Genomic DNA, 103,666 nt, shown 5'->3' on the forward strand with positions numbered 1-103,666 from the left:
GGGAATGATGGCTGAAGGAGCTCGCCACTCCTTTGACAAAAAGGGGGTGATTGTGGTTGGAGAAGAGGACAGAGAGAAGAAACCTGTGAACCTAGAGCGTGCCCTGGAGCTGGCGATAGAAGCAGGAGCTGAGGATGTCAAGGAGACTGAAGACGAAGAGGAAAAGAACATTTTTAAAGTGAGTAAGAAGCCTTGGTGTCTGGTGGACTTCCGAGAGGGCCCTGATAGACATGTTAAGGATTCTTCTCTCAGTCTCTTCTGTCCTGTGCCCGGGGGACAGGTGAGATAAAGAGCTCACATATTGCACAGACAGTTTATTAAGTGAATACTGGATAGGACTTACTCTCCTGAGGACAATGAGAAGGATTCAGAACGTTGAACACTCTGTTTCTGCCAGTGAAGACTTAACCCCAGTGATACATTTCAGGAATTCCATGTAGGTGTTTGCAAACTTCTGTCCAGCTTTGTCCTGTTATCTCCTGGCTCCTTACCTCCTGACTTTCCTTTGTCCCTAGTTTATTTGTGATGCCTCTTCACTGCATCAAGTGAGGAAGAAACTGGACTCCCTGGGCCTGTGTTCTGTGTCCTGTATGCTAGAGTTCATCCCCAACACAAAGGTGCGGCTGGCTGACCCTGACCTGGAGCAGGCTGCCCATCTCATCCAGGCGCTCAGCAACCACGACGATGTGATCCATGTCTATGACAACATTGAGTAGCCAGACTGTACATGCCTCCAGGCGGCCTATTCTGCAGCGCAAGCTTCTGCAGCGTCCCCTGAGACTCAAGCAGATTGAGGGGGCGGTGGTGCCTAGCAGGTTAGCAAGCATAGACCTGCAGCTTTGTGGTCAGCTGAATCCCTGCACGTCCATGAAGCCTCTTTGTCAGCTCTGCTGGTGTCTGAGCCCTCCTAGGTGAGTCCCCCACATCCTTCTCGATGCGGGGGGTGTGGCTAGTCAGCTGGTCAAGTTCTGATCTCAGGAATCTGGCCCTTGGGACAGTGGGTACCCTGAGGGCCCATGTACTAGAAACTACTCTTCAATAATAACAGTAATTATTGACCTGAATAGGTGCCATGCTATTGTGTGACTTGAGTTTTCCTGGGTTTGTGTCCAGTTGGTGGGACCCTCTTGACTTTCTTTTAAGTCTGTAGGCTTAGTTCCACTACTCCGGTCCCAAGACTGTATTTTTTTGATTGACCATAGAAACGTGACTCCCTCCAGGTGCTTTGTGTTCTAATGCTGGTCTAATGGCCTAAATCTGTCGTTCTTTCACATACCTAATATCAATCAAACACCTACTGTGTACCAGGAACTGTACTTACAAGCTGTTCAGTTGATGCCCTGTGCTGGATCTGCTCTAAGACATTGGACCTCAGGGAGAAGACACAGGATCTTTTCTCTCCTGGAGCTGTCCGAGGGCAATGTGAACTGCTGTGCATGCATCCTTGTTCTCTTCCTGTGGCCCCTGTATCCTTCTTCTGCCAGAGAGCTTAAGGCTCTAGCCCAAAGGGTGCCAATGGTAAGGGACTCCCAGGCCCTGCTTTGTCCAGGTCCCTCTGTGTTCTGAGTGCTTTCACTGCTGAGTGAACCTATCAGTGGGCTGCACTCAGGAAAAGAAACACCAAGCTGGTTTTGAAAGCTGCCTGATGCCCAGAATGCCCAACTCTGTCCCGTCTTAATCCCTGATGCCAGTTGGATGATGGGGCACTGGGAACTGGAAGGGAAATGAGAACAGAAAGAAGGGTGAAGAGCTGAGTCAGGAGCCTGGCCAGATGGGAAATAGGAGCCCTGGTGCCTTTTGCTCCTAAGAGTCACTTCTAGGTTTAGAGACACCAGGAGTGCCAACCACCTGTGCTGGAGCCTGTCAAGTATGTGGGGCCTGGAGTGGCTTTTTGATGCCTGTTACTCACCTTCTTATAAGTTGGTTAAGGCAGTTCTGAGCTCAGTGTAATTTTCCTGAAGGAGCCTTAGGTAGATTAGGATGGAAAAGAACTAAAACCAAACTGGCTTTAAGTGATAGCTTCACTTTCTAGGAAAAACAGATTACTAATTCCATGATGACTTCAACAGCTGGAGAGTGAAGCCTGGGGGAAGAAAATCAATTAAATAATCCATTATGGTGCCAAAGCATATGCTCTTATACCTCATTTCATAGTGGTGGTACTACCTGGGATTTTTAGTTTTTATAGGAGATAACTCATCTAAATATCTGAATAACACATCATTAAAACAGGGCAACGTAAGGTTTAAATGCCATTTCCTAATTTATAAGATACTTTCATATTTTATTTATTTGACTTTCAAAACAAACCTATAAAATAGTTGGGCCAAGTTTTTATGCACAGATGATCTCATATCAAGCAGGTGAGAACTCTGTCTTGCATTCATAGACCTTGGTTTATAAAATAGCTCTATTTTGTGAATGTTGAATATAGATTAATTTGGAGAGATGTGATCATTTCTGATATGAGTAGTCTTGTACTAAGGAAGCCTGCTCGAGAAGGGAACTTGGTTACCCATGTGAATAGTCCTCTGATCTAACAGATAGGATTTGTTGCTGTGAATTCTCCTGTAAACCAGTTTGTTTGCATCAATACATCCTAGACAGCTCCGCACTGACCCCTGGCGGTGCCCTGCAGTCTTTCCCGAAGTTAATATGGAAAAGGCAGAAATGAAGCTTACTCAGACCTGTTCTGACTCTAGATCTGATAAAGAGATCCTTAGTTACATAGGTTAAATAGTTAAATAGCTATTTAACTGAAAATTTAACTAAAGATGGTATGAGATGTTTTGCCACTAGAAATTATTTTTTAAAGAATATTTTATGTCAGAGAAAACATTTACAATATAATGTTAAATGAAAAACAAAGATTAAAAATTGTAGGTATAGTGTGGTCCAGATTTTAAAATGTATATGATGCTGTATATATGAAATTTTAAGAAAAGACTAGAAGGAAGTATACCAGAATAGCAAAACTGATTATCTCTGGGTGGTGATGTTATAACTGAGTTTTATTTTCATGTATTACATTTATTAGGGAAGCATTTTTTAAAAAGAAGAAATCTAGTCACGTTATCCTCCTAAGGAGACAACATGTGAGCACCTGGGATTCAGGAGCACCTTGAAATCAAAAGAATGGGGTCTGGTCCTGGCTTGCCTTATCTTTGGTCAGTGTCTTAACAACAAAATCATATAGCACCTTGAGCTGGCTTGGGCTCACTTTCAAGTGTCCTTTCAGTGGGATGGAAGTATCAGTGACAGGCTTTGTCCATAGTCTTGACTCTCACTGGGAAACGCTCATGTAGTATGTAGCTGCTGCACCTCTGCCAGGGGCCCCGGCTGAATCAGACTGGAACAGTGAAGGCTCTGCCTCCAGCTAACCATGGAAGTTCAGTCATGTGGTTACTTTTTTTTTTTTTCTCTTGAAAACATATAACATAGATGTCATAGAGTTGTCTTGAGAATTAAATAAGTTAATATATGCTAAGCACTTAAAACAGTGCCTGGCAGTAGTAAGTATTCAATATATGTTGGCCTTTTTTCCCACCAAGTATGAATGAATATTTTTTTTAAACATTTTTTTATTTTATATTGCAGTAGAGTCAATTAACAATATTGTGATAGTTTCAGGTGTACAACAAAGCAACTCAGCCATCCATATACATGTATTCTGAATGAACATTTTTACAAACTGAAATGTGACCACCCTATATATCTGCTTTGTAACCTGTCCCCCACCCTCCTTCCCCTTCACAATACATCCTAGATGCCTTTTGGTATTGGGGTGGAGAAGTCTACTTCTTTCTTTTTAGTAGCTACATAGTATTTTATTATTATTAATTTTATTATTAATGTGTCATAATTTATTTAATTAGTCTCTATCAATGGACATTTGGATTGTTTATCTTACAGAAGATGCTACAGTGAAGACTTTTTACCTTTGCTCTCTTGCAAAGTATTCTTCACGATAAATTTATAGAAGTGGAATTACAAAACACAAAGCACTTTTTCTTTAGATGTAAATATCAATATGTAAAAATGTAAAGATGTAAAAATCTATGTACTTCCTTCCTTAACAAAGCAGAGACCCTAACTGATTGAACTGGTGATCTGAATATATTCTATGTTACCTCTGAATTAAAAGAATTTTCATCAAATCAGGTGATAGGTTTTTTGGTTTGTTTCCCTGTTTTACACCAAATTCATTGAGCTATCCCTTCAGAGAATTTATTCATTGGTATTTGTTGTTCCCTGCCATGTGTCCTGTGCTCTTCAAAAATGAAAAGGAATGTGTGCAGCTGGTGTGTGAGTGGCTGCTTAATGGGACCAGTACTCTCTGAGGCCCTGAGCTCTAGGGTTGGGTCATGAATCTTGGGGTCAGGGATGGCTCAGGTGTTTAACCAGAAGCACCTACTCAGTGTAAAACTAGGGTGATAGACCTCAGAAGGCCTGGCCCAGTTGGGAGGCTTCACATGGGGAAGATGAAAGGGGAGGAGAGAAACAACATAGAAAGGGAAGATAAAATACAGAGCTAAAGGAAATAACCACAGTTAGCAATATCCCCATCTGAGGTTCACCTAGTCATTCAACCAATATTTGTTTTTTGAATGTGCCATGAAAGATGGTAGGTCATCACAGCTTCTGATTTTTTGGGGTTTTTTTTTTTAGAGGATAGTACACTCCTGAGACATAGGAGCGGGCCAACCCCAAAGGAGAGGCCCAACTTCTGTCTTTATGCTTCCTTCCTTAAAGGCAGTTACAGTAGAGTAAGACAAGTGCTTTGATGAGTAAAGTACTAGATGCTCTGGTGCCCAGATTTAGGGCTTTCTGCCTGGAAGGGCTTCCTGAAGGGAGCAATGTTTAGGCTTACTTCTTCCCTGAAAGAACAGGGGTGGGGGCAAGAATGGAGGAGAGGGGTGTTCGAGACAGTGAATATGCAAAGGTTAGAGGCAAGAGAGAATCATATTTGAAGAACTACCAGTGGTCTATGTGGCCAGAACAGAGAATTTGAATGATGGGGTTGTTGGAGGTGGGAAATGGAAAAACTTATGGCTGGAGAAGGAATGGTTCCAGGTCCTTCTTAACTACATTGATGTATTAGACTTTTCCTAAGGGTGATGGGGACTGTAAAACTTTTCAAGAGATCATGGCATCGGGGATCCATTTTAAAAGGTCACCCTGTGATGGGAGTGATCTTGAGAAGCTGTTACACTCAATACTCCAAGTAATAGACTTGGGAGGTTTGAACTAGGATGGTGGAGCTGGGACAGGGAGAGGAATGGACAGATTGGATACATGGTCAAGATTAGCTGTGGGCAAAGGGAAATGGAGAGGAAGAGCTCTTCAAGTTTGATAGCTCAAAAGCATTCAAGTTGGGGAACTGATGATGGAGAGAGAAATGAGAACCATGGAGGAAAACGATAAGATCAGTTTGGATCTGTGGAATTTGAAGTACCTGCAGAATACTCAATGGGTGATGCCTCTGAAGTTCAGAAGAAAGCCCAGTAGGATGACTGCAGCCTGGGGATGTTTGAGATGGCTGGTTCAGTGACAGACAACGGAAAACGAAGTCCTCAAAGAAAGCAATTGCTCAGAAGGTAGAGGAAATATCAGGAGGCTCTTTCCAGCTGAAGCCTTATTGCTGTATTGCATGTGCTACTATGTGTGAGGCACTGTTCTAAGTGTTGGTGACAGGGCAGTGAATGGAACATAATCCCTGCTCCCACACGGCTTATGTTCATTGTAGTCAGAGGAAAGACAGTGTATAATTTCGGACACTACGAAGAAAAATCAGGCAGCGTATGAAAATACAAAATGTTGGAGGGGAGAGGGCCTATTTTGGATCGTGTGGTTAGGCACTTTTGAGAGTTGACGTTTGAGCAGACCTGAATGAAATGCAGGAATTAGCTGTGGGAAGAGCATTTTAGGGAAGAGCATTCTAGGCAGAACAAATGGCAAGTGCAAAGGTCCTGAGCCTGGTAAGCTTAAAGTGTGGAAAGAAGGCCAGTGTGGCTGGAGTGATTCAGGGAGCTGGAGAGGTGAGGTGGGAGAAGATGGCTGGGACCAGCTCCTGTTGGGCCTGGATGGCCGTGACAGAGTTTGAGTCTATTCTGTGTGTGATAGGAAGCCCTCAGAGGGTTGAGAGCAGGGAGTGACATTATGTTAATTACATTTTACAAGGATCACTTTGGCTGCTGTGTGGAGCATCATTTGTTAGGTGGCCACAGAGGAAACAGGGAAACCAGTTAGGAGGCCAGGGCAGTCACCCAGTACAAAGGGTGGTGGCTTGCACTAGGGTGGAAGTGGTGAGAAGTAGTTGAATTCAGATATATGTTGAAAGGAAAGCTGAAAAGACTTGCTGGATGATTGGATAGAGGAATGTTAGAGAAAGAGTGAAATGAAGGAAGACGCCTCCTAGGTTTGTATTTTCACAACTGGGAAAACAGGGGAGCAAGGTTTTGTGGGGAAGGGGGAAAGAATCAAGAATTCAGTGTAAAACACGTTAAACTGGAGTTGTATTTTAGACATCCCAAGAGATGCTGCTGAGTAGACCTTTGAATACAGGCAAATATTCCTAAATCTAAGAGGTGGATTTAAAGGAAAAGGTCTAAAGTAATTCTTAAGAGATTTGATACCCAAGGCAAAGCCACCACTAAAGGTTCTTAGTTGACAGTTGTAAGCGACATCAGAGGAAGATGTTTCTGGGGTCTAATTGATCTTACACTGAACTGGGGCCCGAGGAAGGGAGCCGGGATTGTGGCGGCCTTGGAATCTGAAGATGGAGGTGTATAACATGCTGAACAGTGGAGGCTGGGAAAATTAATTATGGTCATCTCTATTTTGAAATATCATGCAGTCAAGTACAATTGTTTTGGGACAATATTCAGTGGCACGGGAAAACGGGATAAAATTTAAGCACACTACAAAACAATATGAAGCCATTTTTATCAAACGCTGTATATTTAGGTAGGAAAGAGACAAAATATCTCTGAGGTGGAATTTTTATTTTTTTCAATTTTAATACAAAGAGCTTGTGTGTTGCTTTTATGACCAGAAAAAAAGTTTTCTTCCTGAAAGAACCTCACTTAATGGTTTCGGCCCTGGCTAGCAGATTCCTAGGACCCACTTCCCGGCACTACCCCAGCCCTTTGGGGTGTGTGGCTGTTGAGACCCAGGAAAAGACAGGCAGTGGTAAACCGCTCCTGCCTCCCGGTAAGCGCAGCCTCTGGACCAGAGACTTGCTTGGGAGTCCTGCGGCAGAGGTGGCCACACGCCGGGAAGCGCTCAGAGCCAGAACTCTCCCCGCTTATTATGCGCCGATGTGGGGACACGGAGAGGCAGGACGTCAGCCTCAGGAACCGCGGAGAGCTGGGAGGGCGGGAGGCAATGGGGCCCCTCCAAACGTCTTCCCAAACTCCAGCCCCAAAGTAGCCGGCGGGGAACCGCGCCAGCCCGCGCGCCAGCCGAGCCTTGGGTGACTGACAGGAGGTGGGAATGTGGGCGGAGCCTCAAGCGCGAGCTGTGATTGGAAAAACCCACACCTCCCGGGGAGAGAGGGCGGGCAAGTCTGCGAGGGATGCGCAGAGGAGGGTGCTCAGAGCCCTTTACGTGATTGGCTAGCAGCGGAGTGAACCGGGAGCTGTTCCGATGATTGGCAGAGGGTAGACAACCCTCCGAAACTGCTTTGGCTTCTCCTATTGGCATCCTGCGAGAGTAGGCGGGATTGGTTCATCGAGGGGTGCCGTTGATTAGCTGGCGGCTGAGAGTTAGGGTGTTGGAGAGAGCTGGGGGAGGAGGGGCGGCGGAGGGGCAGCGACTTCCTCCTTGTTATTGGCTGGTGAAGTGAGTGAGGGGTGGCACCAAGGGCCAGCGGCTGGCTAGGATTGGCGGGTGCTGAGATGAGTGACAGACAGGGGGGCGAGCTGCGCGACCAGCGGTTTGTTTTTCGGAGCGTTCCTGAGGTGGAGAACGGCGGCCGGACGGAACGACTTCGGGACTGAGGGACTGGCGGTCGGGCGGGCCGAGCGGCGCCGCCGAGGCCGGGCTGGGCCGAGCTGAGGAGCGCCGGGGATGTAGCGGGCCACCCTGCCCATGCCACAGCGCCCGGTCGCGGGCGGAGCCGGAGCCGGAGCCTGGGGAGGCGGCGGGGGCCCCGAGCGCAGCCCGCGCCCCCCGCGCGGAGCCAGGCCCGCTGCCGTCCCCGCCGCCCCGGCCCCCGGCATGCAGCTCCGGCTGCGGAGGTGACACTCGGGCCCGAGCCGCCGCCGCCGCCATCGCCACCATGGGTGAGTGTCGCCACCGCCCCGGCCTGTGCCCGCGCTGCTTCGCGTCGCCCCGCCCCGGGCTGAGGGGAGGAGGACCCTGGGCCGCCGCCTGACAGGCATGGACAGCCCGCCCGGCCGGGGCTGCGGACCGCCGGCTCCCGCCCGCCCCGCTCGCGGCTTAGCGGTTCCGCGGCCCGGGCGGGGGTTCTGGCTCCCCCGGCCTTCAAGGGCGGCCCCGGCCCGCTGAGCCCACTCGGCCGCCTCTTTCCGGGCCTCGCGGCCAGCACATCCCGAGGAAGTGGCGCCGGGTCGAGGAACCGTGCTCGGCGGAGCAACCCGCTCCGGGCAGAACGAGCGGGACCCGGAGCCCGAGGGCGGGGGAGCGCGGGCTCAGTGTGGGGCCCGGGCTGGAGGCTGGTGCAGGCCTAGCTGCTGTTGTGTCTTTTCCTTGATTTGCTTTTTTTTCCTGCCTGTGTCATTTCCTTCCCTTTGCTCACACAGGCCGGCCTGTGAGAGTTCCCGGGGCTTGCTCTCGAGCCCAGTGCGCGCCCCAGCGCAGGGGGGAGGGCGTGCGGGGAGACAGGCTGGGAGGTGATTAAAATGGCAATCACTGTTATCAACCGCGCGGTTGAGAAATGCGAGCTGCGCTTAGATTGCTGGAGTTGAGGAATCGGCTGCCAGTGATGATACACATCCTACTTTTTGAAAAATCTCGTTGCAGTGTTTTACATCCATTAGTTTAATCTAGCGGTCTCCCTGAAATTATGTAACTTTTGAAAGAGAGAAACATTCACTACACAAAAGAATCTCTATGAAATCATTTCCTTTTTAATCGATAGTTGCAATTTCTGTTGTGAAGATGTAGTCTAAGGAACGCTTTTAATGTCTTCCACACGCAGCATTTGAACTGAATTATATTTCATGTCCTTTGTGGTAATTTAGCAGACGGCTATTGGACTAGATTAAGTAGCAATAACATGTTCGATGTACTTTGCTTCTCTTGTTGGATCAGTTATTTTGATACGGTTGTCTGCAGTGGCAAGTTTTGCAAAGTATTTGGTATTGTCCTAATTAATCAAGGGGTAAACTTCAGTAAAGGGATTATTTGCACAGCCACTGATTCTATCTGTGAAGAGGGAACATTAATGTTTGCTTTGCCCTATGGCAAGGTCAAGTCGTTTTTGTAGGAGGTTAAGTGTTTGCTCTGTCACATTGGGCAGATAATCTTTTGTGGCCCATCTTTACACTCAGGCTTTGAATGAATCGCCTTGTTCTGTTCCATGCTGCCCCTCTACAGTAAGGAATGGGTTCCTTCATTTATTGGGCTAACTGTTTCCTTCCCATGCTTTATTTCAGAAGTGCTTGCTTTTCTGGGCAAAGTCTGTGACGGTAAGCAGAGAAGGAACTCAGTGAGGCCTGGTATTTATTGAATAAATACGTAATTCAAAAAATACTCGTTGAGCATTTACTGTAAATGGGGCACATAATTCTTCTCTCATCCTCCCCAGGTTTCACACATTTATCTTGTGCTCTGGAATTTGATGATCACACTAAATCTTTAAATTGATTTGTGAACCTACATTTGTGATAATCTTTCTAATCAGTCTTTCCTTTTTATCCTGCGGGGACAGGCTTAAATCCCAAAGGGGAGTGTGAATACTTGAGGGTGTGCAGACCTCCTATTTTCCACTTTCTCAACTGCTAAATCAGTGTCCAGATGTGTTGACTACATTTTGTGCCTAATAATAAAATAGAGGTCAGCCTGTTTTCACATTTCAAGATCATTTCAAAAAGTTTAAATGTGTGAGTATATGGAGAGACAATGATGGGGAGGAAAGGAACTATGTAGATAGGGTCCAGAGCCCCAAAGGAAAAAGGACCAAAAACTCAGTATCTTCTCATTTGTTCCCGTGTCAGTTTTTACATGAAGAAAGTGAGACAGTGAGGGGAAAATTAACTTGCCTGGTGGCTGCAGTATATTAATCGGCAGACAAGCTGACTTAAGAACCCCTGCCTGGCTTTCTTCAGCACTCTTCCCTCATACCATTCTCATTTTCTTTTAAGTAGATGACCTTGACGTGCACTTAGAACTAGTACTGAATTCTCTTAGAACCTGACCTTCAATTTGCTTTGTATGGGGTTCAGCAAGGGTGTATGTACAAACACATACACACGGAGTCTCTCTCTTAAGTACTAGTTTCCATTTTGGTGATATAAATGATGAAAAGTCAGATTCCTAGGTTAGCATGCGTTAGTTGCTGTATGTAGTCCTAAATAAGTTTAAGGGGTAATAAGGGAGAAACATAGACTTATTAATATTTTTATTATACTTGTTAAACTCCAGCCCAGTGAGGAAAGGACTAAAACTAATTTGAATCCCTGCCCTTCAGGTTCCTTGGTTAACAGTCATATTTTCCTGAGCTGTTCTAAGCCCCAGACTCAAGCTTGTTTGACAGCTTGGGTTGGTAATGAAAACAGGTCAGATTTTATATTGGCAGTTAGCCCCAGTAACTTTCTAGTGGAAATTACATTTATCCTTGTAAATAATAGGAAATACTCTTTTTGTTTGTTTTTGGCCTTTTTTTTGGCTTTGATATTATGTGGTTATAAAAAAAATTGAAAATTGACTGGTCGTTTTTTCTTGGTCACACCAAAATTCCCTCCTGGTTTTAGTAATTATAGTGGCAAATGCTGCTAATTACACCTAAGATTAATTTGCTAGTGCTTACTTGGGCTCTATAAACGCAATCTAAAATTTGGTGGGAAGTATTACTGAAAAATATGTAACAACTTGGAAGTATTACAGGGACGTGAACTGAGTGTGGGATTTAGGATGGTATGGTTCTGGTTTGATAACTTGGTTTGAAGTCAGAATCATTGTTTCAAGGCTGTTGGAAGCTCCCGGTTAAACCAATCTCAGTTCAGTTTGGCTAGAATATGACCGCCTGGGTAGATCTAAATAGTTGGCAACTGTTTGTTAATTGAAATTGGGAGCATAGTTTAATGACTCAACATGGCTATGTCACGACTAGACTTCTGATGTTTTACAAAATTATGGTTGGCTTTAAAACTGAATTTTAGGCATTTATAAAAAGTAAGTATCAGTCCAACTGAGCATGACTTAGTGAAATACACAGAGGGTAAGAAGCAGTATTCTTGGTTCTGTCTATCTAAGCTATCCATTTTTCCTTTGCCCCTTTTATTGAACATCTCTTCTGTGTCAGATACAGTACATGGCCCTGTATATGTATTTATCCTGTATTTAAGAAGTTATAGTTAGGTAAGGTAAACCAGAAACATATAAACAAATAAGCGGTGTTATAGATACCTTGTCAAAACTGTAAAGATACATTGGACGGAGAGATCAATTCTGTAGTTTTGAGATTGACATACATTATCCTGTAGTCCTCAGACCTCAAAGGTTAATTTCGTTAACTTAAAATAAAATATGATGGTGATATATGGATTCTTATGAGGAAGCAATAGCTTACTTTGTAATATGTATTTTTAAATTTTAAGTCATCAACTAATATTGAAGGACTGTTATATCACAGAAACAGAAAAATAAACCCCAGAATTTGACTTTTCGATCTAGCAAAGTTTTCAACCAGGGCCTTGAAAGAAAAAGGAAAATTGTTTGTTGTGAATTGAGGATCAGACCTTTTTGCTTATACTTACTATACTAGGAGATGATGTTTGCCCAGATGGACAGGGTAGAGGAGAACCGTGTGGGTATGTAACATGTCATGAACAGCAAGGTAGTAAAATCAGACTCACAGACACTGAAGCACAGGATCTCCCCAGTGAGCAGTGTGATCAGACGATCTGACAAAGTTGGGTAGAGTAGAGCATTGTCAAGATGAAGAAATCATTTAAATGAAAACAGAGATTAAATTTGGGAATTGTATGTATGGGAAAAAGAGTGTCTGGCATCATGCAGGACAACAGTGTTTATCCAACGACATGTTACTTCTGGAAACTTTTCTGGGGTTTTAGCCAAGGAAATTCATAAATGGGAGTGCCTTAAGACCCTGCTTTTAGATAGAAGTATTAGCTCAGGCTGGAAGAGTGACTTCCTCCTGGGGTTAATGAGCGAGGAGTGTGTTTGCCTGGCAGCCCCCACGCCTTAGGTCAGGATATCAGAAGAAAAAGTACTCACTGCTGGATAATGACCGATAGCTATCTGCTTGAGACTGCTGACAGAGCTTCCACTTTTTAAGCCTGAATTGTAAACCCTGTTTCATAGATCCCTTCTTTTTTTTTTTTTCTGTGAATATTCCTCACTCCTATATCTTTAACCCCCTAATCTCAAGAGTTAACTTCTTCCTTTGTGCTTCTTTCTGGTAGCTTTGATGTGTCATACCACCCCCATCCTTTGGAAATCTTTTCAAGGTTGTAGCATACTCTTACCTCTGCCTCAACTTGTTCACATGTAAAGTTCATAAAGGAATTATTGATTTCCACTACTTCCGGTTTTCTTTTAATCTCTTGATTCCCTGTCAAGATGTTTCTGCCTCTACTACGCTATTGGACCTGCCTGCCCCTGCTCTTCTTTGGTCTTAGCTTCTGTGGCGTTACTTTTTGTTTGCTTGTTTCTAGTTCTCTTAAAGACTTCTATGCTCGCACATCTTCTTCCTACTCTTCTTGTTGGCATGAGTATTGGCATGAGTATTCACTCAGGATCAGTCCCTGAGCCTCTTTTCTTTTCCTCCGCTGTTCACTTGCTTTCATGTCCCTTCTCCTCCTCAGTTCATTTATAAAGCTCTCATCCATAGCTGGAACAGCTTTCTTTTTTGAAAAAATCTTTATTCTGTAAAATTATCTATATAACCCCTTGCTACTCACGCTGTAAAAAAACTTTTTTACACGTGTGTTTATGTATTCTGGTTTGTATCTTGTCTAATTCGATCTCTTTATTTGCATAACCTTGTGTTTGTGTGTTCTTTGTCTGTTTACCCCTAGAGTTTGAATACCTGAAAGTATCTTTCAAAACTGTCTAATGTATAATACATGATAGGTATTCAGTAAATGGGTATTATTAATGACTAATAAGAATTCTAAAATAAAATTAACTATTAGGATAGATTGTGGCCTCCAGTCTTTTTCCATTAACCTTTTTTTCCCCACTGATGATGATAATAGCCAGCATTTTTTCAGCATTAGCTACCATGAGGAATAGTTTGTAAGGTTTTTTTTTTTTTTGCCTCTTAAGTCTCACAGCACCTCTGTGTAATGATACTTTTATTATGTACATTTTACAGATGAGGAAATTGAGGTTTAGGGAGAATAAGTGATTTGTCCAAGGGCTCCTTAAAACCCAAGTCTTTCTGACTCCAAGGTCCATATAACTGCTGCACTCTAAGAAAGCTATTTGTTAATTTTTTTTTTTTTAAGGAATACATACGGTAGCACAGATAATTCAGTTAAAATCCCAATCCAGGAAGAAATGCCTGAAAGAACCACTTGATGTGCTTCCTGTCTTTATCCATCTCCTCAGTTTGAAGTATCAGTTTAAGAACCAGTTTGCCTCTAGAAATGTATGCAGCTCTGACACAACAGGAGATTCTATAACTATGTTTCACTTGTGTCAGTTGTCCTGGATTCCAGGAGATAGAGCCAAACCATTCCTCCAGTGTGTTCTCAGCGCTGGAACTACCAAACAAGTTTATCCGTTAAGTAATGCCAGGAATTGGTTAGCTTCCTGGAAACAGAATTTGTCAACCTGATAAACCAGCTCTTATAATAGCATCATCTTATACAGAATTAGAAACAATTTCTCTAGTCATACTTGTCACAGATTTGATTTGAAAAGCATGTGTGTATCTGTGTGTGAATATACACATCCATTTTGTTTCAACATCTGAGTTGAGACAACTATTCTCAATTCTAAGGCCGGTTTCCTTGATATTGAAAATTACATGCGTTCTGCTGTTAGGACTGTCAATGGATGCTCCTCAGAAAACACCCATCTAGTGCCATCTAATCATAATCATAGTGACCCTAATTTACTGTTAAGTGCATGCATGTGTCGCTCAGTCGTATCTGACTGTTTGAGACCCCATGGACTGTCGCCCGCCAGGCTCTCCTCCATGGGATCTCCCTGACCCACGGATTGAACCTGCGTCTCCTGCATTGGCAGGCAGATTCTTGACCATTGAGCCACCTGGGAAGCCCCCATTTACTATTATAGTTGGTCCAATAATTTAATATTTAATGATATATAATTTTATACATATACATGTAATTATTTATGTTAAATATAATATTTAATATAAGTGCATGTGTGCATGCTAAGTCGCTTCAGTCGTGTTCAACTTTCTGCGACCTCATGGACTGTAGCCTACCAGGCTCCTCTGTCCATGGGATTTCCCAGGCAAGAATACTGGAGTGGGTTGCCATTTCCTTCTCCAATATAAATGTGTATATTTATATTATATGTATATAAGCCAGTCATTCTAGTTTAGGTGTTATACTCTAGTTTTAAAATCTTGGTTTGGAGGTTAAAAAACAAAAACCAAGCAAGTTCTCTTTCTTTAAGGAGCCTACAGGTAAATTGTGAGAAAATATAAAATAATTGATGGGATGTATGAGTTTTAATTTTTTAATGAGTGTCTTTGTGTAAATACCCGCTTCATCCTCATTCATTACCTCACTTACTTCATTCTTTTTGTACTACAACTGTATCACTCATACTTTTGTATGTATTTTGAAGTGGAATTAGTAAGGAAGCTACTCTAATGGTGTTTTTCTTACAAGTCTTAAATCTAATTTTACTTTTCTGAGCAGGCGGAGATCTCTTCATGGGTACCCTTCTCCTTCCTTCCCGCACCTCCTCAGAGGGCAAGTAGGGCACCTGAGCAGATTTGGTCCAGGACAAGGGGAGAGGCAAATGATGCCATTTACTTCCTATGCTCCATGCTGGTCTTTCCTTTCCACAGGGTATTAGAATATTTTCAAGGGACAGTGATAAAGGGCAGAAGATAGGCACACTCTATGGGTGGAGTCTTGTGCTTGCTTCTTTTAAGGTGTGCCCCAAGTCCGTAAGTGACTCACTTGTCACGAAAGCAAGTATAACAACTCATTCCTCATGTTTCTTTGCAGATCAACAGACTTGTTTATTTTCAGCCTCCCACTGCTATTTGAGTGGACAAGGATCTCTTGAAGGACCTGGGAGAATTTGGCAAAATGTGGAATTGGCCTGGTTTTAGGTTCTCGGTTTTGGCCAGTTGTCTTCAATGCATGAGACCTCTAGTGCTCTCTGCTATTTCAAGAAAGGGGGATTAAAAGTAATACCAATAAAGCAGAGACAATGCGCTGCTTGCTTGGTTAGGGAAGAAAAACAATAGAACTGCCTTTTGACTTCCCTGTGGGAAGCAGAAGGCCTATAAACTTGTAAAGAGTTGGGAAGGGGCATTCAAAGGCTAGGCTTGTGAAACAACTTCTGTTCAAAGCAGCAGCCTTGTTTGGTACCTTTTAAATATGGTCTCCTACAGTACTTGAAGAATAAGTCTGTGACTGATTCTGTCTCGTAATTGATTCTCCGTGAATTCATCTTTTTACTCAGTACCCTACTACACTGTGCTGTGTTGTTCTTCACTCCAGCTTTTCATCTATTTTTCCTGGTTGAGTTTCTCTGGCATTGGAAGAATTGGTTTGTTTGAGCACCTCTCTTGCTCCCAGTGAATAGGTAGATATTGCTGCCAGAAATCTGATTGGAGAGCTGTTAGAATCCATTAAAATTCAATTTGCCATAGTCTGGTCTCAGTTATCCTCTTTTCACAGATAGCAAATTTCTGTCATTTCACCTGGGCAGAACTCCCTGAATATGAGTCATATAATTTGTGAAAGTACTTTCTTTTGTGGTCTGTGTTCAAGTGTCTTAGCCCATGTGCTCTCTTTCTTTGCAGACGAGCAGGAGGCATTGAACTCGATCATGAAGGACCTGGTGGCCCTCCAGATGAGCCGACGTCCCCGGGTGCCTGGATATGAGACCATGAAGAGCAAAGACACGGGTCACCCAAATAGGCAGGTGTGTGCAGCTGTGGCTGTTAACTAGCTTTGTTGGGGGGTTGGTTTCAGATGGGAAATATGATGTGAGAAGCCAGTGATACTCTAATACAGACTTAAATGCTGTTGGCCCCTTCCTTTCACAGTCTGTTGAATGGTAGGTAAATGATGTGTACCCCCCAGGTATGGGTCATGATCTGGAGTCCCAGTGCCTTGTGCATCTGACCTTGTAAATAGCATTTCATTTGTGGAGAATAAGAGTGATTTCTTTGCTAATTATGGGGACAATATTCATAGAATTTTTCCTTTACTGATCATTTGGCAAGTATTTTATCCAGACTCACGATCTCTAGCTCAGAAGGTCTTTAAACAGTATATTCTCAGGAAGAATTAATTGATTTTAGTTTATTTAAATGTAATTAGGAAGGGAAATGTATTTAATAAAACATATATTCTGAAGGTAAGAATGAGTAATTTTGTTATTATTGTTATTTACAGCTGTTTCCCCTCGTTAACTCAGGTAGTTGAGAGTGCCTGTTTTATTGAGAGCTGTGTGCTTTCTTAGGAAGACAGTTTCTATTTTGTTAACATTTCAACTTGTGCACTGTTGAGAACTTTCTTCTCCTGTTCAATGTTGCTGACCTCCTGGTTTCCTGGGTCCTTTGGCAGCAGAGAGGAGTGAGTGAGGGGGAGTCTTCCTTCCTAGTGGACATCAGAGGGTTGTGTTCAGTGTGTTTGATGATTTCCTCCTTGGTGGTTCTCTTGGTTGTCAGCTGACCTTCTCTCTCCTCATATGCACCTTGTCTACCAGTTCTTCAAAAGTGCTCTTGGTTCCTGGAGAAAGTAGAAGGGGCTGGAACTTGTTCTGTCTAAGGTCTGCTAGATGTAGCCTCCCAGAGTATTTCCTGCCTTTAGGAAAACTGGGGACCCCAAGTCCTTTTGTTTCAGTTATAGCGGAAAGAATAGTTCAGAAAGCTGCTTTTATTTTTTGTGGTTACCTTATAGAACTGGGGGAGCAACAGAATAGGGCCCATTCTTACACTGCTTTCATACATTATTCTGATTGTGTGGGTTCTCCCTTGCTGTAACATTTCTATTCAAAGCTGCTTTTGGAAGGAGCATTTTACCAGAAGCGAATCCCCTCCCCCAGGATTGAGCCTAATGACCTCACTTTCCTTCCTGTCTTCCTATGTGGAGTATGCTTGCTAATGCTGCTCCAGTCAGCTGATCCTTCTCCAAATGGGACTATTAGCGTGGATATCAGTTAGTAGGTGAAAAGGGGAAGCTTTCTTGAGTTGGAAGGCCCAAAAGAACCCGGCCGAGGAGTGAAGTGGTCTGTTACTGTTTAGGAATCCTGCTTAGAGGATACTAAAGCTACTATTAGAAAATCTTGATCTTTGACTGTGCCTGCTGCTGTGTTCTTGGAGTGAAGGCAGCAGTTATAGAAGTAGAAGCATGTGAAAAGGATTGACTATTACCAGGAAGTAATCTTAACAAGAGATACTAGCTATTTGGATCCACAGTTTACTTGAATATCATCAGACTTTTTCTACAGCATGAAGGATACAAATTATTAACCTCAGTTTTTTTGTTTTTAAAGAAAAAGCACAACAGCAGCAGCTCAGCCCTTCTGAACAGCCCCACAGTAACAACAAGCTCATGTGCAGGGGCCAGTGAGAAAAAGAAATTTTTGGTAAGGAATAAAATTACCCATTAAAGCTGAAATGTGCTTTTAAATCTTGCAGTGCTGGAAGTGTATGGAATTCATTTCCTGGACAAATTGTTTTAGTGGACTTGTAGGGAGCACTGGTTACTCATTACCTGCGTTCTGTTACCATTTCTCACAACAATATTATTCATAAGCAGCCTGTATCACAAATTTCTGTGGTGATAGAAATGTTCTATATTTGTACTGCCCCATGTAGTAGCCAGTGGCCATACGTGGCTGTTGAGCAACTGAGGAACTGAATTTAAATTTTGATTCAGTTTTAATTATTTTAAATTTAAATAGCAACATGTGGCTATTGGCTATGGTCTTAGCACAACCTTATATAAGGGACTATTGATTTGTTGGGCAAGAAATTGAGTACATGCTTGGAGATGTGTACATTCATCCTCCATGGACAGGTCATGGGTTCATGGGTTTCTACACATTGTGATAAACTCATCAGTGGGAAACCTATCTAATAGTCTAATCCAGGGGCATGGGGTTCTAGGGGGAATGTGAAGCTGTGGAACTATCATGGCTGTTTAGAAATTGAAGCCCAAAGTTTTATGCTAACTTTAGGTAAAAGGACAATGAAAATATCAGACTAACTTCTGCTGTTAATAAAGTCAAGGTTGTAGAGTGGTCTCTTCTGGAAAGTGTAGCAGATGTTCAGCTTCTGACCAGGAGAAATATTCTTCAGCAAAATCCTGAAAGCAGAAGGAGAGAGAAGGTCTTAGTGAATGCATTTCCGAGGAAGTGTGAGATGGGGGTGGTGCGAGCAGTTGAGGGGAAAAGTGTTTACAGCCTGATAAAATGAAAAGAGCCCAGCCTAAGAGTCTCAAGATGTTAATAGTTTGTTACTGTAGGCCTTTACAGTTTACAAAGTGAATTCCCTTTTTAAAAATTCTTGTTTTTGTTTGCTTGGGCCTGGGATAGGAATAAACAGTTTTCTCATTACCACTTCTTCTGTCAGAAGGTCCATGCTTAGGAGGAGAGAGGACTGAAAGATCAAAAACCTAATTTAAATGGCTAAGAGATGCCAAATTGGTCTAAGAAACGTCACACTGGGCTAAAGATTCAGGTTGCAGAGTCCCGGTTGAAAGCAACTAAGCATTTTGGCCAGTAGGAAAGGTGGTTTGTTTGGGGATAGAATGGTGCTGGTAGGGGCAAGCAGCGCTTCAGAGTGAGAATGATAGACCTGAGGTTGGCATAGCCTCCTGGGGCTCAGGCTTGGGACAGCAAGGAATGGCTCGGGAACTGGGGCTTCACTGACAGAACTGTTTGGGACCGAGGCCTGGAAGAACGGGAAAGCCTAATTTAATATCTCTGCTTGGCAAGACTTCAGACATCCTCTTCCCTGAGTAAACAAACTAGGCAATTAATTGAAAAAAAGAGAATGATTTGAGAACAGCTAAGCATTCTGAGCAGCTGTGGAAGTGCAGGGGCATGACGTGCTTGGTTATCCCCCTCTTTGCTAGGAGTTAGGATCTGTGCGCTTTGTGTTTTCCCACCTGCACATTAGGTCCCTGGAAGCCTACTGCCTGGTTAGAGCTGGCTGCACGTTTTTGGATCGGTGTGGCACATCCTAGGTGTGACTGGGGCCCATGGATGGCTCTGTAGGCCATAATGTGCAGACCCTTTAGAAGTCATCACTTGCAGTGCTTTAGCAACAGGTGCTATTTCTCCAAGTTGACAGCTTAGTCTACTGAAAGGAGCATAGGCCCAGAAGGCATTGAGTTGTTGTTAATAATCCATTAACTTGGAATTTTACAGTTTGGAGAGTGCTGTCAACAACGACAGTTAACAACAGTAACAACAATATAAGCATGTGTGTTACACTTTAAAAATTCTCAAAGTGCTTATGCAAAGGTATTAAGTAGAGCCAGGAAGCAAACCCAGGTCTTCCGACCCCTGGTCACAGTCGTTTTACCATGTGTAAGTCTGCTGACCTTTCTGAAGCTCAGTTTTTCTGTTTACCTCTGGAAGCTGTGAGCTCACAGAATATAAAGCACTTTATACATTGGAACACATGGTGCGGGTGTAAAGTGGTAGTGACTGCATCTCTTCTGTTGTCATGGAGCTGAAAAGGTTAAGGTTTTCTGCCTTTATTGGATTGACATTACTATCAATCAGATGGTCCTTTGCAGACTTCTGTAGCTAACCTAACATATGAAAATCCCAGTGAAGGAAGAAATAGAATCCTTATTACCACAGATTCCTGTTTTCCTTGAATCTTATCAGAGAGGTAGGTAGAGGCTTGAATGGAGATGTTCACTAGTTGGTACTTGAGAATGAAAAAGTTGTTTTCTTCATGGCAGACACTAGAAGGGCAGGCTTTTGGTATCAGCTCTAAAGGAGGAGAATTCTAGGAGCTGTTCTGCCAGCAGGGTCAGGGACTGAGAGAACTGTCTTTTGCTTTTACTGTGATAGACCTGACTCTTCAGGACTTCTTTCTCTTTCAAGAATTATTGATAAGATAGGCTGGCTAGTTTGAAAATAAAACACAATACAGTGTACGAGTCTCATACTCTGTTTTGTAAGAAGCTTCCTTTTCTGTGGTATTTTATTAAGTAGCAGTAAATAACGAATATACCATTTCATCATTGATTTATTCACATCTTCACTGAATGCCTTGCGCAGTGCTAGGGCTAGGGACTGAGAAGGAACTGGGACAGGGAAGACGGTTGCTTATAATCACCTCTTCCACTGATCTCTTAGGACTTCTCTGAGTCACACAAATAAAATTATTTTTGGTGCTCTTTTCTTCTCATTTATTTACTATCTTTGGCAAAATAAGCACTCCAGTGCCAAAGATGTGGGAGCCAGCCAAGGTACGTAGCAATGTGGGGGAATGGGCACGCTGCAGAATCAGAGAGAGGGTGCCCGAGATACGGGCTCACGGGGGCCTTCGCCAGGTCAGAGGTTCACAGACCTTTGTTTAATAAACACTTTGATTTTTTTGTTTTGAATTCTTGAGAATCTTCTTGGATTACATGTTCAGTTGTTGAGTTCAGACTTTGAGAAGGTCTTTTCTCCTTAAGTTTGATATCGTTGGTTACTCCTATTACCCCTATGCCATTCCCCGATTGTAGCCCAGCCTGGAGGCCTGCACTGCCTCCTCCTGGCTGTGGCTCTTACTTTTCCTTTCATCACACTGGCTCTGGTGGGCAGGGGACTTGAACTTACCTAGACCTGAATTTTTGTACTGGTGCTTTTTTCTCAGCAGCTGTGGCATCTCTCCATTCAGTTCAACGTGAGCTTATGCTCAAACTTCTAAGATAAAAGAAATATGTTATATTCCCTGTACCCTAGGAATCATGCAGTCTTATTATAAATGAGAAATATATGAAAAAAAAGAAACTAAAGTAAGATGTGACTATGCCCAAATTATGGTACAGATTCTGAGAGGTGAAGGCAGCCAAGAAGGTGAAAGGTGGGCCACAACTTGGGCCAGAGGAGTCACAGAGTCATTTCCGGAGAAGGTGGCACCAGAGCCAAGCAGTGAAGGATGTGTAGGAGTTTAGTCAGGTGGAGAGGAGGAAATGCAGCACTCCGGGGTGGGAAACTGCATTATTAAAGGCCTAGGGGAAGGAATGCATATGGCATATTTCAGGAAATAGGGTGGGCATCTGTCTGGCTGGAGAGAGGGTTCCCTTTGAGAACAAACAATGTGAGATGATTAAACTAAGTAAGCATAAGTTCCAGGGGGCTTTGAATAATAGTTAATAACTTAGACTTTATTCCATAGGTCATGGGTATCGGTGATTACTTTTTGAATAAAGAAGGGGATGTGGTGAAAGCGGTGGCTAAGATGATTGAGACTGTGGAGGCGTGTAGAACGTGCTGGAAGAGGGGAGCTGAGAAGTGCAGAGGCTGCTTCAGGAGTTCAGGAGGGGAGAGGGACTTGAGGAGAGTGAGGACTGAGAGAATGGGAAGCAGTCTCATTCGGGAGTCTCTGGAGGGGAGAGCTGGGTCTTGCCATCTGCTGAGAAAGGGAAAAGAGGGAAGGGGTCAAACAGAGCTCAGAGGTTTGAACCTGTAGCCAGTGTTATAAATGGCACCGTTGAGGAGGGGGACTAGTTGAGGAGGGTAGCTGATGCAGACACATGACTAGGTTGAGTTTGCAATTATAGCGAAGACTGAGATTGTGTGCTCAGGTATGTGTGTGCACTGCTTTTGCAGTTCTGAACGCCAACTAAAAGGTGCTTTTTAAAATTTATGTATTTTAAAATTTCCGGCAAACTCATTTGGCAACAAAACTTGGCCTGAATGGACACAGGACTATTTACAGTCTTTATTTATTGCACTTATTGTGAATACTCAGTTTTCAATACAGAAACTGACTTTTGCTCTTAACAGGTAAACCCTGAATGTTAGTGACTATACAGCTGTGTCCAGTACAGGGAAGGAGGCGACCGTGTTCCCCACAGCCATGTCAGGACCCTGACTGAGGGTGGCTCCTCTGACCTGGAACATGTGGCTGCCAAGGAAGAGAGTGCAGAACTCAACTTTGTCCCCAGCTACTGGTCAGAACTAGTTACAAAGCCCCAAACTGACTTCCGGTGAGGCTTAGCAGTGTAGAGGAGGGCACGAATGTTTGTGTGTGTTCTGCCTCTGCCGTGGGAGCGCCACCTGACAGCCTCCCCCCCGGAGGGGCATCCCTCAACATACAGAACACATAACACTGTTCTGAAACACTTTTGGCTCCAAGGGTTTGGCTAAAGGAAAATGGACCTGTATTATCATTTTTTGAACACATGTGTCAAGTACTCTTCTCATATCTTTCCCCAATTATTTCATTTAATTGTTTTGATAATTCCATGAGACAGATTGTCACTGTTTTCACTTTGCAGATGAGGAAACTGGGTCACAGAGAGTCATGTTCAAGGTTACAACCGGGAGGTTATAGAGCCAGGGTTTGAAGCCAGACAACTTGACTCAAGTACTCCATTCCTTACAACAACTTACATGGCATGTCTGCCTCGTTTACATGGCAGACAGATGACTTTTTGCTTGAGAAGCTGGGGCTGGACATAGAGATTTGGGAATCTTCTATTTAGAGGTGACTTGATTTTTTAATTCCTATGAAGGAGAAGATGTGAGGAGGAGAGAAATCCAGAGGCCAAAAGTTCAAACCTTGAGGCACAGTCATGTGTTGAGGGGAGGGGTGGGAGAAGGCACGAGGAAGAGGAACCAGCAAAGAAGCAGAAGTGGTCAGAGTGGTGGCAGGCTCCCTGGCTTGAGACAGAGCCACAGAGGCGAGGAGGACACAGCCACCAGCGCGAGATGCCTCGGAGAGGCACAGAGGACGGTTGGCAGGAAGGAATTGAATCTAGTGAGCTGTAGCTGAACTTTCTTGTCCATGGCTTGTTCTAGTCAGCCTGACAGGGGAAACCCAGCATTAGGAACTTGGCAGATTTGGGCACACCATGTGGTACATGGAAACCAGTCACGGGCCTGCATCCTGCTCTGGAAAGGCTGTAGCCACATCAGACACAGGACTCAGAAGACTGGGCGTCTTTGTTTACACTGCTTGCTAATCACAGGCTAGGTTAGTCTTGAGTAGGAGTGACTTGTGGTTTGAGGCATAATTTAATTCCCTTTCTGACTGAATTCACGTCGAATAGCATTTGGATTATGTCCCATCATGACATAAATACAGTTCCTTTAGTCCCACAAAGGGACGGAGGGAGTTCCTTCCTAGGTGCATCTAAATATCCTAAGTCCCCCACATAAGAACCTTCAAGTTGTGAGCTTTCAAAGATGCGAATGTACCTTCCCATGTTCAGTCATGTAAGTTAGTTCATGTGCCTGGCGTACCTTGTCACGTGCGTGCATCCTCTACAAGTGGTTGTGCTTTAGTGTGCTATACAGTACTGTATACAGTAGTACGGTATCTTTATTTCAAGCCCAGGATGTGCAGAAACAAGTGCAAAAGCAGCAGTGATGTAGCTGGTGCTACTGTACTTCTTGAGGTACTGTACTATAAGGTTAAAAATGTTTTAATTTTTATGTTTTTTACATTATTTGTGTGAGAAGTATTATAAACCTACTACAGTACAGACTATATAACTGATTTGGACTTTGTTGGGCTAACTTTGTTGGACTTGAACAAATCAGACTTACGAACGTGCTCTTGGAACGGAACTTATTGGTACGTAGGGGACTTAACTGTAATAATGTTCTAGTTTAAGAATGAGAGCTATTGTTATATGTTTTTTATTACTATAAAAATAGATAAAAATCAACAGAAGAATAAATCTTTTTTGATCAACTGGGAAAAAAAAAAGGAAATCCAAATAAACTATGGGCTTTATTTAACATATCATATTGGTTAATTAACTGTACCAAAAAGAAACGTGCCATACTAATGTTATTGATCGGGAAACTGGGGTTGGGGAGAGGGGGAAGGTTATATGGGCTCTCTGCTCCATCTACTCAATTTTTCTATAACTCTAAAACTGTTCTAAAAATAGAATCAGGGACTTCCTTGGTGGTTCAGTGGTTAGATCTCTGAGCTCCTAATGCAGGGGGCCCAGGTTCGATCCCTGGTCAGGGAACTAGATCCCATATGCAGCAACTAAGACACAGTGCAGCCAAATAAATAAAAAAATAAATTTAAAAATAGAATCAATTAATAAAATACAATAATAATGAGAGCTATACCAAAGTGTGCTGGGCTGTGAGCAGGAGGAGATGGAAGGAGGGCACCTACCTGTAGGGACAGACAGGACTGCAAACTGTGGTGGAGGCGTGGGGTCCTCCAGAGCTGGTGTGAAATGGGACAGTATGGGAAGCTGGAGGTGGCATATCTGAGTGCCACAGCGTGACGCAGACACTGTGCTTTGGAAGGCCCTTCCCATGGGAACGTCAGGGGACGGAGAAAAGGAAGACAATGGCAAAACTGCTGTCACTCATTAAACCTTGAAGCCGCCTAACTTCCTCTGCAGTGTGCCCTATCTTTCCACGTGTGCATATGCACGCTCACACTCACGCACAGAGTCTCTCTTACCTAGAATGCAGACCAAGTGGGGCACCCTGCCTTCCGATTCCACCTTCTCCATCTCCAACCACGCACAGCCTCAGCCAGAGCCTCCCCTACTGGTTCCCCAGGCCCCATAGCTTCCCACAAGGGCACCACCCTGGTCTGATGCTGACTCCATCATTACTCCATCTCCTCTATGAGTTCTGAAAAGTAAGGTTTCAGGAGATCCTGTGTTAGTTTCTTTCTTTCAGTGTTCCCATTGAAGCCCTGCATCTGTGAGTAAAATAAACCTCCCTTGCCTGTGTGACACTTAAGTTGTAGCCTATTTGGGCTTCTTTTAAAGCATTATGATCTTGAGAGAACTTATTTAACTTCACTGGAACTCAGTTTCTCCTGCAAAATAGGGATCATAAGAGTTCCTGTTGTGAGGAACTCTTAATTTAATGTTTAACTGATGCATGTAACATACTTAGAACAAGGGTTAGTATATAGTAAATGCTCTATAAATGTCAGCTATTGTCATATTATTGGTAATGGATAAAGTGGTCCATATGTTAAATCGAAGGATGAGTAGTCTGTATCAGGGTTGTATTTTGAAGAGCTGTCACATTGCAGGCCTGTTCCTCCGGGGAGGTTTGCTGTCCACTGTTTAGTATGTGAATTTTTTCGGGGCATGAAGCTCTTTGAGCCTCCATTTCCTTGACTTTAAAATAGTGGGTTAGAGGCTGTATGCTTATATTTTAATTCAGTGACTCTCAAGGTGTGTTCTGGGATGCCTAGCAGGTTCCCAAGAACCTTTCGGGTGGCCCTCAGGTTAAAACTGTTTTCATAATAGTACTAAGATGTTCTTTGCCCTTTTTACCCTCATACTCTTAAAAAAGTACAGTAGAGTTTTCCGGAGGCTACATGATACATGTTATCACAGCAGTTTGAAAGCAGAAGCTGATATGAGAATCCAGCTGTCTCCTGTGAAGCCATGCATTAAAGAGTTTCCCACTCTCTTGCTTCACTTTTTGTCTTTTTTTTTCCCCCGGTATTTTGGCTGCACTGCATGGCATAGAGGACAGTCCCCCAACCAGGAGTTGAACCTGTGCCTCCACAGGGAAAGTGCCGAATCCTAACTGCTAGGCCACCAGGGAGCTCCATCTCACTTCACTTTTTAAAAGACATACAGTTTTTAAAATGTGTTTATGTTAACACATAATGGTTTTTAATTATTTTTAGGTGAATAAAATTTAAGTTTTCTTAGTTTTAATTTCTAATAAGGAAAATATCTGTAGATATCATATACATAAACAAAAGCTTTTAGGGAGTGTAATTAGAGTCTTTAGAGTGTAAATTTTTAGAGTGTAAATTAGAATCATCTGTCTAGTTCATTTGACTGGAAGAGAGTTCTAGCCCTCCCATCTCTTGGGAAGGGGAAGTCCTTTGTGCACCTACCCTACCTTTCGGCTTTCTCCTTTTCCTGTCGTCTTCTCTGCCTGCTCTGTGTTCTTCATCTTCAGATATCCCGAAACCCTCTTCTTTCTTTGAAGCCACAGTCGTTTGTCTGTCTCAGTATTATTTTCATTCACTGATTATGAACTCTTTCTTACCTTTATCTCTATTACTTGTTGGTTTCCTGACAGTCTTCGTTTTCTTTTTCCTTTGTACCTGTTCTTCTATAATATCTCTTCTCTTTTCCTGTCATTTCTAACTCCCTCAAGTTATTTGTTTGACCTTTATAGTATCTCTTCCTCCCTGATTTGTTCCTTAACCTTCTAACACTCCTTCTTTCTCTTGTTTCTGATACTTACACTCAACTCTTGTTTTTCAATCAATGAATTCATTTAACAAATATTGTTAAACACAAACATTATATACCATTACCTTTGCTTGTCCCTGGAGCTGCGGAATTAAGAGAGGCATGATCCCTGTTCTCCCAGAGCTTATAGGTACCCTGATGGTCATCTAGGCTAAAACTGGGGACAATTACAAGGTATTTGTCCAGGGTGCCACTCTACTCCCACTGAGGGCAGCTGTGATAGGATAATGAAAATCGTTGGTACCAGTGGCAACCATTTATTGCATGCCTACTATGGATTAAGTATTTTACTTACATTTTCTTGTTTAGTTCTCATAACAACTCTATGAGTTAGGTATATTTAACCCTATTCTGCAGATGGAAGAACTAAGAGTTACAGAGGATAAGTAACTTGGTTATGGTCATATAGCTAGAATTATCACTATGAAGAGTTCTTTTTCTGTTTAGTTACGTCAGCCAAGAAGGAACGGTATCCTGGCCCGGAGGTGGTGATATAGTGGGAGCAGCTCCAGAGCCAGCTGTGGAAATAGAGCTTGTGAACCTGGAGATGACATGTCAGAGCAGAGCTCCTAAGCTGGGCACCCCCGAGGGTTCTTGTCCCAAGAGCTTTGTTGCCCCAGAGTGATAGGAGTGCCTGTCAGGGCAGAGAAGCTCCAACAGGAGCCTTCAGGGATGCTGCCTAATGTTGCCGAAGGACTGCCTGAGGCCACCTGAGTTGGGCAGGAGTGACACAGGCCAGAAAACCCGCTAACCTGTCTATTCTTTCTTTGGCAGAGTGACGTCAGAATCAAGTTTGAGCACAACGGGGAGAGGCGGTAAGTCTGCCTTCTGATGAGTGGATGTGTCACGTGTGCCCCTTTTCTCCGAAAGCGTGCAGCTTGTGGGAGCCATCTCCCTGGAGTGATTCCTATGGGGTCCCTGGCTGGGTAATGGGGTTGATGGGGCATAAAGGGGAATGTTTCGTCCTTGGTTTGGCATGTTGACTGAACCTTGTTTCTGGTCTTAAAGCTTCAACTGCTAATGGTTTACCCTTCTGCTCCTATTCTGCTGCTGTGAGGTCCACCATTGTGCTGGGGGAGGAAGTCAGGGCTCCAGCTCCACTGAGTCATAGCTTCCAGACACGCTGACCCTGTGCCAGCTGTGGGCATCAGAGGGAGAGGAGGCTTCTCCTGTGACGTGATGCCATTCCTGTCCTGAAAGAGTGTCCCTGCTTTTGTCCACATCAGGAATCATGTTTGGTGAATTGGAAGTTTCTTTAAAATGTCTCTAGGTCATGGGAAGCTACATTAAGTCCCTCAGTTGTGAAAGATTTCAGCTCATTTGAGGCCATAGAAAGAGAGAGTTCTCAGTTTGCATTCTGTATCTTACCTTGGGGAAGTGAAAGTACTGTTACAAAACCCTTGTATCCTTTTTCCATTGTCAATATTACGGTTTTTGTAGGAAGTCAAGATAGAAGTTCTCAGTGGAGAAAAACATGACTTCATTTAATTTCTCAAGTTATTTTAAGGAAAATCTTTAAGAAAGCATTTAGAGCCCTGGTCAGGGGATATTTGGGACACTTTGTGTGCATGTGTGTGGCATGTATACGCACAAGCATGCTTTTCAATATCTGTTTCTTGCTCTTTGCTTTTCTCCCTCGTTGGTAACTGCCCTGCCCTTTTTCCTTTGCTGTGAACATTTGGAGGGCAAAGAGCACACCTATGGGGATAAAATCCTCCTACTTGACCAGTCACCAGAGGACCTTGCATGTGTCCTCAGTCTCTTCAGTCGTGTCCAACTCTCTGCAACCCTGTGGACTATAGCCTGCCAGGCTCTTCTGTCCATGGGATTCTCCAGGCAAGCATACTGGAGTGGGTTGCCATTTTCTTCTCCAGGGGATCTTCCCGACCCAGAGATCGAACCCACGTCTATTTCGGCTCCTGCATTGCTGGTGAATTCTTTACTGCTGAGCCACTAGGGGAGCCCCCAGAGGACCTTAAGTGCCTTCAAACATTTTTGTCCTGGAAGTTCTCTGCTGCTGGAATCTTTCAGCCCATTCTGAAACTAGCTCTGGAGCTCTGGAGATCTGTGGCTCTGCTTTCCCTTAAAAAGATAAATTCAGAAGCCTGCAAGTTGGTCAGAGGTAGAAGCATTGTGCAAAGGGTGGTCTGCAGAGCCAGGGCCTGCTGATGCTAGGTAAATTCTAGGGTTGTTCCAGGCCCGGAGGGAAGAAGGTTTTCTGAGCTCTGTCCCCAGCTGTTCGTTCTAGGACCTGCCAGTAGCACGGAAGTTAAATTGTCACTTCATTGTTGCTGCTTTTCACACTTCTGACTGGACTGGGTTTTGGAGGGATTGCCAAACTCAGAGCAGCCACGAGTTTTCAGAAGTAGATATGAAATCAAAGGCTCGATTGTGTTGGAGCCTAATTACGCAGTTACGCTCTCCTGAATTCCTGTTCCCTAAGTGGTATGTAGTTACAGTGAGCGGACTTGCACTGAGAAAGTGTGTGTGTTTAGTTTCAGAGATGCTGCCAGATCGAAACCACAAATATTTAAGGTGGTCAGGCAGGAATGGCCTTCTGAAGCCCCGAGCAGCAGTGTTGGTATCAAGGTTTTGCGAACTGCATGCTCTTTTTATGGAGCTGTTTTCTGAAGCCGTGGTGTCTCACTGTTCTTGTACTGTGTATGAAATTGAGGACTTTATAAAGTCTGTGTGGCAAAGCCACGTTCAGGCTGCTCTGGGCCAGACAGCTCCGGTTTCATGTATTTCATATCTTAAAGATTTGGTCGAAATGTTTCTATGGGCTTTCTTTACTTTTTACAGGAATAGGAACAGGATCTATTTAAATGTTGTAGGCTCTTATAGACTTAGAATTTACAGAAAAGAGGAAAGAAGTAGTGACTTTTCCCCTTCGTCATTGCCAGATATCCATTCTGGTGGGCTGACTTTCCCTTTGGTTTGGATGGGGTGGGCATCAGACTCTGAACTTTCCTCCCTCTTAGCCTCAGGAGGGCAGAAGAGGACTGTAGACTAAGATCTCTGTCCTTGGAAATTATATTGCTGAATGTATTAGTTTGTATCCACCAGGAAATCCATCCATATTGTAATCCTTGTATTCCCTCCCCACCTCAAATTAACCATCCCAAGCATTTATCAGGTGCTGTCTTTAAAAAAGAGAGAGAGAAAGTTAAGTGCTACCTAGATATGAGTTATCTAGATACGCGTGTTTGATGGATTCTTTTGAGAGAATACCTTTCTATTTATTCCTTATAGTAAATCATATCCTCTTCATCAGGACTTCAACAACAGTTCAAAAGGGGACTGCCTTTTGAACTAGTGGGGATGGTTGTGCTGGGTGTTAGACCCGTCTTTGAAATACTAGCCTGAAAATGCCAGTTATTTAAGGTGATGGTGGCAGCTTAGATCTTAACTAACCTGGGAGTCCTGGTTTCTTGACCTTGATCAGACTTTTGGGCTGCTTTTAAATGGTTTTGAAAGTTTTAAATGGTTCATCACCAGGCCAAACGCAGAAAAATTTATCTCTGAGCCTGATTTTTTTCTGACTGTGTTAGGGACATCTGAGTGATCTGGTATTTTGTTCAGAAAGGCGGACCCCTTTTGAACTGTTGCTGAGGTCCAAATGAAGGGGATATGGAATTAATTACTATGGAATTTAGTAATTCTTTAATTACAAAAGAATTAATAGGAAGGTATTCTCTCAAAAGAATCCATCAAACACTCATATCTAGATAACCCATATCTAGGTAGCACTTAATTTTTTCTTTCTCTCTCTTTTTTTTAAAAATAGCACCTGATTAATGCTTGGGATGGGTTGATTTGAGGGGGGAAAATATAAGGATTACAATATGGATGGATTTCCTGGTGGATATAAATTAATATATTCAGCAATATAATTTTCAGAAATGAAGGTAGTGATAGATGAAGGAAAAGTTATATAGAGAAATTATCTTCCTGAGATATTGGGCTTTGTGTGGAGGATTCTAGTAGTAGCCTATCAACGTTGTTCAGTAGAACTCCTGCTCTGATAGAAATGTTCTGCAGAAATCCCTTGGTAGCTGAGGAAAGTGGTCCCAGGGCCCGCTGTGGATATCAAACTCCTCGGATGCTCAAGTCTTTTAGATGAAATAGTGCAATCTTTGCATATAACCTAGGTACTTCTTTGTGTATACTTTAAATCATCTCTAGATTACTTATAAACCTAAGACAATGTAAATACCGTGTAAATAGTTGCCAGCATGGGGCATATTCAAGTTCTGCCTTTTTGGAACTTCCTGGAAATTTTTTTTCCAGATATTTTTGATCTGCAGGTATAGACCTGGGTATAAAGAGGGGTGACTTACAGCTGTGTTCTCCAGTATACTAGCCACTAGCTACATGTATCTAGTGAGCACTTGAATGTGCTGATGGGACTGAAAGAGCGGATTTTACATTTAATCAATTTAAATTTAAATAGCCACATGTGGCTAGTGGCTATTGTATTGAACAGCTCAGTTCTAGATAATAATGACTTTCATGGTGCCCACTGATTTCAGCCAGCCAGATTTCATGAAAATCCAATGGCTTACCTATCAAATTACCCATGACATTTTTCACAGAACTAGAACAAATAATCCTAAAATTCATTTGGAACCACAGAAGGCTAAATTGCCAAAGCAATCTGAGGAAAAAGAAAGCAGGAAGCATAACCCTCTCAGACTTCAGACAAATTTAAAATCTGCAGCCATCAGCAGTTTAAATTGTTGCTCTCAAATTTGTCTTCTTTCTTTTGGCTTCTGTATTTTATGTAATTTTATATAATGCTTAGGAAGACCTTCCCTATGCCAACGTTTTTTTAATTCTACATTTTCTTATATACATGTACATATATAATATGCATATGAGTTTCTTTTTTATATTCTCTTCTGCTTATCTCTTTTGTTTATTTTTGCTTTAAGTAAGTTTTAGAGTATTGGGTTGGACCCATATGATATGGTCACTTTTATATGTCAAACATTGGTGACTATCCCCAGTATCCCTAATACATTAAAACTTTTTATTTAAAAAATGTCAAACACGCACAAAAGTAGAGAATATGAAACTGAACCTCCAAGGATCTGTCACCCAGCTTCAACATTATCAACATTTTGCCAACCTTGTTTAATCTATCCCCGCTTGTAAATTTTGTTGTGATATGTAATGAAAAATTATTTTAAGACCTCTTTGAACATGTTCCTACTCTACCATGTGTTAATATTTATAGAAATTGTTCTTTGAACAGACTTGGTGAGTCTCTCTAGAAAAGCATCAATATCAACACTACTTACAGGCACACATGTGTCACTGGTTAAGAAAACTGATCAGGCATATAACCAACTCAAGGGGAATTCCTGTGACTCGGTGGTGGGAAATGTCAATTCTTAGGATAATCAGCATTGAGATTCCTGTGGCATCTCAAAAATGAACAGTAGAAAAGACCTTTTGAAGTCCTGGATCTGAGTCTTTTAGGAGTTAAGGCCGTGTTTTCAGGACTGCGGTTCCAGTCTCCAGGTTTTCTTCCTAATAGGAATATTTGGAACATAGTTTTTAAATCCAGGTGTCCTTCCATGGTACTGAACTGTCATTGACTGAAAGATCTGAGCTGAAGTGGTAGGACAATGATTGAGATTGAGTGCTGCCTGTGGGTACTGTTGAAAAATCTGAGGGATGCTCAGGGAAAGGGTGAAAAGATAAAGGCAGATAAGAGAAGAAAAAAAATACAGAGAAAGGCAAGCTGCATGAAAAATAAAAAGAACTCTTGAAAAGGAAGAAAAATATCACTCAGGAGCCATAACTTCTAAACACTGCATTTAAAATATACAGTTAACCGTGCTTCTGTTCTGTTTCAGGATTATAGCGTTCAGCCGGCCCGTGAGATACGAAGATGTGGAGCACAAGGTGACGGCGGTGTTTGGGCAGCCTCTGGACCTGCATTACATGAACAATGAGGTACGGAAGACAGGTGCCTGGGGTAGGGGAGCGCGCTCGCGTGCCTTTTTTCTCTCTGCTTAGCTGAGGATCTCCTAGTTTGTCCTTCTGATGTCATCTGCAGGTTTTCATTTTCTGGAGCCTCTTTTCTTAATTCCAATAATTCTGAGATTTCTCTTTTTTACTGCGTGGGAGATTGCAGAGCTATTTCCATTCCCTCTGCTCATTCCAGGCTGGTAGCTCTGATACTCCATGGTGAAGTCAGGTACGGGGATCAGGGTCAGAGCTTGTATTGCCTCCTTCACATTTTGTAGGTTATCTTTTCCGTTACAACATTGCCTTGCTATAGCAGAGGGTTCAGCAGGGCTGGGGAGGTGGGGAAAACTGATGGGTAGATCCTCTATTAACAGTCATAAATGTTGGGTTCTTCTCAGAGTTTAGCTTCTCATTGTAGCTGGTGTCAAACATTAGCACCTACTCTAATCATTTCTTTAAACACTTACTCCTCCTAACCCCACCCAACGGTCCTTATTTATGCATATTTTGAACATCACCCAGGAAGGAATTCTTTTGAATATCAGTTACTTGGCTGCTTTCCCAGCTCCAAGCAAGGTACTAGAGGCTATAGTCTGCTTAGGTTGGTGCTTTGTATTAGTCTGAAAGGCAATGTATTTGTGCCCAGTAAAGAGCCTGTACCTTGAGGGACTTCCCTGGTGGTCTAGTGGTTAAGAATCCATCTGCCAATGCAGGGGACATGGGTTCAATCCTTGGTCTGCGAAGATCCCACATGCTGCAGAGCGACTAAGCCTGTGTATCACAACTACTGAGCCTATAGTCTAGAGCCCACAAGCTATAACTACTGAGCCCATGTGCTGCAACTGTTGAAGCTTGCATACCTAGAGCCCGTGCTCTACAACAAGAGAAGCCCTTGCAATGAGAAGCCTGCATGCTGCAACTAGAGAAAACAATGAAGACCTGTCGCAGCCAAAAAATAAAATAAATAAAAATCTTGAAAAAAAAAAAAAAAGAATTAAGGATTGATTCATCCCTTAGTTGAAAATAAAGGCTTAAAAAAAAAAAAAAGCTTGCTCCTTGAGGGAACTAAGTTGAGGGGAAAAGACAGGAAAGCTGGGCAACCTCATAGCTCTTTGAGAGGTCTTTCCTGTGTAGTTTTATTTTAGTGGTTGAAAAGTTAAGAATTTCCTCCAAACTCTGGGGCTGAAATCTGTAGAGGCTGAGATTTGTTGGCTAAAATCTCTCTGGTCCTCTTTAAACAAAATGTACAGCTACAGTTGGGTATGCATGCTTGCTTAGTCTCTTCAGTTGTGTCCGACTCTTTGTGACCCCATAGACTGTAGCCTGCCAGGCTCCTCTGTCTGTGGAGTTCTCCAGGCAGGAATACTAGAGTGGGTTGCTATGCCCTCCTGCAGGGAATCTTCCTGACTCAGGGATCAAACCCAAGTCTTCTGCGTCTCCTGCATTGCAGGCAAATTCTTTACCACTGAGCCGTTGGGGAACCTCCACAGTTGGGTATACGCTGCCTGCCATATAGCTAACAAAAATAAGACCATCTGACCTTTTGCTTTCTGGATAAATTTTAGAAATATAACAAATTTAGAAAATCACTAACACTGTGGTTAATCAATAAAACAGATATAAGCATTTCAAAGTATGTAAACTAACACATTTTAAATACAGGATATGAGAACCCCCAAAATATAAGTGACAAATCCATAGAACAGTTCAAACATGCATGACTATATGAGAAAGTGAGGCTAAAATCAGCTAGCCAGTCAGCATTCAAGAAGGTGTTCTTTAGTTAGGAAAGATTTTTCTGGGTGATTTAGTACTACTTGTTTCTCTTTCCATTAACATTTCTATTAAGAATTCCATATGTCCCTAAATCCATTTTCAAACTCTTTTGCCAAGGAAGTGACTGCCCAGAATGTTGGGCATTCGGGCATTCCTTTATTCAAATGTTTATGCAGATATTGATTCTAAACCAAGTATATTTTTTAAGAGTCAGTGAAGACTAATGTATTTGAGCATTTATTTTTCATCACTTTTTTACTGTTGTTGTTGTTTCTGTTTTTTTGACCTCATTTCCCAGACCAGGGATTGAACCCAGGCCATGTCAGTGAAAGCCCAGAATCCTAACCACTAGGCAACCAGGGAACTCCCATAATTGTTATTATATTAAATCATGCATGTTTTTCCATACTCTGCTAATGTCAGTGACTAAGAGTTGACTAATTTATATCTTATTAATTTCAACTCTTTCAACCTATTTTTCTTTGCCCTCTAAACTCTGCCTTGTCAGGACTTGTGAACCACAAGTCTTTGATTTTATTTATGTTTATATTTTTGTTAAAATAGCTTTTTTGAGGTATAATTCATCTACCATATCACTTACCCTTTTATTTTTAAATTTACATTTTTAAACTGTACAATTCAGTGATTTTTAGTATATTCAGAGTTGTGTTAACTATCAAAGCCTAATTCCAGAACCTTTTTATCACTCCAAAGAGAAACCCTATACTCATTAGCAGTCACTTCCCATTCCCCCTCCACTTCCTAGCCCCTGGAAACCACTTATTTACTTTACATCTCTCTGGATTTGCCTATTCTGAACATTTCATATATATGGAATCACACAATATGTAGCCGTTTGTATTTGGCTGCTTTCAGTGAGCATGTTTTTAAGGCTCATCTATGTTGTAGCATGTATCGGACTTCATTCCTTTCTATGGCTGAATGATATTCCATGATATGGATATACCACATTTTGTGTATCCCTTCATTCATCTATTGATGGACACTTGAGTTTTCCCACTTTTGGCTATTATACATAATGCTGCTATGAACATTTGTGTACAAGTTTTATACAAACAGATGTTTTCAATTCTCTAAAATATACCTGAGAGTGGAATTGTGGGTCTTGTAGAAACTCTGTATCTAACTTTTTGAGGAACTGCCCAAGTTTCTCACATTGGCTGGTACCACTTTACATTCCTACTAGCAATATATGAGGGTTGCAGTTTCTCCGCATTCTCACCAGTACTTGTGATTCTTTTTTTTTTTTTTTTTTTCAAATTATAGCCATCCTAGTAGGCATGAAGTGATATTTTATTGTGGTTTTAATTTTCATTTCCCTAATGACTAATGATGCTGAGTATCTTTTCATGTACTTATTAGCCATTTATTTATTTTCTTTGGACAAATATATATTCAGTCCTTTGCCCATTTAAAAAACTAGATTGTTTGTCTTTTTATTGTTGAGTTGTAAGAGTTCTTCATATATTCTAGATACTAGATCCTTATCATACATTTGCAAAATTGTAGCTTCTTTTTTAAGTTAAAACATACTCCGGTTATTTCTTTATCTTCTTGTATCTCCGCCCAACACTAGCCCTTATTTATCCTTACTTTATATGTTACTCAGAAATGAAATCTTTAATGTGATATGATCTGTAGAATTTCATCCCACTCCATGGGTTGTTTTGAGATTTTATTTTAAATACTGTTTTTTACTATTTGTTATTTCCTGGCCTAGGATTTAGAGTTCTCATTTCCTTGTATTATTAATTGGATTTTTGCTTTGTGTTTGCCACTTAGTTAGGTCTTGAGGCAAAGCATACTTCTGCATCTTTTAATACTAAGTACTCATAATATCTTCTGCTTTTTAATAGCGAGTAAGACATCTATATCCTCAAGAATCTTCTCTAATACTTCAGTGGAATGAAAACAGAGGAAGTAGTTTTTGGTTCTAGTCATGGATTTTTTTTTTAACCTTTAAACATTAAGATATTAAACCCTTCTATGTGGTCTAAGTTTGTGTTCTTATTTGAGTAATGTTTTCATCCTCAGCCCGCCCCTCCTCCTCCTCTGCCTTTTCTGCTTATTCTGTTATTGTCAGCACAGAGTAGGGTGGGACACGCTTCTACTGCTCAAGTTGGGAAGAAATATGGGGCTTAAAACTGTTTGGGACTTGATGCTTTGGAGCAAAGAGTATTTTGAGAGAGGAAGCTCTTCTCAGAAAATATCTTGAAATAAAGTACTAATGTACTCATGGATGAGCTCAAAAAGACTAAGCAAAGTGAAAGAAGTTGGATGCAAAAGACTGTGAATTGAATTGAATATATATGAATTGTGTGATTTCAGTTATATGACATGTCCAGGAAATGCAAATCTCTAGAGACAGAAAGTAGATTAGTGGTTGCATGGGGTGAGAGGTAGAAAAGAGGATTGACTGTGAATGGGCACAAGAGATCTTTTTAAAGTGCTGAAAATGTTTAGTTTTTGTTTATTTTGCTTATTTTTGCAGACTAAAGACATATTTTATATGATTTCCTTTTTCTGTGTCCTGTGTCACAGCTCTCCATCCTGCTGAAAAATCAAGATGATCTTGACAAAGCAATTGACATTTTGGATAGAAGCTCAAGCATGAAAAGTCTTAGAATATTGTTGCTGTCCCAGGACAGAAACCATGTAAGTAGCCCATGGCCTGGACTGACAGCTGAAGATAGAGCTTGCTGTCCTTCAGGAGTTTACATTCTTCCTTGACAGAGTTTTGTGTTCCTCTGTTACCGCTAAAGTGAGAACATAAGTGTAGTCCAGCCCACTGGGTCAGTGGCCAGCTAGCCTTCTGCATTTGGTTTTACTGCAAAGTCAGATCATCAATGTTAAAGTTGCAACTAATGGTTACTTGGCTTGTGGTGTGGGAAGAAGGAAAACATTTTATGATAAAGGAGAGAATTCTTTTTCTCTATAGTTAATGTGTTTTTTTTTTAAACTAGATTCAGACCCCAGCAAGGGAGATTTGCTTAGCTTGGGGGTGCTGATTAACAAAGACTGTCAAGGATTTGAGAATGTCATGCTTTATGAACCCAACTCCCACAACTCCTCGGCAACTGTGACTTTTCCTTGGGACACATGTAGAAAGCACACTTTTCCCTTCTGTTCAGTGGGAAAAAGGCCATAGACTAAAGGGCCTCTTGTAAGTTAGCATCTGCTGCCTTACCAAATGGCAGCAATCTTAGGGGCCTTCAGAACTGAGGGATTTTTCCCTACACAGTTTCCTTTCCTAAAGAATCTCCAAGGGCCTGCATTTCGCAAGAATGCTTGTATCTGTATCTGTCTTCCATCTGATTCCTCTACCAGTTTTCTTCACGTACATGTTCCTGAAGGTTTCTCGGTGGTCTTTCCGTATGCTTGAAAACAGCCAACTGTGGACAGCTAACGTTGCTGCCTGGGAACCGTGGATGCCCTATACTGGACAGAATTTAGAGGGACTGGTGCTTTGTTTTTAAAGAGACTTTAGAATGTCTGTTGATTGGGGAAAGACACAGAAGAATGTGGTTAGGAAGCCTCAGAATAAAGAAGGTGTTTTCTAATATTACAGAAGTGTCCTTGAGCATGAGGACAGGTCTTCTCTTTCCCAGTGTCTTTTTTTTTCTGGATATGTTTTGGGAAGTGTTCTGAAGTCAAATATAAGCTTTATTACTTCATTTCTCTGTTCAAGTTACTTACCTTCTCCTTGTAGTCCTTCCTCATTTTCTATCATGTAAGATCTAAATGTAGCCTATCACCTAAAGTTTTTCACTAACTATCCTTCTTTGAACCCCCTAGTCTCATCTTTCCAAGTTCCTCAGCATACTTCCCTTCTTCTGCAGTTCGTCCTTCTTTCTTTTTGCCAGATCATGGTTGTCAGCCTTTTTTTTAGGTTCTAGCTTGATATACCTGCTACAGTTTGGTCAGTATTTTTGACTGAGGCCATATTGATTATTCCCCTTTCCTTTAGTCTTTGGATGTAATTTGCATACAGTTTATAGGTTCCTTGTAATTGCCCTAAAGTTGTTGCATATTTGTAAATTTTATCCCAAAAGATTGTAAGGTCCTTGAGAACTGGAGCTATATCTTATTGTTCTGGAACCCATCTTCCTAAGAGAGCACAGTTACTTGAATTGTTAGCACGAGTCAAGTAGAGACCATATTTAGCAAACCCTTTCTTTACAGAAGAAGCTGGAATTGGAGTTTAATGATGTGATGGTTTAACTGGGAGCCAGCACCCCTGATGGTGATCCCTCCACTCCCCTGATGAGAAGCTTCAGACAACTGGTTCTGTACATTTGCCTCTGCATCCATCAAAGGGTGCACTCAGCTGCAGGTGCTGCTACAACACCCAGAGCTGAGTGAAAGATGACTGTCTGATCTCTGATACTCGTGGCATTACATTAGATGTTGCATGAAATAAATGCCATATTGATGCCTGTCTTTCTAAGGATGTATATTAAAAAAATTATAAAGTCAATGTAACTTATTGTAAAGTAATCAAAAAGGACCGTCTTACATAATTCTAGCACCAAAACACGTTGATTGATTTTTGCATATGTTTCTCTTTGGCCATATATATATACACTTTAAGTGTTGTCATGGTGTTTATACAGTTTTCTAATTTAATTTTTCACTTATTGTCATGTACATTTTTCTGTTAATATACACTCTTCATGTTTATAAGGATGCAGAAGTCCCTTGAGTGGATATACCATAATTTTATTCAGTAACCAGTTTTGCTACTGTTAGAATGCTTAAGCTGCTTCTATTTTTTGGCATTTAAGACTAACAATAATATTGGTGGTGATGAAATCTTTCCTTGGGGACTTCCTCAACTAGACTTTAGGCTTCTTTGTAAACAGAGGTATCATGATCCAAAATTGCTATGTGCTCAGGTGTTCTACCTTTAGAAGATTGCTTCTCTGTTTGTGATGAAATCTAACTTTTGTTCTTCTAGTTTCCAATCTGTCATAGACCAGTTCTTTTCAAAAAACACAAGAACTGAAAAGTGACATGGAAAAATTAACTAGAGACGTACAAAACACAAGCCCACAATTTTTGTTAGATTCAATAGGCATAAGTCACTCTGCCAAATTGTTGTCAAAGTGTTTATTAGCAAGTTACTCTTCATTTCAGTACTTACTTTATAGAGGACTGGTTTACCACAGGTTGGAGCCTGGCACCAGCCCATAGATCACACTCTACATACACTTCTGCAGGACACCACATCACCCTGGTCTTCATCCTCTCCTGATGATCACTGTCAGCCACTTTGTTCTCTATAGTTTCCTTCAGTTTTAGCAGCCTGTCACCTCATTAACCTTTTGTTACCATCTGTACCTTTACTTCCCTTCTCATTCTTGTTTTTAAATGTACTGTGTCTTCTCTATGGATTCCTTTTTTATTGCTCCCAGGGACGGGGGAGCCTGGTGGACTGCCGTCTGTGGGGTCACACAGAGTCAGACACAACTGAAGCGACTTAGCAGCAGCAGCAGCAGCATGACAGATTCTAGCCTTTCCTCTGTCTTCATTCCTCAGCAAGGTAGATAGTCATACTCCTCCCATCTCACCTGGCCAAGGCCATGTCTTCGATTTCAGTATTGTTTTCACTTGAGAACACTTGGATTTTGGTAACACAGAGCTCCTCTTAGTCTGAGGAACCTTTCTCTAGCCTTGATTTTACTGCCGCTTTAAGATACTTCACCGCCTCCTTCAGTAGTTCTCACTGCCCTAGACCTCTGCCTTGGGCCCGCAGCTCTCAGCTGTGTGCTATTACAGACTGCTTTTCTAAGCATGTGTTCATCTAACTCTTAATTTATCTTTCTAAAGCTCTTGACCTTCTTATAACTTTCCAGATTTTCCACTGTCATAACATAATCTCAAGCTTAACATTCTCTTGTCACTTGTACATATGATAAAAACTAAATATCCAGGATAATCTAAATGATATTTCTTTTTATTTTTCTAAGAATAATGGGGGAAGTGCAGGAAGTTAGAAGAAAACTTGGTGGGCAGAATATTTTTAGTCTGGCCCCTGTTTAAAAATCATTACACATTTGGGAATTCCCTGGAAGTCTTGTGGTTAGGACTCCATGCTTTCACTGATGAGGGTGCGGGTTCAGTCCCTGGTCAGAAAACCAAGATACCACAAGCCAGTAGCATGGCTAACAAATAAATAAAAATTATTACTTTCTACGTGTCTAAGGTATTTTCATTTCTCATTTGATTTTTGTAACTTTGAGGGATCCTGGTTATTGCCAGTCTATTCTTAGGGAAACTGAGGCCTAGAGTGCTTTGCCCTGGGTGAAGCAGGTGATAGTGACAGAGCTGGTCTAGAGCCCAGATGTTCTGACTGTAGTCCAATACATATGAGACACCGTCCAGGAAAAGGATCTTATTCTATTGTAAGATCCTTCATTATTAGGATTATTATAGTAGTCTTTGGAAATTATTGTAGTTCTGGAAACCTCACCCAGGTTCTCCCACAGTTCATTAGAAGCAGAACAGGAAATGTAATGTTGCCCATGAGGAAAACCTGTGAGATGTGTCATTCTCTCCCCCTTTTCTTCCTTTCTCAACCTAGAAGGGAACTGAGCTAAGAAAGGTCCAAGACAAGACAAATTTTTATGAAGTCGGGATCAGTTTTATACGTGAACATCCTAAAAAGCCTGGAACTCTTCAGTCAGGAAAGGGAGCTGAAGCATACATACCTTTAGGCAAAGTCTGTGTAGCACTGAAGAGTGGGGACAATAAAAGCACAGATTTATTTACCTAATCTCAGTTTGAATGAACCCCTCGAATATGAGGATTCAGTTCAGTTCAGTTCAGTCACTCAGTCATGTCCGACTCTTTGCGACCCCATGAATTGCAGCACGCCAGGCCTCTCTGTCCATCACCAACTCCCAGAGTTTACCCAAACCCATGTCCATCGAGTCGGTGATGCCATCCAACCATCTCATCCTCTGTCGTCCCCTTCTCCTCCTGCCCCCAATCCTACCCAGCATTAGGGTCTTTTCCAATGAGTCAACTCGTCACGTGAGGTGGCCAAAGTATTGGAGTTTCAGCTTCAACATCAGTCCTTCCAGTGAACACCCAGGATTGATCTCCTTTAGGATGGATTGATTGGATCTCCTTGCAGTCCAAGGGACTCTCAAGAGTCTTCTCCAACACCACTGTTCAAAAGCATCAATTCTGCGGCACTCAGCTTTTATTCAAGTTGTATAGCTTCAAAGCAGATTTTTTTCAGACTTTTAATAAATTCATGGTGTTAAAAGCTGTGAATTTATTAAATACTCTGGATGCTCCCACAGTGATCATAACTATCAGTCTTCCATGCAAATGTCTCTTGGTGCCACCATTGAAACAGAGGACCGCTGAGATCCAGAGAGCCACTTCTCAGCTCATGTTTCCATGAACCAAACTAAACCAAACACATGGATACCCCTTTTTTCCCCCTGCATCATTGAGTTCAACTCTCCTTTTATCTGGTACCACCAAATCTTTTATCAAGATAATTTGTGGGTCAACTTTTGTAATCTATTTTTTGCTGATCTCCTAGTTTCCAGTGACTGCAATCTTTGTGCACATGGTTCCCTGGTGATATTTCATGTTGTTTGTGTCGGCCACAGCACACTGCAACCCACAGAGTCTTTCGGTGAGGTTTTCACGAAATGGTCGAGTGCCTTCTATTTGCTGTCTCGAGAATGTTCTGCCAGCTACACACTTTGCACCCACTGGGACTCCTTTCACTCTCTACAGGCACTTTTATTTTTCCCTAGTCCCACCTTCCTCCCTCTTCCGCTTCTAGGTCTTGTTCCAGGTTCCTTGAATCCTTGCATCAACCTCATTTTTGTTTACCGTATCATTCTCTTGTATCTCCTAAAATCAGGGTTTTCCAAACTTGACCAAATATTACTAACACTTGGGGGAGATTTTAAAAATACCAGTCCTTGGGCCTTACCCCCAGAGAGTCTGCTGTAGTTGGTCTGAGGTGTCAAAAACCCCGCAGGCAGTTCTGCTGGGTGGATGGGGCTGAGAACCACTGCCTTAAACCACATATGACTCACCTCCCAGGACCTCACTGCTCTGAGTATAATCCATGTACCAGCCTCATCAGCATCACCTGAAAGCTGGTTAGAAATGCGGATCCTCAGTCTCACTCCAGACCTCCTGAATCAGAATCTTGCATTCGGACAAGGTCCCAGGCAATCTGTGTGCACGTGACAATGTGAGAAGCCCTGCTTGGAAACCTTCACTGATTCCCTTCACCTGTTTTCCAACTTGGTGCCACAGTCAGCCTTTCCTCTTAGAAACCTATGCTTGTGCTGGCTATTGAACCTCATTTCCTGTCTCAGCTTTTAGATTTGAAAATTGAGAGATTAGAATTTATATTCTTCGGTAATTTCAGATTGTGTTGCCAAGATGTATGGAGTTCCCACTCTGCGTCAGGCCCTGTGTCCCAGCAGGTGTCCTTGAGGTACTCAGCACAGCTCTTCTCTTTCTGACTGCAGGGCTGTAGCCTTTCCGTGCCCCTCACTGACCTGCTTCCCCAGCATGTGGCTTTGATTGTTTTTTCCTTTCTGACCCTTGGCGGAGAGCTATTGCACATCGGAGGCTTCAGCAAGAACACTCACTTCCCCTTGGTTCTGACTTCCCGTTAGAGCAGGACAGTGTGTCAGGACAGCCGCACGTGATCAGGTCTGGCGTGGGGAGACCAGAGGAGGCTGCTTGGCAGCTGGGCCTACCCCTGAGCGCGCGCGGGAAGCCTTTTTCCTGGAGGACAGGATAGAGTTTGTTTTGGTCACACTTTTTTCTTTTTTCCCCTTATGGGAGGTGTGTGTGAGAGAGAGAAAGAGAGAGAAAAAGAGAAACAAGTAGAAATTTTGACCCAAGTTATTTATAAATTCTGAGCTCCCACTCTCCATAGCGCTCTACTTACTTATGAGCACAGCCTGATATCACTTGCTCCCCTTCAGGCTTCAGTTGTAAGCTTTCTCATGCAAGGCCCCCCTTTATTGCTTTGTTTTCTCTCTAGGGCTCACCTCGTGGCCCAACTGAGTCAGTGCAAAAGTGGGGTGGATGTAGCAAGGCTGCTGACCCTGTCCTGAAGTCCTTGACTTCTGGCATCATGGTACCCGTGATAGTCTTTCTGAGATGAGCACAGTCCCAAGATGGTTCACATGTAAACTCCAGGAACATGAAGTAGCCAAGCTCATTGTACCCTAATTTTCAGGGAGCAATGATGGTGGGGGAAGAAGAAGCATATCACATTATTTTTAAAATGTTTTATCAACCAGAGTTTTTGGTGCAGAGGTGGCCATCATTTTCCACACTGAACCCCCATGCAACAGGTGGTCTTGCTGCTGAGATAATCTGCTTTTCCTGCTATTCTCCCCATCCCTTCAGAGAGTTTTATGAGAGGATATTTACAGCTGTTTTCTGTTTGGCACATTACTACAGGAATGCCTGGTATTCCTGTGTGTCTGGGTCCTCACCTGTTACATTGGAGCACTGGGTATCAGTGCTCTCTATCAGTGAAACTGTAAAATAACATTGAGCAAATAGTAATGGGCCAAATCTGATTGAGGAATGAGGTTTGAGGGAAAGCTGAGAAGCTCATGCAATGAAAGCATGAAGGTGGCTGAGAGCATGGTGAGTTCCAGGGAGGGGTGAGGGGACCTTTCTCAGACTGCCTCCTTAGTGAGCTCAGCCTTTTTCCTCTTATCTTGCAGACCAGTTCCTCTCCCCACTCCGGGGTGTCCAGGCAGGTGCGAATCAAAGCTTCCCAGTCTGCGGGAGATGTAAATACCATTTACCAGCCCCCTGAGTCCAGGAGCAGGCACCTCTCTGTCAGTGAGTATCTCATCCTTTTTTTTCCTCTTATCTATCTGCCTATGTTTTTTTTTTTAAATATTCTTTTGAAAAATAATTATTAATTAAAAAACAACCATCAAACATTATTGACTGCTACACTGTTTGGAAAAATCTTCCATGCCTTTCTTTGGGGAAGAGAAATAGTGATATGATTGGGATGAAGTCCTGACGCTTATGCTGTCATGCTGTGGTGGGGTAATCAGGTCCTTTTCAGCAGCCCCGAAAAAGTGATCTCCTCAAACATCTGCTTGAGGACCTTCAGTGGCAGTGGACCCTCACTTCTGGCCATACTTCCCCCAAAGGACTGGGAACTTGGGGAGTTAGAAATCAGGTCCAAGTTTGAGTTTTGATATCAAGCCTCTTGCTTATGATTCCTGAGGAGTTCTGATACTTCACAGAAGATGAAGACCAACAAAACTCCTGGAGCATCTAAGTTGTCTGGGAGGACAGGAGACCACTGATGTAGTACATACAGTTGGCTCATTAGTAAGAAAGATATGTGGCTGCTGCCAGGCTTTCCTGGGAAAGAAATCTAAATCAGATCTGTGCATTACACAGGCAGTCCAGTTTTGGTCTGGATCCCTTTTTCCACATTTGAGGAGAAAGCTCTTTTTTTGAATTGTGCAATTTGTTTCAAGGGGGAAGTTGGGCCTTGCCAGCATTTGCATTGAGGTTGGTTCCCTAATGTTGCTGGAACCCCTGCTGCTGTCCATACAGGTTCTCTCTGGGCAGGTAGAATTGCATCAAACTGAACTGCTCTCTAGAGATCTGGAGCTGAGCTGGTGGCGGGGCAGGGCGGGGTGGGGGTGGGGGCATTCTGAGCATCAGTCCTGTCATGGAGCTTGTGTGGGAATGAGAAGCCTCCCTAGGGAGCAGCATAAAGATTGTGCTGCTGAGGCACTGACACTGCCTCACTGAGTAATTTCTGGAGCCCGAGCAAGCTCTGGTAGTAAGTGTTGCCAAGCTGGAAGTCCGTATATGCATTTCCTATTTCCCTAGCCTTGTGGATGGCTGGTGGTATGTTTCCAGTAAGCTGGTTGAGGGGAGAGCCAGTACCCCAGCAAGGAGACCCTATCCAGAGCGTCTCTGGCCCTGGAATCCAGGTGTCCTAGAACCTGGGTATCTCTGCCAGTTTGGCCTCTGTTCTAGAGCCCTTGTAGAGACCAAGGGGCTGGAGGGGGACAGCACTGCTCCTTTGTGGAGGAAGCAGTGAGTACTGATGCTGGGCAGTGATCTGGCCTCCTGCTCCTAAGCAAGTGCCTGTGACATGTGTGTGGAGGTGGGGGCTAAATGCTTGGCCATTGTCGTAGGGGCCCCATTTGGAATTTCCTTGTCTGAGAGTGCTGAGGAGTAAAATTTCTACAAACGAGTTCCTGTCTATATAAAGAATGGGCAACACAGCCTCCCAGCATGCACAGATCCTGGGTTCCTCCCTTCAGCCAGCACTATATCCCAGGCTCTAGGCTGGTGTGGGGGCTACAGTGGAGGCACCTGGAAGGCTGAGGGTAGTGTGGGGACACAGAGGAGGGAGAACTAGCTCTGCCTAGGACTTTGCTTTCACAAAAGAGACGGAACATCAGAGATGACAAATGAGGGGAAGATTTACTGAGCGTGAAATGGAAACAGATATTCTGGGCACAGAAAGGGGCGTCTGCCAGGCACAGTCACCAAAGAAGATGGTGACTTTTGAGAACACTAGGTGGTTCTGGATTGTGAGAGAGACTCGTAAAGCTGGGCTGTGGCAGAGGCTGTGTCTGACTAGAATGACCTGGGATGTGCATCCAGTGTGAGCTGGAAGTTTAGAGGTTATGGAGGATTTCCATAGGCCAGGATGAGGGGAGAGGGCATTTCAGTGATCTGCTGGTGGAGATCCCCCGTACCCTTCTGACTAGGCTGATGTATTTGAAGGAGAAATAGAGAAGGCTGAGAAAGGATATCTGCCATGACCAAGGAGCCTCAATTGCACATGGACTCGCTTTGTGGGCAGTGGGCAGCCGCTGGGAGTGGTGACCCCTGGTACCCATCTCTATTCTAACGCTCATCACATTACCTTATGGTATCTCTCTCCCTGTCAAACTTCATTTTTACTCATTTGTTCATTTAGGAAATAATTACGTAGAGTATCTGCTGTGCCAGAATCATGAAAATCAAAAACACAGTTCCTGTCCCTGTGGCCTTTATACACCTGTAGGAGGTCAGATCTCACTTGTCGGGACATGATTCATCTCTAATTATAGGCTGTGACCAAAAGGTGTGTGGTGGTATGAGCACATATAACTGAAGGATATGACCTGATTTCGGGACCAGTGAAGCCTCAGGCTGTGACCTAGAGCATGAATGGGAGTTACTCAAAACGACAGGGAGGAGAGTTCCTGGCTTCACTTGCAGGGCCTCAGGAAAAGGGGAGTACCATGTGTTTCAGAAACAGAAGGAAGCCCTGAGGGCTGGAGAGCTGAGAACAAGGCAAGAAGGATGGGCTGAGGCTGAGGAGGAAGGGCAGAGCCTTGTGGACTGTCAGGTAGATTTCAGTCCTGTATTGAAGGCAGTGAAAAATCCACTTCAGGATTTTTAAGTGAAGAGGAATGGGTGACGTATTCGGATTTTTATTTTGAAAAGATTTCTCTAGCTACATGAGGGGTGGAGAGCTGATCCAAGAGGGGCAAGCATGGATCCGAGGGAAAGCCATATTAGCCTATGTGGTGGTCCAGGTGAAAGAAGACAGAAACGTGGATTAGACTAGTGACGGTAGGTAAAGAGGAAGGACCAGGTGGATTTGAGACATTTAGAAGGTAAAGCCATTAGAACATGGCATTGTGGTCTGGGGACATGTTGGGGAGGTCTCTGAGATCCATTTAGGATCTGCAAGGTCAGAACTATTTTCATGATAATACTAAGACATCGATCGGCTTTTCACTTATTCTCTCACAAATAGAGGAATTTTCCAGAGATTACCTGCTTGGGGTAATATCATTGCTCTGTGGCTAATGGAATGTGTGCTTGTGTATCAGTGTGTTTTAAACTTTTTGACCCTAATTTCTAATACAGTGAATATCAATTGGTTATAACCCCCATAAATAAAAGATCTTGGGTGTCCTCAATTTTAGAAGTGAAGAAGGGTTCTAAGATCAGAAGGGTTAAGAACCACTGTGGTATTGGATTGCGTTTTCAGGTGTTGAGAGAGCAGGATGGTAAGCTACTGGTTTATGGATCTGGCAGTGCCTTTCACCAAGACAGCGATTAGAAGTAAGCCTGGTTTCAGGTGCTGAGAAAGGCATGAAATTTTCGGCAGGTTGAATTGGAGATAGATTTGAGTCAGCCAAGAGAAGACAGCAGATGGGCAGCTAACTCTGCAGATCTCTAGCTCAGAGGGGAGAAAACCAGCGGTAGAGGAGAAAAATGGATGTTGTCAAGTTGAAGCCATGGGCCCAGATGAGCATTTCTAAACAGACTCTAGAGTGAGAAGAGAAGAGGGCCTAGGACTGAGCCCTAGAAATCCAGACAGTGGCCAGTTAGAGGAGGATGAACCTGCAGAGGACACAGGAAAGGAGTGACCAGAGAAGCAGGGAGAGTAGGGCAGGGTGGGAAGGAAGCCCTCCGTGGTGCCAGCCAGGTTGGAAAGGACAGACCAAGAGTAAAAACTTGCCATTTTCATCCACACATCTGAGTGCTTGCTCTGCTTATATGGGGTAGGGCCTTCTGGAATAGAAGGAAACAGAAAGAGAGGAGTTAGGGTTTAAGCATGAGGGATAGGAGAGGTCCTAGCCATGCAAATGGGGTCAAATGAGAAACCTTAGTGATGCAACCCCCACCAAGAGGAAGGGCTCTTGGCCTTCCTTCTGCACCAACATTAACATACCTGTGCGGATTGAGCGGAAGACTGAACATGCAGGTCCTTCGGTTCCCACTGCAACATTTTCAATAATGAGGAAGTGCAGCGAAGCCCAACCCAATTTGAGACAACTTTCTTGAGATTAGTCCTTATTTTGAGTTGAGATTCTGCTTTCTCTCACTTTACCCACTGATTCTAGTACTGCTCTCTTGAGCAGCACAGATAACAGCTTTCATATGACAGTTTTTCAGATGCTTGAAACCAGGTATCATGTTCACCTTTGGTTTTGTTCCATATAATATACATACCTTGAATTCCAGTTTTTTTCAATCCAATTAGCTTTAAAAAAAACAACAACAACAAAAACAAACCACCCCAAACCAAAAATAAAACCTACTAGATAATATGTTAACCCAAAAGAGAGCCCCCTGGGGAAAATCTCCAGATAAGGCAAATGGAATTTCCCTGTGTGAAGATTTCCTTCCTTGTGTCCTTGCTGCTGGAGATTCTACCCACCTTTGAAACTGAGAGCTCAGCACTGTTTCTTCCACAACATAATCAGGCGATGCCCTTAAGCCCTCAAGTAAAGGACCCATCCCTGCCACATCTGACTCTCGTTTGGCCTAGCACATCTTAATTGCCTTTGTCTCTGTTCTCATTCCATCTTGCTCCTCTTCTTGCCACTGCGACCCTCAGTGGGCAAGCCAGATTGCAACCCCTCAGGAATGGGTAGCTGTTGAGTAGAGGCAATCAGTTCTTTTTCAAAGGGTTTGGCCATGAAAGGAAAAAAAAAGAGATGGGCTAGTGGCTTAAGGGAGTGGCAGAAATAAGGTCAGGCTATTTTTAGGCTAGAGATCTGAGCTTGTTTATGAAGGGAGGCACAGAGACAGCTGAAAAGGAGATTGGAGGCAGTGAAGAGGGGACCCTAGGGTCCCCTGGGGTCCTGCTAGGGGTCAACGGGGGAGTCCAGGCAGAGGGCTTATAGTGCCTGGGTAAGGAGGAAGGCAGCCCTCGTCCTCAGAGAGGAGAGGTGGAAAAACAGCAGTGTTGAAAGGATGAGATGCCTTATAGTGACACCTAGACAAGAACGAGTTAGAGCGCTGCGCACAGTGCAGACCTCCAGCCCTGGTACCGCTCTGCAGGAGTGAACTGCAGAGGCAGTGACCACAAACACAGAAGCAAAATGGTCAGCTTCCTTCACTTCCACGAGTTTTTTCTCCTTGCTTAAAATTCTGCAATACTAGATGAGACCAGAAACTGTGTAGTGGTAGTAGCAACTTCAAAATAAAATGGGAGGTTTGAAAGTTGAAACATAGGATGTTCTCAGGGTCTTATGGGATGACAATATTGAGAAGCTCTGTTCTGTACAGCCTGGTCCAGTGTGAGGAAGTGGGGATATATTGGTTAAGATTTTCCACTGATGAAGAAAAAAAAGATTGGATTCCTCTCCTCAGCAGCCCCCCAAGAGAGAACAGGGTTTAGAGAAAATAGTTGATGGCCAAAACCAGCTATCTCTTTGTACTTGTAGTGACCTGCACATTAACACTGACCCAAAGCCCTAGAACTCCCTGTGGCGGCAACTTCCTGACTGCATCAACTTCCTGACAGCAGTCTCCTATGAGAAGGGCTCAAGTCTGGGAGCCTCTCTTTCAGCTTTGAGTCAAAGAACAGAGCAAAAGACTCAGCCATATCCTGGGGGAAGAGTTTTGCTCCAGCTCTGCTGCCCTGGATCGGGAAGGAATGGGGCCAGCCGGCAGCGTGAACCCCTGTGTGGAGAGGCTCCGTGGGAAGCTGCGGCCACCCTGAACACAGGATTATCAGTCTGTTCTTTTGTTTCAGCTGATGATGACAGGGGGCCCCTTGGCACGAGTGGCCTGAGGAGACTAGAGCAGGAGCAGGCTGGAGTGCCAGGGGAGGGTGGCCCAGAGAAGCCGCTCTCCCTGCCGCGCCTGCTGGGACCTGGGTTGACTGCATCCGGCATGGCACTGTGCTCTTGCTGTCTGGCTCTGCAGTCTCGCTGGTAAACACATGAGCATCAGTGAGTCTCCGTGGTCAGTATCTTGTCCTGCTTACTCTGTCTCACTCATCCTCAGCAGCTGTTGTGTGTTTCATTAGCCCCTAATTTCTGAAATGATGATAAAAACAAAACTGAAAATGCTCTGGAGCAGTTCTGCCAACTCCTGATTTTTCCATTCACTTCCTCTGATAGCCATTGGTTTGGGGAGACTTCCCTTTCCTGCCCCAAGCTGTGGGCCTGTGCACAATAGCCCCTGGCCCACTGCCCATCAGATAACAAGGCTGGCTCTCGGCAGGCAGCAATGTGTATTGGAAAAAGTGAAAGTCTCTGGCTGGAAATAAAAGCTCAGAAACCCTCTGCTGTTTTCCCCCAGCCCCTCCTGGGTCTATAGTGCTGGCCTCATGTGAGCTAGTCGCATCCCACCTGCAGAACCAGGGGAGAGTTCAGTGGTAGCTGGTGGAGGAGAGAGAATGGGTGTCGAGGGGCCGTGGATCTTTTGTCCCAGGAGGTCTCACTGTAGACACTCTGTGTGACAGACTGAGGATACTTCAGCCTATCTTGGGGTAGTTTGGACCAATGTGTGGGATTTCATCAGTAAGTAAGAGTTTTTCTTTCTGTATAATCATAAGAGACATCTTTTGTTTGTTTCAGGTCAAATATGTAATACCTTTTCACTCCAGAATATATTGGTCAGGGTTGAGTTGCACAGAACAGAATCCACTCTGACTAGTTTCAGGAAGAAGGCATTTAAAGCACATTCTGGCTTATAAAATCACAAAGAGTGAGAAACAGACTCAATAAGTCTAAAAATGCTACAGAGCTCCTCTTCCTCCTGTAATGAGGAAACCACCAGATCCAGAATCAGGGCCCCTCTGCTCTGTCTGCACACCACTTACATGGGGATCCCTGCACCTGTGTCTTGACATAAGGAAAACTGGAAACTACAGATGAGGCCTCTGCTAACGCTGCAGCAGAAAAACCAAGGCTTCCGGGACCGTGCCCAGAAACAGCAGGAATTTCAGGAAGCCATCTAAATTTACACAAATGCATCGACTGGCTGAACCTAAAGGAGGTCTTAGAATTAATAGCTTTTAGCTGATTAACCGGAGAAGGCAATGGCAACCAACTCCAGGACTCTTGCCTGGAAAATCCCATAGACGGAGGAGCCTGGTGGGCTGCCGTCTGTGTGGTCGCACAGAGTCGGACATGACTGAAGCAACTTAGCAGCAGCAGCAGCAGTAGCTGCTTAACTTCTGAAGTACAGGAAGGCACCCTGGAAGGGCAGAATGTATCTTGAGTCTAACCCATTATCTCCGCCACGTATAGTGAAGGAAACAAATGGAATTCTACCGTGTAGGTGTGTGCCTGTGCTACCACATTTCATTTATAATTTCCAAAATAAGCACTAAGGTAGATTGTTCTTCCCATTTTCATAAGTGCGGAAATTTAGGTGAGAGTTTAAATCATTCAGCTAATAAGTGACAAAGCCTGTTCTGAACCTCTGCACATCTGATTTTCAAGCTTAGGCTTTTCTCACTATACCATGCTTACCTCTTCAGGCTGCTTCTGCTGCTGACGAATTGTTGCCAACATAGGGATTGGATTTCCATAGGACTTGTGGGCTACTAGAATGTTATCCAAGGCCGGAAGTGGGGAGCAGGCACTTGGCTAATGTTTGTACACCAAGTGTTAAAAAAGTGAACTGTGCTTCGGGGCATGGTAAGGCTTAAGAAAACCATCTTTTTTCCATGGTTACACTGGAATTTTGTGGTACAGTGGGGAGGGAAATGACTGGCTGCCTGGATCTTTGACATCTGACCCTCTGAAAAATGGAGTAGCTTTCTTATTCCCGTTTGATTTCCTCTTACCTCCATCTTGTTGTTGCCTTTGAGCCCTCCGTTGGCCAGAGGGCATCTTGCATCCAGCTCACAAGAGACCATGGACAGAACAGCTCTGAATCTGAGTGGCATAAAATGTGGCCCTGTGTTTCTCTTGTGCTGTCAAGGAATCCCCATATTAGCCTTGCTCCTGCTCCTTGAAGAAAGGCAGTCGCGTTCCCCCATGGGTGGAATCCCCCCAGCTCCTCTGTTTGGATTCCTTCTGGGAAATGTATGGCCTGGCCAGCTTGGGGAGAAGTTTTGCTTTCCATCTCTGTGTTGAACGGTATGCCTGCCCTTTCTGGAGATAAATTACAGTCTCAGAATGCCCTTGTCCGAACTGTACTGGGAGTCACAAAGGCTGTTTTCTGGCTGCAGCACCACCGTTGAGTCACTATATGACTTTGGGCCTTGGCTTCCCCTTCTGCACACAGTGGATGAAGATAGTGCACCTTCACTGTAGGAATGTTGTGAGAATTAAAGGCAAAGTAACAGAGGATAAAAAAGAAAAGGAGGACTTTCCTGGTGGTCCAGTGGTTAAGACTCTGTGCTTTCACTACAGGTGGTGTGGGTTTGATCCCTCGTCAGGAAACCAAGATCCCACATGCTATGCTGGTGACCAGAAAAAAAGAAAAAGAAAATAACTGATTTCATTGCTCTGTTAGTTGATGGCACAGTATCTCTAAATTTCTACTCTGAGCAGCATCAATTTCAGCCAGGGCTTAGAAAGCTTGAGCAGACTCTTTCTTCCATGGGTTGTTTGAGATTATTTGAAAGGCATGGTTTAGATACCTCCTTATCTCAGAATTGGTAGCTGTGAGTGAGGTGTTGAAAGTGGAAATCCAGCATAATTCTATACCTGTTTTCAGAGCAGTTTGGTTTCTAGCCTCTGCTTTAGAGTCAAGTGGGGAAGCCAGGCTACTGAGAGTCTCAGGTGCTTCCCGCCTGAGATACCTAATCCAAGTGGTTCTTGGAGAAAATACGAGTTGATGCCTCCAACAAGAGATTGGAATACCAACTCCTCTTGGTGGCGAATTCATTAAAATATCTTCCCTACAAACTGAATGATCCATATATTCTGAATGACTGACTTCGTGTAGAAGAATGAAAGAATCACTTCTTTGAAGGACTTCGAAAAGAGTAGTTTTAAACTCCTCAAAGACTGTCTTTCAAAGAGCAAGCCTACCACCATTCTTTGACTTTTCTCTTAAGGAGTTTTCTTCCTTCTTGGGGTCCTTGGATTAGGGGGAGAAGCTGCCTGGTTCAGGAAGTTTCCCTGAACCCCAGCACTTTGTTAGGAGGAGGCCCGCCCTCTCTTCCAGGAAGTTCAGAGAGCCAAACAGGCTCTCCACCACCAAGCAGACGCTGGGTCCAAGCTGGCTCCGTGTCTGCTTCTCTCAGGCTGCGGGTCCTGGGCTCTCCCATCAAGGGTCTTGTTTCTGTGCTCTAGGCTCTCAGAACCCCGGCCGAAGCTCGCCTCCCCCTGGCTACGTGCCTGAGCGGCAGCAGCGCATCGCCCGGCAGGGCTCCTACACCAGCATCAACAGCGAGGGGGAGTTCATACCGGAGACCAGCGAGCAGTGCGTGAGTATAGTCTGGGTTATGTAGAGGGTGTGTGCTTTGGGAGGCGTCCAACCGAGCTTATAACGGGGTCCTCAGTGGGCACGGTGTGCAGGTGAGGGGCTTGAGTCTCAGCCAGGAGCTCTTTTGTAAACCAGGCCTGCCCAGATATGGATGTTTCCTCTAAGGGGCAAATATCAATTCCTACCAAAGACAGGGCTTTCCTGATAGCTCAGTTGGTAAAGAATTCGCCTGCAATGCAGGAGACCCCAGTTCGATTCCTGGATCAGGAAGATCCACTGAAGAAGGGTAGGCTACCCACTCCAGTATTCTTGGGCTTCCCTTGTGGCTCAGCTGGTAAAGAATCTACTTGAAATGTGGGAGCCCTGGGTTCGATCCCTGGGTTGGGAAGATCCCCTGGAGAAGGGAAAGGCTACCCACTCCAGTATTCTGGCCTGGAGAGTTCCATGGACTGTATAGTCCATGGGGTCACAAAGAGTCGGACACGACTGAGTGACTTTCACTTTCTCCAAAGACAGGATCTAAGCTACCTAGCCTTCTCGGTGCTAGATGTGCTTTTGACAGCTTTTCCCTCTTCTGTGGTCCTCTCACTGGTCTCACACAAACTGTAGAACACCACTCTGCTGTTTGTGTACTTCCTTACAACCACCTGTCCTTTCAGCAGAGTTTTAACATATGACCAGTCCTAAACACAACAGATTTTTTTTTTCTTTTCTATCAACCAGCTTTTAGTTTTGCTATTGCTTTATGAAAGGTAGGGAATATACCAGTCCAAAGTAGGACTGGCTACTTTGGGTGAACTTTTATGATAGTAGACAACTGTATTAGTTATCTCTTGCTATATAAAACAACCACAGGCTTAGCAGCACAAACAGCAGACATTTATTATTTTACAGTTTTCTGGGGTCTAAGATCCAGGCACGACTTGGTTGCATTCTCTGCTCAGGGTCGCACAAGGCTGCAATCAAGTGTCAGCCAGGCTGTGTTTCTTCCTGAAGCTTGGGGTTCCCTTCTAGGTCCACATGGTTGTTGGTCAGTGTCTTGTGGTTGTAGGATTGTGGCCCTTATTTTCTTGCTGGCTGTCAGCCAGGGGCCCCTCTGAGTTCTTGGAAGCCACCTGCAGTTCCCTGTGGTGTGGCCCTCTCACTTTCAGGGTACCAGGAGAGTCTCTTGCTCCAGTCTACAAAGATGGAGTGTCATGTAGTATAACACAATTATGGGCATGAATATCCCATCCACTTTACCGTGGTCTGTCGACTAGAAGTGAATTACAAGTTCTACCTATATTCAAGTGAGGGGTTATGAAAGACTGTGACTCATTGAGGGGTGGGGCAGTCATCTTAGGGTGTGTTCACCACAGTAGCTTACCCATTTTGATGGCTAGCTTTTTAAACTTGTGGCTCACTTGGTGAAAATGTCATTTTGGCTTAGTGAACTCAGCAAGAATGAGATCTCTGGCTTCATTCTGACGTTTTTTCAATGAGCTTGCTTTGATTGCAAAGAAAAAGATACATCTTCTAAACTTTTGGAATTTGATCTTGAAAGGGGAAATTTCTTAAAGGTGAAAGCATCCAGTAGAAGGCCAGCACCAACACATGGGGGATTTTACCAAAAAAACTGATTCTTACAACTTTTCCTAAAACTGATTCTTATGACTTTTCCAGCATTGTTTCAATTGTACAGGCTATGAGAAGCATTTTTACACTGCTTCTGCTCTCTTCTGTAGTCCTGCCTTCCAGATAAATGTATGTTTAGAACAGTGACCTAGAGTACTTTTATCTGCAGAGTCCCCTCTTGGTTATCTTACTGACCATCCTTTCCTTTTTCTCTAACCAGAGTGCTTCCGGACATCAGCTGTACGAGGGGTAACTTGGGTGTAAAACCTCAGAGGTTGTTAATGAGTTTGATTGCCTTTGCTCTCTATCCTTGCCCATGGTCCTACATCCTGGTCCTTTTACTTCTTTACGTTACCTTCACGGCCCTGGAAGGCATGGGAGTGTTAGACTTGTAGTGAGGAGAGGCCTTTAGGAAGAGGCCATGGAAGGTGGCAGCGGGGGAATGACTAGGTCCTTCCTCAGTGCCTGCCTCTTTAGTGGAAGAGAATTGCTGCTGGTAATGGGCCATTCAAGATAAATCTACTCAACAGAGACCAAAATAGCATGGTATGTAGTGAAAGAATATCCAACTAGGACTTTCTTGAAAAGTGAAACTAAGATAAGTTTGTTTCATTTTTTCTTTAATCAGATTTGAGTAATGGTTGCATCTATTTGCTAATTTTCAGAATGAACAAAGCATGTTTCAGGCTAGGTTTTTTTTTTTTTGGCTTGATTTTTCCAACAAAATTTTGCTAACGCAGCATAACTTCCTTCCCTTTGACTTCTGCAGCACTGTCATAAAGAGGGTTTTTTTTTTTGGCTGCGGGGCATATGGGATAATAGTTCCACTGGGGATCGAACCCATGCCCCTTGCAGCGAAAGCATGGAGTCTTAACCACAGGACCACCAGGGCAAGTCCCTAAAAGAGGGTCCTTTTTTTTTTTAAACAGAAACCTTCACAGGGTTCCGTGTGTTTTCCAATGGCCTCTCTTGAACCTTTAGTATTCTTCCTCCTTCATCACACCTGTCATGTTGTTTTTCTTGCTCATTCTCTCTTCTGTTATCTGATCTAACTTTGCCAAATATGTACTTTCTGGATTGGGAGCAGTTCTTTCCCATGTTGGTTTTATCCACTTGGGGAAATTCTATCTCCTTAGCAAGATTTGGGCGATTTTACTTTGCAATTAATTTGCCTTGATTGGCAGTTTAAAAAAAATCACATATGACAATATACGGGTGAAATTATGGGTGAGATAGTCTCCAGCATTAAATGGGAAGAGGTCATATGACTTGGAAACCAATTTTATGAAAGTTGTTCATGGATTTTCATAGTTCTGATACTCTGCTTCCCTATGTAATGCTTGACTTTGGATCTCAGATAATGAATTCTCTGACAGTGAACACTCCCCTTCACTGCCCCCTGCCCCCAGGCAAAATGAAGGGAGATCAGTTGGAGAAAAGGCTAATCTGGAGGCTTTTTGTTACTGCATTTGACCAAGGGGCAGAGAAACATTTCAACTCACATAGATACCTGTTGCCCCTGCCTGAGAACCAGGAACTGGGAAACTTGTATTCTGTGTCAGTTGTGCATGGACTTGTTTCATGACTTCAGACAATACTCCTCCCCTTTCTAGACCTGCAGTGGCTCATCTGTGAAACGAGGACACTCTCTGTCTTTGTAAATTATAAATTATGGAGTGTAAACAGAAACATCACCGTCCCACCCACACGCACTGGAAGCCTCTGCAGGGTAGTACCGTCTCCAGCACCAGGCTCCAGCATTCACAAGCCAAGAAAATGCCAACCAGAGAAGCAGCGTCTCTGCTTTGCTCTCCTGGCAGAGCGCCTTGGGATGCCAGCCAGGCATTTTTCTCACTCCTGGAAACTTGCCTTTCAGACTGTGGGGGAGAACGGTACCTGCCTAACCATTCTTCCCACTGCCCAGGCAGAGAAAGGGCACTTTTATATTTTGGGAAAAAAAAAAGGACCTTTTGCTGGTCTTGGCTGGGTACCTGGCTGGGGCTGGGACTGGGGCTTTACTGTATGCCTTGCCTTACAGATGCTGGATCCTCTGAGCAGTGCTGAAAACTCTTTGTCGGGAAGCTGCCAGTCCTTGGACAGGTCAGCAGACAGGTAGGGGACTGTGGCTGGTTCGGGGGTTGGTGCACAGGCATTTTTGGAACTGATGAGCTGAGGACATGGAGTTAGCTAATGTGTGTGTCCCTGAACTAGACACTGGTCTGCACGCCCATGACTAGAACCTCATGCTTTTGGGAAAGAAACCTCTTGCTAGCATTCCGAGCCCTCTCCTTAATTTTCCAAACACCAGGAGAATGTTCTGTTTGTATAATTAGATGGATGTAATAGGTCATAATAGCAGCTCACATGGATAAATGCTTGCTCCGTTGTTTCCAGCACTTTTTATGTGTTTTGACTTCCCACATAATACATGCTGCCCTTGTATCCCTGGCCTCATTGCTGAGGTCTGGACTGAGAAGCAGTCGGCCATCAGTGTTTTGGGGACAAAACTGAATTATCACCTGTAGATTTACTTTCATTTTTTTCTTTGCTCCAAGTGTTTCTGGTGGAATAAGAAACTGGGATATAAAAACCAGAAAACAAAATAATCCAGACTGCCTAGCTTACCACACTGCCTGCTTGGTGTGTAATGTTACACACCAGCTGTGTTCTTACTACACTTTGGGAGGGAACAAGTGCTGTCCTTTACACACCCCATAGTCTGTGGAGCTGGTTCGTCAGTCAGCAGGGGTGTTTAGAGATGGCTTTGGCATTGTTCCAGCCAGTCTCTCTCCTTGACCTCATCATGCCCAGGAGCACATTTTGACCATGTCTGGCTGGGCTTAGGGCTGTGGTCAGAGGCTACCAAACAGTTTGGAAGATTTTCTTCTCTTGGTGGGACTGATTAATTGTTCACACGGGTAATCACCTTGTGACCCTGGCCAGATCAGTACTGTGTCTCTTCTAACAGACCTGTACTCTGGTGAGTGTGGTCTCTCTCCAGGCATCATAGAACACAGTCACAGTTGCTTATTGGCATCCAATTTGCAGCCTTATTTTAGGCTTTCCAAGCAGAAGAGCAAGAAGGCACTGGTAATAGTGCCAGAGTTGTTGCTGCAAACTGAGGGCTCTTCCAGGACAGGGAATGACTGTGGCTTTGAACTCTCTTCTGAGTTTTGTGGCTATGCTGCTGGGGGAGGGGAAGTGTGGGACAGGACCACAGAAAGTCTGGCAGTTGGGAAGTAGAGGACAGTCTCTGCACCACTGCCTTGAGAGTTTCTGAGTTTTGATCTTCTCCAAAGGCACTCATACATGAGGGAAAAGGACCATTCAGGTGGAGGCTGGTAAAGATGACTGTCTTGATTCTTGAGTTTTGCCTCTGGCCCTCCAGTGGTTTGTTTTCATCTCCCTGGGAGTCAGACTCAGTGACCTGGACTTCCTTCCTCGGGGCCCAGCATAACCGAAGGTCAGAGCTTTCATCTTCCCTTCATGGGACCTGGAGCCATATAGACCCAACTCCAACAAATGTTAGTCAGATAGCTTTGGACAAGTCCATTAACATCTGTGTTCCTCAGTTTTCCGTATCTGTAAGAGGGGATAGTGGTGATTAGTCTGAAAGGAAGATCCTGGATGTTATTACTGTTTTTATGACTGCCCTGAGCAAGGGATCATTTGCAGTTCTTCCCGTTACCAGAGTGGGAGGAGAGGGTAAGATACAGCACTCTGCCCCACAGTGGAGGTCGGTAGCACTGGAGGGCCTCATTATGCAGGGTCCTGTCAGATGTGGGCCTCAGACTAGTGAAGAGAAAGGAAGCTTAGGAAAGATCTGCTTCTCTTGAACTCGGCTTCCTACCATATAATGACATGTGTGGGAAGGAGTCAGAAAAAGCAGTGTGTCTGAGTATCCTGCCCTCTGACCTGGTGAGCTGCTTTGGAGGGACCCTGAAGTCTTCTGTGTGATTCATTTTGTTTTTCTAGCCCATCCTTCCGGAAATCACGAATGTCCCGAGCCCAGAGCTTCCCAGACAACAGACAGGAATTCTCGGGTGAGTTCTCCAGAGCCTGGGTGAGCCCTGCAAGGTGTCCAGGTGGGGCTGCGGGCAGTCTGCCCTGGACAGCTCGGGGGAGGAGAAGCCAGGGCTGTATTTAATCTTCCTGGGGCCTGCTGCTCTGAGGTCTCAGGTGACTTGGAGGCTCACCTGGATCACTCACCTGGGCCTGTCGAGAAGCCAGTGACCCCTCTCTCTTCCTCAGAGCGGGAGACTCAGCTCTATGACAAAGGGGTCAAAGGTGGGACCTACCCCCGGCGCTACCATGTGTCCGTGCACCACAAGGACTACAGCGATGGTGAGTGTGCCTCCACGCTGCCCCCTGCTGGCCATCTCAGGAGGGCTGGTGAGAGCTTTGCCAGGAAAAGTTACTGGGAGGGGGTGGCCCAGGCACTCCAGGCTGAACGTTTCCTTTATTCCTGAGGAACTGCATCCAGGCTTGAGGCAGTAGAGTCAGGGTTTTTTAAAAAAAGGAGGATGGTATTGCAGATGGATACTGCCTGCAGGAAATCAGTCCTTTGTCTGAGGGCACGGTGTGCTCCAGGCGCCAACTCTCCACTGCCCTCTTCTGCCTCAGGCAGCAAACGGAATGGAGCTTCCACAGAGGTATAGGATTAAGATGCCAAGGAAAACAGAGAGCGGCCATGGATTGGCCCCACGGGTGTTGTGGGGCATGAGGGCCAGCCCTGCGCTTTCCCTTTGGCTGGGTTTCCCTAAACCCCCTGGCTGCTTGCTGATTCCTGCTTTTGTCCTGATTCTCAGGATTCTTGAGACATCAGCCATTCTGGCCAGAGTTGGGCGGGAGGGAAGAGAGGATGGACTGGAGCTGGTATTATGACCCGGTTGACACATTCTGCCTTGTAATCAGGGCTCTGACTTGCTCTACCCTGGCCCCTGCACCCCTTCAGGCAGAAGAACATTTCCCCGAATACGGCGTCATCAAGGCAACCTGTTCACCCTGGTGCCCTCCAGCCGCTCCCTGAGCACAAATGGCGAGAACATGGGCCTGGCGGTGCAGTACCTGGACCCCCGAGGGCGCCTGCGGAGCGCCGACAGCGAGAACGCCCTCTCTGTGCAGGAGAGGAATGTGCCCACCAAGTGTGAGGAGTGGGCCCTGGTCGGGGAGGGCCTGCCTGGGGGATGCTCAGGGCGGGTGCGCCAGCGGGTCCACTGGACTATTGGGCTCAGCAGGTGGCTGCCCTGGCCCATCCGTACCCAGGGGAAGAGCCTGAGGGGAGCAGCAGATCCCCTGGACCTTAGTCCTCACTCCACTGTTGTGTGATGAGCCGCTCCTCTCTGCCCTTGAGTTTCTCCATGTTTAAATTGAAGAGCAATCTCCTTAATCCCTGACATAATGAGCTATCTGGGGGCCTTGGAAGTCTGAAGGTGTTTTGTCAGTTCAGATAAGCATTTAACCGTGATTTTAGCCAGTCCCCTGCTTCTCAGGGCGTGGGCCTTGAGGTCTGGTTGCCCAGGGCCCTGAGCCTATTCCAGGTGAGGGTGGAGATGCTGTGCTGAGGTGTGATGATGCCGGGCGAGGGGCAGCCTGGGCCTTTGGACAGTGAGGCGGGCTGTCAGGAAATAAGTGCATGAACTCTAATGCTCTTTCCTCCTGTTCTCCTGTAGCTCCCAGTGCCCCCATTAATTGGCGCCGGGGGAAGCTCCTAGGCCAGGGCGCCTTTGGCAGGGTTTATTTGTGCTATGACGTGGACACAGGACGAGAACTTGCTTCCAAGCAGGTGCAGTTTGACCCAGACAGTCCCGAGACAAGCAAGGTACTGCCTTCCCTACGATCTGACTTCCAATTCCTCCTTCTCAACAAAATGCCTGTCTTGTTGCACAGACTAATTGCTTGAGATGCTACAGGTTGTTTGTCCCATCATTCTTCCTCCCAAGCTCCTTTACCACCTATCCCGGTCCTAGGGAGAGATTAGTTGGTGTCAAAGTACCTAGCCACCCAGACTGGTTTGGTTGGCTAGTGCCACAGCGAGCAGCTCCTGCCTCCGACCCCCGACCTCAGCAGACAGATGCTGCTCTCTCCCAGCCCCCGAGCCAGGAAGGAGCCTGTCTTTGGAGCTTAGCTTTGGCTGTAGCCTTCACTCCAGTTTGAGTGGACAAATTGAGCAGTTATCTGAGCTCCTTAGCTGCACCCACAAACCCATCTCCCACCCCACCGTCTGCTGTCTTCCAGCGTGGGAGTGCCCTGTCCCACAGCTTAGCCAACATTGTGGGCAAGGGCCAGACAGTTGAGACATTCCCCCTTTTCTCCAGCTGAAGTTCCCAAGGCAGATGGGCTCCTCTGAGGCCACTGACTAGGGCAAGCTGAGCTGATGCCAGGCAGGTAGAACCGAGGCCTGCAAGCCTCGGTGACCACTGGGCCCCTTCCCAGGAGGTGAGTGCTCTGGAGTGCGAGATCCAGTTGCTGAAGAACTTGCAGCATGAGCGCATAGTGCAGTACTATGGCTGCCTGCGGGACCGCGCCGAGAAGACTCTGACCATCTTCATGGAGTACATGCCAGGGGTATGTGCCCCGTGACGCAGGCGGACACGCATGAGAGGGACTGTCATGGCACTGGGGCTGTGGAGGAGGGGTCCCTTTGACATGAGTCTGGTTACCTGAGACTCCAGAGGCTCCGGGGGAAAGGCGAGGCAGGGGCAGGACGTGGAGTCAGTAGGCCCTGCCTCTGGCTGCAGTGATGGTGTGCGGTGAGAATTGTCCCAGGCTCCCCTGACCTGAGGCTCTGTCCAGTAGGTACTGCCTTTACCTGGAGCACACGGACTTCCCTTCTGGGTTTGGGTCACCCTGGCATGAGGGAAGGGCTGTCCCTTACTTTTCTCCAAGCTGCCTGACAGCCCTGAGCCAAGTGCCTGGCCCATCACAAATGGGGACCAGACCTCACTCCCTTGCTGAACACTGGGGGCTGGAAATAGCCTTGCCCCCTTCCCTCCGCCTTCCTGCAGTGACCCCTCTGACTCCTGTGGCTTTAGGGTTCAGTGAAAGACCAGCTGAAGGCCTACGGCGCTCTGACAGAGAGCGTGACCCGGAAGTACACCCGGCAGATACTGGAAGGCATGTCCTACTTGCACAGCAACATGATTGTTCACCGGGACATCAAGGGTGAGCAGGGGAGGCTATGGGCTCCCTGTAACCTGGGAACTCGGGGACTCTCCACCTGGTTGTTGTGAACTTTCTGAAAAGTGAAACCCTAATGGCTTCCTTGGGGGACTGGTGTGAAGATGAGTTAAGTGATTTGGGGAAACACAGCGAAGGGCTCTGCAGGTGCTGGCTGTGGTGATGACTGTTCGCTGCTCTAGGGCAGATGCCTCCCACCACTAGCCTGTTTGCTCTGTGCAGTTCAGCTCTAGCTCATGAGGCCCCCATCTTACCCAGCAGCCCTTTGGACTGGGAGGGAGGGACAGAAGGAGGATGGTAGCAAGTGCCAAGGGTCCAGGGTTGCAGCCTCTGCCCTTTCATGCCTTAGGAGCCAACATCCTGCGAGACTCTGCTGGGAATGTGAAGCTGGGGGACTTTGGGGCCAGCAAGCGCCTGCAAACCATCTGCATGTCCGGCACAGGCATGCGCTCAGTCACTGGCACTCCCTACTGGATGAGCCCCGAGGTGATCAGCGGTGAGGGCTATGGAAGGAAGGCAGACGTGTGGTGAGTGTGCTGGGGACATGCTGGGATCCCCATCTCCCAGTCTGGGCTATAGTGGCTCCAACTTAGAAATGGGGCTGAGGGCTCTGCAGTGTGGCAAAAGTGAAGATTGGCCTCTGGCCAGCAAGGCTAGGTTGCAGGCTCCATGTGGGCAGGGGTGGTAGTGCCTGCAGCAGTACACACAGCAGATGTGTTGTGTTTTCACTCTGAACAGCAACTGTTTGTTATTGCTGAGAACTTAGGCCATGGAAAACATCTTTGGGGTGTTTGCTAAATCCTTGAAAGAGCTCGGATCCCATCTGAAGGCCTGGATGGGTCTCTAAGCAATAGTAGTAGGCTTCGGCTCCCTCTCCTAGTGGTCAGATGGCCTGCAGCTGCTCTAATTTTGTGTCCGTCCTCTGAAAGGGCCTGAAAGTTATGAGAGCATCACTTCCTCTTAGAATGTTATTGTGGGGGGCAGAATAGTGGTCCCTGAAGATGTCCATGTCCTAATCCCAAAAGGATGAGTAAGTGTTACCTAATGTGACAGTAGGGCCTTGGCAGACGTGATTTTTAAGAATTTTGAAATGGGGAGATGATCCTGGACTATCCAAATGGACCCAGTATACTCACAAAGGTCCTTATAAAAGAGAGGCAGGAGATTAGAGTGAGTAGTAAGAGGTGTGACAAAGGATACAAGAGGTTGGAGTGAGACAAGAAAGGAGCCATGAGCCGAGAACGCAGGCAGCCTCTTGGAAGAGGCCAGGAACGGGCTTTCCCCTGAGAGCCTCCACAAGGAACTGTCCCAACTGGCACATTGACTTCAGCCCAGTGAGACTGCCCTTAGACGTCTGACCTCCATAGCAGTAACACACCTAGGCTGCTTTTTTATGCCACTGGGTTCGTGGTCACTGTTAGAGCAGCAGTAGGAAACCAGTACCGTTATTTCAGAGCGCTTTCTGCACATGCTCAGTGGTTCCCCCTGATATCAGGAAGCAGCCGGGTGGGTGCAGGTTGATGAAGCCCATGTGGATGAAGTTGACGGGGCTGTGAAACCTCTTCTGGCCGTGGGGGCCCTCTTCAGGGGTGTTAGCCCTCAGCCTGGCCCATCCTGCCTCAGTGTGTTTCAAGAAAGGCACCTCCTTTCACAGCTGTGTGCAGGGCGGCTGGGAGCTTGGGGCTGGCTGCGGGGTGACGGGGTTCTCTCTCTCTCCAGGAGCCTGGGCTGCACGGTGGTGGAGATGCTGACAGAGAAACCACCTTGGGCAGAGTATGAAGCCATGGCCGCCATTTTCAAGATCGCCACCCAGCCCACCAACCCTCAGCTGCCCTCCCACATCTCTGAGCACGGCCGGGACTTCCTGAGGCGCATTTTTGTGGAGGCCCGCCAGAGACCTTCGGCCGAGGAGCTGCTCACACACCACTTTGCACAGCTCGTGTACTGAGCTCTCAAGGCCACACTGCTGCCAGCCGCCCCTTCAGCAAAGTTGCTGCTTCTCCCGGGCAGGGCCATGGACCATGGAGCTGAGTCCAGCCAGCGTTGTCTGTGCCCTTTTGCTGCTGGGGCCCGGGGCCAGGGAGGGCGGCTGCAGCCTCACGGACTGGGAGCCCCCAGCCTGCCAGACCCGAAGCGCCAGCATCCTCAGCTCAGCCTGGAGGGGAAGGAGCTGGAACAGTGTGCGAGGCACCCAGGGCCCCATCCTCGGGGCTGTGTCTTGACATGGCCATCAGCACCAGACAGCAGAGAGTCTGGGGCACAGGATGGACACAAGGGTCTGAATAGTGTTACTTTCATTCAGAGTGTTACTTTGTTTCTCCTTCCCATGTCTGGAGACCACCAGGGCATCTCTGGGCTGGATGAGCCCACCCAAGCCTGAGGTAAAGCCCAGCACCCCACAGCCAATGGAGAGCAGAGGCCTGGGCGGCCCTCTCCCTGGAGTCCCAGGCCAGCTTTGCCAGTCCCTGTCCTTTACCAAAGATGAATGAAGCAACTGTTTTGCTGCCTTATTCAGGGAAGGAGGAGCCTGTTCTGCCTGCCCCCATGACCCTGCCCCCCCACACACACCCTCAAGCAGGGGCCTGAGATGTGGAACTGCCCCCACTGAGGGGAGACCCAGTTTTGTCAATGCAATTGTCTGTGTTTTACAAGTTGGAGTCACTCTTATGCTGTACCCAGTTTCTAAACTGGAGACTTTGTGCCCTCTGGGCTCTGAGTACCCCTGCTGTGGGCTGGGGCCTTGGGCCAGATTGGAAAGAGCTGAGGGTCATGGCCCCAGGTCTTGTGCTCCTGGCTGGCACCTGTTCCCCCACCGGAGCAGAGAAGACAGACAATACGGTGAGGGCATCTGAGCCGGCTGGCTACCCTGAGCGGAGCGTTCTGCAGAGCCAGGGAGTTGTATCAGGCTGTCTGCGGGTTGTGACCTGCTAGGCCAGAGCTCTGCCTGGTAGAAGGGAGAGCCTGTGTGATGCCACCACCTGTGTCCGGAACCTCCAGCTCTGTTCCTCCGTGGCCAGCCTCGCCCATCCCCATGAGGTCTCAGCCTCTTTCCCTTCTCGCTCCCCTGGGGGAGGAATGGCAGCAGGGGTCAGGGAGCCAGTATCTTCAAGCAGCTTAGAGTCGGCCTTATTTACCTCAGCCTGGGTGCTGGTCCTTTCTTCCGGCCCCTCCCCTCCAAAATGTGCCTATTGCTAGAGCTCCTCCCTCTCAACACCCAGTTTCCTTGGGAGTTGTTGTTAAAAGAGAGAAAAAAAAAAAAAGCCAGTGCCCAGGGATGGGTGTCTCCAAAGGAGCTGGGGATTCGCGCCAGGCAGCTCATTGCCAGCCATGCCCACTCCCCCACGGGCACCAGAACAAGCCAAAGCCTTCGTTGTATGTTGACGATGCACTTTTATGAATGTAGTTTCTATCGCTGTTTTTAGCCTTTTCACATCATGTAATGTGAGGCCTTGTACTTGTTAATTTATATCTCAGATCATATTTGATGGTTTTTATATATATCAATTCTAGACTGTTACAGGTGATGGACGCCTCAAGAGAGAGAAGAGCAAACGAAAGCAGCTGGTTTTGCAGGAATGTGTGTTGCACGGTGCCAGTTGGGCCTGGGCCCCTGTTTCCATCCTTGCCCCCCAGGGGCCTCCGTCAGGCACCCCAGCCGGGCCCTCTGAAGACAGTGAGCATATGCTCCTGCTTCCACCTCGGCTCTTGCCCAGGGAGGGGACCGGCCCCTTGTCTCGACCAAAGCTGCCAATTGGCAGCTCGGCCTCTCCAGAACCCCATCCTGATGGCTGTAGCATTCTTCTTGGGCCCACACCCCAATCCCCAGTCCCCAACCCCAACAGGAAAGTGGTGCCAGTGCCAGATGAGACGACTCTGTGTCCCAGGTTCAGGCTCTCACAGAGCCCCACCCCCGGGGTCTTACCTCACAGGGAATATGTTTTTAAAAATGAATCTGCCAACAAGTCAACAAATCCTACGCTCCAAAAAAACAAGACCCTGATTTTTTTTTTTTTGTGCCAAAAACTGTGGACATGCTGGCTCAGCATCCTCAGGACCAAGCTGTTGCTTAATTTTAATTTATTGTTTTTTTTTTATTAAATAATCCAGATGAAAAGTTGTGGGGCCTAGGATGGCCTGGCCCAAAGGATCTGAAGGGCCGTCTCCTAGCACCCCCAGGCTGGCTGTGGGAAGGGCCATGCCACCATTTGCTTATCATTCCGTGGGGTATGTCGGCCTTGGCCAACCCAACATGGAGAGGCCAGGGCTGGGGACAGTCCACTCTCCACTGCCCTCCTGCCCACCCCAGCTCTGTGTGTCTGAATTGTGGATCGTGCAGAAGAACCTGCAGCCATAGTTATTTGACTATATCTTGACCGAGGGCTTGCAGTGCAAAGCCAGGCCAGTGTCGTGCATTACTTACAATAAAAGGGATCATTTATACCCAAGGGGTCCTGTGGCAATGCTTTTGGTTGTGGGGTGGAGGCAGTGTTTCCCTGGGAGAAGCCAGGTTATGCTGCCTGTCAACAAGCTTGTGTCCCTCAGCAGAACTTGAAATGACTCCCAGAGGGGTCCTGGTTGGTGGGACTTGGCTGGTACCACTGCTAGCTCAGAGGTGGCACCCTCTCTTCCTAAATCCTCAAGAGATCTACTGAGGGTGGTCCTACCACAGCTGACTTCCTGAGGTGACACTGTCAGCTCACCCAACTTGAGTGTCACCGTGGCTCAGTTCCCAGGACTTCTGTGGCATCCACTAGTCCTCCCAGCCCCGGGAAGTCCTTGCCGGCCGGAGTCACATCCTTGCAGGGCAGGTACCACCACGAGCCACCTCTGGTAGCTCCTCTTGGGTGATCTGATGCTCTTGCTTAGCTCTGAGCAGAGGAAGGCCATCCTCGTCCCCAGCTGAGGCCTCTGGTGCAGAAGTTCGAGCTGCCCTGAGAGGCTCTCTGCATTCCCCTCGTGCTCTGAGGACCCAGGCTCAGAGTGCCAACTCTGCTTCCTGTTAGCTGTCACTTCTAAGGGCAACACAGCACAGTGGCCTATCTACCACCGGAGTTTGAGGCCCTGCTTTCTGCCCTGTTCTGTGGACACAAGGTCACTTAGGAACTTAAGGACTTGTACAGGGTTAGGGTCAGGTAATCCCCTAGGAGTCTGCCCTCTTGTTCTGCCCATTTACACAATCCAGTCAGCTGGGGGAAACCAGGACAGTTGGGTCTGGGGCAGGACAGTCCAGACTTCCTGTCTGTATTCTCCTGGGGGGTGGGGTCTTGGGTCTTCCTTGTTTGTGCCACTGTAAACTGTTGCCCCCAAGAGAAGCAGAAGAGCTGTTTTCTCCTTCGACTACTTGGGGTGGTGGCCATGACTGCCCCATTCCCTGGAGCTGGTAAAGCAGAAGGAAGAGGGACCCTGAAGGGGCACACGGACTCCTTGCTGGGGAAAGGGCACAGAGACTAAGAGCCCTCGGACACAACTTGTTGGATCTGCTGGTTCACACCATCCCTTCCTGATTTTCAGAACAAAGAGGATCTAGGTAAGGACTCAGCACAAGTGCAGTGAGGCTCAGGACCGTCACCCACTGACGGCCCGACCTTGGGCAACACAAGCTGAGAGACCCAGTGCGGTTCAGTCCTCAAACTCGCTGAGTTTGACAGCATGGAGAGACCTGGTTGGGAAGAACACCCCCTTTTCTCAGGCTGCCTGATAAGATCCCTGACACCCATCACCGTAACCACCAGCCCCCGCCACCAATCAAGGCCAGGAGTGTGTTGGCCTGATGCTGTTCCCCTTCACCTCTGTGTGTTGTGTCCCTGCCACAAACCACCCCCCCATTGGCCATATAATACAGAGTCAGAATCTGTCGAAACATGTTTAAAATAGGGTTGATTACATACAACAGTCAAAACCGGCAGAAGTGGGAGGAGGGGGAATGTGGCCCCGCCAGCCCCCCACCACTCCCTGTGGCTCTTAGCCTGGCGGGTGCTTTCCCTTCTGCTGCTTCCGCACTGTGGGATGGTCCCGGCCTTAACAGGCATGCCCTGCCTCACCTCTGCAGGTGGAGGGGGCCCAGAGCTGTTCCAGTTCCCCTCCCCTCCCCCACTGGGTCCTAGGGGACATTTGGAGAGGCCCAGCAGGGGGCACCCTGGCTCACCTTCCTCCAGTCTCCATGGCTCAGGACCAGGCTAAGGGCAGAGGTAGACGGGGAGACGTGGGGCCACATAGGCCCCTGGGTGGCAGTGAGGGAGCTTGGGACCCTGAGGGGGCATGCTGACTCCTTGCTGGAGAAAAGGCACCTAGATAGGGAAGCTGAGTTTGAGGGCCTCCCGGGGGGCCCTGGGGTGAGGTAGGGTAGGCTGAAAGAAACAGGAAGTAGGGTGGTGAGCAAACTCCAATCCTGGTTCCCAAACCCCCACCGGCTGAGGAAGAAGGAAGGCATCCCGGAGCAGAGCCCTGCCCCTGCAACCCTCTGCCTGAGCAAAACGGCCTCATCCCCTTTCCACCCTCACCCGGGACCCGGCTGGCCAGTCTCTCTCCCACCCTTCCCGCTGCCCGCTCCAGGCCCTCTGTTGGGGGAGGAGGGAGTGGACGGCCAGAGGGGCCTCAGGCTGTCTTGGTGCCGGGGTCCACCTCCTTGTGGGCCCAGAGCTCCTTGTGCTGCTTCCGGCCGAAGCCTTCGTCGTAGTTGCCTTTGCTCTTGAACAGCTGCTGAAAGTGGGGCTTGCAGTAGAATTCCCCGTGCAGCGCCGCGTAGCTGCCCAGGCTGCAGAAGCAGAACACTGTGGTCAGGCCGGGCCGGGTCAGGAGGGCTGGGGTGGGGTCGGGTCGGGGCGCACCTGAGCTTCGTGTGACAGTGCTTGCAGCAGAAGCAAGAGCTGTGGAAAATGAGCTTGTCGGCCACCAGTCGCTCCATGGGGTACACGGTCTTCTGGCAGGCGGTGCAGGTCTCCTTCACCTGGGCCCGAAGGCTGAAGGACTGTTCCGGGAGAGATTGCCATCAGGGGCCTGACCGGCGCCCACCCCTTCCTCCCGCATGGCCCAGCTTCGGGACCCTACCTTGGAGCGCTGAACCGTGCTGCTGGAACCGCCACCTTTGGCTTCCTGAGAGAGAGGGCGGGGGCGCAGGGTCAGTTGAGAAGGACCCTAGACCACCACCAGCCCAGATCTCAGGGACACTCACGGGGGAAGGGGTGGGAGACCGGCGAACAGGCCAGACACCTGGGGGGATGGAGTGCCCTCCCACCCCGGCTGATCACCTACATGGGAGGGGGTGGCCTGGGCGGCTCCGGCGGCCTGGAACATGGCTCGTTGGAGGCGATGGCGGCCCGGTGTGGAGACGCGGCACCCGCTGGGTTCTGCAAGGGGAAGTCGGTTGGGAGGGCCCTACCAGCCCGCAGGGTGGGGGTAGGGGTGTTTACAGGCAGGGGGCTGGGGGGCTGTGGTTGGGACTTTCCCTAAGTCATTTCCTGTTGCTCTGGGTCTTGCCACTTCCGCCCCTCACCCACCCCCCGCTTCGCCCACTCGGCCCCCCACGAGGCTCCCCAGGGGGCAGGGGTCCCTAAGTGGAACCATGTGTCCCGGGAGGAGCGGAGTTAGCGGGCAGCGGCTGGGGGAGGGGCTCCGCGCAGCCTCCCGAACGCTTCACGGACCCGGACGCCGCCTGGCGCGAGGGGAGGTCAGAGGAGGGCGGCCCCAGTGGGGCCGCGGCCAGAAGCGGCTGCCCCGGCCTGACCCCGGCCCGAAGCTGCCCAGTGCGAGGCCTCGGGTACGCTGCGTTCGGCGGACCCAGCCCCTGGACAGCGCCAGCGGGTTGGGCCACCCGCCCCGCCCCGCCGAGCCGCCGCCCGCTCCTCCGCTCCGAACCCGCGTGGACCGGACCCCAGACCCAGGAATCCCGGCGGGCCCAGCCGAGGAGACCTCGGCCCCGCTCGGGGGACGGACGCCCGCCTCGGGCCCCGGGCGAGAGCGACGGACTGAGACGCTCGGCGTCGGGACCCCGTGGGCGGCGGCCCTTGCGCCCACAGCCCCCACCTGGGCCGCCCGAATCGCGAGCCGGAGGCCGGCCCCTCCCCTGGCCCGCCCGCGGGTCTCACCGGGCCCCGGCCTGGGCCGCGGGGCGGGGGTCGGTCTCCGGGGGAAGCCTCGGGTGCGAGGAGCGCGCGGGGGCGAGCTGCCGCCGCTGCCAGTGGTCCCTGAGCGGCCGCCGCCGCCGCCGCCTTATCGCGGCACCGCCCCCGCCGGCCCCCGCCCCGCGCCCCGCGCCCGCCCATTGGCTCCGCCGCGCCCGGTGCCGCCTCCGGGGCCCCGGCGCCGCCGCCGATCCCCTTTCTGTGCTTTGTCTTCCCCTCGCTCGGCGTCCCCCGCCTTTGTCTGCCCCCCGCGCTGACCCCGCGCTCCGCACCGCCCCTCGGGCTTCGCGCTCGCCCGCCTCGCGAAACCCGCCGCCCCGTCGGCCCGCTCTGGACCGAGGCAGGGACAGGAGCCGGAGGGTCCGCGCCGGAGGCCTCGGGGCTGGGACGAGTACAGGTGGAGACGACTCGGGTGACAAATGGGGCTCCCGACGAGGCGGCGGCAAAGGGTAACTGGGCGCGCCTGGGCCTTTGGCTGCTTCCATTTCCCCGCTCCGTGGGCCCTGCCGGCATCCCCGCGCGGCTCCCACGCCCCCTCGGGCGCCGAATCCTCCTGCCCTCAGGGGCGTCCCGCACGACCGCCGAGATGACAGAGGCGGCCGGGCACGCGATCCCGCCCCGCGAGGCTCGGCCCTGCCGCAGGGAGGGCCCCGGGGGCCCCCGTGTTCGGGCCCCTCGGCCACCAGCCCTCAGCCCCATCTGGCGCCCGGCAGCCTGCGCCTGCGGTGCCCGTTGCAGCGGCCCTCGCGTGGCCGCTGTCCCAAAGCGCCTCTGTGGCCCGACTTTGTGGGCTTAGTCACCCTCACTCCCGGCTCCAGCGGGCACCGCTGCCTGAGAGAAGTCGAGGGCATCCCCTCCAGGGAAAGATTTCCATCCTACAAACAAGCAAACCTGGGTTCATCCAAACCTCATCTGACACAGGGAGCGAGGCCTGAAGATTTGAAGTGACTTGTTCAAGTAACAAAGCCGAGCGGCAGGGTTGCGTCAGAGGCTGGGCCTCCGGACCCCTGTCCGCGTGGCCAAGCCGGCGGGCACCGCAAGTCCCAGGTACACAGGAGGCCGGGCGCCTAACTCCTCAGCTCCGCGAGGAGCACGGGGGAGCCTGTCCCTGTGGCATCTCTGCAGGGACACCAGGGAATGCTGAGCTGCGCCTGCCATCCGGCTGGAAGCTGTTTCACAAAGCACAGCCCTAAACATAGCTCCTGCGCACATGGTGGCAGGAACAGAAGGAGCAGCTCCAGAGCGAGGCCCACACACTTGTCAGGAACAGAAGGGCTCAGCGCTGCCCGCCTGGCAGGGGAGTGAGGGAGGCATCGGGCGCCCCAGCCCCAGGCTGTTCCCATGGCTGGCTCAGGGCACCCTCCCTGTGGTTCGTTTTTCTCCTCAGCCCCTGTCCCTCTTTGGAGGAAGATTTACGTTTGGGTTGAGCTGCAGCTCTCAGACCTCCCCGGATGGGGTGTGTGAGAACTGAAACTGTTAAGGAGCCTTTTTTTCCAGCCGAGCTTCCACACCTGTCTGTCTTCAGATTCTCAAGGGGGTTGTGGTGATGTGAGAAAGGTGAAGCCGTCGGAGGTGTGGAGAGCAGCGCTGGGCTAGCCCCTGGGCACTGCCTGGCCCCTCAGCCCCCTTGCCCTGCCCAGGACCATCTGTGTGCTGAGCTGCAGCGGTTCCCACAGAATCAGCACTCTGGGCGCTGAGGATGAGCTGATGGCAAGGTGAAGCAAGCACACCAGAAGAAAGAAAACAAGCCGATAATGGTGTGAAGAAAAGGGAACTTGAGGTTTCAAGAAAAAAAAAAAACGAGCTGGGTAGCAGGGTTGGAAATAAATGTGAGCTGGCCTGCTCACTCCCTCCATTTCAGGGTTCCCCGCTCCCTCCAGGGTACTGCCTTCTCCTTAACCCCTGTAACTGGGGAAGAGGTCTTCTATTTTTGTTTTTCAAAGTAGTGTTATAGTTTCTCAGGAAAGGGAAAGCGAGGGCATACGATGGGGTGAAGCAGCTATAGGAAAGAGGGAGGGGCACTTCCTTGATCTGACATTTGAAGTGCCAGAGCTTGCTAGAGAGGCACCCACCCCGGGGGATGGGTAGGGGAAGGGGCCCGGCCGGGGTGCAGGTAGGCCAGGAGGAAGCACCATGGAGGAGACCCAGGTCATCTCCTGACCCCTGGCCCAGACTCCTGGCCACCAGCCAGGACGGAGGGGAGGGCTGGGTCTGGGTCTTAGGTTACCTGCTCTCTGAGTATTAGTTTCCAAGGTAAGGAGACACCACAAGTCCTGTTGCAAACCAACCCCCTTCACCTCCTTTCCTGCCAAAAGGGAGCCTCTTCTGCCTGGCTTCCACTGGCCCAGACGTGGTCCCGAGGAAGGGCCAGTACTCAGACCCTTCCTGCTCCAAAGTGTTTTGATGGCTACAGGCTAAAATGGTCCCAACATCAGATAGTTAGAGACAAATCTATCATGGGTTTTAAAGGAAATGTGTGTTGTGAGGCTGTCTCATGAAGGAGGTCACTGCTATGGCTCCATGGGCATGCGTGGAAACGCTCTCAGATGGCAGAACCCAGGGCGGGATGACTTGTGTCCGAGTCTGCGTGGCCAATGCACAACGATGTCACTCTCCAGTGGATTCTCTGGAACTTTTAATTTGTTCTGGCAATGAAACTAACATGGCTTAAGAACTTAAGCCCCTCAGTCTGGGCAGCACCAAGGTGGCCAGCAGGGGTCAGTTAGATGGACTCCTGGTGGGAAAGGAAGGAGCTACCCAGATGAACCAAGGGGAGGTTTCTGGTGTCAGGGGCCGAGTGAAAGGAGGATGGACCACCCAAGCCTTAACCTAGTGCTTAAAAAGAAAAAAATACCCTGTCCTTCAGTTATTAGGGAGAGGCCTGGGGAAACGGGGTAGGGGGGCCCCTCCATGGACCTATAGGATCTGAGAGTAGGGGAGAAGAGTGGAACTAGGCTGACAGGAGAGCCGGCATGGGAAGAAGTCACACAGCTCCCCAGGTGAGTCTAACTCTGGGCGTGGGATTCACAGCCCCCACAGCCAAGACAGGACAGTGTCTCTTCCTTCTGCAGAGGTCAGGTCGTCTGAGCTCACAGGACAGGGAATGTTAGATTTCTGGCCCCTCCCGATCCCTGGGTGTTGGGGTTCCCTCGTGTTTCATAAGCCTTGAAGCAGTAAAGTTTCTCTCCAAGAATTGCCTTTCCAGTCCCTAAGCAGCCAGCTCTCCTGGTGGAAATGTCCTTTCTGCCTCATCTGCCCCCAGGAGGGTGGGAATGTGACCAGTCCTCAGGAAGGGTCCTGGAGGCGCATGCAGCCCAGGATGGAGAACGTGCACCTTCTTCAGAGGCTCAGAACTCCCAGTCGTCCACCTCTAGCTCTTCCAGGTTTGTTACCAGGCCGAAGATCCCACTGTGATCCTGAGACTGTCTGCCTTCAAAAGTGGTGATAGGGGTGACAGGTCGGAGTAACTCAGGCAGAGCCTCTGAGGCACGTCGTTTGATCTGGGGAAGGGGAGAGAGTGTGGGTGGATCCTGTCGCTTTGAGCCTCAGGACATGGTGGGGCCAGGGGCCAGGGACCAGGGCTCAGGGACAGACAGGCTGCTGAAGGCAGCAGGGGAGAGGAGGGAGCAGCGCCTTTAATGGGCTCTGGAAACACGGTCACGTCTCTGACCCGTTGGGAAAATGAAAGTGTTAGTCATGCAGTCATGTCTGACTCTTCTGCCACCCCATGGACTGTAGCCTGCAAGGCTCCTCTGCCCATGGAATTCTCCAGGCAAGAATGCTGGAGTGGGTAGCTATTCCCTTCTCCAGGGGATCTTCCAACCCAAGGACTGAACCCGGGTCTCCCACTCTGCAGGCAGATTCTTTACTATTTGAGCCTCCACCAGGGAGGAGAAGAGAATATCTAAAGACCCGAAACTAAGGGGACTGAGGGTGGCTGGAGCCACAAGCAAGGAAAACCACCACCAGGGGGGCTCAGGGAAGGCTACTGTACCTGCTTGAAGAAAGAATGGTTCAGGAGGGTGCTGGCGCTTGGTCTGCAGAGGAAGGGGAGGAGAGACCAGCATTACCCCTGTGCCATTTCCAGAATCCTGCTGCTGCTGCCTTACCCTCAAGTGCCCCTCTCCTTCCCTCGGCTCCCCAAGAAACAACAGCCAGAGTGACCCAGGCTGGCTTCCTGGCAAACCCTGTGCCACCCGCTCCCACCGTGGGGGCTCCAGACTCCTCTGGGAAACCCAGACCTTTCTAGGACAGATGCGTCTTCTCTAACCACGCCCCCCCGCAACCCGGTCCCCTGCAAAGCCCACCCCAAGCCCAGCAGGTGTACCTCATGTCTGGGTTGCGCTGAAGGCACTGCTCCACAAAGTGGTGGAAGTGGGGTGAGAAGGTGCGGTGGTAGGGGTGGGAAGGCGAGTCGCCGTTGGAGGTCCTGGGGGTGCTGGGGGCCAGGCTCTCGCTCAGGCCCGAGTTGGCCGCAGAGCGCGAGGTGCTCATGGTCAGCTCCTCAGCGGGGATGGTGCTAGTGTCCAGCAGGCAGGGCACCGTGCCGTTCAGCTTCTCCAGCAGCATCTGGGGAGTACAGAGCCAGGGCCGGGCTGGAGGGGCCCCCGCAAGGACCACAAAGTTCCTTCATAAGTCCACTTTTCCCCAAATACATGAGGGATTTGGGGGCAGCAAAGACGAAAATGAGAAAAGGCCTGTCACTGTCTTACTTTGATTTTCTCAACCTGTACCTAGACAGACATCCACACCCTCCTGTCTAGTCCACCAGAGCTCATCCATCTTCTGCTGCTGCTACTAAGTCGCTTCAGTCATGTCCAACTCTGTGCGACCTCACAGACGGCAGCCTACCAGGCTCCCCCATCCCTGGGATTCTCCAGGCAAGAACACTGGAGTGGGTTGCCATTTCCTTCTCCAATGCGTGAAAGTGAAAAGTGAAAGTGAAGTCGCTCAGTCATGTCCAACTCCTAGCGACCCCATGGACTGCAGCCCACCAGGCTCCTCCATCCATGGGATTTTCCAGGCAAGAGTACTGAAGTGGGTTGCCATTGCCTTCTCCGATCCATCTGCTAGACTCACCTTTCTGAAACATGCATCTGATGCTATCACTCTTGTGCTCAGAAGCCTTTGACAGTTCTCCACATGCCCTAGGACAGGAACCCAACACCCTGGCCTGGCCCACAAAGTCTGTCGTGTCCTGCCTGGGCTTCCTTCTCCAGCCACGCCACCTGGCAGCCCCGCAGAAGCACTCATACTTCAGCCATACAACTACCTCCTGTCCTCAGATTCTTTCTTGACTCTAGGTCTGTCACAGGCTGTTGCCTCTGCCGAAAAGTTTCCTTCCACTGGAAGCTCCCATTCTTTACCCAGTTAATTCCTATTTGCCTTCAAGTCTCAAGTGTCCCCTCCTCTAGAGCTGCCCTCTGGCCACTCTCCAGCCGCCCCGTCCCCATGGGGCAGGCCGTCTGTGGGTTCAAGGAGAGGCTTATTCACAGAGCACACTGCCCCCCCCCCGCCCCCCTGCCACCTCCTCCCAGGTCTAGATCATGCTCCAGGAACTTGGGCCCCAAGTGATCCTTGCCCAAACGACCCAAGTCCACTTCCTGGACTTGGTAAGACCTGGATAAGACTCTTCCCTGGGTCCAGCTCCAAGCGAGACAATGCAGACTCCTGGCTGCATGTGTACCGAGAAGCCAAGGGCGGCAGGCAATTCAAAGGGGCATGAATAGGGTGGGAAGTGGAGGGAGGTTCAAGGAGGGGACATATGTACACCGACGGCTGATTCATGGTGATGTACGGCAGAAACCAATACACTAGTGTAAAGCAATTATCCTCCAACTAAAAATAAGTGAATTAAAAAAAGCGGGGGGAGCACGAACAGGAGGCTGGAGGCTGCAAAGGTATTGACTGGAACGTGGTAGCACTGAACCCGAGAAGTCTAATTCTAAATTAGAAATCGACCTTCTACAGCATCACCAACTCAATGGACATGAACTTAAGCAAACTCCGGGAAGCCTGGCATGTGGCAGTCCATGGGGTTGCAAAGAGCTGGATATGACTTAGTATCTGAAGAACAACAACAGCTTCTAGGTATACTGATCAAAGTAAAAAGACAAAACATATTTTATAAACTTAAAAAATTTCTCAGGGACATTCCCGGCGGTCCAGTTGGTTAAGACCACACTTCTACTGCAGGCGGCATGGGTTCCATCCCTGGCTGGGGAACTAAGATCCTATGTGCCATGTGGTGCAGCCAAAAATTGGGGGGGGGGGAAATGTCAGCTTAAAAATAAAAATAGACACCTGGTATGTGGGCTCCAGGCCTGTGATTATGAGCAGTGCTTACTTCTGTGACCCCCACCTCCCAGACTCCATTTCCACCGCAGTTATCACAGACACAAGTAAACGGTTACACAAGTTACACAACTATCCCCCCCGCACCCCCCCCCCACACACTGTTCAGAGCTGGGACTCTTGAAGGAAAGGCCTGGGTTGTTCATCCTAGCATCTTGGGCTGGTGTCCAGAGTATGGCAGGTCCTCAATAAGCATTTGTGGGAGGCAAACAGGAAAGGAGGACAGAAGGAGATCCCTGGCTGCAGGCTCACCTGGGTGGCAGGCATGTCTTTAAAGGGGACGTGGCCATTGGCCAGCTCACAGGCCGTGATTCCCACGCTGTAGATGTCAGACTTGGCATCGTAACCCTGGAGATTCTATATCAGGAGAGAAGAGCCACAGGTCACTCCACTGGAGCCTTGGTCGTTGTTCTTAGACAAAGAAGCAGGTGGAGCAGAAACTGCCCCCAAATCGGGACGAGCTGCGAGGCTTCCCTCACCTGTATACTGAGGAGTCGCTATTTCAGAAGGAACGATTGTCTGGCTGAGGCCGTGTGAGAGCAGGAGGAAGTGCTCTGCTTAGCGTAGGGATGCAGAGAGAGCACCAAATGCTCGAGCATTTGGTGGTCTCTCTTCCCAGAAGATGGGAGCATCTCTGAAGGGAGTCTCAGTGCAGCTCAGGACCCACCAGGGGTAATGACATCACCTGCCAGGGACACAGCACACCTGTGCTGCGAGGGGCCTCCCAGGTCTACCGGCCAACAGGGGAGCCCTCTCTCCAAGAACCCCCAACTCCGCTCAGAAACAGAGGGCACCCCCCATCCCTAGAACTTCCTGAAGGCCTCCTAGGGGGGCAGTATCACAAGTCAGTGGGGGCAGGGGCTCCTGAAATCCAGGGCACCAACCTGCTGGAGGACCTCCGGGCTGAGCCAGGGCAGAACCTTAATACTGTACTTGGGGAAGTCGTGGACCACACGCTGCCGCTGCCCGTGGCTGATCATGCTGAGGTTGCTGCGTAAACCCGACAGGTAGACCTTCCCATCAGCGGAGATCAGAACGTGGCTGGCTTTGACACTCCTGGGGGGCAGGGAGGGGGGCAGTGTCACCAGGCGGCAGAGGCGGCCCTCACAGCACAAACCTTTGTCTTCACACACTAGACCCAGTCAGCTCTCTCCCCTGGGGCGTGTATTATACACATACATACAGATTATTGCTTCCCTGGTGGCTCAGTGTTAAAGAATCCGCCTGCCAAGTAGGAGACCCAGGTTCAATCCCTGGGTCAGGAAGATCCCCCGGAGAAGGAAATGGCAACCCACTCCAGTATTCTTGTCTGGGAAATCCCATAGACAGAAGAGCTTGGCGGGTTACGGTCCATGGGATTGCAAAAGAATCGGACATGACTTAGCCACTAAACAACATATACACACATATAATATGTGAGTACTCATACACACATATATTATATATACATGAACATGTATTTTTGTGAAAAATTTCAAACATATGGAAAGAGAAAAAACATCATAACCCCATTTACACATTACCAGGTTTTAAAACTTATTCACGTTTTGTTCAAGTTCTCTTTTATGTTCACAGAGCACTGCTTCTTCTACTGTCTTCCTCTATTGCCTTTAATCTGTACTTTCTGTTTGTAGGTGTTCTCATAAAGTCTATTACTGTTCTGCACGCATTTTCTGTTTTGACCTAATGGTACTGTGTTAGGCAGCCCATGTTTCAGGGTTGTTTCTGAGCTCCATTGTGTTACCAATGGTATACGCCTCACTGTTGCTTCTAATTGCCACCTGCTCTCTGGAGTGGGGTCTGACATTTACTAATCCATTCTTCTAGGAAGGGGCACTCATGTTGACTCTAATCAGCACGAATGTGAACACAGCTGTCTGTACACACATCCCGAGGTGCCTGTGGGAGGGCTTCTTTGGAGTGTGCACCCAGAGGGCAGCACCGATGGCCCCGATTCTGAGTGACCCTGACTGGCTGTGTGGGGCCACCTTCTACCATCTGGATGGGAGACCCACCTCCTCACCGCACTGGTCCTCACCCAGCCTCTGAATCCCTGCCAGGACCTCCACGGGCATAAGGTGACATCATCTTGTTTTCATTTGATTTTCTGATTCTTGCTGAGTCATGTCTGACTCTTTGTGACCCCATGGGCTGTAGTCCGGCAGGCTCCTCTGTCCATAGGATTTCCCAGGCAAGAATACCAGAGTGGGGTGCCATTTGCTACTCCTGGGGATCTTCCCGACCCAGGGACCAAACCTGAGTCTCTTAGGTCTCCTGCATTGGCAGGTGGGTTGTTTACCACTGCGCCACCTAAGAAGCCTTGCTAGAGTGTCTGTTCATATGACCATTATTAGTCTTTTGGGTTTTCTCTTGTATAAACTTCATATCCTTTGCTCATTTTTCTATTGCTTTGCTATCCTTTTCTTACGGATTCACAAAATCGGTTTTGGACAAAATGAACAGCTTCCACACTCTAACTCCTTTCTTAACTTTGTCCCTGCTGCTGCTGCTACTGCTGCTGCTGCTAAGTCGCTTCAGTCGTGTCTGACTTTGTGCGACTCCATAGATGGCAGCCCACCAGGCTCCCCCGTCCCTGGGATTCTCCAGGCAAGAACACTGGAGTGGGTTGCCATTTCATTCTCCAATACATGAAGGTGAAAAGTGAAAGTGTAGTCGCTCCATCATGTCGGACTCTTCGCAACCCCATGGACTGCAGCCTACCAGGCTCCTCCGTCCATGGGATTTTCCAGGCAAGAGTACTGGAGTGGGGTGCCATTGCCTTCTCTGAACTTTGTCCCTGGTGCCCTGTATTTGTCCCTGGTACCCTGTATTGGAGAGAAAGCTTTAATCTTGATACAATCAAATCGAATCCATCTTTTTTTCTTTTTGCCTTATGTTTTGTGTGTGTAAAACATTTAGAAGTTATGGTACGACTCAGGTCACAAAAATATTTCCTTGCATTTCCTTCTATGTAAGCCTAGGGCTTGTATTTAGGCCTTCAATCCATCTGAACTACTCCTCTGCACGTGGAATTAGAGAGAGGTCCTGGTTGTATCATCTTCCCTACCCCGAACTGCTTCTCCCCGACACCATCTACTGAGCAATCTGTCTTTTCCTGAGCCTCCCAGCTGAGGGCTGACTCCGGGGAGCACAACCCAGCAGGGGTGCAGAGGCCCACGTTGGATAGTCAGTCCCTCACACAGTACTCAGGAAAAAGCTGCTCGGTAGAGAGAAAGTCAGCAGCTTCACAGGGACAGGGCAAAGGCTCTGTGCCCCCAGCAGAGGCAAGGACAGGACTTGCGCCTGGATTTAACCTCTGGCTTCACTGACTTCAACCTTTAACCGTTTCTTTGAGGGCTCAGGATCCCAGACAGCGCTCGTGTAAAGGGTGAGAGGCCTGAGAAACCAAGCACCTGTGCACGTAGCCCATGTGGTGGATGTAGTCCAGGGCCTTGAGCGCCCCCTGCAGGATGTAAGCGATGGCCAGCTCGCTCATGCCGTCCATGAAGTGCGTGCAGATAAGGTCCTTGGCCGAGCCTGAGCAAGAGGGCAGAGGGGACAGGGAAGGGCGGCGGCACTGAGTGAGCTGTCGGCAGAGCACTCAGAATCCCTCTCCGCCAGGACCCCCTGCCCACTCACCATATGCCATGAATGATGTGACGACCCACAGCTCATTGTCCGCAATGAAGGTGGCTCCGTAGGGCAGGATGTTGGGGTGGCTGAAGAGTTTAGAGACGTGGAGTTCCCCCTGCAAGCATTGGTGAGCCGCAGTCAGACCAGGGGGCAGCGACTGCCCTGGTGGTCCTGTGGCTACGACTCTGCAACGCCAGGGGCCTGGGTTCGACCCTTGGTCAGGGAACTCAATCTCACATGTTGCAATTTACAGTTCACAAGCTTCAACTAAAAGAAGCTGCATGTTGCAACTAAGACCTGGTGCAGCCAAATAAATATTAAAAAAAAAAGAAGAAGAAGAACCAGGGGGCGACAAGGAGGACGCGCAACATGATAGTGAACACTACGGGGGCCTAGAATCCCGGGAGCAGATGGGACTGGGATGAGAGGGGCCAGGCTCTGCTGTCTCTGCAGGGAAGTCAGCCCTGCTCCACCAGCTTCTGCCTAACTCTGGCTCTGCCAGCCAATCCTAAAGGGCCTGAGAACCATTCCCCACCACCAGGGCAACTGCAGACACAGCAGAGGGTGGCAGTGCACTGCCTCGGAGACATGAAAACAAACTGCAGACTGAAGACTTGGGAAGTTAAAAGCTTAGCTCAACTTCAAGGGCCAAGGCACAGAACTCCTCTTTAAGACAAGAAAACAACAGCAAAAAAAAAATTTTCCTATTACAAAGGAAAGTGTTGTTAGAAATGGGAACGTGGAAAGCGCGCATTAAGAACAACTACTAAACATTAGAAGAGATTTCTCCAGCGACCTCAGGTTGAGAGCTCCCTTCCTCAGAAGCAGCTATAGAAAGCATAAGACTGATGGAATTCTAAAGTAAATCTGGACAAAAGATGTGAAAAAAACCTGGACAAAAGAACTGCAGAAACTCCAGGGTCCTGGCCTCGGGAAATGAGCCAAGGCCAAACAGCCAGCCCCTTCTAACCTGTCCACAGCTCTACAGAATGAAGAAGAGAATCACAGAGCCCAATGTGCTCTCGAACAAACTCAGGTATGTTTTTTTTCCAAATAACTGAGCTGGGATTGACTTTCTGTCCCACCCTGAGACCCACAGAACTACTCTGAACATATGAACTGGTATTAGAGCACTTTCAGATGAGCTGAATTCAGAAAAACGCTGTAACTGAAGAAGGGGAAGGGGCCCAACCAACTGTACTTAAAATACACTGACTCAGGCCCTCGTCCCTACACCAGAAAAGAGACTGTCTGAGTGTGGAGCTTGTCACTTACTAGTGTGTGTGTGACCAGGGGCGAGTTACTTAGCCTTACTGAACAATAGATACATGAATAAATGAGCCACAAGGAGTCTCCAGAGAAGAGGGAAATATACATCCGGCTGAGCAGTGCTACAGAATCCTTAATACCAAATGTCCAAGATTCTTCACTGAAAGCTTCCTTAACTTCTTGGCTTGGTCTACCTTTGTTTCCTGCCAGCTATTTCAGAAGACAGATGTAACCATGCCTTGTAATTACTGCTGGGACTAAGAGCCCACCCTCCAAGTGTCACAGTCATTTCTGATTACCTGCAAGAACGTCACCATCTCGTTGGAGCAAGCCTCAAGGTTAACCCTTCGTACCGTCACATACTCCCCCGTTGGTCTGTACCTTGCTAGATTCACTGTCATCAGGTCCTCGAATCCTTTGCCTAAAAGAAAAGAAGAAGGCCGTAAACAGGGACAAGAGCAACACCGGTTTTCATCTTCTTTAAAGAGACTGGATTTTAGAATGAATATATGTATATGAGTAACTGAAACGCTTTGCTGTACACCTGACGTTAACACAACATTGGAAATCAACTATTCCCCAATTAAAAAAAAAAAAAGACTTGATTTTAAAAGAAAATTCAAGTTAAAACTTTCACTTCTGTTATGTCTTGATTTTTTCTTCTTCCATCAGTTGCTTCTCAGACAACTATTCTAACTGATGATGGCCCAGGACACCAGGAGTGTGCAGACAAAAAACTGAAAAACAGCTCCTCTCCTGAAAACGTGGTTGATCTCTTTCTCCATACCTCCAAGAAGAAAACCACAGAAGACCCTCCCAAAAAAGCCAGTTTTGTCCCACACATCCTGCTAACTGGCTGACAGCTTCTGGCACACATTCATCTGAGGATGCTAAAAAGACAACTGCGGACCCCTGGAGCATGACAGTCCTGGACATTACCTATAACGGTGAGCAGCTCATAACACCCTCCCTCTGGCAGGAAGCTACTCATGATTTCTGGCTTAGAGAAGGATGCTATCGACTCTGAGCTCGCCTCATTGGTCTAAAGGAAAAGAAAAACAGGTTAGTGAGAGAAATTTGGAGGCAGGGGTGGGAGTAGGGAAGACGGTAATTCAGACCCACGAGGAGACTGGCATCTAAACAAACATACAAATTTGGACTCTGGAGCAGTTCCAGCACTGTTTGATGAGAAAGGTAAAGTAAAATCTCATCGGTTCAGTGCATTCATCGGCACTAATATTAAGAGTATGTGTCAGGGCTAACTACAAACGTGGATGGGGATGAGGGTCAGGTGTAGTTGACAGTTGATTTGCTTGTCCTTCCCAACAACTGGCTCATCTCAGAGCTAAAAGCTGTGGTTTTAGCTGGCTCATAGCTAAAAGCTCTGAAATTCTTACCTGGAAAAGGATGTCCAGAGAAAGGCATATTTAGAAAAGAGAAGGGAGATGGGTGGGTAGGGGGTTCTCTTGGATTTCCAGCTGCATTAGGGTCCTATTTTTAAGATCCTGATGAAAAAAATTCCCAAAGATCAAACACAGAATCTCACTATTGGCCATAAGAGGCTCCCTCTTTAGCAAACCAACAGGCCAGCCAAGGGATTTCCCTGGCAGTCCAGTGGCTAAGACACCGAGCTCCCAATGCAGGGGACCCAGGTTCAATCCCTAGTCAGGGAACTAGATCCCACAGGCCACAACTAAGAGGTTTGCATGCCACAACTAAGACCCCGTACAGCAAAATAAATTAATTTAATTAAAAAAAAAAAAGAGGCCAGACCTCTAGTCATTCCCTGACATTTCCAAGGGAAGCTAGAAAACAGCTAACACGTGGGGCTACAGGCAAGGAACAGAGCCATCAGGTCTCAGCCATCATCCCAGGGAGCAGAAGGGACCCGCTTCCCGGTCCCTGTGCACTTCAGCTGCAGATGAAGCTGGGTCTCAGCCACTCCGGATGCGGGCATCACAGGTGAGGTCCTGATGGGAAATGCCCAAAAAAATAAATGGCAGGCCAATAGCTTGTCCTTCAGTTCAATAGGCTCAGTGTCCTTCTTCCAGATCTAAATTTATCTGTATGATTTAGGGACTACCTGTACTTTTCTCTTGGATCCTCTTTCCTTCAGATGTGTGTCTAACTGAAACGGAGACTCTTAGACCAGCTCGCGTTTCAGAGGCAGCATTCATAAACCTGCCCTCTGGTTAGGAGAAGGTCTTCGAAGACTCAGAGGCTCCTGGCTCAGCATGAGCCAGCAGTGTGTGTGAGCTGAGAAATGTTCTGCTGGTATCACCTTGTGGGGGGTCCCTGACGTTTGAAACACATCTGCTTTCAAAGCAACTGATGCTGCCGGTGGTGCAAGAAACCAAATGGGGTGTTGTCTCCAGCAGCGCTTACACTAAGAGGAACCCAGTTAAGCAAAGTTGAGCCTTGTTGGCAAAGTGTAGTTTTCATTTAATCGACTTTATATGTCTAAGATTCACCTATATTGTTGTATTTAGCCATACTGTATAATATTCATCTTATGAATAACTTCAGTCTATCCTTCCAAGGCCGACGGGCTTTTGGGGTTACTTTTCATTCTGCTATTATGAACTGTGCTACTAAAAACACACTCGAATGGGTCCCTTGACACCCACATGCAGGAGTTACGCTAAAGCTTATACTGAGGAGCAGAACTGGAGGTCAGAGAGTATACGAACATTTGACTTTAGGAGAAAAATGCCAAATTGATTTCTAAAAAGGTTATAAGTTTACACTCCCGCCAGCAATACTCTTGCTCTTGTCAACCTAGCTTTTCCTCAACACTTGGTGTGTTTGGACTTAATTTTTGTCAGTCTCCTTGTGGGTTTGATTTACATTTCTGATTGCTAACGAAGTTGGTCATCTTTTCACGTATTTATTGGCCATGTGGATTTTCTCCAGAGTGAAAACGCCTCTGTCTCTTGTCCATTCTTCTACCATTTTTTGATTTCCCCAAAGTAGGCCCCATGGAACACTGATCCTGGCAGTCAATGCATAAAAAACAGTCCACATGTCCAGTTAAGTCACAACATGCAGCACGCTCCTTCTCATGGACAATCACAAGGGGTGCACGCATGTTAACGGCTTCGAGAAGTTCTGTAGTTTGACAAAGACTAACACTGTTTAACCTATTTCTCAAAGATGCCTTGTGTGTCTCACATCTGTTAAATCTGGGGGAAGATAATTCGGGAAAGGCTATCTGAAGCAAAGCGTACGGGATAATGTGAAGCCTCACGGCTTAGGGGCCAGGGAGAGGACGTACTTGAACTCAGCCTGTCACTTGTGCTGTGGCCCTGGGCAAGTCCCTCTGACCCCTGGGACCTGTCATCTCATCAGAGGAATAATTCCCACTGCACGGAGTTGCTGTGACGATGAGGTGAGATGAAATGTACAGAGCTCAGCGCTGCTTGGTGGATCCCAGGTGTTCAGTAAACATGAATTCTATTCTCCTCCCTCTCCTGCTGTCTACTTTTTGGTCGTTCTCCTGTTCCACAAAGAAGGTGGAACAGAGAAAATGGAGAAAACAGAGACTCCTAAATAGAGCTCGATCCACGGTTAACATTGGTTTGCTTTTGGTTTTTGCAAGCAGCTGTGTTTTCAGATGCTCTGAAAACAGATTCCAGGATCACTTAACAGCCACTGAGCTTCTTCAAAGTCTCATCTTCAGACTAGATACCGGTTACTACCTGCCCGGTGCCTCACGCATCTGAGAGAGATTCAGACCATCAAGGAACAAAACGGAGTCGTGATCTGAGCAAGAAGCCTAAGTGGAGAGCTCCGAGGAGGCGACCCCCAGCTGTGGAGAATCCCAGCAGCAGGATGCGCTCATCGAGGAGAGCGCCATCATAACCTGGAACCTGGAACCCGCTACACATACTCCCGCTCTGCTTCGCTGTTTTCTCAAGTACGAATCTACCCTCAGGAACATCAGGGTCGCCAGTCAACAGAAAAACCAGGAGGTGCTTTCAGACCCAGCCCCTACTCTGGCCTCCGATGACCCACTTGATTCGGTGGCTGCCTACTTCCCTGACTTTGTCCCACAACTCATCGACCGGACTCACTGCACCTGACCCCACGAGCAAGTGGTCGCAGCAGATGCGCGCCAGCTGTCCCTCTGTCTGATCACTCCTGACCCGCGCCTTCCCTGCTCTCACCATCTTCTCATTGATGCTTCCTCCTTACCTCCGAGGTTGCAACCTAATGTCATTGATTCTACTCAAAGGAAAGCAGGTGCCCAGTCACTTTATTATATGTCATCATGCTTCATTTTTCCCACCGGGATCACTGTGATTTTCTTTGTAGTGATCACCGCAGTTTATTTTGTCTACTGTCTGTCTCCTCTGCTAGGATATAAGCTCTGTGGGGACAGGGCCTGTCTGTCTCTTCACTGATATATTCCCCGATGCACACAACCATGCTGGCATCTACTTAAAAAAGAATCATTTATGGGACTTCCCTCGTTCGGCGCGGTCAAAAAAAGGAAAAAAAAAAAAAAGAAAATTTAAGCCAACATTTGAACTCAGGAGGTTTTCTGCCCATGACCTTGTTATTCCCATGGGTTAAAGAGAAGCAAATGTACCAGCCCGTTCCATTGGAGACAGTTCAACATACAGGCCTGGACTGCGAACGCCAGCCCTCCTACAACACACCCCCTAGCTCCTCTGTTACCAGGGGAACTTGACAGATCAGAATCTGACACCTGCATGTGAGAAAGCACTGTGTATTTTAGCAGCTAACAATATGGCCCCGATGAGAACAAATCTAGAACGACTGTGTTTTAAGGTCTCTCCTGTCATCTCTGGGCAAAACGCCTTATGTTTCTCTAATTTGAAAAAGAGGACTATGAAAGACAGTTGAGTCCTGAGATAAACTTTTTTTACACACATTTTAAATAATTCCCTTTGGAAAAACTACAGATGCGATACTTTTTCTTAAAACTACCTATCTTCCCTTTTCTTGCCAAGAGTGCATATAAGACATACTATCTACGCACTAAAGCCATACTTCTGTTGAGCCTAGGTAAGGAATGATTAGCTTGTAACTGGACAAATGTAGTATTTCAACTGTCTTTGTTGACTGCAGAAAAGTACTTTAAAGTGTTTTAGAAAATGAAATTCTTTAGGTAACTGGGACTATGAATGAGTTCACTGGGCAGTCTGGAATTTTATGAAATGAACTAGTGCTGATTGCTGTGGCCCTTCTACCATTCTGTCCCCAACCCCCTAGAAATGACCCTAAAATGGAGGTTTTCTGCACTGTGGATGTTCTACGGTCTGAACTCAGAGAGAAACTGATCTTTATTTAGGAAAACAAACAAAGGCAATAATATTTTGAAAAGAAGAGGTTTGGTCTGATTTTCCCACAAGAAAGGCAGGTTAGTCCATTATACTGTTTCAGATTTAGACAAGGTCAAAATTCAGATGAAAAGGATGAGATATGAAGTCCATTCTCTTTAAACATAGCATGGAATAGTTTTATTAGTGTAATGTGTAATCTCAAATTGGCTAGAGAAACAAACTAAGTCTATCAAAGTCTTTTCTTAGTTCCCCCTGCCGTGAAAAGTATTTTGTTCATTCTGAAGCATTTGAAAAATACATAAGCTACTGATATCGAGAAATGACCATTAAATAACTGTTTAAAGAATATAAAACAAAATGCAATAAAGCACACAAAGACGTTATCTATGAAATGCCCAACAAGTAAGTACATTCAACCTCCCACAGGTTTCACACAGGATGACTTTTTTTTTGCAGCTAGAGAAATATAAAAACTGTATACAAATGGCACTGTACTCTGGAAAAACACCTAACTGTTCGTATGGGGCACGTTTTTGGTCTCCTGACTGGAAAATATTCAGATCTGATAGACAGGCACTGCCAAGCAAGCTTCACTCAAAGATAAACTCCTAAAAAAATAAATAAATAAACTCCTAGTCAGCAGCATTATCTTTCACCCACCTTGGAGCTGCCTGCAAAAGGCACAAAGGTTGTCATTGGAAAAGAGAAAGAGGTCTATGGAGAAAAGGGCTCTGATTCAAGGGGAAAACATGTACACGCATGGTGGATTCATGTCAATGTATGGCAAAACAAATACAATATTGTAAAGTTAAAAAATAGAAAATAAACTAATTAAAAAAAAAAAAGGGCTCTGATTCTTTCTGTATAAGACACTGACTCACTGCATCAGAACCAGCTTGGTTTGCTGCTGTTATTCCCATTGGTAAAATAAACTAGAAGAGTCAGAAGCAGGGCAGGATTCTTAAAACTTCTGCCAATAAAATAATACATTTTCTGTTTCGTACATTAAAATCTGGGGTTTTGTTTTTAAAGTAGATTTGAAGTCCTGCCTTATAATCTAGACAGAGATCTATAGTCTCTCTGTGGGCTGAAATCTATTATTAATTGACTAAGGACAGAAAATATAGTACCACTAGTCATGGCAAGATAACCACGTTAGGTTGTTGAAACTTTCTCTCTTTTTTTTTTTGGAGAGGGTGGCCAGGTGATTGGGAGGGCTAGGAGGGGGAGGAGAGAGAAAAAGTGCTTGAGATGTTTTTTCAGTTTTCAAAGTACACATCAGAATCTCTCCGGGGTGAAACCTGAGTCCCCACAAGAAGAATGATATTGCAAATAAAACTCAAGGACAGATGAGCAGAAATGTAAAATGATAAGCCAACCAAAAAACCAAACAGAGCTCCACAAGTCAACTCCATGCAACAGCTATGGTGCAAGAGCCTAGGAAATCACTTACTTTTCTCCGAGTGTCACCCGGAGGCTGCTCTGGAGTAGAGAAATTGGTTGTTGGCATTTTGTGTTTTTGGCAGAAGACACACCCACATTCAGAACAGCAATTACTGCACTTAGGACTACATTTATTATTAGAAACCACTTAAGTCATTATAGCAAAAATTGCCTGCATTGCTACACATAAACACCTACTACACACACACACAGATCCACAGTAAAAATGCTGCAGATACATGGGGTTTTAAACATGAATCCTCAAAACTTGGCAAGACTCTTATTCTACGAGTATTCTTTACTGAGTACGACTCAACTGCTAATAGTTTCAGTTATACAATTAATTTCCATCAGCACGCAATATTACTTTCAATAGGCTGGTTTCAGAGTCTTACACTTTTATGAAAATTCATTATAAAATTATAGACATGGTTGGCGATTTCCCAGGGAGTACAGGAAAGAAAAAATAGACTTGCTAAAAAAAACAAAACAAAACAAGTTTTAATACAGCAACCTGTGTTTGTGGGACAATTACTGAATTTGATTCTTCAGTCAGATACATTCTGTTCTGAATGAAAATAAAGCAAGGGCTTTTGGGCCATCTGCTACCCCTGGTGAACATGAATAAAGCAAAGGACAGCTTAAATAACTTTCTACTCCAAAAGAGGACAACTTCTGTATCTGTGCTTTTTATTTTCTCCATTCTGAAAAACAATCGAAGTAAAGATTCTAACTGTAAAGGACTGGAATGATTACACATCTCCAAAATATCTTCAATTATATTGCTAGATATTGGCTGCAGAGTAAATTAGCCTCAATTTATCAAAATAAGATTTTTGTGTGTGTGCCATGGATCAGTTTCCTGGCATACAAATGGCAGGAATGGTTGCTTAAGACAGGCTTCTTACAGTCACAGATAAGAAGCCAGGTGAACAGGTAAAAGGAAATGAAACCTAGTCTTCACAGAGCAGAAGGCAAATTCCAGGCTGTATCAACTTGATAACATATACTTCATTAGGTTGTAAACAATATGCAGAACAATCTTTTCATCCTCCTCAGATCAGAGACTAGGCAATTATCAAAAGACACCCAGAAATCCTACACTCAAGACACCAAAATCAAAATCCATTCATCTAATTCACATAACCGGAATATTTAAAACTAATGTAAACTGGACTTCCAACTCAATTTTCATCAATGCCAGTGTTTACTTTTAAACCATCGTGTTCCCACTAGTGATGGGAAGAAAATGAGAAGGGGAGCAGATATAGTATTTCTGTTCCACAAGCCTTGCCTTTATTGTGTAGATTATTTTTATTCTTTATAATAAAAACAAAAAAACTCATCGTTTTTCTAAACTCTCATTTGTCTCTTATATAACCCGTAGACAAAGTTCATGAATAATTCAACTGCAGAAGTTTTCTGAGTGGCATTAGGGAAAATAAATTAATAGATACCACCTGGTAACTAATGTGTTTGAGTTTTCAATTACTCAAGCCTTTCAGGGCATTTTGGATCAGTTAACCAACACACTCAATCTGATAAGCCATTTCTTTAGCTATAGGAGCTAAAGTGAGTTATCTGTGGTGTTCAGACACAAAGAAGGAGGCTTTATTACTATTATTTTTATAGAAAAGGAATTTTCCTTGCCTTCAGTTAAGATCACAGTTCCCAAAACAGCTCAATTTGAAAATAGCCAAAGGGGAAGGGTTGAGTCTATTAAACCTCCAAACTGCAAACCTACTTTACTTTGAATCAACATTTAGAATTTACAATAGGAAGTTAGTGCCTTTGTCCTGACAGATTTTTTTCTTTAGTCTCTTTAAGTCTCATGAAAAGGTGAGTCAACCTGATTCATCAGTAAGACCATAACTTTTATATCACTGCTACCTCTGTCCTGACTATAATTTTATTTTTTAAATCTTCAAGGCTAGAGGCTTTTAAACACCTACTTTTTTCCCTTTAGGTATTTCAACTCGACAAATACTTAGAAGAAACACGTGTGCTTTTAAGTAAATACTGGCTTTTTAACAATCAAGACAGGCCAAGGATAACTAATTGCCAGATTAGCCCTCAAATTTGAGAGAAATCATGGATTCAAAAAACAGCCAAATAAATATAACAGGTGTAGCCAAATAAATATAACAACGTGCCCTTGGAATTGCTAATATCTATAAACTGATTTTAATCAATAAAAGGGTAGCGATATTTATCCTGAAGTGATGACTAAAAGCCATACTGTACTTACCTCCAAATAGTTCCAAATCTCTTAAGCCCTCAACAATGAACTTTTCCGAGACCCACCGCTAAAGAGGAAAACCCCAGAGAGAATTAGTACTTCTTCCAAGCCACAAAAAATTAGCGATCAGCCATTAGAAAGACAAAAATACAACTATGAAAACTGAATCATGCAGTATAGTTAGGCTACATTACATTACTAAGGAAAAGTTTTGAAAAGAAACTAGGATTCAAACTGACTGAAAACAATAGATTAATTCCTTGCTCTATTCTTGTCTAATTTGGTGAGCAATTCTTAAATCTGACAGATGACAAGCAGTACTGGCCCTAATAATGAGGAATGTTTTTGTCCTTCCTGTATATAAAACTGCCTTTGGGTTGCATCTTAGTCAGTCCATGGCTGTCTGCTATAGATGCTTTGGGTCATTACTGCCAATGTGAAAAAAATATGATGAATTCACAGCACAGAAAACAGGGATGAAACAGGTTTTCATAAGCCCCTAGTAGTTTGTAAAAGGAATCAGCCAGCTACATATTCTTTCATCTAGTAGTTCTAAAGACATCATCAACATTTAAATTTTCTACCAAGTTTACAAGGACTGAACTGGCATGATTGATCTATGGTTCACATAACTGGCCTATTTCAAACAAGTATTGGATTTCCATCATACCAATCAGAAGTCTGGTTTCACCTGAATCAGGTTGAGAGAGAAAAGCAGCTCATACATAAAAGCAATAGGATCAAGGCTGCATTTCACCTAAGGGCTGGTAATACTTTGAATCAACATTTAGAGTTTACAATAGGAAGTTAGTGCCTTCCTGTGTGTGTGCTCAGTTGCTTCTGATTCTTTGCAACCCCATGGACTGTAGTGTAATCTGGTAGGCTCCTCCGTCCACGGAGTTCTCCAGGCAAGAATACTGGAGTGGGTTGCCAGTTCCTTCTCCAGGAGATCTTCCCCACCCCGGAATCGAACCCACGTCTCCTGCACTGGCAGGTGAAAACCTTTACCACCAGTGCTACCCAGGAAGCCCACTGGCTTGAGGGTATTCTTTCCACTGGGTAGAGTTCAGGCCAAGGAGGGATTCTGTATTTTTCTCCCTCTTAATAGCAAAGTTTATTCTTTCCAACATAAATTATTCTTATCCACATAAACAGATAGAAAAAGGAAGATAAGGAACATTCAGAAATAAGTTGCAAAAAAGTTGCATAATATGTACTATGAATTGAAAGTATACCATCATTCTCTATCCTTCTCTGTATCAATTTTTTCCAAGTAATAAAGAAACACCCTAAATAAAAAACTTGATATAAAAAATTCATATGCACTGTACCACAAAATATAATTTACACCTTAAAATTTAAAGAAAGTAGTATATTCAGGGAATTCCCTGGTGGCCTAGTGGTTAGGATTCCAGGCTTTCACTGCTGTGGCCCAGGTACAATCCCTGGTCAAGGAGCTGAGATGCCACAAGCCACAAAAGAAGGTAGTCTATTCACAATGTCTCATATTATGTATATACTGTTGAAGAATTTTAAAATGATTACTACTGCATTTAAATACTTGATAATAAATAAGACAGTCTTTTACGAAATCATGGAAGCTAAACCCAGTATCTGTTCCTGAGGTCATTTTAGCTAGCGAAGTTCTCAGGTGTAATAAAATTTTTCAAAGAGTCTTCAGTTAAAACCTATGATGGCAGTTCCCTGGCAGTCCAGTGGTTAGGACTCCGTGCTTTTACTGCTGATGGCCTGGGCTCAAAAAAGTGTTCCAATGATTACAATTTGATGCTGATTTTTAAAACCCACAAACTCACTGAAAATCTGCAGGAAACAGGCAGATCATTAGTACATGCATATGTACGATGAAAAGGGCCAGCAACTCATTTAATGTATGACTGATACTCATAAAATAAGCCCCCTTGTTTCTTCTCTATCAGACAAACTGGTGGGCATGTTATATTCTGTGTCTCTGGTCAGCGTGTGCCTGCAAGTTCTGTTCTTTGGAGTGGAGGCTGCAATATCTGCTTGACTTTCTACATCTCTCACTTCTATATGATTCTGAACATCACATTAAAAAAAAGTCTACAATATCTGCTAAAACACACTGCTTTTCAGAAAATAAAAATAGTAAAGGTAGAAGAAGAGAAACACTCACCCTAATTCGCTCTGGTTTACTTACAAGAAAAGACATGAGTTCCTAATGTGTAGACCTACTTCAATTTCAAAAATTTAAACCTAAAAGGAAAATAGACACAAGTTGTTAGTCAAGTCTGCTTTTGTAGAAATATTTGTTGATTAACAAAAACTTACTGAGTCTACTGTTCAAAGCACTGAACTAGACATACAAATTACTAGACTGTAAAGACTTTTTAGAGAAACTTTCAGTGACAATAAACCTGGATGTACTATGGCCAAATACATTCCAAAATACTGCATCTCTGTAAGGAAAGTGAAGTTTGTTATAGGTTTTTTAAAAAATTTTAAATTTCTCTTGACCCCTTTGCAGAAGCAATTACCTTTAATTCTTTTGGTTGTTTACCCTTCTTTTTAATCATTGTTTTTACACGTTGTTTACATGAGATGACTTACCCATTTTAGACATTTATCTACTAACTTCCCACCATGATAGGTGAAAACTAAGCTCTGCTACATCACCTGCACCCAACTTTCCTGCCTTCATTCTCCCAACATAGTTCTGACATAATTTTTGGTTAAAACCATGGTCCAAATTTACATTACTATGACTACACCAACATGGTTCTTGCATGCTAAGTTGCTTCAGTCGTGTCCAACTCTTTGTAACCCCACAGACTGTAGCTGGCCAGGCTCCTGTGTCCATGGGATTCTCCAGGCAAGTATACTGGAGTGGGTTGCCACCCTTTCCTCCAGGGGACCTTCATGACCCAGGGATCAAACCCATAAGGAGTCTCTTGTATCTCCAGCGTTGGTAGGCAGGTTCTTTACCCGTAGTGCCTCCTGGGAAGCCCAAGGACTTGGTTCTTAGCAGAGGCAAACAGTTAGAGATGACTATGTCTTTTGTCTTATATACTCATTCTCCCACTCCACCCCCAGCAGAGTTAATAACTGCCTCATTTTTTCAGTTCCTTGTTTTTCCATGTAGTCATTAACTTTTTCCAAATACCTCAACATTTCTGCTATTAGTCTTATCAATGCATTTTTCCATACACTCAAACTCATTCATTGCAATTTTCCCCTGGAGACTGCCTTCCTGAGGCCCTCCATCTTCCGGCCATAATCTAAACTAGCTGCAAAGTCGGTGGCATTCAGCCTTTTTAATGTGGAAATGTGGGTCTTCCAATTCTGGGGAATATTATTGTTGTAGCAAGAAATAGCAACAGAAATTCTAATAGTTAAAGGAGTACTTCTAGGATTATCCACTAAAGTTATATTTCACTCCTACTTTACAACTTTCTACTTTCCAGGAAACTTCTTCAAACTTTGTTTTCCAAACTTTTTGCTAAGTTTTACATTTTTGTTACCCATTCCCAAGACCTTTTGCCACTTCTCAAATGTATGTTTTTTCATATCATCCTGCGTTTGTTTTATGTTTGGTATTTATAGTTAAGAATTTGTATCTAGAATGGCTAAATACATCGTGACCAAGGAGGGTTTAGTTCAGGAATAAAAGATCAGTTTAACATTAAAAAATGAATCAACATACACAAAACTGTTTTTGAAGCTGCTTGCAAATAAAGAACAACCAATTTTAAGGAATTTTTTTAAATGATGTAATTTTATCTTATTAACTGAGTAAACAAGTAAAAATACAATCATTTCAGTAGATGGAGAAAAAACATCTAACAAAATTCAACACTAAGCCATAAGTTTTTTTAAAAAAAACTCTTAGTCAACTAGGAATAGTCCAAAAGCAATAGGATAGAAATGGGATTTACCAAGTCAACTTGGTAAAAGATACGTACAAAAAATTTACAGCTAACATCTATTAATAGCAAGAAGAATGAATGAGTTTCCTCTAAGGACAGAAATAAAGCAAAAAAGTTCTTATCATTTCTTTTCATCACTGTACTAGTGGTCTTGGCCAATGCAAAAAGGCAAGAAGAAATAAAAGGCATGCAGATGGGGAAAAAGGATGTAAAATTCTTTATTCATAAACAACAAGACTGTATACAAAGAAACCTAGGGGAAGTCGCTCAGTCGTGTCCAACTCTTTGTGACCCCACTGACTGTACAGTCCATGGAATTCTCCAGGCCAGAATATTGGAGTGGGTAGCCTTTCCCTTCTCCAGGGGATATTCCCAAGCTAGGTCTCCTGCATTGCAGGCGGATTTTTTACCAGCTGAACCACAAGGGAAGCCCAAGAATACTGGAGTGGGTAGCCTATCCATTCTCCAGCGGATCTTCCCGACTCAGGAGTTGAACCAGGGTCTCCTGGATTGCAGGCGGATTCTTTACTAACTGAGCTATCAGGGAAGCCCTATATAGAAAACTAAGTATTCTACAAAAAAAAAATCACTATACTTAAGAAAATTAATTTATAAAGATCAATGATAAAACCCAGTTGTATCTATATATAGCAACAACCAATCAGAAAATGAAATTTAAAAAATACCATCAATAAACCAACAAAAACATAAAATGATTAGGAATAATTTTAATAAACTATGAGTAAGACCTGTATGTTTAAAATGATAAAACACTGCTAAGAGAGATTAAGGATGATCTAGATAAAAGATATGCCATATTCATAAATTAGAAGACTCAATATTATTAAGATGTCAATTCTCTCCAAATTGATCTACAGATTCAGCGCAATGCTTATCAAAATCCCAGCAGACTTCCAAAAGAAATTGATAAGTTCAGGCTAAAATTTACATGGAAATACGAGGGACCTAAAATAGCCAAAATAATTTTGAAAAAGAAAGTCAGAAGACTTTTATTACCTGAACTCCAGACTTACTTTATTGCTATAGTAATCAAGGTGGTGTACTTTGGTCTAAGGATAGATATATGGGTCAATGAAACAGAACAGAGAACCTAGAAACAGACCCATGCATATATGGTCAATTACTTTTCAAGAGAATGGCCACAGTAATTTTATGGGGAAAAACAGTCTGGATACAACTTGATATTTATTTAGAAAAAAATGAACCTCAATGCTGACCTTATACTGCACACAAAAATTAACTTGAAATGGATCATAGAACTAAAGAAAAAGTTAGAACTACTGAAGAAAAGAGAGAAGAAAATCTTCATGATCTTGGGATAAGCAGAGATTCAAAAATAGACCATCAAAAGCATGAAACATAAAATATGACAAATTAATCTTTACCAAAATTTAAAATGTCTGCCTTAGAAAGACACCACTAAGAAACTGAAAAGATTGGGCGGAAACATACTCTGTGTGCGTGTATATGTGTGTGTGTATCTACAAAGGACTTTATATACAGAATATATAGAGAATTTCTACACTCAATAATAAGACAACCCAGTTTAAACAATGGCAACAGATCTGAACAGAAGATAAAGGAGTGGCCACTAAGCACATGAAATGATGTTCAAGGTTACTTGTCATCAGGGAAATAAACATAAAGCTACAATGAGATACCATTAAACACCCACCAAAACGGCTAAACATAAAGACTGACAATACCAAGTGTCAAGGACGTCAACCAGCTGGGACTCTCGTACACTGCTGGTGGGAATGCAAACAAGTATGGCCCCTCTGGAAAATAGTTTAATAGCTTCTTATGACTCCATAATTCTGCTCTAGGTCACCTACTCAAGAGAAATAAAAACATATCTTCTCATTAACTTGTACATGAATGTTCATAAAAGCATTATTCACAATAGTCCCAAGTTGAAAACAATTCAAGCATCTACCAACTGGTAAGTAGATTTTAAAAATGTGGTACAGTTCAGGAAGCAAGTTAGAACTGGACATGAAACAACAGACTGGCTCCAAATAGGAAAAGGAGTACGTTAAGGCTGTATATTGTCACCCTGCTTATTTAACTTATATGCAGAGTACATGATGAGAAACGCTGGGCTGGATGAAGCACAAGCTGGAATCAAGATTGCCAGGAGAAATATCAATAACCTCAGATATGCAGATGACACCACCCTTATGGCAGAAAGTGAAGAACTAAAGAGCCTCTTGATAAAAGTGAAAGAGGACAGTGAAAAAGTTGGCTTAAAGCTCAACATTCAGAAAACTAAGATCATGGCATCCGGTCCCATCACTTCATGAGAAATAGATGGGGAAACAGTGGCAGACTTTATCTTTTGGGCTCCAAAATCACTGCAGATGGTGACTGCAGCCATGACATGAAAAGACGCTTACTCCTTGGAAGGAAAGTTATGACCAACCTAAACAGCATATTAAAAAGCAGAGATATTACTTTGCCAACAAAGGTCCATCTAGTCAAGGCTATGGTTTTTCCAGTAGTCATGTATGGATGTGAGAGTTGGACTATAAGGAAAGCTGAGCACCGAAGAATTGATGCTTTTGAACTATGGTGTTGGAGAAGACTCTTGAGACTCCCTTGGATTGCAAGGAGATCCAACCAGTCCATCCTAAAGGAGGTCAGTCCTGGGTGTCCATTGGAAGGACTGATGTTGAAGCTGAAACTCCAATACTTTGGCCACCTGATGCGAAGAGCTGACTCATTTGAGAAGACCCTGATGCTGGGAAAGATTGAGCGCAAGAGGAGAAGGGGACGACAGAGGATGAGATGGTTGAATGGCATCACCGACTCAATGGACATGAGTTTGGGTAAACTCTGGGAGTTGGTGATGGACAGGGAGGCCTGGCGTGCTGCAGTCCATGGGGTTGCAAAGAGTCAGACACGACTGAGCGAATGAAGTGAACCGAACAGACACCAATGTAATATTACTCAGCAATAAAAAGGGACAAACTGCTGATATAGGCAACAATTTCAGGTTAAGGGAAAAAAGTCAGACACAAATCTACATACTGTTTCCATTCACATAAAATTCTAGAAAAAGCAAAAATATGGCAGAAAGCAGGTCTTGGTTGCCTGGACCCAACAGTGAGATGAGGGACCAACTTCAAAGAGACACACAAGAATTTTTCAGGGTGATGGAAAAGTTCTGTATCTTTATTGCATGGTGGTTATGTAAGTGTACTTATCACAACTCAACAAACTGTACACTTGCTATAGGTGTATTTTGTTACAGGTAAATTACATCTGAATAAAGTTGATTTTAAAAGTAAAATGACTAAAATAAATACTCAGATATGCTTTTGAAGAATCTAGAAGAAAATCTGCCACATTTCCATTCTTTTTTTCAGGTGGGCTAGGGTTGTGAGGGGCTTCCTTGGTGTCTCAGCTGGGAGGAGAAGAGGATGACAGAGGACGAGATGGTTGGATGGCATCACTGACTCGATGGACATGAGTGTGAGCAAGCTTCAGGAGTTGGTGGTGATGGAGAGGGAAGCCTGGCGTGCTGCAGTCCATGGGGTCGCAAAGAGTCGGACACAAGTGAGCGACTGAACTGAAGGTTGTGAGGGGTTGTGTAATCTGCAAAGAGATGTGAGAGGAGGGAGGTGAAAACAACCCAGAGAAAGGAATGTTAGTTAGAATCCAGTATAATGAAAAAAAGAAAAAGAGGAATACAATTATTCTGGGCCACATCTGTGGTGATAAGAGCCTGTGGCAGAAGGAATATTAAGAAATAGATGGTGATGGGTGGGAGGGAGGCTCTAGAGGGAGGGGATACATATATATAGTTATGACTGATTCATATTGTTGTAAGGCAGAAACCAACACAACATTGTAAAGCAATCATCCTCCAATTAAAAAAACAGATGGATAAGGAGAAAGAAAAATAAAGTTAGTAAGGACACCATAAGTCATTGAGTCTATCCTCCACCTTTTGGAAGAACAGCTTTATAGAAACACCTGGATATAAGGTTATCAAGTCTCTGCTTGAAAACTCACTACCTAATCAGGGAACCTGTTCTACCTGTGGACAACTCTGATAAGTTTTTTTTTTTTGGTGCCTGAGTAACTGCGAAGAGTAGTGTGTCAAAGACAAAATAGGAAAGGTCCGAGATGGAAGTTATTTTGGTGGAAAGATGAGTTTGAGTTTTTAAGTTATGCTGCAGTTAAGAAAACAGTTACATATCCCAAGTGGAAATAGCATTTAGTTAGAAAATTAAGACTGATGCTTAAAAGAGGGGTTAGAGATGGCTGTGGACTTGGGAGTCAGTAGCTAAAGCTGTACAAGTGACAGAAAGTCACTTTAGAAGAAAATGCTGAGAGAAAAGCAGAAAGCTGGCAAGTAAGCCTTGGGATAAATTCATATTTAGGACATGGAGCTTCTTTTAAGACATGGAGCTGATATCAAAGGCAATGGACTTCCCAGGTGGCACAATAGTAAAGAATCTGCCTGCCAATGCAGGAGACGAAAGAGACAAGGATTTGATTCCTGGGTCAGGAAGATCCCCTGCGGCCAGAAACAGCAACCCACTCTAGTATTCTTGCCTGGAAAATTCCACGGACAGAGGAGCCTGGCAGGCTACAGTCCGTGGGGGTCACAAAGAGTTGGGTACGACTGAGCACAACTTCAAAGGCAGGTAGGAAGTGGAACCCAAAGGAAAAACTTTAAAGATCCTGGTGGTGGACCACTTATACTTTTCCAATCTATTCATCTTTTGCCTGTCCTTTTGCTACAGGAAGTCCTACCAGACTGCCCCACCCCACCAGGGTTAGATGCTTGGCCTCTGTATTCAATCCTTATACATACCACTCTCTCAACGGCCTATTTATCATTTTTGGTCACTAGAGAGTCTGTGAAGGCAGGGAATGCATCTTGTTTACTGTTGTATTCCCAGGGGCTACTGTGACCAACACTTAATATAGACACTCTTGTGTCTGTTAAATTAATGATAGTGAAAATAATCAAAGCAGCAGACATTTACGGTGAACTTAGCATGTGCCAGCATCTGTGCTAAATGCTTCACGGAGATCAGCTCACAATAAGTTATTATTGATCCTCATTTTACAGATCAGGAAATTAGGACTGAGAGAGGTTAAATGCCCAAATAACACAGACATGGGACTTGCTTCTCAGTCCAGTGGTTAAGACTCCCTGCTTCCACTGCAGGAGGAGCAGGTTCAATCCCTGGTGGGGAGCTAAGATCCCACATGCTGTGTGACATGTCCAAAAAATTAAAAACAAAACAAAACAACAACCAATAACCAAAGTTACACAGGCAAGTAATAGAGGACTGATTAGGTCTATTCCAAAGCCTGTGCTCTAGAAGCTGTAGGTGATAACAGAGAAGCTTAGGGAGAAGCCTCAAGACTGAGTGTAAAGATGTAATGACTGAAAAGGCATCATCTGATTTGACAACGCTGACCAGATGCTAAATGGTATAGAAAGGAAAATTTATTTACCTTATCAATTTTTCTTTTTCCCCTATTTTTGTCACTGGTTTTCTAAACTTCTTCCATGTCTGGGAGTACAACTATAAACACTGCATTTGGGTCACAACACCTCTAAGAAATCTAGTTAAAGGGCAACATATTTAACCAGTTCAACACTTTATCTTATGGCTGAATAGGCTCTTGGCTTGAGGCAGATAATCAGAAAAGATCTGGTTTCTTCAACTTTCAGGGACAAGAAACAATGTTGGGGATCTCTAAAGAAAAGCATAGATCAGTCAATGAAAAACTGTCTTAATGCCACAAAAACATACTGGAATTCGGTTCTACCCAACAAATGTTACAATAAGAAAAGGATCAATTGGCACGTCTTTTCCTCTTTGGGAAGAAGTTAAGTTTGAATATAGTAGGATACCTTAGCAGAAGGCTGGGCAGAGAAGTTGGTTCCCCATTTCCTGAAAACTTGAACAATTTTATTTAACCACTTCCCTTCCCTCGCGCTCACTTCCCTACCCCCATCCCGCATCTCCACCCCAAGGTGCTGTGGGCACTTAAGCATTTTGGAAAACAAGACAATTAGAAGCTCTGTTTAGGCTGATTCAGGGAATACCTCAGCTCTCTCCTTACGAGGACTTGACCTACTGCTGCCTGTCCCGCGTGGGAAGAGATGCGGATGCGGGGGGCGCAAATGGGGTGCGGGGAGAGGATATACCTCCTCTTCTCTACATGAGGACAAACTGTCACCTGGGCCCCAGGTTTCCCACCTGGAAATCAGGGGGGAAGGGGAGAGGGAAAGCAGGCGCTCGCCTCTTCCGCCCGGCACCTCCGCTGCGGTGTCTCCGGGCCAGGCCCAAGCCTATTCTCTTCTCGGGCTGCAGCCCCTCATTGCGGGAATCGAGAAGGATTCGGGTGCAAAGGGGGCCCGCGGAGGACGAGGGAGGCGAAGGGTGGCCGCTCTGATGAAGGCCCGCCCCTGAGGAGGTGGAATCGGCATCAGGGCGAGGAGGAACTGACCCCCGGAGGGCACCAGGCGGCCCCCGCCAGCCCGGTACCTGGTCCTGGAGTTAGCAAGCAGTCCCGGCCCAGTCTCAGCTCCGCCTCCTCGGTTTAAGGCCGCGTTGCCGCCAGGCCGGTTGCTGGGAGGGAGGTACGCAACGTGCCATGCGCAGTAGAGGGACGCGGGGAGGGCTGGTAGAGGAGAGCTCCGCCCCGCCCCGCCCCGGCCGCCTCGGCCCGGGCGCCGCAAGAGGGGAAGCTCCGCCCCGCCCTGCGCGGGAGAGGATGCCCCGCCTCGCCCCGCCTCGCCCCGGCCCCCTCGACCTGGGCGAGGCTAGTGGACAAGCAGCCTGGCTCCCGTGTCTCCTCGAGTGCGGCGGGCTCTTTCGTAGCGACTACCTCGCACAGAGCGGTTCTCCAGTTCTGAGTCACCTGATTACACGCAGCGCAAACCTGAGGGCGTTCGGTCTCCAACAGATGGGACCTGTGTCCCCGCGTGTGGAAGCCAGAGACCTAGCTTGTCCTTGATGTGGTCTTCTTCGGGGTCTGAAAAGGGCTCCGTGAGCCTCGGTCCCGGAAGCAGGAAGGAAGTGGGATGATTTCAATAATAAAGAGTCAAGGGGACTAGAGGAAGGCAAACCAACGCTGGCTGCTGACTTGGCTACTTTTGGGGGGGTTCTTTTTCCTTTCCTGTGGTAGGACTTTAGTAGAAAAATCAGTCTCGCACTTTCTTTGAAGATACCTTAAACGCCCCTCACTTGGGCCTCTCGAGCACCAGACTGACAAGCTACAAAGGCGGCTCCCTTTCTCTGTGCCGCCTTCTATAAAGGGAGGAAAACAGCTCAACTATCTCTTTTGTCCCTCTCTGGATCTTTTGTCCTGAATCCTTCCGTACCCACGACTTTGAGACATGTGCTGTTTGCAGAAACCTGTGAAGTTTGCCTTTCTGGGGAGGCTAGCCTCAGCCAAGGGATGCTGGACTTGAGAAAGGATGAAGCAATGAATAATGGAGCAAGACTTCCGTGAGCCCGCGTTTTTTTCAGTGAATTGCTCCGCTCACGGAGGCAGGGGGGCGGGGGGACTAGATCCAAAATTGGATCTACACCATCCAGTAATGAACACTAGCCCTTCCTGGCTGAGATCCTTGACACAGATTTATACTGGTCCAAGATGGGGGAGTTCAGCTACATTCAAACGGACTGGTGGAAATTTGATGCCTAAAGTCAATGTGAACTCTTTCCAGTGCGTCTCAGGATCTTACTGAATTTTGCACACATCACTCTGGTCTTATCTATTGCTTTAGCATTCCCAAGCAGTATTCTCACTATTCTCTCATTATCAAATAAGATCCTTACCCAGCAGCGAACTTGATAAATTGACAAAGCAAGATAGTAGCAGAAAGTGAAGTAAAATTCTTGTGCTGTTCTTTGGAAAAGATCATTTTCCCATGTGGTCTTTGGAAATAAGAGCACTAGAGGAGTCAATGCCTGAAAAGATGCCAAATTTAATGCAGCCACCTGGATAGGGAATTTAAACACAGAAGTACTTCCCATCTGATACCCAGCCCTGTAGCTACCTCATTTTCTAGCTGGATGTCAGGTGGTCAAGGGGGCTAAAAGATCTCACCATCTTCATGACTGCCCACAAAAGCTAGTTTGAGAATCTTTGGCCTGGACTGTTTAAAGGAGCAAATTTCCTTGTAGAAAGGTCTCCTAAATCCAGATAACTTAGAAAACTCGTGTAATGAAAGGCCAATTTTGAAAGTTTACAAACTCAGTGTCTTCTTGCTTTGCTTTTGACTTATGAGTTCTGGGGTGCACAAGCTCCGTAATGCTTCTCACTTATGTATAATAAGGGCTAGGACTCTTCAAGATTTCTGGAGCCTTCTGAAATTTGCTTGAAGCCTAGAGGAATGGAGTGGACTGATGAGCAGAGTGCAGTGCCCTCTTCAAGACAGCACATAAATTAACTGTGAGAACAGTAAAACTAATTGCCTAGAATACTTGTGTGACAGCTGGAAATACTTATGATGTGTAGTTTAACAAGTTGAGCAGCATTATTTAATTTGTAGAGCATTTTATATGTCAAAGCACTTTATGTGTGCTAAGTCGCTTCAGTCGTGTCTGAGTCTTTGCGACGCTACAGATTGTAGCCTGCTAGGCTCCTCTGTCCCTGAGATTCTCCAGGCAAGAATACTGGAGTGGGTTTCCATACCTTCCTCCAGACCAAGGGATCAAACCTGCGTCTCTTGTGTCTCCTGCATTGGCAGGCGGGTTCTTTATGACTAGTGCCACCTGGGAAGTCCTGAGCACTTTATACCTATGATCTAATATGATCCTCTGAACAGGCATTTCAGAAAGGTGAGAGTAGATGACGCCCACTTACAAATGAGGAA

General features: G+C 46.1%; 4 protein-coding genes and 1 non-coding gene across 60 annotated transcripts in view; 3 read left to right on the forward strand and 2 right to left on the reverse strand.

Annotated features, from left to right (window-relative positions):
- TACO1 (translational activator of cytochrome c oxidase I) overlaps nucleotides 1–4,157 on the forward strand; it is a 7,302-nt gene extending 3,145 nt beyond the window's left edge. Inside the window, exons 4-6 of one of the 3 annotated variants that reach the window (XR_014078785.1) lie at nucleotides 1–178; nucleotides 516–911; nucleotides 1,309–4,157. Coding sequence is in view for 1 of the 3 variants with exons in the window: in XM_081576649.1 (XP_081432775.1) it covers nucleotides 1–178; nucleotides 516–716 (379 nt within the window). In the remaining 2 variants the exon portion in view is untranslated. Of the gene's footprint in view, nucleotides 179–515 lie in introns of all 3 variants that reach the window. The other 2 variants (XR_014078786.1, XM_081576649.1) reach the window with 2 other exon arrangements.
- A 3,750-nt stretch (nucleotides 4,158–7,907) lies between these two features.
- MAP3K3 (mitogen-activated protein kinase kinase kinase 3) lies at nucleotides 7,908–66,961 on the forward strand. Of its 4 annotated transcripts, none has more exons than XM_081576656.1 (17): nucleotides 7,908–8,285; nucleotides 16,172–16,293; nucleotides 17,872–17,964; nucleotides 27,543–27,583; nucleotides 32,633–32,732; nucleotides 37,086–37,199; nucleotides 44,276–44,396; nucleotides 53,591–53,724; nucleotides 57,376–57,449; nucleotides 59,313–59,380; nucleotides 59,589–59,681; nucleotides 60,292–60,483; nucleotides 61,010–61,158; nucleotides 61,773–61,904; nucleotides 62,372–62,501; nucleotides 62,866–63,043; nucleotides 64,236–66,961. In XM_081576656.1, exons 1-17 carry the CDS (start codon nucleotides 8,282–8,284, stop codon nucleotides 64,462–64,464), a joined length of 1,974 nt encoding a protein of 657 aa, XP_081432782.1. In that variant the 5' UTR covers nucleotides 7,908–8,281; the 3' UTR covers nucleotides 64,465–66,961. The 4 variants fall into 4 exon arrangements, with proteins under 4 accessions (XP_081432782.1, XP_081432784.1, XP_081432785.1 ...); XM_081576658.1 differs by having other exon boundaries at nucleotides 57,376–57,437; XM_081576659.1 differs by lacking the exon at nucleotides 17,872–17,964.
- TRNAR-CCU (transfer RNA arginine (anticodon CCU)) lies at nucleotides 24,467–24,539 on the forward strand. The gene has a single exon. It is a non-coding gene; the product is annotated as a tRNA-Arg (tRNA).
- A 1,405-nt stretch (nucleotides 66,962–68,366) lies between the features above and the next one.
- Nucleotides 68,367–70,694, reverse strand: LIMD2 (LIM domain containing 2). 2 transcript variants are annotated; one of them, XM_081576727.1, is made up of 5 exons: nucleotides 70,601–70,694; nucleotides 69,768–69,862; nucleotides 69,564–69,608; nucleotides 69,344–69,483; nucleotides 68,367–69,270 (listed from the first exon to the last, which is right to left on the reverse strand). In XM_081576727.1, exons 2-5 carry the CDS (start codon nucleotides 69,807–69,809, stop codon nucleotides 69,111–69,113), a joined length of 387 nt encoding a protein of 128 aa, XP_081432853.1. In that variant the 5' UTR covers nucleotides 69,810–69,862; nucleotides 70,601–70,694; the 3' UTR covers nucleotides 68,367–69,110. The 2 variants fall into 2 exon arrangements, with proteins under 2 accessions (XP_081432853.1, XP_081432854.1); XM_081576728.1 differs by having other exon boundaries at nucleotides 70,539–70,694.
- Nucleotides 70,695–73,254: 2,560 nt separating this feature from the next.
- STRADA (STE20 related adaptor alpha) lies at nucleotides 73,255–101,846 on the reverse strand. 50 transcript variants are annotated; one of them, XM_081576676.1, is made up of 14 exons: nucleotides 101,290–101,384; nucleotides 98,118–98,406; nucleotides 93,039–93,118; nucleotides 90,893–90,950; nucleotides 88,655–88,683; nucleotides 82,832–82,934; nucleotides 82,192–82,313; nucleotides 80,630–80,738; nucleotides 80,404–80,527; nucleotides 77,875–78,046; nucleotides 77,243–77,347; nucleotides 74,964–75,205; nucleotides 74,631–74,673; nucleotides 73,255–74,136 (listed from the first exon to the last, which is right to left on the reverse strand). In XM_081576676.1, the coding sequence occupies exons 3-14, from the start codon at nucleotides 93,072–93,074 to the stop codon at nucleotides 73,984–73,986; spliced, it is 1,296 nt and encodes a 431-aa protein (XP_081432802.1). In that variant the 5' UTR covers nucleotides 93,075–93,118; nucleotides 98,118–98,406; nucleotides 101,290–101,384; the 3' UTR covers nucleotides 73,255–73,983. The 50 variants fall into 50 exon arrangements, with proteins under 50 accessions (XP_081432802.1, XP_081432801.1, XP_081432803.1 ...); XM_081576675.1 differs by lacking the exons at nucleotides 98,118–98,406; nucleotides 101,290–101,384 and adding an exon at nucleotides 101,704–101,846; XM_081576677.1 differs by lacking the exon at nucleotides 98,118–98,406 and having other exon boundaries at nucleotides 93,063–93,118; nucleotides 101,328–101,384.
- Nucleotides 101,847–103,666: the final 1,820 nt, after the last annotated feature.

The sequence above is a fragment of the Giraffa tippelskirchi genome, chromosome 3, assembly GCF_054371585.1.
Source record: "Giraffa tippelskirchi isolate mGirTip1 chromosome 3, T2T-mGirTip1v1.2.pri, whole genome shotgun sequence".
In the NCBI taxonomy this organism is placed as follows: domain Eukaryota; kingdom Metazoa; phylum Chordata; class Mammalia; order Artiodactyla; family Giraffidae; genus Giraffa; species Giraffa tippelskirchi.

Coding starts and splice junctions, on each gene's coding strand:
- LIMD2 (XM_081576727.1), bottom strand. CDS start 69,809: ATGTTCCAGGCCGCCGGAGCCGCCCAGGCCACCCCCTCCCAT. Junction 69,609..69,767: donor CCCAGGCCACCCCCTCCCAT/GTAGGTGATCAG, acceptor CCTCTCTCTCAG/GAAGCCAAAGGTGGCGGTTC. Junction 69,484..69,563: donor GCACGGTTCAGCGCTCCAAG/GTAGGGTCCCGA, acceptor CTCCCGGAACAG/TCCTTCAGCCTTCGGGCCCA.
- MAP3K3 (XM_081576656.1), top strand. Junction 27,584..32,632: donor GAGCACAACGGGGAGAGGCG/GTAAGTCTGCCT, acceptor GTTCTGTTTCAG/GATTATAGCGTTCAGCCGGC. Junction 60,484..61,009: donor GAGGAATGTGCCCACCAAGT/GTGAGGAGTGGG, acceptor GTTCTCCTGTAG/CTCCCAGTGCCCCCATTAAT.
- STRADA (XM_081576675.1), bottom strand. CDS start 93,074: ATGTCTTTTCTTGTAAGTAAACCAGAGCGAATTAGG. Junction 74,674..74,963: donor CAGCGCAACCCAGACATGAG/GTACACCTGCTG, acceptor CTTCCTCTGCAG/ACCAAGCGCCAGCACCCTCC. Junction 74,137..74,630: donor ACCATTCTTTCTTCAAGCAG/GTACAGTAGCCT, acceptor CCCCTTCCCCAG/ATCAAACGACGTGCCTCAGA.